Source organism: Saccopteryx bilineata, chromosome 2 (genome assembly GCF_036850765.1).
Source record: "Saccopteryx bilineata isolate mSacBil1 chromosome 2, mSacBil1_pri_phased_curated, whole genome shotgun sequence".
Taxonomy (NCBI): Eukaryota; Metazoa; Chordata; class Mammalia; order Chiroptera; family Emballonuridae; genus Saccopteryx; species Saccopteryx bilineata.
In genome coordinates, this window is record NC_089491.1 from 121,658,321 (window position 1) to 121,802,499 (window position 144,179).

The 144,179-nt window shown below is 38.4% G+C and overlaps 1 protein-coding gene and 1 long non-coding RNA gene across 2 annotated transcripts; one reads left to right on the forward strand and one right to left on the reverse strand.

The window, feature by feature from the left end:
- Positions 1-6,545: 6,545 nt before the first annotated feature.
- Positions 6,546-86,418, reverse strand: LOC136324625 (uncharacterized). The gene is made up of 3 exons (XR_010729121.1): positions 86,263-86,418; positions 65,016-65,171; positions 6,546-6,663 (listed from the first exon to the last, which is right to left on the reverse strand). It is a non-coding gene; the product is annotated as an uncharacterized lncRNA (long non-coding RNA).
- A 140-nt stretch (positions 86,419-86,558) lies between these two features.
- BTG1 (BTG anti-proliferation factor 1) lies at positions 86,559-89,254 on the forward strand. Its single transcript, XM_066257763.1, has 2 exons — positions 86,559-87,015; positions 87,942-89,254. Exons 1-2 carry the CDS (start codon positions 86,868-86,870, stop codon positions 88,307-88,309), a joined length of 516 nt encoding a protein of 171 aa, XP_066113860.1. The 5' UTR covers positions 86,559-86,867; the 3' UTR covers positions 88,310-89,254.
- Positions 89,255-144,179: the final 54,925 nt, after the last annotated feature.

Genomic DNA, 144,179 nt, shown 5'->3' on the forward strand with positions numbered 1-144,179 from the left:
TTGCAGAAGAAAAATGTCTTTAATCTCAAAGGCAACATTAAAAATAGGGAAGAAGAAAACAAATCAATAAAGGCAAAGGTCACCAAAACAGATGATTCTAACATATAGCAGTGTTCTTGAGCATTGGGGTTATATACACATGTTTAAAAAGAAATGCACAAATAAACGAGACATCTGGAAGAAGAATTGCATGATTTAGATTCCAATATTCAAACAATTTCACATGTCAAAGTTTTCAAAGATACTATGTAACTGAAAAACCTTGAAGTAAAAAACTGTGTCCAACAAAATATTCCATTTTCTAGCAATGTGTTTTCCTCTCCATAGGAGCCAGGCTAAATCCTCCCATGCACACACACAAACACATGCACACACATGCACGGATATGCATGCACCATGCCCCAAATCAGTTTTGCCATGAGAATTTAAAGTTCTTTTAAGAAGAAATAATGAGACAGAAAAACTGATTTAAGGTGAGCATCAGCCTTTATAAAATACTTGTTATATTTGTCTTCAAGATTTTTAAATGCTTGTTTTAGATGCAGGAGGAACTTACAGAAATTTATCACTTAGCTCAGGAGCTATGAAATATATATTTTTTCCCATGATCCTCAATTAGGAATGCATTTTATTACAACCCAGGTGTTCTTTTTTATTTCATTTTTTAAAGATCTTAGTTGTGAGTCACTAAATTTACTTTCACAATCCACCAGTGGGTCATGACCCACTGTTTGGAAAACTCTGTCTTAGGATGTTCTGTTTAAACTTTCCCACTGAAGCGCCCGGAGCAGCGGCAGAGAGGGAAAGTTTTTGGAAGGTTGAAGAAGAAAGTTGAGAGAAGGAATAGGAAGGCCTTGCCCAATGGCAACATTTCTTTGAAGTTTCTTTTCTTTTTTCACCTTTATGATTTATCCCACTTTGGCATTAGACATCATACAAACTCATTTGTTTTTTATAAAAGGTTTTAAATCTCCCAGTATAATAAAACAGATGCTCTAGGGACTCATGCTGTGTTATTCCAGCTACCTCTCCTGCTAACAATATGCATGTTGCGGTCTACAAAGCAGGCTGTCTTGGATGATAAATTTACCTTGAGATAGTGCATGAATTTGCCATGGGCTCAGGGCCTTTGGTTTGTCTGACAATCATTCAGCACAAGCCACGTGTATGATCTCACTGAGAAGATGAGGACATTCCCTTTAGTCAGTGGATGCCCATCTGAGTGTGGTCCCTTTGCCTTTCCTCAGTCCTTTTGGCACTAATGGCTGGAAAGGTGAGAGTCTAACATGACTCAGATCCTCATTAGCCCACAGCACACACAGACAGCTTCTAGGCAGCTGCTGTGGCAGGAAGGGCACAGGCAGTGCTAACGAGGTCACCCTGCAGTGGGCTAAGAAGGGTTGATCATGATGAACCAGATGATGAATGTGGAACCACGGAATTAATCATTTTGAAGGGGGAACATGTTAATTCTTCTATTTCCATGCAGTTGGCTTGACAACAGCTTGACATCATCCTTCCTCTGCATCAGCCATCACCAAGGTCACAGTGGGCCAGTAGGAAAATGAAAAAAAAAGAAGTAAATAAACCAAAGAAAGGGAGAACCTTTGCCATTTTCAAGCATTTCTTTTTCTTGTTTGGTATCAAAGAATCCCAGTAGCTGTTTGGGATCCAAAGATTAAATAAACTTGTGTTTGTAGAGCGTATTCTCAAAGAGAAACTCTAAAAACTCATACTGTTCCTTTGTGAAATGACACTCAGATTTGGTTTTAGGTATGTGCATGTTAAAGAAAAAAATACCCACTTCACTAGAAACCCAAGAAAAATCTCCTTGATTAAACTAGAGCTACAGATAATTACAGATATAGAGGCATGGAGAGTTAGACATAAGAATAAGGCTTAAGTAAAAAGCTTTGTTTCATAAACCCAAAGTGGAAGATTGCTGCAATAAACCATTTAAATGTGAATATAAACTTTATCACTTTTTTTTTTCCTACTAGGCTGGCTATTATTCCCAACCATAAACCAGGTCCTGTAACCAAGGTAGATTTCAAGCAAATGCCTTAATGCGTGTAATAAAAAAGACCCTGCAATTTGAAAAGCCAAGCTCCTTCTGTTTAGAAGTACAAAGGGTTTTATTTCTTTCATCATTAAAAGAATAAAGTACACGTGTGGAAATGTGGACTTTCAGGAACTTGAACACTGTGTTTCCCTAGCTGAGGACATAGTAATGAATTCCAAGTTAAAATTATTTCAGGGAGAAGTAGCCATTCTAATAATATTTAATTACCCTCAAGAAAAAAATACTTAGGTTGGCTGCAGAATTTAAATATGCAGTTCTAAAATAAGAGGACATGAATCTTGTTGCCTCTGCAACAATTCTTTCTGTCGACCTGTTAAAATCTTGAATTAAAAAAATGTATAATCAAAATGTTTCATCAGAGAATGTTTTTTAAAAAGTTATGTAATATTTGAAATCAGATAACAAAACTATCTGGTTAAGAGATTTAAAAAAATTATTGGATGACCTATAAGTATGCAATTGGATGATTTATAAAATATAGTTAAATGACTTAAAAATACTGAAGCTTATGAAATGTTAGTTGTGTTTTTTTTCAGGCAACATACATACAGGTATGAAGAGGGAAAAACTATCATTTTTACTTTTTCATCCCAACTCACTTCCTAGAAAAAGCCACTCCTCTGACCAGGAAGCCTGACAGCCATTCTTAGCCGCCTACTAAGATTTTTAATATCTAGAAAGTAACTAAACTTCTATATATTACTGCTGTGTTGTACAATCAGATTCAAAGCAATTATCAGGGACATTAGCAGATTATAGAAACCACCATGCTAATTTTTTAAATGTATGTATTTCTTATTTTTATATAACATTTTCTGATATATTTGCCCATTTTATTCCCACAACAATTATATGAGGCAAGAAATATTGTTCTCATGTTTTTTGTTTTGTTTTGTTTTATTTTGTTCTCATGTTTTAAATGAAGAAATTGAGATACAGATTTGGCTATAGAGAGATCCAAGATGGCAGCAGACTAGGTGGAGGTTACACTCACCTCCTCCCAGAACCCAACTGGAATTACAACTCAATTATAGAAGAATCATCCCAAATAACCAACTGTAGACTAGCTAAATAGAAGTCTTATAACCAAGTATTTGCAGAAGAAGCCACATTGAGATTGGTAGGAAGGTTGGGATGTGAAAAGGGCTGGCCCTGCTCCCACAGGCAGTGGCTGACATTAGGGAGGGATAGCTCAGCTGCAAAAGTTTTCCCTTGAGGACTGTGGGGTCTAAACCTCACACTTAGCTCCCAAGGGCAGAGCACCAGACCTGAGAACAGGTGTCCACATAGCATCTGGTTGGAGAAAATCAGCAAAGATTCTGCTGTGAGGGAGAAACAGGAGTCTTCTAGAGATAAAGGTGCCCCCTTTAAGGACCAACCCTGGACCCTGGCACAGGGAAGGCAGAGTGGACTGGAGTCAAGGAGAAGAGACTTAGATTTCTGGCTCTCATCAGGGAGCTATGGGAATAGCTGCCAGGACCCCTGTGTTGAGTCACTCTCCCACACCATGATGCCATCTTTCTTGGGTAGAGTACTGCCTTCCATGTGGTATCAGCTTTGGAAGGAAACAATAGCTCTACACTCTGGACCCCCTGACCCCCACCACCCTATGGAGTTCATGCACAGCTGAGCAGTCAGCTTCCTGAGTCCAGTAGTAAAGTCTGGGCAGACTCGGAGGGTGTCAACGACGTGAGTGGTTTGGTTTGGGAAGGAGAATACTTCACCTACTTTCCCATGAATCTGACTGGTACCTTCCCTTCATGGAAGATCCTCTAGCACCATGCTCTCAAGTCCTGGTGGGTTAGCCCTGCTAAGGTCTGGACAGAATCTGGTACAGACTGAGTTATATGGCTCTGGGTGGGGAGTACTCCTTCTACCTTTCACCAAACTTGGTCAGCAACCTCCTTCATGATAGAGACATTAGCCTCATACTCCTAACTCCTGGAAGTCACACCCTACTGAGACCAGGCTTTTAACAAAATCTGGACAGTTTGAGTTTTATGGCTCTAGGTCAAGGGAAATTGTTGTGTTTTTTTGCATCCCTAACTGATGGATATCCCTCACTTTATGTGACCAAATCTTGGTCTGTTTGGGCCAGATAAATTCTGTTGACCTCACCCTGATGACTCTCAGAGACCCTACACCACCACAAAGGTCTGCGGGAACCCAGAGGTGGCAGCTAGACTTGGTACACTCTGAGACATTTGTTGAATGGCCTCAGACTCAGCACTGGCAATGAATTTGAACATGTATCAATCTTGTGAACAACACTTACCCCTACCTGGTGACTCACTAAGAACCTACCTCATGCAACTCAAGTACCACCACAGGCTTTTTCAGTGACTGAGCCTATTAGGCAACTGTCAAACAGAGAAAGGGGAAGGCAGAACTTGAGGTACCCCGAGACTTTTGCTCACCTGCCCTTGGGCTTGGTGCTGATAAAAGCCAGCCTAGGTGCACAGCACTGTCCTTCCTGTGCACACGCAGACCTAGCAGAGTCAGCCACCAACTATGGATCACTTTGTAGCTACAAACAGATTTCCCAGGGCCAGTCACAAACAACATTTGACATTAGTCTGTACCAGAATCCTTCCCAAGAGGTTCCAGAATGAACACACCCAGGGGCCAGATTCAGACAACATTAGAGCAGAATTCAATTAGATTTACAAGCAGCATATTGAAAATGAGATCTTGTCAGATGCCTGACCCTGCTGAGGTAAATTCTGCTTCGTACAGTCAGCACATGCCCAGCAGCTTGTACACTATGTTCAGGATTAATCCTCACAGTTAGCCAGCCTGAGGGTTGACCCTACACATGAATAGGCCAAGATCAATTAAGACTCATTTAAAACAGGAGAATCGGCCCTGGCCGGTTGGCTCAGTGGTAGAGCGTCGGCCTGGCGTACAGAAGTCCCGGGTTTGATTCCCGGCCAGGGCACACAGGAGAAGCGCCCATCTGCTTCTCCGCCCCTCCCCCTCTCCTTCCTCTCTGTCACACTCTTCCCCTCCCACAGCGGAGGCTCCATTGGAGCAAAGATGGCCCAGGCGCTGGGGATGGCTCCTTGGCCTCTACCCCAGGTGCTAGAGTGGCTCTGGTCGTGACAGAGTGACGCCCCGGATGGGCAGAGCATCGCCCCCTGGTGGGCAGAGCGACGCCCCTGGTGGGCGAGCCGGGTGGATCCCAGTCGGGCGCATGAGGGAGTTTGTCTGACTGTCTCTCCCCGTTTCTAGCTTCAGAAAAATACAAAAAAAAAAAAAAAGATAGTGAGTATAAAAAAAGGACCAAGAAACCATAAAAAAATAAAAATAAAAACCAACCCCACAGTCAGAAATAAAGAATATTTAAAATGAAGAATACACCAGAATGGCTAAACAGTAGGTTGGACAAAACCAAGTCTCAAATCAGGAATTTGGAAGACAAGATAGAAGAAAACACCCAATCAGAGCAGCAAAATGAAAACAATTTTTAAAAATCGAGGAAAGTCTAAGAGATCTCTGGGACAATGTAAGGTATAACAATATCCATGTCACAGGGTGCCAGAGGAGTAAAAGGAGAGAAAGGCATCTAGAACCTATTTGAAGAAATGACTGAAAAGTGCCTTATCATGATAAAACACACAAGTTCAGAAAGCTCAGAGAGTCCCTAACAGGATGAATCCAAAAAGGCCCATACAAAGACACATCATAATTAAAGTGGCAAAGGTTAAAAACGAAGAGAAAAATATCTTAAAAATATTCAATAGTATGAGGAAGGCAGTTTCCTACAAGGGAGGTACCATAAACCATCAGCTGGTTTCTCATCAGAAACATTTTAGGTCAGAAGGAATTGGCATAAAATAGTCAATGTAATGAAAAGCAAGGACATACAACTAAGATTACTTTATCCAATAAGGCAGTAATTCAAAATTGAAGAAAAAATAAAGAGCCTTGACAAAAATAAATTAATTAATTAAACTAAAGAAGTTTGTTACCACCAAACCAGTATTACAAGAAATATTAAAAGATCTTCTTGGAGAAATAGAAGAAGAGGAGGAAAAGGAGGAGGAGGAGGAGGAGAAAGAGAAGAAGAAAGAGGAGAAGGAAAAAAGAGAGAAAGAAGAAGAAGAAGAGAAAAGAAGAACATAATTATAAAGTATAAAATAGCAATAAATATGTACCTATCAATAATTATCTTAAATGAAAATGTTTAAATACTCCTATCAAAATATATAAGGTTGCAGAATGGATAAGAAAATATGACCGATATATATGTTGTTTATAAAAGACCCACCCAGAATAAAAAATACAAAGATTCTAAAATTAAAAAGAAGAAAAAGATATTTTATACAAATATTAAGGATAAAAAGCTGGCATTGCAATTCTTAAATCAGACAATATAGAATTCAAAACATAGTCCATAACAAGAGACAAAGAAGATTACATAATGTTAAAAGGGTCAAGTCAGCCTGACCTGTGGTGGCGCAGTGGATAAAGCGTCGACCTGGAAATACTGAGGTCACCGGTTCGAAACCCTGGGCTTGCCTGGTCAAGGCACATATGGGAGTTGATGCTTCCAGCTCCTCCCTCTGTCTCTCTCCTCTCTAAAAATGAATAAATAAATAAATAAATAAATAAAAGGGTCAATTCAACCAGAGAATGTAAGTGCTGTAAACATTTATGTACCAAACATAGAAACACCTAAATATATAAAGAAAATCCTTATGGATAGTCATAATAGGGGATTTTAACACCTCATTGATATTAATGGATAAATCTTCCAGATAGAAAATCATCAAGGAAACATAACCTTAGATGACACACTAGAATAGATTAATTTAATTGATATCTTCAGAGCATTTCATCCCAAAGCAGCAGAATATATATATTTTTCAAGTTCGTGTAGAACATTTTTTTAAGACAGAACCCATGTTAGAACACAAAACAAGTCTTGATAATTTAAGATAATTGAAATCATATTAAGCATCTTCTTTAACCATAGTGGTATGAAATTAGAAATTAATCACAAGGAAAAAAATCATAAAAACACACTTAGATAAGGAAGCTAAATAACATGTTACTAAACAATGAATGGGTTAACACTGAGATCATGGAAGAAATAAAAAAATAACTTGAAAGAAATGAAAATGAGAACAAAATAACCCAAAATTTGTGGGACACAACAAATGCAGTCCTAAGAGGAATATTTATAGCAATACAGGCCTACCTCAAGAAACAAGAACAATCTCTAATAAACAATCTAACTTTACACTTAAAGGAACCTGAAAAAGAATTACAAAGCCAAAAGTTAGTAGATGTAAGGAAATAGTAAAAATCAGAGCAGAAGTAAACAAAAGAATCTAAAGAAACATTACAAAAGATCAATGAAAACAAGAACTGTTTTTTTGAAAAGATAAATAAGAGTGACAAATCTTTAACCAGACTCATCAAGGAAAACAGAGAGAACCCAAATAAATAAAACCAGAAATGAAAGAAGAGAAGTAACAGCTGATTCCACAGAAATACAAGAAATCATAAGAAAATATTATGAACAATTATATGCCAACAAATTGGACAATCTAGATGAAATGAATAAACTTCTAGAAACATAGAATCTTTCAAAACTAAATAAGAAAGAATGAGAAAATCTGAATAGACCAATGATAAATAATGAAACTGAAACAGTAGTTAAAAAACTCTCAGCAAACGAAAGTCTTCAACCAGATGACTTCACAGGTGAATTTTACCAAACATTCAAAGAACAACTAATACTTATTTATTTTTCCAAAAGTATTCCAAAAAATTCAAGAGGCAAGAAAACTCCCAAGCTCATTTATGAGGCCAGTATTATCTTTTTTCAAAAAATTAAAAATAGATCTGCCTTATCATTCAGTGACTCCACTTCTTGGAATATATCCAAAGAAACCCAAAACACTGATAGGAAAGAACATATGCATTCCTCTGATCATTGTAGCATTATTTACAACAGCCAAGATTTGGAAGTCCCCATCAGTTGATGAGTGGATAAAAAGCTGTGGTGCATTTACACAATGGAATACTTAATCCCTTTATCATTTTCCTCAGCCCCCCCCCAAACCTTTCCTATCAACTTTCAATCTGTTTTCTGTATCTATGTCTGTTTCTATTTTGTTTATTTTGTTCATTAGATTCCACATATGAGTTAAATCATATCATACTTGTCTTTCTCTGTTTGACTTATTTCACTTAACATAATACCTTCTTAGGTTCATCCATGCTGTTGCCAATAATAAGATTTTACTTTTTTTTATGGTTAAGTAATATTCCATTGTGTATATGTACCACCATTTTTTTTATTTACTTGTCTATTGATGGACATTTGGGCTACTTCTAAATCTTAGCTATTATAAATAAGGCTGTAATAAACATAGGGGTGCATTTGTGCATTTTGAATTTGTGTTTTGAGTTTCTTTGAATAGAAACCCAGAAGGGAAATCACTGAGTCAAAAGCAGTTTCATTTTTAATTTTTTGAGGAACTTTCTCATTGCTTTCCACAGTGGCTGCACCAATCTGCATTCCCAAGGGTGCACAAAGGTTTGCTTTCTCCTATGTCCCTGCCAGCACGTATTGTTCATTGATTTATTGATGAGAGTTATTCTGACAGGTGTGAGGTAATATCTAATTGTGGTTTTAATTTGCATTTTTCTGATGATTAGTGACATTGTGCACCTTTTCACATGTCTATTGGCCATCTGTATGTCCTCTTTGGAGAAGCGTCTTGAATATTTACTTTCTCAACTCAAATGCCACAGGCTACATTCAGAACTACATCTGTGCTGCTCCCTAAATTCCAAGACAGGAGCAGAGCCAACAAGTATATTTGTATGAACCTGTAAACTGAACCTTCTCTGTATTCTAACTCATCTGTGAAGCCACCTGAGTGGGTCCAATTTGGCCTTCTTGGCTCTAACTTGTTTCCTGAAACTTGGCAAACAAAGAGCTGTCCTTGCCAGTCACCCTGACCACGTGCATTTCAGAGCCTCTGTCTTCACTGAATCACAGGACAGGAATGAAACGGGAGAGGCAGCACCTTCAGAGGAAAGACACGAGAGGCGCCCATCTGACCCAGGAGAGTGTCCTGGGTTGGAATCCAGACTACTCTAATTACTATCTCTTTAATCTTAGGTGAGTACCTTAACCTTTCTAAGGCTCAGTTTTTTTTAATTTAGAAAACCATTTAATTTAATATGTATTTTATGGGATTATTGCAAAAATTTGACTAGTTCCTTAAGCTATTTGAAAGCTCATTGCAAGATGTCTGGCCCTCGACAAACATAGCTGACTTTGAATTTAATCTAAATCCTTTGCTGGCCAGCCTCGAGTACACTCCTTATTAGACCTCTGGCAGCACCTCTAAAAGAGGAACATTGTATGCTGCCCGCAAACACACCCACAGCTGCCAGGGTGGATTTGGATATGTATTTGCATTTTCATCCTGTTTAATCCCTTCTCCAAAAAGACCTACCAATTCCACACTCCTCCTCCTCCTCCTCCTCCTCCTCCTCCTCCTCCTCCTCCTCCTCCTCCTCCTCCTCCTCTACCTACCTCCTTTATTCTAAATTTACAGTTTATTCTAGCCCAGCTGTGCACATCTGTATGATTAGCCAAGATCTCTACCCTTTCTTATTCTGCCCCACCCCTCATGGCCCAATCTAATTGTTCTTTTCTTACTTTTCCCCTGTAGCATAACTCAATTCAATTGTAAACAAACTCCATTATCTGTGGGAAATGTTGGAGTAAAACACACAGCTGTTGCCTTACTGCATTGTCTGTGTCTTCTTTATTCCCTTCAATCCCTGCTCTCAAAATTCCCAGTCCTGGCACAAAACTGTATCTCTTAGTCTGCTGTATGATGTATGATTAAGTCTGTATAATTTTCCACAAACACTTTTTAGTTGCTCCAATGGTAAAATATATTTTTTTCTCTTACCCATAAAATTGTAAGTTGAAATTATTATACAATGCTTCTAATTATATATTTTTTCTGTTAAAAAAGCTGGTGGTAAAATATAGCTGAAAGTTTATAGTTAAACCTGTGAAAACTTAGTGTGCATATGAAAGATGAAAACGATGAAATGGCAGCCTCTGCACATTATTCATGGGAATTCTTGGCTAGGATTTAGAATAAAATTGCACTTTTCCTCAGATGAAAACTATAGAAATAGGGAGCTTTCTTTAGTCAGGTAAATAACTATAGAGAGAAATTAAAAGGGATGTTTCATAGTGTAAAGCCAGTAGCCACGACTACCATTACAGCCACCTGGCCCATGCAGGTTCGCATTTGATTTGGACAGACAGTAATGAAACAATGGAGCCAAGAACTGGTGGGCCAATAGCTTTAATCTTAGCTTGCACCCAGCAGGCAAGAAAGACATACAGTGCGAAAACACTTCCCTTTCCATTCAGGGCTCCCAAAGCCACTGATTTATACGAGTTTCTCAGAATCAAAGGTTTCTATCTCACCAGCCTTATTCACCTCTGTTTCCCATCTCCTTCTCTCTGCACAAACTGGCTTCTCCTTCAGCACTTGCCATCTTGGCTGCTTCTCCTCTCCTCCACATGGCTTTTCTCTGCTCTCCTCTCTAATGCTAATCTCAGGAACCAAGAGAGAGCAAGCTCCCGGTCTGCCCCTTTTATAGTGTAGAAATGCAAACCTTTAAGCCAAAATACAAATAAGGAAGTCTCTAATACAAAGTCACTTTTCTGAGGCATAAATGGGATTCCTCATAAGAGTGCACCACCCCACATCATGCAACAGTCAAGGGTGTGGGGAAAAGCTTAGTTTTGAAAAGATCTTAGTATTAAAAGGATGGGAAAGGCTTAGTCTTAACACTAAGGCTTAGGCTATAAGGACCCTGCCTGCTTACAGCCTGTTCCCCACACCAATGCAAACTATAAGCGAGCAAACATATACATAACATTTACAAACTTATTTGACCAGCACATAGTATATAGTTTAACCCTTCAGATAGCATGTGAGTGTCATCATTTAAGACAAAATTAAATGATAAATAATGTTGACCCTGGCCAGTTAGCTGAGCGGTAGAGCGTTGGCCCGGTGTGTGGAAGTCCCAAGTTCGATTCCCAGCCACACAGGAGAGGCGCCCATCTGGTTCTCCACCTGTCCCTTTCACCTTTCTTTCTGTCTCTCTCTTCCCTTCCCACAGCCAGGGCTCCATTGGAGCAAAGTTGGCCCTGGGCACTGAGGATGGCTCCATGGCATCTGCCTAAGGCACTGGAATGGCTCTGGTTACAGTGGATTAATGCCACAGATAGGCTGAGCATTGCCCCTGGTGGGCATGCCGGGTGGATCCCCGTTGGGAGCATGTGGGAGTCTGTCTGTCTGCCCACTTCTCACTTCAGAAAGATACAGAAAGGAGAAAAAATGAATAATACACTAACCCACCTCTTGAAAACTGTTATATGACTTTGATGTTCCACAAAATGGAAATTATAATCTCTGATGGCCCGAGATACTGCCTTCTTGGAGTTACTAACAATAAAGTTTTATTTGGTATAAAGCTCCTCATGAATCTCTTATTCTTTTATTTCAAGCTTTTTCATGAAGAAACCTGCCTAATTCTTCTCTTTTATATGTGAAGAAATCTGTATTGTTACCTAATATATACTGAAAGTGTGTGATGTTTTGGGTCCTGACCACACAACTATAATTCATGACCTTCCCTACACGTAAATGCTGAAAATTATGTCAAGCTTAGACTTGGCATCTGACGTAAACTTCAGGATCACTGCTGATACCACTGCCAAAGCTGTCTTTTAAAATCAAAGATCATTGTTACTGTGTCACTTAAAATCATTTATTAGCACCAAGTATGTATATCACATATCCACCAGCATGCCACCCACAATCCTTCCTAAGTAGCTGCTGACCTATCTTTACCTTTCCAGTTTCCTCACCTACTATCCCCCTGATTTGAATGTGATGCCCTAGCCCAGTCAAACTATTTATGACCCCCTGAACACCCTAAGTCCTATGATTTCCATGACTTTCCATCATGGTTCGGGAATGATCCCACCACCATCTACTTCCTTTGTTCAGTACTCGACTGTCCTTCAATTAAAAAACAACTTCTAAATTTAAAAGAAAGCACCTCTTCTTGGAATCCTTCTTTTCATTCTCCAATCTTTGAGTAGATGATGTCCTTCCCTTCACTCTCTCCTTCAGGCTACCTAGTGCTTTGGAGCTTCATATGTACCTCTATTATAGCACTTTTCACATTATACTTTAATTCCTAGTCAGCCCCACTCCTAGACTTGTCTTATAAATTTGAATAAAAGGCTGTGCCTATTCACCATTGTCTTCCCAGTGAGAGACCAACCAGTACTGAGTAGTCACTCAAAAACTATTTGATGAATTAATAGTCTTTATTTTTACCATCGAGGCTAAGAAATTAGGAGCATTTTTACAAAACTGGAGAGATATAAAACTGGATACACAGAGCAACCAGACATATAAAACATCAAATGAACAAAAATGAATGTGCCAAAGACAACCAACTTCTTCAGCTACTGAAGAAAAGCTGTCAATTATTATTTGTTTTCACTAAATATTAGAGTCAATCTTTATGAATGTTTAAAAAACAATAAGAGCTTTTTCCAGATTCAAATTAATTTTATATTAGTAAGACATCAAGAACACTATATACCAAATATATCTCAATAAAGTTGTTTAAAAATAAAGACTTCAAGAACAAAAACATAATTCATGAGAAGCCTATCAGTATATCCTGTACTATATGTGAATGTGCTAGAAACTTTAACAAGAGGAACTAATGTGTTCTATTTGTGAAAACTTAGCATTGACCTTCAACAAAAATTTTTTTTAAGTTAGAAACAAAATTATTTAAAGGTAGGTAGACAGGTTGTTTTTTAATTATTATTAACTAAAAATTAATGGTAAGTGTGGATCCATGTGCTTTCATGTATAGGAGACACTATGATATTAAGGCTACGAACTTAGCTGTGGAGTCAGCCTTCCTGGGTTCAAAATGCAGCTCTATCACTTTCTGTAGTTTTAAAGTCTTGAATGAAGTTATCAGTCATCCATATTTCAACTTCTTCATCAGTAAAATGGAGCTAAAAATTATATCTATCATGGGATTAATATGAGAATTAAATTGAAAAGCCCACCTAAAAAACTTATCAAGCTGTCAACTTCCAATGAACATCAGCTGTTATTATAATTTACCTAGTTTAAAAACAACAGTGACAAGAAAGATGATGAATTTACTTAAAAGAAGATGTAGAGTGGCTAAATACCTTAAAATAAATTACAATGCAATAGAACCAGCACATATAAATCATGGGTTCTCAGAACCTGATTAATATTTTAGTCTTTAGTCCTGGCCAGTTGGTTCCATGGTAGATCATCTCCCTGGCGTGTAGAAGTCCCAGGTTTGATTCCCAGTCAGGGCACACAGGAAAAGGGACCATCTGCTTCTCGATCCTTGCCCTTCTCCCTTCTCTCTCCCTCTCTCCCTCTCTCTCTCTCTCTCTCTCTCTCTCTCTTTCTCTCTCTCTCTCTCTCTCTCTCTCTCTCTCTCTCTCTCTCTCTCTCTCTCTCTTCGTTTCCTTCAGCTATGGCTCCCTTGGAGCAAGTTGGCCCTGGGCACTGAGGATGGCTCCATGGCCTCACCTAAGGTGCTAAACAACTTGGTTGCCAAGGAACAGAGCAATGTCCCAGGTGGATTCCCATCTGGCACATGCGGAGTCTGTCTCTGCCTCTCTGCTTCTCACTTAAAAAAAAAAAAAAAAAAAAAGCATCTTTAAAGGAGGAAGAGGATTTTTCTAGAATTCCAGAATGATCTAGCTAATTGCCCCACACAGTAAAGGAGGGACCACAGTGATCAGCTGTACAGTAAACACAAGACCGCAGCCCAACCCTGCACTATCACCAGGGTTAGTTGCTCCTACTTGAGTGCTTTCCTTTGCTATACAGAAAAAGGGGGAAAGGGCAGAGTTATAGGTTGGGCATAAATGGGTAAAAGTGGTAAAAATGTACAAACTTTCAGTTATACAATAAATAAATTCTGAGAATGTAATATATAGTACAGTGATTATATCAATAGTTAATATTATGGCATTATATATTTGAAAGTTGCTAAGAGAGTGAATCTTAAAAATTCTCATCACAAAATATAATTAGTAACTGAGTGGTGACAGAACATTAACTAGACTTATCATGGTGATTATTTCACAATACATACAAAAATCAAATCATTGTATCATATGTTTAAACTTAATATAATGTTATAGTTGATTATATTTCAATAAAAAATTTGGAAGGTAAGAACTAAGAAGTTATTTATTTATTTATTTATTTATTTATTTATTTTTTACAGAGACAGAGGGATAGATAGGGACAGACAGGAACGGAGAGAGATGAGAAGCATCAATCATCAGTTTTTCATTGCCACACCTTAGTTGTTCATTGATTGCTTTCTCATATGTGCCTTGACCGTGGGCCTTCAGAAGACCGAGTAACTCCTTGCTTGAGCCAGTGACCTTGGGTCTAAGCTGGTGAGCTTTGCTCAAACCAGATGAGCCCACACTCAAGCTGGCAACCTTGGGGTTTCAAACCTGGGTCCTCTGCATCCCAGTCCGACGCTCTATCCATTGCACCACCGCCTGGTCAGGCAGAAGTTATATTTTTAACAACATTAACAGTAACAACCACAAAACATTTTTTTCTTGCAGGTATCATATAAGTGGAATTGTTCCCAAATATTAGAAAATTCAGGAGTCTTAGGTTTTATTTCCTCTTCCAAAGTAGAAGATTTTTTTTTCTAAAATAACAGGTATTTGAAGATTTATCATGCTTTTCTTTCTACTTTTGCATGTTTTCATAGTTTTTATATTTTCAAGTCATTGTCAGATGTAAATAGTACCACAAACAATTTTTTTTATTACAAAAATTGTTTCCACTTCTGCCATTTGAAGTCAGACAAAATAGCTGGAATTTTTCATTTTTTTATGTAAAATCTACTTTTCTGTTTTTCTGCTTAGATGAAAGATTTTTTTTCATTTTTATTTTCTCTTGAAAGCTAATTCTTGCATTTAGCTCAGTTTTCATTTATATACTTGTTGCTTGTCTCTCTTGCCAGTGTTATCATGGTTGATGCTGCTAAATGGCCTCCCCCGGGTTTAACCACCACGAAGTTCTGGAAACGCCTGCCCGTTGCAGCAGACAGGTTCTAGGGGTTCTAAGGCTGGCAGTGTAGGACCGTGGAAGGGAGCGTGTTCACTCCCTTCTTCCAGAGAACGGAAAAGACAATCCGAAAGCGCTCTCTTCCTTAAAAACAGAAGATGATGAAAGCTGAAACCGTACCAAATGGTGATGGCAGATCAAAAAAAAAAAAAAAAAAATCAGGCCCAGTAGCAATCAGAAAATTGAGAGTCCCTGGCAGGGCTCCAGGAGCAAAAACCAGAAATTCCTGAAAGAGAAGAGTAAGCCCAGCTATAATTACAGAGGAGCAAGTGGAAAGCGGCAGGAGCAGCAAACGCACAATGATTGATGGTCTTTCCCTTCTACATCTTCTTTATGAAAGTGTTCCAATTTCTTGATTTCAGTAGCTTGCTGCTATGGTTAGCCGAAATCCTCTCTGAAGTTCACTCCAGAGTTCCCTAATTCCGTGACACTTCAAGTTGACATAAAACAAAATAACAAATTCCAAAAAACCCAGGCAAAAAATCATATCAAATTTCCTCAGACAATGGGCAAGAGCAGAAAATTATCTGTATTTGCACACTTGTCTTTATAGACAGAAGAAAAAGTACCATTTAAATAAACTCAACAGTGGAATGGGCCATAAATTTCCCATGCATAGAGAATTAACTGAGCAAATAAATAAATAAGTCTGCTTTCCTAGAACTGCTCAAATCTTCCTCTTGAACCTTAATCCCACTGGAAGATGAGATGTCAGATTTTAAATGTACCAAATAATAGTTGTCCCGATATGTTTCCATTCAAATAATCTCTTTTGAATTACTCATTATATTGCAAAAAAGTTCTCATTCTTTCAGATTTTCCTTTCCTTCTGCTTGCTCATTCTCCAGATGTTATCTATGTATGGGACAGTGACAGTTTGCTTTGATAGATTTTCGGAGGGAACCTTCAATTTGCAGATTATCGGAAAGGCTTTACTGGTTCCTGCCATTAGCAGCTGCTAATCTGATCTATTGTAGTTTCTGGACTATTATCAGCTGAGATATGCCTTGCTCCTTCTGGTTTACAGTTTAAAACACATATCTGCCTGACCCGTGGTGGTGCAGTGGATAAAGTGTCGACCTGGAAATGCTGAGGTCGCCGGTTCGAAACCCTGGGTTTGCCTGGTCAAGGCACATATGGAAGTTGATGCTTCCTGCTCCTCCCCTGTCTCTCTCTCTCTCTCTCTCTCTCTCTCTCTCTCTCCCTCCTCCCTCTCTCTCTCCTCTCTAATAAATAAATAAATAAATAAATAAATAAATAAATAAATAAAAGATGAGCATCTTAAAAAAAAACACCACATATCTAAGTTCTGGATTTGCAGTATCCAGAAGCAAAGTCCCTGCATTCTGCAGCTTTTTGTCCCAACCGCAGGACTCAGTGGAGCCACCAGGCCTTTAGAACCTCATATCACTTGATCAGGATAATAGGAACATTTCAAGTCCCTGCACAATTTAGGCTACCAGTAAGCAGGGTAACTTTTTCAGACTCACCTATTGAGTTGCTTCCTTCTCTCACTATGTGACATTATTGCTCCCACATTATGATGGACACAGCTTCATGCCACAAGCTGGACTCCCTCTAAAAAAAACTACAACCAACCTTCCTCAAGTTAGTCCACAAATATAGATAATTTAAAGAAAACCTTACATATCAAAATGAATTTGCCATGTTCTTCCTGGTCAAGATTCTAGCCCAAAAGGAGGAAATTGATATTAGAACTTAGATATAGCTACTAGATTTCTTTTCCTTTTTTTTTTAAGTCAGAGGAGGAGAGATAGGACAAACTTCCACATGCGCCCCAAATAGGATTCACCCAGCAACCCTCATCTGAGGTTGATGCTTGAATCAACGGAACTATCCTCAGTGCCTGAGGTTGATATTCAGACCAATCAAGCCACTGGCTGTGAGAAGAGAAGAGAAAGAGAAGGGGGAGAGGGAGGAAAAGAGAAGCAGATGGTAGCTTCTCATGTGTGGTCTGACCAGGGATCAAACCCAGGATGTCTGCAGGTTGGGCCGACACTCTGTCTGCTGAGATAACTGGCCAGAGCCTCATATTCCTGTATTTTCTATTTGTCACCCTTCTTCCATATACCATTGGGATAGAATGGTATTTCTCCTCATTCAAATCTTTGGCACTAACTTCCCCTAAGTAGGGGATCCTTTCCCTAAGGGAGCTAAGCCTCACAGTCTGTAGAAGAGGCATCCTCACTATGCTGTAGAAGAAACCCCAGGATCTAGGCTTGCCTTTTAATATTAATGGTAGCTAAGAGAGTTTAGAAATAAATCCTTTGCTCATTTGCTTCTTTTAAAGTCCCGCTTTCAAAACGGTCTTGCCAAGGGTGCTAAAATACTCTACTCTGTATGTTAAGGACAGAATACTTACTCTGACTTGTGCTTTGCATTACCAGGGACACAATCCTAATTCTTCTCAAGGCAAATAGATGCCACTAGCAAAATAAGAAAGATATTTCATAGCAGATAAGGCAGAAGAAAAAATGCACATCCATTCTTCTTTCCTAAAATAGTAAATTTTTTGTCACTTTACTTTTCTCCTTCTCTTTCTTTTCTCTTTCTTTTTTCTTCTTTACATTAGCTAAGTCAGAGAGTATCACCACATTGTAATTTTTTAAAATTTACTAAGTGTATTTAAAATTTGTATTTAAAGAATTTAAGGCAAGAACATTTGATTTCCTGGTATATTCTAGAAAAAAGAGAGTTTCCAGACTGGTTGAGAGCTCCCTTCAAGTGCTGAGTCACAGAGAACTGGATTCAAAGTCCTGTCCTAACACATCCCCTTGAGCAAGTCATTGCTTCACCCAGCCTCTACTTTCTCATCCCAAAAATAAAGAAAACAATATTTATGTGATAAGATAGTTATGAAGATACATCAGGCAATTCTATCTGAACATGTCTGAAAGAATACTCTTAATTTTTTGCCCTCCGGAACTATTCCTCCTCCAGTCTTTCCATCTCGATGCACGGCAATTCCTTCCTTCAGTGTTTTTACATCCAAATCCGCCTTGGCTCCACTCTTCCTTTCATACCACATCCAAGCCCTCAGGAAACCCGCTTGCTCTGCTAAACATGTAGAATCTGACCATTTTCTGTCATCTTCACCTCTAGCACCTTGGTTCAAGGAAAAACGACCCACAACTTCTTAATTTTTAGGTAATAGTAGACTCTGCATCAGAATATTTCAGTATTTTACACCAAAGAAATTTGTTTTGCGCTTTTTTTTACTTTTTTTTGTGACAGAGATAGAAAGAGAGACAGAGAGAGAGAGGGACGGATAGAGACAGACGGACAGGAAGGGAAAGAGATGAGAAGCATCAATTCTTCGTTGGGGCACCTTAGTTGTTCACTGATTGCTTTCTCATATGTGCCTTGACCAGGGGGCTACAGCAGACCAAGTGGCCCCTTGCTCAAGCCTGTGACCTTGGGCTCAAGCCAGTGATCTTGGGCTTCAAGCCAGCAACTTTTGGGCTAAAGCCAGCGACCATGGGGTCATGTCTATGAGCCCATGCTCAAGCCAGTGACCCCGTGCTCAAGCTGGTGAGCTCGTGCTTAAGCCAGCAACCTTGGGGTTTCAAACTTGGGTCCTCCGCATCCCAATTCATTGCTCTATCCTGGTCAGGCTGTTTTGCACTCTTGACCAACAGGCAGCTATTATCTAAGTAGTGATCTGGGATCTAACTTCTTTCATCCTTGTCATCTAAGCAGTGGTTCTGGGATCTAAATTCTTTCATCCTGTGGCTCTGCACCTTCCGCATTGGCATCAAAGCTGAGGAAAAGAAATAGCATGGACGGTGGCACCTGGGAGGTTTGGTGTGCTAGGCCTCGAAGTGGCATACATCACTTTTACTCACATAACATTAGTGAGAAATCAGATAAATAATCATACATAACCACAAAGGGGCTGGGAAATACAATTCAGCTGTGTGCGTAGGAGGAAGAGATGGGTATGGTAACTAGCTAGGCTATATCCATCTCCCACATCCTAGATGCTAATTGCCAACATTTTCTAACTGGTTTTCTCATTTTCACCTGTGTGCTCTCAACATAGCAACCCTATGATTCTTTTAAAACTTAATTCAGATCATGTTCCTCCTTTGCTCAAAGCCTCCAACAGCTTTTCATTTGTCTTTATTCTCAAGTCCTTATCATGACTTTGAGGTTTTATATGATCTATCTCCCATCCACTTCCTCGATCCATTTCTTAGTATTCTCCCTGTTTGGTCACTCCACTACAGCCACACTGGCTACCAGACTTTTCATTGAATATCTACGTTTCCTTTACCTAGAATACCCTTTTTCTTAGATATTCTCAGGGTTTACTCTTGTACTGTCTTCAGATCCATGTTCGAAATCCAGTTTATTAAGCAGCTTTCATTGAAGAGCCCATCTAAGTTGACACTCTCACCCTCCTCTCTCCATTCCCTTTTGTATTGTACTTAACATATTATATGTTTGTTTTTATGCTTAGCATTTCTCTTCCATGATAGAATGTCTTCTCTCATGGGAGAAGAACTTTTGTATTATTCCTCGCGCCTTGGTAGTAAAATAAGACACGAGCTGAGGCTCAACAAACATTTTTAAAATTATTATTGAAAAAAAGTGAATGAATAAGCAAGCAAATGAATTGTTTAGCACATGGCCTGGCAAAAAGTAATGAATAAGTATTAGCATTGCTGTGAGACAAGCTTTTCTCTTAGATTTGAAAGAATACTAATTTTTTTTATTTTACTCATATTTGGGTTTTTGTGATTAAAAAAAAGAGATGTGCAAATACAAGAATAATTTCTTCCTCATGTTCTCCTCATCCTGAACATTACTCTCTCTATTCTTTCAACTTCTCATCTTTACATGTTTGCTTCAACACATAAATATGTCCCTTACCTATAGAATGAGGTGGGAGGGAGATAAGAGGGCAAAAATGAGAAGAATTTATAATTTAGCATGCCACTAAAAGTAAAAAAGAAAGTTAAAGGACTACATATCATGCTAAAGAGAAATAGTAAGATATAAAAATTAAAACCAAATGTAACCATTTCTGCTTGATTAAATAAGTTTCACTCAGTTTATATATACAGTGTGTCTGTAAAGTCATGGTGCACTTTTGACCGGTCACAGGAAAGCAACCAAAGATGATAGAAATGTGAAATCTGCACCAAATAAAAGGAAAACTCTCCTAGTTTCATACCTATTCAGTGCAGTTCGATGTGGGCTCACGCACAAATTTTTTAGGGTTCCTTAGGTAGCTATCCCGTAGCCTCTACAGACTCGTCACTGACTGATGGCCTACCAGAATGGGGTTTCTCCACCAAACTGCTGGTTTCCTTCAACTGCTTATCCCACTGAGTAATGTTATTCCTTATAAATGCGCCGATATTCACGTTGCACTTTGGTCACGGATTCGAACTTAGCGAGCCACAGAACACACTGAACTTTCCTCTGTACCGTCCACATCTCAACTGGCATGGGCGTGGGCTGGTCTGCTGTATACACGGTGTTACATCATCATCTGCACATGTGCACATGCTGCCACATCCTCCTACAGACACTGGGAGGGTTTTCCTTTTATTTGGTGCATATTTCACATTTCTATCATCTTTTGTTGCTTTCCTGTGACCGGTCAAAAGTGCACCATGACTTTACAGACACACTGTATAGCCAAAGCCTCAATTTCTGAAACTGAAGCAATGACAATATCTATGGCTGGAAATAAGATGAGCTAAATATGACTTATTTTTATTTTACATTATATAAAAAAAATTCAAAGCATTTGCCAAATAGTTCAAACTTTCATTAAGCACAGTGTTCCACCAGATACAGATTGTACAAGGGGGAAATATTAACATCCTGAGAACAGTCCAATCACGGGCAAGAGAGGTAGCTCCGGAGGAGAAATTCTGAACTGTGAAAAAGATAGTAAAACGTGACTTTTAATTAGCTCAGAAATGAGCTCTAACACTCTCTATGTCTTCAGAAATGACACTTTTTATCTTCCCAGTAATTGAGGTGTCAAAGGGTAATTTGAGGTGATTTCAGAAGATTCAGTGTCTGATTTTGTTAACTGCTAAATTAATTACTGGTATATAATAAAAAATTACTAGATACCACTGAATGCTTGACAGGTAAAAAAAAATTCTTAAGAAATTGTGACATTAAGACTTAATATTCACTTCTCAGCTTTCTTTCTTCAAAAATACCAAAATCTGTTCAAATAAGTGAGATTTTTTTCTTTGTATTTGAAGGTGTGTAGGTGGGGGTGAAGTGGCAGTTGAGAAACCTTTCACAAAGTCTGCTGTTATATTAGTGAATAGATATTGTAAGGCAAGATAGGAAAAACGTTGATTTTTCCAAACTCCTTTGAACCTGCTACTTCTAGAGAAGAGTATATTCAAAGAAAGAGGCCATATGTTGAGAAACCACAATAACCTTCTTAGATCACCTGTGGACCAGATATTCAGCTGCTCTATCAACTGTCTTCAGGCAATGGCAATAGGAATTTACTTACCTACACTCGCTGATTCTCTCCAGTTCCTCCAACAAAATACATGATGGTCAAGACCCACTTAAGAGGTTAGTCTGGTCACAGCGAGGAGGAAACTACAGAGCACCATCTGAAGATGGGGTCAAGGAAGGGCAATGACAGATGTGCCAAGGGGGTTGGGGAAATCACAATCACTCAAAAGGAATTCTGAGCATAAAGCGAGTTAAAGGTCCATTGCAGAGAGTTGTTGATAAGTTAGGAATAGATGCCTAAAGCTGAAGTCATGGGGACAAGTTGGAAAGCAAAACTGGGCATGGAGCATCTGGAGTCAGAGAGGAGGCAGGGCAGCAAGACAGAACTTCCCATGCCTGGGGATGATAAAGATAACGAGGAGATAAAGGCGGGGAAGGGGGGAAATGCGGGAAGTAGAATGAACATATGGTGAACACAAGAACTTGCTAAATGTTTGCCTCCAAATATGGCCTTATGGATTGCTTGTATCAGAATCCTCTGAGAAGCATGTTTTAAACAGATTCCCAGGCCCAACCCCAGACCTCCCAAATCAAATCTCTGGAAGTGGAACATAGGAATTTAAACTTTGAATCGTAGACAGGTAAATATTTGTCATTTAGACAGGTATCATAGACACACTCACATTTGTATGCTAATTTTTTTTACCTGTATTGTTTTACTTAAACTTCCAAAAGTTTTGTGAAATGTGTATTGTTATTATTCCCTCCCAGAAAAGGAAACTAATTCAGAGAAACTTACAGACCCACAGCAAAAGGTATATATAAATACATGGCAAAGCCAGAATGCAAACTCAGACATTCTGATTCCACAGTCTGTAATTTTGAATCACTGTATGATCCTTAAACTTTTTCCATAAAATGGCCAGATAATAATTATTTAAGGTGTTGCGAGCTATTTGGTCTCTGTTGCAACTACTCAACTCTGCTGTACAGGGGTCCTTGGGTTACGACAGTCGACATATGACATTTCTTTTACATACTGTTGTTCAGTTATCAAAATCAAAAAACAATATTAATATATTATTATTATTATTTAATCCACAGTATATATTCAAATGTTGCCACGTGTTCTATCTGGGGCCATTCACTGTATTTCATTGTCATGCCTCTTTAATTGCCTCTAATCGGGAAGAGTTCCTCAGTCTTTCTTTGTGTTGCTTATCCCTGATATTTTTGAAAAGTACATGCCAGTTATTTTCTAGAATGCCCTTAAACTTGAATTTGTCTTATGTTTTCTCATAATTAAATATAAATTATGTATTTTAGACAATAATATCACTAGGATAGCATTGTTTTCTTCTTGATGGATAGTATCAGAAGGTACAGAATGTCTCTTTGTCCCTATGTTGATAACACTTGCTTTGGTCACTTCATTAAAGAGGTGTCTGCTAGGCTTTTCTATTGTAGAGATACTGTTTTTCACCATGTAATAAGTAAGTAGTTCATGAGGAGACATTTTAAAAGCATATGCATATCCTGTTCTGCCTCAAATTTCCAACACTAGTTTTAGCGTGTATTGATAACTTTCTCGCTCTACTGTTTCTTCTGTAGGTACTAGTTGACATTCTACTGTAAAGAAGAGTTGTCCCTTCTTTCCCATTTATTTATTCATCTTTTAGCTTATATCATCTGGACTCATAGACTCTCTGAGATAGTATTTGTGTCAGTCAAGGTGATCTTAATGCACATTGAAGTTTGGGAACCACTATTTGAATAAAGAAAGTGATGTCCAAAGAGGTAATTTAGTAGAGAATTAAAACTCTGTCTCCAAATTAGTGGAGCAATAAAACCCTCTCTCCAAACCTAGTATTTTCTTCATATTAGTAAAAAGTACAGGAGGAGTCTCCCTTCAAGCCTTTAGAGAATGTGGCTTGGTCAATGACTTAATTTTGGAGAATGAACACCTACTGGATCACCTAAAGGTCAATCACCTGGGAAGTGTGTTAAAATGCTGCTTACTGATCTCATCTCCCAAGATTATGATTTATACATCTTGTATAAAGCTTGCAAGTTGTGCTGGAAAAAAAGAAATAAACTTAAAGAACACTTTCTACCTACTTATTTCAGTGCTTTCTAGAAGAAAAATATATATTATCATTTATGTCTTTGATTATAAGATAACATATTTTAAGGAATACAATCAATTTAAAAATAGTTTTAAAGCCAAAGAAAAAATATATAACAATGTCACATTGAATATACACAATAAATGTATATATTATGTGCATTTCAGAAAGATTAAAATATTTATCTCCATTTTAAACTTGTGGAAATAAGAATATGAGATCTTTGGGGACTATAAAACATCACATGTGTGAAATAATTAGATAACTATTCTGCTTCATATTGTTTATATTCATTGCAATTGGCTATTTATTAAGTTATGTAGTAATGGCTTCCTTCAGCGATAGAAAGCCAGTACTATGATGTCACTTTCAGTGTTTAGTTAGCACTTACATTAGTTGTCCATAGTCAGCATCAGCCAGATTGGTATATTACCACAATGGTCATATGTCTAAAGTAGAATTTCTCAAACGCTAGTGACATTAAGGGCCAGATAATTCTTTGTTGTAATGAATTGGGCTGGGTGTTTTAGGATGTTAAGCAGCATCTCTGGCCTCTTTCTCCTACATGTCAGTACCACTACCCACCCAATTAGTGATAATCAAAAATATTTCCCGACAGAATGACCTTGGATGGTAAAATCACCCTTGATTGAGAATCAATAGAGTTGGTTGAATAGTGACCCCTCAAAAGATTACTTCACCAGATCAGTACCTGAAAATGTGACTTTCTTTGGAAAAGGGATCTTTATAGATATAGTTAAGGATCTCAAGATGAGATAATCTTGGATTTCTGTAGACCCTAAATCCAATAACTGGTGTCCTTATAAAAGAGAGGCAGAGGAGATTTGGAAGATACAAAGACTCAGACAGATACTAAAGACAGGGGCAGAAATTGATATACATATGCTGCCAAAAGCCACCCTTCAGCCATCAGAAGCAGTAAAAAGTACAGGAGGAGTCTCCCTTCAAGCCTTTAGAGAATGTGGCTTGGTCAATGACTTAATTTTGAAATTCTGGCCTCCAGAACTGTTGGAGAATACACTTCTGGTTTTAAGACACCAACTTTGTGGTCATTTTTTGTTGCAGCTCTAAGAAACTCATATACCACTAGTCTAAGAGAAAGAAAGGCTTTTGTTCCTATTATGTGCATGCTTATTTAGTTGTAATTATTATTTAATTTACAGATGACAGAAATGCAATTTTCACTTGGCAACAGAGGGCATTCATGGGAGGAAATTGATATATTTGAAATGATCAAATAGGAACTGACTAGTCAAATTTTACAAAAGTTGAGGATTTATTTAAACTTTAGGAAAAAGTGGAAATTGGTCCACTCTCTCTCTTTCTTTCCCCATCCATTATTTTCTCTCTTCTTTGCTTCTCTCTTCATAATGGCATGCTGTACATCACAGGACCAAGGCCAACTGTAATTCTCAAGCTTTGCATCTGGGGTGGGGGGGTCACCCTGGCAATGAGTCTGACTTCTCTGCCCTCAATCCATTTTTTAAATTCTGTATTGGTCAGATGCTCACTCCTAGAACAATCAACTATGGTAGGGAAATGGCATAACTGTGTGAGAACTTGTATTCTTTAACACAACCATCTGAATGGGATTAGAAGGCCAATAGTTTCCAGGATAAAGAAAAAAATTGGGGCATCCAAAGCCACACATATTTACCATGATACATAAATTAACATTATTAGTTTAAAAGTACAATTTTCCCACCTATTCATTTTTTTAGAAAACATAATGCCAAACAATATTTTCTCCCACTCTGAACTTAGTAATTTGACTAGAAGTTTATATGGCATGAGGATAGCAATATCTATATATTGGAAAACATGAATAAAACTACCCAGTGACTTTTAAGTCTCATAGGAGCTCAATAAGTGAAAGTATAATGAAGTCTTCAACAAAGTCCTGAGTGTAGAAATCCCTCAAGAGTATGTTTACAGGTAAGTGCCATGGGTTGGGACCCAAACAAAGATTCATCTTAATGAATCATTAAGATGTCCTCAAAAGAGAACTATATCCAACTGATTTTAATAATACAGTATATTGTCACCCTATTTTGAATGAGGTTTAAATTAAGAAAACAAAGTTTTAAATCCTCCTATATTTAGTTCTCTACTTTATTAACCCATTACATCTAGTCCTTAACCCTTAAATAATATGAACGTTCATGTACGTCCTCATGCCTTCAGACCATCCAGAGTACAATCGTACAAAAATTTTTATTTTAAAAATGTGTAAGGCAACATTAAAAAAATGGCAAACGTATGTTCTTCTTGTTTCCATAAATTGGTTATCAAACAAGCATGATTTTAAGTTAATAAAACTGTAACTGAAACTAATTTCATTTTTTGAAAAAAAAAAACACAAAACTTCCAGGGATCAGTGAGCATGAAAAGAAACTCACTACTCAAAGGGTTAAAGGACCCCAATTTCATACCCCAACAGTTTTAGTGCCTTGAGTCCTTCCCTAATCTGTACTGACAATATAGGTCTTTTGTGTTGGTACCCTATTGGATTACAAGAGATTGCTGAATACAATTCCTAGGATCAGCCCATCTAGGGATTTAAAATGCACCTCCTAAAATGGAAGTGGGCTCAACACATGGAATTTAGCCCCTCCTTTAGACAGCAGAACTGAAACTATAATAGGTAAGATCTTACCATCACTTTCTGCCCTATGGAATATTTTTCTTGTGACTGAAGTATACTTATCTCAAATCATGAAAGTCAGTCAGCAGATACTTGGAGATTCAAGAAACAAAGAATGATGTTTTACATATATATTCTTAAGATGTTTTAACAATTGACTCCTGTATTATATAGAGCCCTTTGCTCAGCATTTAGTCATTACAACATGATTTGAAAGGCACACTACCAAATTGAAGTGGTCACTATGATGCGCCAACCAGTGGCTGTGAAGCACTGTCAGTACCTCCTTCAGGATCTAGGAACTCAGTTGTCGAGAGAGCTGGCTACTGACTGCTCACAACTGAGTGTCTCTTCAAGTCAGTCCTGTAAAGGGAACTACCTTGCCAGGCAGTGGCACAGTGGATAGACCAGCCTGAGACATTGAGGACCCAGGTGTTTTTTTTTTGTTTTTTTTTTTATAATTTTATTTTTTTAATGGGGCGACATCAATAAATCAGGTTACATATATTCAAAGATCAACAAGTCCAGGTTATCTTGTCTTTCAATTATGTTGCATACCCATCACCCAAAGTCAGATTGTCCTCTGTCACCTTCTATCTAGTTTTCTTTGTGCCCCTCCCCCTTTCCCTCTCCCTTTCCCCCCTCCCCCCGTAACCACCACACTCTTATCAATGTCTCTTAGTTTCACTTTTATGTCCCACCTACGTATGGAATAATGCAGTTCCTGGTTTTTTCTGATTTACTTATTTCACTTCGTATCATGTTATCAAGATCCCACCATTTTGCTGTAAATGATCTGATGTCATCATTTCTTATAGCTGAGTAGTATTCCATAGTGTATATGTGCCACATCTTCTTTATCCAGTCGTCTATTGAAGGGCTTTTTGGTTGTTTCCATGTCCTGGCCACTGTGAACAATGCTGCAATGAACATGGGGCTGCATGTGTCTTTATGGATCAATGTTTCTGAGTTTTTGGGGTATATACCCAGTAGAGAAATTGCTGGGTCATAAGGTAGTTCTATTTTCAGTTTTTTGAGGAACCACCATACTTTCTTCCATAATGGTTGTACTACTTTACATTCCCACCAACAGTGTATGAGGGTTCCTTTTTCTCCACAGCCTCTCCAACATTTGCTATTACCTGTATTGTTAATAATAGCTAATCTAACAGGTGTCAGGTGGTATCTCATTGCAGTTTTGATTTGCATTTCTCTAATAACTAAAGAAGATGAGCATCTTTTCATATATCTGTTGGCCATTTGTACTTCCTCCTGGGAGAAGTGTCTGTTCATGTCCTCTTCCCATTTTTTTATTGGATTGTTTGTTTGTTTGTTGTTGAGTTTTATGAGTTCTTTGTATATTTTGGATATTAGGCCCTTATCTGAGCTGTTGTTTGAAAATATCATTTCCCATTTAGTTGGCTTTCTGTTTATTTTGTTATCAGTTTCTCTTGCTGAGCAAAAACTTCTTAGTCTGATGTAGTCCCATTCATTAATTTTTGCCTTCACTTCTCTTGCCATTGGAGTCAAATTCATAAAATGCTCTTTAAAACCCAGGTCCATGAGTTTAGTACATATGTCTTCTTCTATGTACTTTATTGTTTCAGGTCTTATGTTTAGATCTTTGATCCATTTTGAGTTAATTTTAGTACAGGGGGACAAACTGTAGTCCAGTTTCATTCTTTTGCATGTGGCTTTCCAGTTTTTCCAGCACCATTTATTGAAGAGGCTTTCTTTTCTCCATTGTATGTTCTTGACCCCTTTATCAAAAATTATTTGACTATATATATGTGGTTTTATTTCTGGACTTTCTATTCTGTTCCATTGGTCTGAGTGTATATTTTTCTGCCAATACCATGCTGTTTTGATTGTCGTGGCCCTATAATAGAGTTTGAAGTCAGGTATTGTAATGCCCCCAGCTTCATTCTTTTTCTTTAGGATTGCTTTGGCTATTCGGGGTTTTTTATACTTCCATATAAATCTGATGATTTTTTGCTCTATTTCTTTAAAAAATGTCATTGGAATTTTGATGGGAATTGCATTAAATTTGTATATTGCTTTGGGTAATATAGCCATCTTGATTATATTTATTCTTCCTAACCAAGAACAAGGAATATTCTTCCATCTCATTATATCTTTCTCAATTTCTCTTAACAATGGTTTATAGTTTTCATTATATAAGTCCTTTACATTCTTTGTTATGTTTATTCCTAAGTATTTTATTTTTTTTTGTTGCAATTGTGAAGGGGATTATTCTTTTGAGTTCATTCTCAATTGTTTCATTGTTGGCATATAGAAAGTATTGACTTCTGTATGTTAATTTTGTATCCTGCGACCTTACTGTATTGGCTTATTGTTTATAGTAGTCTTTTTGTGGATTCTTTGGGGTTTTCGATGTATAGGATCATATCATCTGCAAAAAGTGATACCTTTACTTCTTCTTTTCCAATATGGATGCCTTTTATTTCTTTGTCTTGTCTGATTGCTCTGGCTAGAACCTCTAGTACCACATTAAATAAGAGTGGAGAGAGTGGACAACCCTGTCTTGTTCCTGATTTAAGGGGGAAAGCCTTCAGTTTAGTGCCATTTAATATGATGTTAGCTGATGTTTTATCATATATGGCCTTTATCATGTTGAGATATTTTCCTTCTATACCCATTTTGTTGAGAGTCTTAAACATAAAATTGTGTTGTATTTTATTGAAAGCCTTTTCTGCGTCTATTGATAAGATCATGTGGTTTTTGTTCTTTGTTTTGTTGATATGGTGTATTATGTTAACCGTTTTATGTATGTTGAACCATCCTTGAGATTCTGGGATGAATCCCACTTGATCGTGATGTATTATTTTTTTAATATGTTGTTGTATTCGATTTGCTAGTATTTTGTTTAGTATTTTAGCATCTGTATTCATTAGAGATATTGGTCTGTAGTTTTCTTTTTTTGTGCCATCTTTGCCTGGTTTTGGTATGAGGGTTATGTTGGCCTCATAAAATGTGTTTGGAAGTATTGCTTCTTCTTCAATTTTTTGGAAGACTTTCAGTAGAATAGGAACCAAGTCTTCTTTGAATGTTTGATAAAATTCGCTGGTATAGCTGTCAGGTCCTTGACTTTTATTTTTGGGGAGGTTTTTAATGGTTTTTTCTATTTCTTCTCTACTAATAGGTCTGTTTAGGCTTTCTGCTTCTTCTTGACTCAGTCTAGGAAGGTTGTATTGTTCTAGGAATTTATCCATTTCTTCTAGGTTGTTGAATTTAGTGGCATAAAGTTTTTCATAGTATTCTACAATAATTCTTTGTATATTTACAGTGTCCGTGGTGATTTTTCCTCTTTCATTTTGGATTTTGTTTATATGAATTCTTTCTCTTTTTTCCTTGGTAAGTCTTGCCAAGGGTTTGTCAATTTTATTGATCTTTTCAAAGAACCAGCTCTTTGTTCTATTAATTTTTTCTATAGTTTTACTGTTCTCTATTTCATTTATTTCTGCTCTGATTTTTATTATCTCCTTTCTTCGGCTGGTTTTGTGTTGTTTTTGTTCTTCTTTTTCTAGTTCCTTAAGGTGTGAAGTTAAGTGGTTCACTTGGGCTGTCTCTTGTTTGTTCATATATGAAGTGATATGAACTTCCCTCTTATCACTGCTTTTGCTGCATCCCATAGATTCTGATATGTCGTATTGTCATTTTCATTAGTCTGTATATATCTTTTGATCTCTGCACTTATTTCTTCTTTGACCCATTCATTTTTTAAAAGTATGTTGTTTAGTTTCCACATTTTTGTGGGATTTTTTTCCTCCTTTTTGCAGTTGAATTCTAGTTTCAAGGCTTTATGATCAGAAAATATGCTTGGTACAACTTCGATTTTTCTGAATTTGCTGATGTTGTTTTTGTGGCCCAACATATGGTCAATTCTTGAGAATGATCCATGTACACTGGAGAAAAATGTATACTCAGTCACTTTGGGATGAAATGTCCTGTAGATGTCTATCATATCCAGGTGCTCTAGTGTTTTGTTTAAGGCCACTATGTCTTTGTTGATTCTCTGTTTGGATGACCGATCTAGAGCCGTCAGCGGTGTATTGAGGTCTCCAAGTATGATTGTATTTTTATCAGTTTTTGTTTTAAGGTCAATAAGTAGCTGTCTTATATATTTTGGTGCTCCTTGGTTTGGTGCATATATATTAAGAATTGTTATGTCTTCTTGATTCAGTGTCCCCTTAGCCATTATGAAATGGCCATTTTTGTCTCTGAGTACTTTTGTTATCTTGTAGTCAGCATTATCAGATATGAGTATTGCTACGCCTGCTTTTTTTTGGATGTTATTTTCTTGGAGTATTGTTTTCCAGCCTTTCACTTTGAATTTGTTTTTATCCTTGTTACTTAGATGAGTTTCCTGTAGGCAGCATACAGTAGGATTTTCTTTTTTAATCCATTCTGCTACTCTGTGTCTTTTTATTGGTGAGTTTAATCCGTTTACATTTAGTGTAATTATTGACACTTGTGAGTTCCCTATTGCCATTTTATAGATTGCTTCCTGTTAGTTTTGTGTCTTGTTTGATCCTTCTCTTTCATTTTTTTATCTTTTGTTTTTATTTGGTTGTATTCCATACATCTTTCCACTGTTGCTATCTTTTTTATCTCATGTGCTTCTGTGGTGGTTTTTTCAATGGTGGTTACCTTTAGGTAATGAAAAGGGTTCCTACCCTGTTCATTGTAGCACACTATTTTGTGAGTACTTTTGCACTCCATCGTCCTTTGCTACTATTAATCTCCATCCTCTCCCCCCTTTCTTTTTGTTGTTGTCACAGTTTAAATTTGGTTTTATTCTGTTCTTCTTGGAGCTTTCACTTGTGGCTTTATTTTTTTTTTGTTCTTTGTATCTGATTGGAGAACTCCCTTTAGTAATTCCTGGAGTGGGAGTTTTCTGATGATAAATTCCCTCATCTTTTCTGTATCTGTGAATGTTTTTATTTCTCCTTCATATTTGAAGGATAACTTTGATGGGTATAGTATTCATGGCTGAAAGTTCCTATCTTTCAGAACTTTAAATATTGGGGTCCACTCTCTTCTAGCTTGTAGAATTTCTGCTGAGAAATCTGATGATGATTTAATGGGCCTTCCTTTATATGTTGTATTCTTCTTTTCCCTGGCTGCCTTGAGAATTTTTTCTTTGCCATTGGTTTGTGCCAATTTCATTATGATGTGCCTTGGAGTAGGTTTGTTGGGGTTAAGAAAACTCGGAGTTTTGTTTGCTTCATGAATTTGAGGCCTTAGTTCTTTCCACAGGCTTGGGAAGTTCTCATCTATTATTTGTTTGAGTATGTTCTCCATTCCATTTTCTCTCTCTTCTCCCTCTGATATACCTATTATTCTTATGTTATTCTTTCTGATGGAGTCAGATAATTCTTGTAGGGCTATCTCATTCTTTTGAATTTTTGAGTCTCTTTCTTCCTCTCTCTGTTGTGCCTCAAGTTGCTTGTCTTCTATTTCACTAATCCTCTCTTCTATCTGGCCTGTTCTATTAGCCAAGCTTGTTACCTCATTTTTCAGCTCGTGAATTGAGTTTTTCATCTCTGTTTGATTTGTTTTTATAGTTTCAATTTCCTTGGACATATATTCTTTGTGTTCATTGAGTTGTTTTCTGAGCTCCCTAAATTGCCTTTCTGTGTTTTCTTGTATATCTCTGAGTATTTTTAGGATTTCTATCTTGAATTCTCTGTCATTTAACTCCAATATATTAAATTTTTTCTCCATAGATTTTTCCTCTTCTATTTGTGTTACCTCTCTTTCTTTTGTATCCATGATATTCAATTTTCTCTTCCTTAATGGCATCTGAGGGTGGTTTTGTTGATAGTATTAATGAGATTTAATAAAAAATAAAAAGTTAAAAAAATAAAAAATTGAAAAGTTGTTTTTTTTAAAAAAAAATTAATAATGAAATAAAGAAAAATAAAATAAAATAAAAATTTAAAAAAGACCCAGGTTTTAAAACCCAACCAAGGTCACCAGCTTGAGCGTAAGATCATAGATATAACCCCAAGATCACTGGCTTGAGCAAGGGGTCACTGGCTTGGCTGGAGCCCCCCGGTCAAGGCACAAATGAGAAAGCAATCAATGAACAACTAAGGTGCTGAAACTATAAGTTGATGCTTCTCTTTTTTTTGTTTGTTTTTTTGTTTTGTTTTATTTTTATTTTTTTTAATTATAATTTTATTTTTTTAATGGGGCGACATCAATAAATCAGGTTACATATATTCAAAGATCAACAAGTCTAGGTTATCTTGTCTTTCAATTATGTTGCATACCCATCACCCAAAGTCAGATTGTCCTCTGTCACCTTCTATCTAGTCTGTCGCCCTTCCTGTTTGTCCCTATCTGTCTGTTTCTCTTGTGTGAATTTAAAAACTAAATAAAATAAAATGAAATAAACTAAAATAAAGGGAATGGCTTTATCCCAGGTCACACCCTCTCCAGGGAGTAGCCTACACCTGGAGATCATCCTGGATGCAGGGCACACAGGCCTACCCAGCCACCTTGCCTCTATTTGGAATAACTCTGAGTAACTCTGAAAGGCCACCTCAGCTCTAGAGCTGTGTAAGTTGATGAACTGGGACCCCAGGAGCACCGGCATCACAATGCAGCCTCTCCCTACACCCTGCATTGTTGCTCACCCACCCACACAGCTGTTTGTTCCCACTGCACTCCCCAGTTTACCACCAAAATGTCCATCTCTACCTGTGAATCCTGGAGGTTCCCAACCCAAGACAGATGGTCATATTGGAAACATTGATCCATAAAGCAGTGGATCTGAGGCAGTTGAGGAAATTATTCTGGCAGAAGTGCGTTCACAAGGAATACCACACTAACCCTCCAGCTTCTTCCTAGCAATACAATCAGTGAATATTTGAGTTCCTATTGGTTTCTCTAAAAGAGAAGTAAACTGAAAGGAAGGAAGAAAGGAAGAGGGGGAGGAAAGGAGGAAAGAGTAAGGGCAACAAAGAAGAAAAAAGTGAGCTGAATCAACTCTGAGTCTGCTTGGCCTTTTTACACTATGAGGGAGTTCTTTCTAAGTGATTACAATAGTTATTTTTAAAGTACAGTTACCATTCTTTGGATACCTAGCATACTCTTGCTACTTTGCATATGCTATTTCTAAACTTAAAAACCGTACTGCAAGGAAGATAATATTATCCAACAGTGACTTACCCAAGGGTACAGAGTTAGTAAAAGACAAAACAGGAATTTAAAATGATCTTTGCTTCTAAATTCTGTTGTCCTTTTTCAAAGTAAGGTGCCGCCTCTTTTCACAGTAAGGGACACAGACTCACACCAGGAGCTGAGCTTGACTTTCTTTTGAAAGACAGCTGCTGTGTTACTTGGCACTCTTTCCCCAGTAAGGGACAGAGACTCAATTCAAACTAACTTAAACAGAGAAGATACTTTATTATGAATGAGGGTACTGAGATGTTTCATGGAACCTAAAAAAAGTATATTACTTGATCTCAGAAAAAAAAAAAGAAAGAAAGAAAGAATAAAACTGCAACCAAGAACAACAAAACTGTTAGGATCCACTTTCTCTTTGCCACATGTGGAAAACCTTACAGCCAACATCTCTGGAACTTTACAGCTTTGTATAGAAAGATTGGTCTATTTTCTTTGTCCCAAGGGAAAAAAATATCCCACTTCATTAGCCAGATCTGAACCAGTCACCCCTGACCTGGGATCAGAGTTACAGTGTAATATATGTTTACCTTTTCTATACCCTGTGGGTAGAAGCAGAAGGAGAGGCTGACATTCCAGAAAGAGGAAGAAGGGGCAGGGATGTTAACAAAAATCACCATATACTCTCATCACATGTACTCATAACTTATGAACTAGATAAATTTTGGCATTAAGCAGTTTTTTTTTTTTACTTTCTTTAGATGTCTCTGAAATATATCAGCATAAAATTTAGCAATTCAGTGAAAGATAGCAGGCAGGTTTTGCTTGGAAGCAGCTCAAAAATTGGACTCTTATCATGAAAGGCTTTTTTTTTTCTTTTGGTAAGGTCCAAAATAAAAAGGGTTAAAAAGATAGAGCAGGAAGTCTGGTCCATCTTGGAAGTTAAATATTTCCTTACCGAAGCAGGATCATAATGTCTCAGTAAGATTGAATAAAAGGAGTAGGAGATAAAAAAGCTTAAGATATATTTTTCGGATGGCATTGTGTGTAAAACCCTTAGAGAAATTAATCAGAGAATTTGTGCTTCCCGTGGAAAAGAGTTGATAATCGGATATATACTTTATTAACTTAAGCTTCAAAATGTTTCCCCTCCAGACTGGTCAAAGAGGGGCTGCCCAATGGAGCCAGCATTTCTCGTTAGGCCTTACTTGCAGACCTAGTTGCAGACCCACCTTTAGAATACACAAAAATACAAAAGAGCCTTTCATTCTACCCTTCCTAGAAGGATGTGAGGTTGAAAATGGCTATTTGTTCCCTCTGAGACATATATGTCAGATAATATGCATGGGCATGCATAATTGACTACCTGCATTATGTATGAGTTAGACTCCACTCCTGTCCAGCAACAGCTGGAGGGATTTTCTTCCTCCAGATGCCCGGCTGCAGCACAGCCCCTCCCCCCACACACGCTTCTACCACACACACACACCTCACACATGGGCACTGGAGACAATCGCCCTAATTTTCCAGAACCTAAGGACCACTATAGGCAGTGCAATGTGTTTTTGTTTGAGTTGCTTTTCTTTTATTTAAATTTGTGCTTCTTCCATATTTCACTGCTGCCATTTTACTAATGGAACAAAAAGACTCTGGACAAACAAGCATCCTAGTAATCACCTCAATTCATTCTCACAACCAAAAGCTTCTAAAAGCCTGGGGTTTTTTTTCTCTTCAAGCTGTTGATTGGATGATCTCCCCAGGGAAATGCCTGCCCCTTTAAAAGATGTTTTGAGCCAAGAGAAACTAGGATAAAGGCACTATTGGGTAGTTTTTCTGTTTGTTTCATGATCCATTATCACCAAGTTCCTGATCTCTTTTACTGAAAACAAGGCGCTGTGGCAAAAATGGAAAGAAAGAAAAGAAAGTTATAAATATAATACAACTTAATGCAGGCTTAAGTTGAAGCACCATCTAAATAGCATTGCTTTTATGATAAAAGCTACAAAACTTAGATAGTTATCTGGCCATTTGCAAACTATTTTATTAAAATAAATATTAAAACATGTGGGGATTCAAGGATCTCAGTAATTGCCTGAATTTTGTAATTCCTTTTGGCTGCTTGCCATCCTACAAAATAGCTTGTATGTCAAAGAAAGAAACATTATATGTTAAAAAATGTTATGGGGAGTGATGTAAGTTTGTTGCACTCTCTTTAACAGAAAGGAATGTGTTTGTGCACCCATAAACAACCTCATCTATGGGCTAAAAATACCTTGCCAAAAATGACCCCTGGCTACCTTGGCTCCCCCAGAAAAGCCTCCTAAAATAAGCTCCTCTTGAAATGTTCCCCAAAGAGAGGCACCTTTATAGCGTCTTCCTGAAGATTCAGAGGAGAACATAATCATCCTTGATAAACTCGGCTGCCTAGTTGAGAAAGCTATATGAAGAGTTTAATGACTGTTTTCTTGCTGAAACGTCCTCTCTAGTGAAGGTCAGTCATCCATCCACACTCTCCACCAGACAGCTCAAAGGGATAAGGACAGGCAGGTAATCTTTCTTGTATATCTTACCAAATTTCTAAGGTCAAAGCATTCATGCAGCGAGGTCTTTCAGTGCCATTAACCGTGAAAATATCCAATATCAAAATAATTTTGAATTTCAAAACCAATTTGAGGTTTAATCTGAGTAGACAGGGTATTCACCCTTGATATTGATGCATCCAACCATCGCTTTGCCTTAAATTGGTCAAATTGATGAGGTCGGTGACATTAAAGAAAGGACTGCAATGTACAGTCACCATTGTTTGTTATGACTGCTTTTTGCTTTTCTCTTTATTCTCTCACTGCAGAACTTTGAGACAGTGGAAAATAGGAACCTTCTGGCTCTGACTCCTCTACTTTCAAAAGGCGTGTGGGGGTGGGCAAGAGGGTGAGGATGCTGAAGAGGGAACTGGAAAAAGAGGGGTGTCTAGCATAAGGTGGAGCATGAAATAGCTCTCTTCAATGTGGTGCTGATTTAAATGTGTGTATGTGTGTGTGTGTGCACGCGCACACACTTTACTTTCTAGCTTCACTAACTCTCAACAGTTTTCTCTGAGCCTGGATCCTACAACAGAGGTAATACTATCTTTATTTCTGAATATTAAATAGGATGTTGAAAAATGGACAGTGGATAAAGCATTGAGCTAGAACGCTAAGGTCGCCAGTTCAAAACCCTGGGCTTGCCTGGTCAAGGCACATATGAGAGTTAATGTTTTCTGCTCCTCCCTTCTCTCTCTCTCTCTCTCTCTCTCTCTCTCTCTTTCCCTCTCTCCCTCTCTCCCAGTCTTTCCTCTCTAAAATGAATAGTTTTAAATATATATGTAAAATGAAACGGAGTGCCAGTTTCATTTTACAGGGTCAGGAGCTCCTGGTCGCAGCATCCAGTGGAGAAGGTGCTAGAGTAGTGGTCACCGCAGCATGTGTGATGCTCAGGGACACCGCCCTGGTGACTTGCGCCAGGGCCAGGACAGAGACTGCAGCCTGGGGCCCTCTCCTGACCTGTGCTCCCGCACAGTCGGGGCGCGGGCGGAGGCCGGCTGGGGCAGCTGGCTGAGGTTGGCGTTACCTATGAGGACGTGGCTGGTGTACTTCTCCCTGGAGGGACGGTCCCTCCTTGATGAGCTTCAGAGATGCCTGCACCAGGATGTGCTGCTGGAGAGCTCCACCCTTTTCTCTTCACTGGTTTTGTAATAGAGTGAAGTCGGGAAGTGTGATGGCTCCAGCTTTGTTCTTCCTGTTGTGTCTGCAGGAGGTCTTTTGAGGTTGCATACATTTCAGAATTCTTTTTTTTTTTATTTCTGTGTAAAATACCATTGGAATTCTGATCATGGGGTGGCACTGAATGAGCATATTGCTTGGGGTAGTAAAGACATTTTAGTAATATTAAATATTGGAATTTAAGAACATAGATGTCATTTCATTTGTCTGTGTTTCCTCCCATCTCTCTCTCTCTCTCTCTTTGATTTTTTTATTAAATTTATTGGGGTGACATTGGTTAATAAAATTATATATATAGGTTTTGCCTGGCTGGTGGTAGCACAATGGATAGAGTGTTGACCTGGGACGCTGAGGATCTAAGTTCAAAACCCCAAGGTTGCTTTCATGAGTGCAATCTGGGCAGCTTGAATGCAAGGCCACCAGCTTGAGTGTGGGATCATCAACATGATCCTGGGGTCACTGGCTCGAGCCCAAGGTCACTGGCTTGAGCAAGGAAGGGGTCACTGGCTCAGCTGAAGCACCACCCCACCCCCATCGAAGCACATATGAGAAGCAATCAATGAGCAACTACAGAGACTCAACTACAAATTGATGCTTCTCATCTCTTCCTTCTTGTCTCTCTCTCTCTCACACACACACACATAATAACAAAAAAATATATAGGCTTCAAGTGTACAATTTTATAACACATCATTTGTACACTGTATTGTGTGTTTGCCACCCCAAGTCAAGTCTCTTTCCATCACCACTTATCCCCACTGTACTCTCTTCTACCTTCCTTCTCACCCACTTTTTCCTCGGTGCTCACCCACTTTTTCCTCGGTGCTCGCCATACTGTTGTCTATGTCTTCCATCTCTTTCCTCACTGTCTTATAATGTTCAATGTATAGATCTCTCACCTTTTTGGGTGAATTTATTCCTGGGCATTTTATAGTTTGTCATGCTAATGTAATAGTGATTGTTTTCTTAATTTCTCTGCCAGATCTTATTGTTGTGTTTTTGTAGGAAACATAATGGAACTGATATTTGCATGTTGATTCTGTATCATGTAAGCTTACTGAATTCATTTATTAATTTTTAGAAAAAAATGGGGTGCCTTGCTTGGTACTTGGCACATAGTAAGTGCTTAATAAATCTAAGTTACTCTTTGCTACTATTCAATTCTCTGCTAACATTGTCCTGAACCCTAGCCTATTTGTTTAGGGCCCTACACCGAGCTCTTTGGACTGCACCATGTTCTTGCACTTTTAGCTCCTGATGAGGTATTACTTTAGATGGATCAAAGTAATTTTTTTTTTTAGAAAACCATGATGCCATTTTAAGAATCGACCTGGCACTTACTATCCGTTTCCTCCCAAAAGCCACATCCTCCTTTCTTTCCAGTAAAACTTCAGTTTTATTCAGATATCAAATAATGCCATGTTCAAGAGAAACAATCTTCCCCAGAGTTCCAGAGAATTGGCTCAAATGGACTATGGTTATTTATTCTCTTTTGTTGGTGAATGGTTGAAGGATACTCGTGGAACCCACTCCTGATCAATGGGATGTAAAGAGTAATCTGGTAAGTAGTTTTTGGAAAATATTTTCTTTAACAAAAAGAGAGAGAGGAGGGAAACAGGGCCACCACACTTCTCACTTACCTGATCTTCTGCTCTGCCCTTAGACTTTGCCGTATGAAGATTTGGTGTTTGGATTTGGGAAACACAGTATATTGTTACCAGTGTGAGGGTAATACCCAGAGAAAAAACAAAGAGGCAGACTCACAACATTTGACATGACTGAGCTATTAAACTAAGCAGCCCTGAAGCCACTAAACTCAAAAATTCTAATTTTGTAAGTTAATAAATCTCATTTAGTTAGATTTTCCATTTTTAAAATATGGAATTAGCATCACTGACACACTGTGCATTTTCTGTGATGTTTACTGATCAAAAGGGCCTCTCTAGATTTGATGGTGGTTTAACACCTCCAGCTTTATTTAACCTAGCTATATTTCCTTTACTATATCAAGATACCTGTGAGGACATACGGATGGCCAATGCATATATGAAAAAGATGCTCAATATCATAAATCATCAGAGAAATACAAATTAAAACCACAATGAGATATCACCTCATACCTGTCAGAATGACAATCATCAATAAATCAATAAACAAGTGCTGGTGAGGGTGTGGAGAAAGGAGAACTCTCATGCACTGCTGGTGGGAATGCAGATTGGTGCAGCTACTGTGAAAAGCAGTATGGATTTAACTCAAAACATTAAAAATGGAACTTTCTTATGACATAGCAATTTCACTTTGGGGAATATACTTGAAGGAATTGAAAACACTAATTTGGAAGAACATATGCACCCCTGTGTTTACTACAACATTATTTACAATAGTCAAGGTATGAAGCAACCAAATGTCCATCAGTAGATGAGTGGATAAAAAAGCTGTGGTACATTTATACAATAGAATACTATTCAGCTATAAAAAAGAAGAAAATCTTACACTTTGCAACAGCATGGATGGACCAGGAGACTATTAAGTGAAATAAGCCAGTCAGAGAAAAGCAAGTACCGTATGATTTCACTTATATGCAGAAACTAATGAACAAACTAAACTAATAAAATAGAAACAGACTCATAGATACAGAGAACAGACTGACAGCTATCAGAGGGGAGGGGGACTGAAGCTGGGTAAAAAATGGTGAAAAGAGTAAGTAAAAAAGTCAAAATAAAAACTAGCAAACACTCCTGGCCTCTTAGCTCAGCAGTAGAGCCTCAGCCTGGCTTGTGAAAATCCCAGGTTTGATTTCTGGTCAGGACACACAGTAGAAGTGACCATCTGTTTCTCCACCCCTACCCTTTCTCTCTCTCTTCTCTTCCCACAGCCATGGCTTGAATGGTTCTAGCAAGTTGGCCCCGGGCACTAAGGATGGCTCCATGGCCTCACCTCAAGGCACTGAAATAGCTCCATTGCCAAGCAACTAAACAGCGGCTCCAGGTGGGCAGAGCATAGCCCTATAGGAGGCTTGCTGGGTGGATCCTGGTCATGGTGCATGCGGGAGTCTATCTCTCTGCATTCTTGCCTCCCTGCCTCTTACTTAATAAAAACACATACACAAAAAAACCCCTAACTGCTCCTATAAATAGCCCAGGTGAGCTTCTAGTCAATAGTCATTGTTAACTCTGAGAATAAGCTATCTTGGATATTCTTGTTCAGTTAAGCCTCTGGATAACTGAAGCCCTAACTGACACCACAATGGATCATAAAAAAATTTAGCCAAAGCCAATCACTTCACAGAATATAATAAATGGTAGCTGTTGAGACATAATAAATGTTAGCTATTATATTAAACTGCTAAATATCATAGTGGTTTTATCACATATCAATAGATTGCTGAAACTATATCTTTGTTTACAGAATGAGTTTCCCATGGTGTACTAGTAAACAAGGTCTCTAGAGAGAGAGTGAGGAGGAAGGGGAAAAAGCCTGATTACAGTACCTGCTCATTTCCATGGTGTAAATACCTGCACTATGGCTAACTTCAAACTACCAACACCATGTCAACTGGCTCACATAATTGCTGAAAATTTTAATAATCAGCTCTCATGAGCCAGTGTAAATCAGCACAGGCAAGTTCTGGCCCAGTCATTGAAATAATCCTTACATAAATAGTACTTACTTTACCAGATATATTGATACCCCAGACCTTTCCTGTCATGTAATTCAAATAATGTGATATATCCCATTTATGTTATGCTTTGTTTTATAAATCACGTTTTCCACATAACATCTATTTTAATTCTCACAGCAACTAAGAGAAATAGTTATTATATTACTATATTAGAAAAGGATATGAAAACTTACTGATTTACTAAACTTGAACCCAGATCTTTTCTCTCCAGAGTCAGGATTCTTTTGGTACTGCATGAATTTAACATGGTAGATTCTTCCAGTTTTACTCACCATTAAGATCATTTCACTCCACATTTTCTAATATCGAGTGATAATGCCCTTGAATACAAAGGAGTAAAAGGCTACAATTGATTGCATATATTGTATAAGAGTTTTTCTGTATAATCATCCAAGAGATCATTTAAATTCATTTACTAGTCTGCTTGAGGTCAGCTTCTTATCCATTCTCAAGCTCAAAACACATTGTACTCTGAGCCTATGCTTTGAAGAACTCTTGTAATTAAGAGAGTTGTCCCTGGGAGGTTTGTTCCTTGTTGTTTCCAAATAATTGTTAAGTGGACATATGGTGAATTGAATTCTTACCAACATTTGTGAGCCTATTCAATTCATTTTTAAAGTGAACTAAAGGGTAACATCAATTTGTAGGCATTTTCAGAACTCATCCATTGAAGTTATATTTTAATTATCCCAATGCTCATCACATAAATTAAGAATTGAGTATAAACAAAACTAGATCTTTGCAAAAATAAAGTCAACTCAAATATGCTAGGTAAAGATGTGTTGCACCAGAATTAAATGTTCTCAATGGTGATCTATCATTAAAAATGACAGTTTAGCAATGCTTTTTGAGCATTTCTTTGCAAATCACAAACGTAACTTATGGGAAACAATTTACTTCAGTGGCTGTGCTCCCCAGCAGACTGTTATCTGACTATAAATTTAGAATATACTTTGTGGGCAAAGGGTATGTGCTGAGAAAGAAGGACTAGTAAGAAATCAGGCAAGGCCTGTAGGTCATCTTTCTTGAGTAACTGAGTAACAAAGGTAAGCCTGACCTATCTACAGTTACTTCTGCAGCATCTCAAAGCCAATGTATATATAGATCAAGGGTGAATTTTCACCATATTGATAACCTTAGTCTCAGTTAATACTATTCCCAGTGTGCCCTGAGGAAAAAATCAAATTACCACTGCAAACTTAGTTGAGAGATTTTAGTAATTTTTTCATTCTCTCTCTCTCTCTCTAATAGACAGTATAAGACAGCATGAATTGTTCCTAATAAAAGTTATAATGTGGTGAAATTAAGTTATTCATTAATATAAATATTCATAGCTTTTAGAGACATATTCTAGTGTACATAATAGTAGATTCTTCTTTTTTTTTTAAGAAAAGCAAATGGTTTCCAGCCTTTAATGAGCTCTGAAAAATACCAGACTTGAGGGTAGTAAGTTGACGTCATTAGACAAACACAATAATATTCTTATTTTCCTGTTATCACAGAAGAATCTGCTGCTTAGAGAAAAATAATGAGATGAACTTTTTTTTTTTTTCCCTACACATCAGCGCCTTTCTGAGATCTCTTGGAAAACTGTTTCTGCAGCAAAAAACAAGTGTACTGCTTCGGGTCGAGGACAGATCGTGTCCTGTGTAAGCAGACATACTGACTCCTGCCTGACTGATCTTTAAGTGGAAAGTTGATGATTTGCTTTCTGACACAAGTTCTGACCTGAAAAAGAATATAATCTTCTCCAATAAGGAAACAATGGCTAGAAAAATCTCAGCGATTTACCATGAAGCTGATCGTCTGAGTCAAAGGGCCTGTTTATAACAGCACATTTCCTCAATCTTTCCTTATAATGGAAAGTAAAAAAAAAAATTATTGTGTCTGAAACTTTTCCAAATTATGCACATTTTTCTGATTTTGTTTTTCAACATGTAGGGCACAATATAAATTATTATAGAAATGCATATCTTTAAAAAATATCATCTCAACCTCACCAGAATTAAATGTTTTCCATTACGACTTTTAATGCATCTCTTTTCTGGGGAGCAGGCTTTAGAAAACAGGATAAATTAATGGCAAACACCAGTCAAAACCCAGCGATCCTTCAGAATCCCAATTTCCATAAACTCTTCTTGGTAAAAGAATTAAACATATAGTCACAACACTAAGGTGAAGGGGAACTACCAGCAAAAATCCTTGCTAGGGGCATTTCTTTAATATGTTTGGAGTTGTAAGAAGGAGAGGATTTTCTCTTCAAGCTCCGGCCTCGCATATATACCTTGGAGCTGCTGCATTCTGCACATCCCTGGGATTTGCAGGAGGTTACAGAACAAGATTGCGCACCCTGATGATATATATATTTACTGTAAGGACAACCCAGATACAGCCGCAGCTTAAAACCAGAAATGTGTGCAAAGAGTCTAACCATAAAATGCTTAAGGCTATTACTTCAACAAACACCCTTGTGTACCTGGGAAATGAAGCTAATCAATTTTCCTTTCATTTTCATTGTTGGTGGTTTCATATAATTTTGTCCAAGAAAGTGAAAACTGACTTTATTATTTACTCATGTATAATCAAGGTCCAGAAAAAAAAAATAGGTCATGTGAAGGGATTATATATATATATAGCTAACTGACATGCAAAGAAGTATAAGAAGGAAACCTCTCAGTTGGTACAAAAAAAGAAAAAGAAAGAAGAAGAGGAAAAAAATGAAAAAGTAGGGGGTTTCTCTCCTTTTAGAATTAAACTGAAAAAATTGAATGGTTTTAGAAATAATTCTCAAGTGGCTTCCCCAGAACTTTCATCTCCTATTTCCTAAATAATTATGCTAAGGGCACCATGGACAGAGTCCTCGTGGATTCCATAACCTTGTAAGGAAAAGAGACATTAAAAGACAAGGTAGAAGTACATAGATAATAACAGAGTGACAAGCCTTGACAAAGCTGGGACAGAGTACTGTAGGAGAGAACATTGCATGCCTCACTCACATTTATGTCTTGTTTTCTCTATCAGTCTATGAGATTCTTGACCGTAGCAATGTGTTATTTAAAATAATACTTTTAAACTTCTATTTTTCAATCATTCTTTTCCCAGAGGCCTGCACAGTGTGTGGCACATCGTAGACAATGATCTTTGGGAGTTATGTTTGCTGAGTAAAATTGCAGTTGCCAGAATTACTCATGTAATCCTCACAAAATCACGTGGGCTAAAGTTGGCAGGTATTAATGTTCTCATTTTACTGATAGGAAAACAGGGAAAATTAAATGGTTTGCTCAAACTCTCTCAGCTAATAAGACAGCCTGAAACAGGTCTTTGAACTCTGAAACCAGTGTTTTTTCACCAAACAACGCAGCCTCCAGAGCAAAATAGATAATGTAAAGGAAAGAAATAGTACTAATGGATATAACAAACAAAATGTGCTTTTTATGCCTGTCAGTGAAAGGAAAAAATACATGGAAACTTCAGACTTGTGCATAAATTTAAGTAAATCCAATTCACCCTTGAATGAAAATGCTATGAGATAAAAGCCAAAAACTTTTTTTTTTAAAGATTTTTGGCTCTCCAGCAACCTATATTTAAGCCAATGTAATTCTTTTTAAAGCACTTTCTATTCAAACTTGAAAGCGAAGATTTGCCTTTTAATGGGAAATCTTCATTTTATTCTAGAAATAAAATACAACTCACAAGTTTGGTTTTTTATTCTAAATTTTTGCCGACTTTTCCCCAAAACTACTATATTTAGCAGATATATGCAAACTTAGACAGATATATATCTGTCTAAGCACAAAAAAAACAGACTCTAAGAGGTGTTTTAATCAGCTTAGGCTTGCCATGACAAAGCACCATAGTCTAGGAGGTTTAAACCTCAGAAATTTATTTCTCACAGTTCTGGGGTCAGGGAAGTCCAATGTAAAAGTGCAGCTGATGAGACTTCTTTTCCTGGTTTGAAACAGCTGCCTTCTTGCTGTGTCCATATGTGGCAGAAAGTAAGCTCTCTCTCTCCTTTCTTTCTTCCTCTTCTTATAAGATCACTAATCCTATCATAGGGGTTTTACCTTCATGACCTACGCTAACCCCAATTACTTCCCAAAGGCTATCAACATATGGATTTGGGGATCACATTCAGTTCATATCAAGAGTTATAACTAAAAGAAATAAAACTGATTCATGAGATAACACACACACACACAATTTTAAGTTACCCTTTGAACCTTTAACAAGAAGATTACAATCTGAGCCACAAAAAATCAAAATAATTTTAATTAGAATAACATTTTGCAACAGAGGAGCAAACAAATAAAACTTAAACAGAAATGGTTCATGCATTTGACATTATTGGTCAAGAAATCAGAGATATTCATATTTTAATAGTCAACGGGAGAGTCAAACACTGATAACCAGGCCAGAAAAGACTTGAATTTAACTTGCACACCTTAGAACTGTAAGAGCTGAAACACCCTAGTTTTAAAAGGGTACAAAGTTCATTAAATCCACTTATTTGAAATTTAAAATTATCCAATCAAAAATGGCTTCAAATTTTAGTACCAAAGTAGAAAAAAATGAGCACATTTTAAATTTTGCCATGTTCTACCCAATTAGCAAAATAGAAAAAAAAAAAAGAAAAAATATATTGTAATGTTATCATTCAGTCTCTGAAAGGAGCGTTGATAAGTAAAATACCACCAGATAATCAAAAACTTTTAATTGTGCAATTAAGGATAAAAACCTGTACATGATATGTATTTATTTTGACCTGTGTCTGTCTACTTTCAAACAGTATTTATGGTGGTAAATATAATCATTATTTGTCAACCTGCATTGAATTGCAAAGTCCAGGAAACCCCAACTACAATGGTTTAAGCAGAAAAGGGATTTTAAACCCATTTAGTTGAAGTCCTGAGGTGGAACCCATATCTCACACAACTAGATCCAAGGATTCAGAGGTCAATAGGCCACGATCTCCTTATCTTCAAACCTCACATCTGGTTTCTTTGGGTTGCCTCCTCCAATCTCTGGCTGTAAGATGGCAGCCAGGCTGGAGTTTTTCATCCTATCTTCTGGGCCAGTCTCGTGAATGACTGACAAGAGTTTCACAATCGTGCTGATAAAAGCATTTAAACATGCTTTTATAGGGCTGACTTGTAGCATGTCATGGGCTCACTCTTGATCCAATGACTGTGGCCAGGATAACAGAGCACACTGATTGGTCTGGCCTGGATGGATCATCCTTGGTTCTGAAAGACTGAAATTAATCCACTCTAAATCGTATGAACTTAGAACGGAAAAAAGTAACCAAGAAGTATTGAGGTTCTATTATGACGAAAGGGGGAAATATCCCTCAGCTAGTTGAACACTACAGATGTCTACCAGAATCACAGTACAATAAAATTGAATCACTGAAAAATATTGAAAAGCAAAATTTATGTATAAAGATAGTGGTATTGAAAAGCTGGGGAGGTGGGACGTATGTCATAGAAACCTGGTCTGAGAAAAGCAAGAATGATCAAGTATAAAGCTGTGCTCTGAGTTTCCTAGAAGCCAAGGCAAGGAGGACACTCAATGGATCACATAAGTCTCCTAATCTAAGGAAAGGAAAGTCTCATCTTGTAAGGTGATAGAGATACATTCTTGGCTCTGAATTCTGAGAATAATTTATCTCCAAAGCCTTTAAATAAGAAATACTGCCTGACCTGTGGTGGCGCAGTGGATAAAGCGTCGACCTGGAAATGCTGAGGTCGCCGGTTCGAAACCCTGGGCTTGCCTGGCCAAGGCACATATGGGAGTTGATGCTTCCAGCTCCTCCCCACCTTCTCTCTATGTCTCTCTCTCCTCTCTCTCTCTCTCTCTCCCTTTCTCTCTCCTCTCTAAAATGAATTAAAAAAAAAAAAAAGAAATACTGAGCAGCATAATCATGCACTGTATTTTTAAAAACAAAATTTCAAAGCCAAGTGTTTAAAATTTTGCTCAGTAAAAGCCAAGGCCATAACATTACACTGCAGCTCTGTGACGTCAAGTATTCAAAAGGTTATAGTGACACAGTCCAAGTATGTAACCAATGAAGTACTAAAGGTAGAAAATCTATAATAAAATACTAACCCTGCCATTTATAACTGAGCCAGCTTACCTAGGTCTCTCTTATTTTTTAAGCTTGAGTTTTTTTAACTATAAAGAAAGGGTAATAATATCTATATTTTCTATCTGAATTAAATTAAGTAATATACAAAATTAATTTTATTTTTTTTTATTTTTTGCGAAAGAGACAGAGAGGGACAGATAGAATCAGACAGACAGGAAGGAAGAGAGATGAGAAGCATCAATTCTTTGTTGGAGCACGATTGCTTTCTCATACGTGCCTTGATGGGGGGGGCACCAGCTGAGCCAATGACCCCTTGCTCAAGCCCACAACCTTGGGCTCAAGCCAGCAACCTCTGGGTTCAAGCCAATGACCATGGGATCATGTCTATGATCTCATGCTCCAGTTGATGACCTCGCGCTCAAGCTGGTGAGCTCAAGGTTTTGAACCTGGGTCTTCTGCATCCCAGGCTGATGCTCTATCCACTGTGCCACCACCTGGTCAGGCCGAAAGTACTTTTAACTCTTTAACTTATGTTAGATATATAAAGAATTTTCATCAAATAATTAGAATTTTCTAGATAAAGGAAAAATCAAATCAAATTATATATGTAATTCATTTCATATATAAATATAATTAATTACCTAAAATGTTCAACTATGTATTAAATAGTGAAAGATATTCTAAGTTTTCTTTGCAGCTCTAATAAAAGGCTTTTTACTCCTCTTTTTTTATTATTTTGCCCTGAAATTTCCCAGATTTCAAAAAGAGAGGTATCATAATCAACAACAACAACAAAAAAAGCAGCTGTTTTTATTTGTGAGGTATTTTAAGACGGTGGAAACACTGAATAAAGCTTTGTGGACATTATTAATATGAATACAACCCTTACTACCACCAGACTTCTAACAATTACTACAATTTAGTGAGCATTTACTATCAGCCAGACACAAAATGAAACACTTTTGCATAGGTTAAAAACACAATGCCTGAACTAGAAGTGAGGAGAAGAATGGTTTTTATAATGCCCCTCAAAAACAATATAACATTAGACTGATCACTTATCTCTGATTCTGAGTTTCTCCTGACATAGAATTCTATGACTGCATGTCTTAGAGAGTTCCTTCCAGACTTCAATATTCCATTACTACTTTGTCGGGGTCAAATGGTGAAAAAGTGGCCACATTTGCAGTATAGTACATGCATTTTTAATCTGGTTATAAGATGCATTTCCTATAATATTACTTTTGGTAGTTTACCAAGAACAGCACCATTTTTTCCACCCAATGAACCTGATGGGACATTCTTCCATAAGAGAGAAGAGCATGTCTTCTATAATTTGTGGAATTTTGTGGTACTGTATATGCTTCCTTAAGCAGAATAATAAGGACCGAATATATTTGTGTTACTGCCTTGTATTAGTGGGTCATCACTGATTCCAAGGGAAAATTCATTTCTTTTTCTTTTAACTTTCTATTTATTTTTTTTACTTTAAAATTTTTATTGAGGTATCATTGACATACATTATTTCTTAATCAAATTCCCCAGCAGTTCAACACTAAGATCATAGTTAATACACCAAAATGGCAGCTAGTAATCGTTTTCAGCTTTGACTACACATTGTAGTCACTCGTGAACCTTAAAAATCAATCTCTGAATCTCCCCGCTAGAGATTCTGATGCAATTGGTCCAGAAGCAGCCTGGAAATGAGGTTTGCTTTTTGTTCCCCACCCCCACCCCCTAATGCTTCCCCAGATGATTCTAATGTATAGTCAAGTATGAGATTTACTGGCCCATCTGGTGTTATCAGTGAGTCAGGGCATCACATACTTGAAAGATGAGAGGTGCCAATCAGGATCAGGTAGCAGATGCGTTGTTGGGAAAAATCAGCAGGGTTAGACAGTTGGGCCCCAACCATACTTTACAACACAATGTAGAAAACAGCTAGTGGTAAGGATTTTTTATTCATGTATGTTTTTCTGGGGATTTGTCAACTGAAAAAAAAAAGAAAGAAAAGAAATCTATGTCATATTCAATGGAGAAAAAAAAACCTGTATGAATCTCCACCCCCCCTGGTTTTTAATGGTCAAACTCCAAAGGAGACACCTGAAAAAGGTGATGCACATTTATCATATTCTCCTTTACTTCCCATCCCCTTTTGGGTGGCACCGGATTTCCTTTTCTAAGGTGGAGGTCCTCTGGACATGATTGCTAACACCATTGTATCCTGCAGGGCCTACTTCAATTGACAGAACCTATCAACACATGAAATTTTTACCAAAATGAGAAACCACTGTGAGGTAATCCTTCGGGGATTTCCTTGTTTTTAAAAAGTAAAATCCAACACACGGTTCTGTCCTGACACATTTGAGAAATTAATGCACATTATGTCCTTTTGTTTGCTTTTTAAACCCACTTTTTTTTTTTTTTTGCAAAAATTTCTATCCAAAGCTAAACTGATCTTGCACAGCAAAGATAAACTGCAATCCAGAAACTAAAAAGAAAATGTTTATGCGGTTGAGGTGCATATTTATAGATTGGGCAGTGAGGCCCAGAGCAGTGCAGTCCAGCCTCTGGTGTGTACAATGGCCCTTTCTTAGTTTTATAAAATGAGACGTTTTCATCTCCACCATGAAGCCTGTCAGGTCTGGTCCACAGATGGCTGACATTTGTGCTCTCTCCTATATCTGCTTGTTACTTCTTAGACAAAATTTTGAGGTTAAATGTGTAAATAATATGGGAGGAAGTAAATACTTGAGGTTAATGTTTGCAGGAAAAACCAAGGAGGGGAATTTCTGCTAAACGTTTTTTCTGAAGAGCTACCCCACTTCCTACAGAATGATATAGTAACTCAAGATAAGTTTTCGCTATTCTACTTTTTAATTTGTATAATGACTACAAAAGGGTATCTCATAATCTGAAGCAGAGAGAAATTTTCAAATCAGATAAGAGTTTCATACGGTGTTTTTTTTTTGTTTGCTTCTTTGCATTTCCACTTTACAATACAGTACAAGAAAACTCAGATGTTTGAAAAACAAACAGCATAGAAAACTAAATTTCTTTCACGATAGCATTTAGGAGTTAAAAAAAGAGAAGAATAACAAAGGCCGCTAATCATCATATGTTTACTGACTATTAAAGATTTTAGAAGATTTTATTTTCTTGTGCGGTTTTTTCTATTGGTAAGGGTTCATTCATATGACTCACTACCATGTTTTTCAGATCTCACCCTTTATCACTATCAAATAATCTGTGAGGGGTGTATGTGAAGAAAATTTAGATATGTATTGATAAATTTCCTCATAATAAAATTATCTCTTGATTATGAATGTGTATCTTATTAAACTATAGAATAATGTAAAAAGTTTGGGGTGTAAATAATAAAAAACAATTTTGGCTAGTTTAAACAAAAATTAAGATTTATTGTGGAGATATTAAGGTTATTTCTCAGTACCTAAGGGCTTAGATATGCCAGTGTGTTAGGCTGCTTTTAAAATGGCTCTTAGTAATACTGGATTCTTGGTATTTATATAGTGTATAATCCCCTCCCCATGAGTGTGAACTGGATCTAGTGACTTCTAACAAATTGAATATAGCAAATATGGTGGAATGGCACTTCCAAGATTAAGTTATAAAAAACTGTGGCTTCCACCTTGTTCTTTCTCTTTCCACTCTGATGAAGGTAAATGCCACATAGAAGCTGTTACATGAAGAAGCTTATAGGGCAAGGAATAATTGGAATTCCTCTGCCAACAGCTCAAAAGGAATTGAGATTATTAATGAAACAGTCCGCAAAGACCTGAATCCTGCCAACAATCATGTGAGAACTCAGAAGAAGATCCTTCTTATCCTTCTCTAGCCAAGATTTCAGATGAAACCACAGCCTTAGTCAGCACCTTGACTGTATGTAGTCTTGTGAGAGACCCTGAGATCGCAGATCTATCCAGTTCAGACATTTCTAGATTTCTGACCCACCGAAATTGTGGGACAGTAAATCCTGTTGTTTTAAGTCATTTAGTCTTGAGTTAACTTATTACACAACAATCAATACAGTTGTCCCTCGCTATATCGCAGTTCACTTTTCATAGTCTCACTGTATCTCGGATTTTTAAATTGTATATATCTAATTTTGTATCACAGATTTTTCGCTATATTGTGAGATTTTGCAGTATATAGGTATTTTTATATATTTATTATTTTAATTATTTTTGCGGCAAAAAAAGTGTGGGCAAGTTAAAAGCAGTGTGGGAAAGGTTTATAAGAGTGGGGGGAGGGCTTATAAAGCCTTAAAATACATATATATAAATAATAAAATAAATATAAGATCATGACTTTGGTTTTCACCTATCATTGGGGGTTCTGGAACCTAACTCCCATTATAGACGAGGGACCACTATAACTAATATAATCAGCAATAGACTATAAGAGCACTGGGGAATGTATAATACATTTTTTTTCTACTCCTTGAATCTCTTTTTCTCTGAGAGTCTGCCACATTTATCGCTATCATGACCAAGCCACTCTGCCTGCTCCTTAGCAGCAAGTACACCAATAGCTCTCATATTTACCCACTTTTGATTTTTGTCATCAAAGAGAAATTAATGTCTTTGTAGGTACATTTCCAAAACAACAGCAGGAATAAGATTGGCTGACCTTGGATCAGAGGTCCACCTCTGAACCAATCTTCTACACCCAGGAAGAAAACATGCAAGGAAAAGCCTGTGATTGACCCAACTTGGATCAGTGGGCTAACATAGCAGAATTGGTAGTAATTATGAAAACTGAAGAAGGTAGTTAGACTTGCAATTTGTTTCAATTAATTTGTTCACTTTGGCTTATCATTGATGTAATTTGAATTACCAATATATATTAGTAGCATATATGAATTACTAAACTAATATATACCATCACTCTAAAAAGTAAATATAGAAAAATTTAAGGTCTCTAAAGAATCCTCCCACCTAGAAAACCCATCAGATGAAACTTGAGATTTGTGCAAGATATATGCCAAAAGTAGAAAGTAAGTAAGGACTGACATTTTTTATTATTCAGGAAGAAAATGGTTTGACATTTGAGGCTAACTGAAGCTTCTCACCCCTAGGATATCACAAGCTCCTTTGGGCCTCCACTCCAGGCTTATCATCCTACGGGTGTGGACAAACTGATACAATTCCAGCCAAGGGGAAAACAACAACAAAAAGCTAAGATCAGCTGTACCAAGATGGCAAGCATTTATCATGCTATAATATTTATCAACTACAGTTACATAATTGTGACAAATGAAAGGTCCCTTCAGAACTGCCTATATGTATAAAAGCAGAACACTGTAACCAAAGTAGACAAAATAGAGTGGCTTTGCTGCTGCCTTACTCGAATCCAAACAAAACAAATGGTAGAAAACGAGGTTATACTTTGACCATCAGACTCGCCTTGTATATCAAAAGCATTTTGTAAAAATTAGCTCTGAAACTACAGTAAATGAGCATACTTTGCTGCTGTTTCAGTGTGCTAGGAGTATTAATGAAAAGTTAAAGAAAACATCCAGCTGGAAATGGTCAAGGTAATATAATCATATGTTCAGAGGATAATGCGCGGTGAGTAGGTACATGAGTTGCCTTGGGGATCAGAGGCAGGCATGGTGGGGATGATGAAGACACCATATGCACACAGCATAGCAAATTTCTTAGGCGTTTAGGCTTTAGAATCACACTACTTGGTTTCAAATCCTGCTTCTGCCAGGTGCTAGAGACTGTGGGCACCTAATTTATACTCTGTGCCTCAGTTTCTTTAGTTATGAAATGGAAATCTTTGAGTGCCTACCTGTATAGTCTTGTTGTAAGGATGAGATAAGATAATTTATATAAAAGTCTTGCATGGGGCCTAAAACATAATAAGCATTTGGCCTGACCTGTGGTGGCGCAGTGGATGGAGCATCGACCTGGAAATGCTGAGGTCGCTGGTTCAGGGCTCTGGGGCTTGCCTGGTCAAGGCACATGTGGGAGTTGATGCTTCCAGCTCCTCCCCACTTCTCTCTTTCTCTCTCTCTCTCTCTCTCTCTCTCTCTCTCTCTCTCTGTCTCTCCCTCTCCTCTCTAAAAATGAATAAATAAATAAATAAATAAAAACCATAATAAGCATTCAAGTGTCAGCTATAATTATTACATGCATTTTGACACCAGTTTGCTAAACTCTCTCAACTTAATTGTTCTCATTTGTCAAATAAGGAAATGGTTTTAGCCATGACACACATAAAGTCAGGCATATGACCCAACATATGACAGTACACACTCACTCAACTGAATATGTTTCTTCTTATCTCTTTGAAAATAAGGGGAAATGAGTGGGCAGTCCTTACAATCATTTAGGATCAAACTTCAGTCAAAATGGTGGTGTATAAGTTTCCAAGGGTTACCATAACAATGTGCCATAAATTTGATGGCTTAAAACTACCAATGTTTATTTTTTCTTAGTTTTGGGGGTGAAAAGCAAGGTGTCAGCAGGGTCATGTTTCCTCTGAAGGCCCTAGGGAAGCAGCATTTCTTGACTCTTCCAGCTTCTGGTGGTTCCTGGTATTCCTTACTCTATGGCAGCATAACTCCAATCTCTGTTTCTGTGTTTCCATGGCTATCTTCTCTATATTGGTCTATCTCTTGTCTCCTTCCTTTCTCTTATAAAGACACCAGTCATTGGATTCAGGGTTCATCCTAAATCCAGAGTGATATCATCTGGTGATCCTCAACTAATAACATCTGTAAAGACCCTATTTTCAAATGAAGCCAAATTCTGAGGTTTTGGGTGGGCATGAACTTTGGAGGGACACTAGTCAACCCGCTCAAATGGTGGTGTTTTCAAATGCTTCCAACTTCTTACGTTTACCTTACATTTACTTCAGGCCATATTTTGGGAGTACCTACTGTATGTCAGATCCTGGGACACAAAGGTGGTTTCTCTGAAGAGTTCACAATATTTTGAAGAAGATATACACTAAACAGGGTCTCTGGAACTATAGTCACAGAATGAGAAAAATGGTTTTTTATCCCCAGATGGTTGGAGAGTGCTCCCACAGGAAAGTAAAACTTGCAGCTGTCACAGTTCTTCATTTATCTATTCAAAGCACATTTGCCAAATAAAGGTACACAGGGAGAAAGAAGCAACCAGCCAGATAGACCCTGCCCTCTGAATTAAACAGAAGTAGGCAACTTCCTTGGGTATCCAACCACCTTGCTTCCAATAGGATTGCATCCAGTAATATTCCAGGCAAATAAACATGAATATATAACACATTAAAAACCTGGAATGCAACATTTAATTTAAAATAGAGCATTTATCTTGAGTCTCTTGTCATGAGAAAAATGTTTATTTAGAAATGGAAAAAAGTATAGTAAAAATGTATATATTTCTGATTATTAATTCACTGAGACAAAATGTCATTGATTTCTAAATAATTTGCTTAACTGAGTACAGATTAATTACCATGACACAAGTTGATATTTGGTCTCTCTTTATGGGTATGATTCTTTAAAGGAAATTTTAAAAAGCAAATCTAATTTCATAAATATAATGGTTTAATATACTCCCCTGAAGCTAAGTGGTAACTGAAAGCTAGATGTTAACTTGTCATAGCACCTCGTTTTGTGAGAATAACTTCCGAGGTGCAAGAACACTTATTTCCAGCACTTGGGATGTCACAAATGTGTTATCTCTACACTTAGTGAAATCCGCCTCCATCTCCCCCATCCCACCTAGATTTTTGGTGAGTGTAGGTGTTATATTTTCTATCATAGAGGCTTTGTCCTCAGATAGAAAATCACATGTACAAAGTGTGTCACAAGGCTTTTATTATATTTCTACAACTACTTCTGCTGGAAGGTGCTGGCTTAAGCCACATCAACCTAGAATCAGGCTCAGAAGTGATATTCCTGTGCTTTTGGAAAGTCCTGGTATCTACTAGGGAATAATTATTAATCTGAGGTTGTTAAAAAGAAGGAACTGACCTTGTGAAATTGTGAAATAGGTAAACTTTCATGATCTTCCTACTTACCTTCCTACTTATCTTCTTCATATACTCTGAATAGGCAATTAGAACACAAAGATTTTCAGTGGTTTAATGAGCATTGATATATTTAAAATCTAGTGTTGTATTGTTTTTAAAAATTAGAAAACAGTAAAGAATCAATATGACTGCCATAAAAAAATGCAACAATGACATCTTATTTTTTCCAAGAGTAAGCAGAATTATTTACAACTGTTTTTTGTTTTAGTGAAGTGAAAGAAAGAGAAAGAGAGAGGGAGAGAAGGAGGGGGAAGAACAGGAAGTATCAACTCCCATATGTGCCTTGACCAAGGAAACCCCACATTTCAAATCTGCAACCTCAGCATTCCAGGTTGACACTTTATCCACTGCACCACCACAGGTCAGGCTTACAACTCTTTTTCAAAGCCCACTTATATCTATCCAACCTTCAGTCATAGTCATCTCTAAGATCTCTTTAAAATATGACAAAAGATATGGACCTTCTCATTTAAAAATACATAAATGCAATTTATAAGTATTTTCAGTAGATGTTTAGATTCTTAGCTCCTTTCCAAGGGACCAAGCCCATTCTTATACCATCTTTAGACTCATTCTCTCTTACATCGAAATGGGGTAGGGGCTGGGATGGCAGTTATTCTTTCTTCTTCCAAGCCAGACTAGCTTCTGAATGTCTTCTTCTATGCTATCACTCTACACACAGACCCAGTCATCCTTCTGATGTTAGGAGTTTGTCTGTCAATCACTATGGGGAAATAATAGGAGGATTTCAAAAATAACAACAGGGCAGTTACAAAGCTTAAAAGGCCCTCACTTCCTTGCCCATAGGGTTATAAGAAAGTTGGTTGGCCATCACTGACTGCTCTCTAGATTTTTTTCTTTCAAGGTGGACCTCTTCTGATTCAATTGTTAATTGAACTCTTCTTCCTATCTAGGAATACCTCAGAGTGTTCCTTGTTCCTCAGAGTAACCTTGTCTCAAATAGAGTAGCCCAGTTTCAAGTAGGTAATTTGCATCCCTGAGCTCCTGTGGATTGAGTGACTACAATTTAATGACTCTGGTCACACCCAAACTTGGCTGTACTCTCTCTACACAGATTCTCTGACCTTTTCCCAAAGAAATAGATAAATGTCATGAATTTCTTACAAAAGAAAGCCAGTTTTTTTCAAGAATGTCATAAGCACACTGGAAAGGGGATTATAACTGAGAATACAAAATACTTTAGAAAGAAAACTACCCCGCAGGAACTTACAACCATTTCTCATTGTTCTCCTAGCTTTCCCAGTTTATATTCTTCTCTCACCCAACTTCATTATGCTACAGTCTGAGTATTTCCTTAGCTTCATGGATTATTTTGAATTCGAAAAAAAAGATGCCACCACTCTGAATTATATACTCTGGGTCAAATAAGTTTGCAAATATGATGTATATGTTTGCTCACTTATCATTTGCATTGGGTGTGGGAGACAGGCTATAAGCAGGCAGGGTCCTTATAGCCTAAGGCTTAGTTTTAAGACTAAGATCTTTTCAAAACTAAGCTCTTCCCCACACCCTTAACTGTTGCATGATGTGAGGTGATGCACTCTCATGATGAATCCCATGTATGCCTCAGATAAGTGACTTTGTATCAGAGACTTCCTTATTTGTATATTGGCTTAAAGGTTTGGATTTCTACACTATAAAATGGAGCAAACCCGGAGCTTGCTCTCTCTCAGTTCCTGAGATTAGCATTAGAGAGGAGAGCAGAGAAAGGTCACGTGGAGGAGAGGAGAAGCATCCAAGATAGCGAACTGCTGAAGAAGAAGCCAGTTTGTGCAGAGAGAAGGAGATGGGGAACAGAGGTGAATAAGGTTGATGAGGTACAAACCTTTGATTCTAGAAAAACTCAGATAAGTCAGTGGCTTTGGGAGCCCTGAATGGAAAGGGAAGTGTTTTTCCACTGTGTGCTTTCTTGCCTGCTGGGTGCAAGCTAGGATTAAAGCTAATGGCCCACTAGTTCTTGGCTTTGTTGTTTCATTACCGTCTATCCAAATCAAATGCGAACCTGCATTGGCCAGGCGGCTGTGATGGTGGCCGTGGCTAGTGGCCTTACATATACCTTTGTTTTTTATTTCATCACAGTTTAGGCTTGTAAAATCAGTATCCACAGCCACCATCACAGCAGCCTGGCCCATGCAGGTTTGCATTGGATTCAGATAGTCAGTAAAGAAACAATGGAGCCAAAAGCTGATGGGCCATCATCTTTAATCCTAGCTTGCACCCGGCAGGCAAGTAAAAACGCACACTGGGCTCCAAAACCCACTCATTCAGTGCTCACAAAGCTACTGACTTATCCGAGTTTCCGAGAATCAAAGGTTTCTAGCTCACCAGACTTATTCACCTCTGTTCCCCATCTCCTTCCTTCTCCCTGCACAAACTCTGCACAAACTGGCCTCTCACTCAACACTCTGCCATCTTGGCTGCTTCTCCTGGCCTCCTCCACGTGGCCTCTCTCTGCTCTTCTCTCTAATGCTAATCTCAGAAACCTAGAGAGCAAGCTCCGGGTCTGCCCCACTTCACAGTGTAGAAATCCAGATCTTTAATCCAATATACAAAATAGGGAAGTCTCTAATACAAAGTCACTTATCTGAGGCATGATGGGATTGCACCACCCCACATCCAAAAGGGTGAGAAAGGCTTAGTCCTAAAACCAAGCCCCAGGCTACAAGGATCCTGCCTGCCCACAGCCCCCCCTCAACACACATTAATATCACCTGGGCAACGGGCTTCCATGTGGGCAGCACTATCTTTAACAAAGTGAGCATAATATATTTTATCTGCCCAACAAGGCTCTTTTTTTTTTTTTTACATTGACTCCCCTACCTAGGGTTAATGATTTAGCAACAACAAAAAGAAGATACCTAGTTAAGTTTTCATTTCAGATAACCAAAAGATAATTTCAGTATGAGCATATCCCAAACATTTTGTGAGATATATACTAAAAATATTGTTGTTGTTTATCTGATTCTAACTGAACTGGGTATTCTGTATTTTATCTGGCAACCTTATATCCTATCCTAACCCATTTCCATAAAATAGGTTAGCCTTCAAGTTCAGTAACCTCTACAGATTTAAAGAACATCTTTGTTATTCTATAACAACAGAAGGAAATGTTAAAGGTTCAAGAAACCACTCCTGGCCTTGCAGCACTTCCCTGAATCCTCTGACATTGATGCTTTTGGCTGAGTGGGACAGGCCAGTTGATGCCAGACCTATATAATACTTGTGTGTCTGGAGAATGTTTGTTTTCTTCCCTTTTTCTCACTGATTTGAATTTTTGATTTTGTCTTTCACTAAAATAAGTGCCATGGGTCTAGTTTGTCTATCACCTGCCCTGGGTCTAGATTTGTCTTCTATTCTGCCATAGAATTACTAAATGAGGATTATGTTGCTAATGACCCAGCAGAGATTCTCTGGTATCTGTGGCAACAGTGCAAGGAGGACTAAAGTCTACAAATAATTTACACCTGAATTTTAATCTTCTCCTCAATAAAAGCAGAGAAACCCAAAGGCAGAAAAGCTGATTTGAATGTCATTGCCATTATTCCACTGGTTTACAATCTGGGAAGATTTAGAATGTGTCAGGGATAGCCTGGAGAATGGATTTCAGATTAGCTCTTCTTTCATGGTTGGCAGTTGTGAGCACCTCAGAAACCATGGTTGTCATGGGAAGAGGTACACACCAAGTGTGTAACTAATTTAATGCAACACTTTTATAGTTATACTATCATGCCAACTGATACCGTTTTTTAATCTAAACATAACTGTAATTAAAATGTTATCACTACTGTATGAAACCAATAATTTCTAAGTTGTTTTATATGACAGCTGCTTTAAACTTGCGGATGAGCAAAATGTCAAAACCTACTTTCAAAGAAAGCTGTCTTCTGGGACAGCATTTATAGTTGCTTGGTAGTAAACTGGCTTTCTACCACTTCTAAAGGGAAGCTGTCCACAGAAAAAGCTGTCATGTTTGTGGTCAGGATGGTCACCTCTAAGATAGGTAATGGAGACTGAAAATTCCAGGACACCTGCCTTCTGTGTCCATTGCTAAATTCATTAAACAAAGTGACCATGATTAAGGTGGTTCTAACAACTAGGCAGTCTACTGAGCACATCAAAACCTAAGCCAATAAATACCTCAAGGCTAAAAAGTTAAAATGTTAGGGCAACCAATCACAAACAGCCAACCAGCCTTTTTCAAACAATGCTTAAGCTGTAGACAATCAGTAAATTTTTTTTTGCTTCATTTCCTCCATTTCTCTATTAAGTCTCTCTTCTAGCCCCTTAGTGAAGTACTTTGAACCATTCTGTTTGTTGCTGCCCAATTCAAATCAATTTTTGCTCAAATAAAACAAAATTTTTCATATACCACAGTTTTATCTTTTTACACCATAAAGAAATCATTTATAGACGTGGCATTTGGAAGCACAGAGAAATGGAGTAGAGCAGATGATTAGAGCAGATGACTATTTCCCAAGAGCAGAATCTATAACAGGAAGGCTGTTTGTACCATTGGTATGTAAACCCACTTCTTAGGGGAGCACACAAGGGCTCCATAGTTCTAAAATTTGCATGTGACTTCTTAGGGGTCAAGGGAGAGTTCAGAGAACTTGAAAACAGCTTAGGAGCTTGATCAGGCCAAAGACTAAAAATAAGCCTTTAGGGTAGGTAGACACAGAGAGAGTTCTCAGGCCTGAGACTCAAGGTCTTAAGGACCTTGCCATGTAACCTGGTGAAGCAATGAGCCTGCCTGCATGTTCTAGCTGCTAATGGAGACAAGTCATCCTGCCTTTAGTTGTTTTTTTTGTGTTGTTGTTTTTTTTGACGCAGACCTGAATCTGCACTGTTTTTATTCTATCTGCCGGTTCTGATAATCTCATTACTTTGTTAATTAAATTTTTAGCTTATTTTAATCTCCCTTTAATAGTTCACTTTTAACAGCGAGGAAGAGGAAGTTGCACCTCAGGGAATAGTGTTGGCCTCAAAGGTAGCTCAGCAGTCTTCCTCCCTGTGCTTCAAATTATATCCTCTTTCCTGTCCTGACAGAGTGCTCCAAAGACACAGGTCAAAAATATTCTTCCAGGTAATTTAAGAAGACCATAAGCTAAATTACTCTTCAGGGGAAAAGTGCAAATAGTCTGAAAGGCTCCGGAAATTGCAAAAAAAAAAAAAAAAAAAGACACCCAGAGGCTGTTCATAGACCGAAGGCCAGGTCTCTATCCAGAGCCATCGCTTCTACTCCTCTTCCCTTCCTGCCTCTCCCTCCTTCCCTTATAATGTAATTTTATTTAGGAATTACCTCTTCATATTCTTTGGTCATTTTTCTATTTGGCTGTACATGAATGTGCATGTGTGTTGTGTATATGTTAAATTATATTTTCCATGTTGCTTATCGTGTTAGGATATGACACTTGTTCCCTATTTGCTCTCTTCAGGCAGAGACCAGATGCTGACAAGAACCTTTTTAGGTGTGATTATGTACTTAGCCACCTATTCTTAGTACTTTGTCTGTCTATGTAATGTCGATAGAAGATATATGTTCCCCTGCCCACTGGCTCTTTTAGTGAGTGGGAAATTCAAAAGATGCCAGCTTTTTGTTCATTCTGTCTAGGCCAACCCATAAAGAATATCAACTCTGTTAAACTTGAAAAAAATATGTTTGTCTACTTATTATTTATCTTTTCATTTTGTTCATTGTGGTTTATGGTGACCAGAGTTTAAGTCAGGGGTCCCCAAACTTTTTATACAGGGGGCCAGTTCACTGTCCCTCAGACTGTTGGAGGGCTGGACTATAAAAAACTATGGAAGGGCCCTGGCCGGTTGGCTCAGTGGTAGAGCATCAGCCTGGCTTGCAGGAGTTCCGGGTTTGATTCCCAGCCAGGGCACACAGGAGAAGTGCCCATCTGCTTCTCCAGCCCTCCCTCTCTCCTTCCTCTCTGTCTCTCTCTTCCCCTCCCGCAGCCAAGGCTCTATTGGAGCAAAGTTTGCCCGGGTGCTGAGGATGGCTCTGTGGCCTCTGCCTCAGGTGCCAGAATGGCTCTGATTGCAGCAGAGCGACGCCCCAAGATGGGCAGAGCATCGCCTCCCCCCCCCCCCCCACCGTGGGCATGCCGGTGGATCCCGGTTGGGCGCATGCGGGAGTCTGTCTGACTGCCTCCCCCTTTCTAGCTTCGGAAAAAAATACAAAAAACAAAAACAAAACTATGGAGAAATCCCTATGCACACTGCACATATCTTATTTTAAAGTAAAAAAACAAAACGGGAACAGATACAATATTTAAAATAAAGAACAAGTAAATTTAAATCAACAAACTGACCAGTATTTCAATGAGAACTATGCTCCTCTCACTGACCACCAATGAAAGAGGTGCCCCTTCCGGAAGTGCGGGGGGGGGGGCAGATAAATGGCCTCAGGGGGCCGCATGTGGCCTGCAGGCCGTAGTTTGGGGACCCCTGGTTTAAGTTTTCATGCAGTTATGACTCTGTATTTCCCATAAGAATTTCATGTACTTTCTGCCTTAAAAAATATTCATTATGAAAAAAATCCATTATGAATGTAAATTTAAAAATATATAACTAAGAATAAAAACAGTTTAAATAGCTATAACAGCCAAATTAGTACAGTGTTTTGTGGTATTTACCAGTATGAAAATGAAGTAACAGAATCAGGAACATGCTTTTCTGATCTCTACCATATGCCAGCCATGTGCACTCGATGCTTTAAGAGCAAGAAACTCTAAGAATGTTCTTTTTCCTCTTTCCCTTCATTTCCCAACAGTCAGTCTTAAAGCTGTTAAGTAGAGTTGAGAAAAACAGGCATGTGCTAAGGGCAAGGCTGTGGAGGATGGGAGTGCTGGACTACTCCAGAGGACATGTCACAGCCTGAATGGTGTGAGGAGAACACATATATCTACTTTCAGTTAATACTTGCAGTTGTTAGCTCAAGGTCCATAGGTGAGAAGTATTTCATTTTCATATGAAGAAGTTAATTATTTAATAAAAAGTCTTTATTGTTTAGGATCTTATTGGTTGCAAGGGATAGTAAGTAAAACTAGGTTACACAAAAAGAAGAAGGAGGAGATGGAGGAGGAGGAACTTAGAAAGCCTTTGGGTATCCCACCGAATCTACTGAATAACCAAGTCACAAGAAGAACCAGAATGCAGCAGAGCCCTCTGGACCACTCAGATAAGGAGTTTAAATGTCATCACCAGGATGTTCTCCATGCTTTTCATCTCTGTTTCTCTTTGTGTTCTCTCTCTCTCTAAAATGGTTTTCCTTATACAATAAGGAAGAAAATGGCTGCCCAGTTTATGATTTTACTTGCAACAAACACATACATACACAAACACATACGTACAATAAGTACAATACATACAGGAAAGAGACCACCTTGATTTTCAGTGTTTTCAGGTCCAAAAATTCCAGTGAATGGATTCACTGGCCAAGCTTAGGCAGCCTATGTAGATCTTTCTACTCATCACCATCTCTTAGGGGGATAGGTGATCAGTTCTACTTTAAACTTATTCTGACTTAACACTGTTCTCTGCAAATGATTCTATACTAACTCTGATGCTGAACTCAGGAAAAGGTAAACATTTATATAAGAAATGAGAATTTCAAAGTTAATATGTTGCCTTCTGTGTTACATGAAGTCTATAAGAGGTTGTCAGAAGTTGGATGTCAAAGTGTAAGGTTATTTTTTATGAATCCTACCAGTTACTATCCAAAAAGAATGTAGTTAATTATAGTACCATAAACAAAGTATGAGCATTGTCATTTCCCTATAACAACATGAACACTGAACATGATTAATCTTTTTTTTTTTTGTATTTTTCTGAAGCTAGAAACGGGGAGAGACAGTCAGACAGACTCCCGCATGCGCCCGACCGGGATCCACCCGGCACACCCACCAGGGGGCGACGCTCTGCCCACCAGGGGGCGATGCTCTGCCCCTCCAGGGTGTCACTCTGTTATGACCAGAGCCACTCTAGCACCTGGGGTAGAGGCCAAGGAGCCATCCCCAGCGCCCAGGCCATCTTTGCTCCAATGGAGCCTCCGCTGCGGTAGGGGAAGAGAGAGACAGAGAGGAAGGAGAGGGGGAGGGGTGGAGAAGCAGATGGGCGTTTCTTCTGTGTGCCCTGGCCGGGAATCGAACCCGGGACTTCTGCACGCCAGGCCGACGCTCTACCACTGAGCCAACTGGCCAGGGCTGATTAATCTTTTTAATATCCATCCATCTGAGAAGTGAAGAATAGCATATTGTTTTACATTTTCTTACTAGTAAATTGCATATCTTCTACTTTATTATCCACTTCTTTTGTTCTCTAATAAATTGCCTATTCCTATATTTTGCTTATTTTTCTTTTTCATTTTTCAACTTTTAGTTCTTTGTGTGAAATATTAATTTTAATTTATTACATTTTAATTTTTATTTACTATATATTTAACAGTAACCTCTTCTTTTACATGCCCCACTGTTTTTTGCTTGTTTTTAAAGCATCAGAGTGAGAGAAACAGAAACTGGAACACGGATCTGCTCCTGTATGTGCCCTAACTGGGGATGGAACTGGCAACCTCAGCGCTTCAGGATGATACTCCATTATCATTTTTTTACCTGTCATTTGTTATCAGCTTTTTCTGTGATGCTTCTTGTACAGAAATATTTTTGGGGGGTCATATGTATGAATTGTTTCTTTTCTTTTCTTTCCTTTTTGTATTTTTCCGAAGTAAAAAGCGGGGGGGGGGGCAGCAGACAGATGGACTCCCGCATGTGCCTGACCGAGATCCACCCAGCAAGCCCACCAGGAAGTGATGCCTGGCCCATCTGGGGCGTTGCTCTGTTGCAACCAGAGCCATTCTAGCACCTGTGACAGAGGCCATAAAGCTATCCTCAGTGCCCAGGCCAACCTTGTCCCCATGGAGCCCTAGCTGCAGGAGGGGAAGAGAGAGACAGAGAGGAAGGAGAGGGGAAAGAATGGAAAAGCAGATGGGCACCTCTCCTGTGTGCCCTGGCCGGGAACCAAACCCGGCACTTCTACACACTGGGCCAACGCTCTACCACTGAGCTAACCAGCCAGGGCCTTGAAGCTTTTGTATCCATCTCTACTTGTATGGATATATGAACGACCTAACTTTTTTTCTATTGGATTTATTTAGCAATATAATTTAAGTAAATTTTATTTTGTTTATGATGTAGTAGTCTAACTTCGTTACAGCTAGAATACCAGTGGTCAGAATTATGTGAAATAAATCAATCCTCATCTCTCCAAACATATTCCTCAAAAGAGTACACATTTGATGTTAGCCTTCGACTTTTCTCTATGCATATAAATGCATTGATATTTGTGTGTGTATGTGTGTTTATATACACATACACATATATACATGTACAAATAAACATTACATAAAAGCATAATCTGTTTTTATTCTATTCTTCTTTAATTTGCTTTCTTTGCTTAAAATGTGGGGAAGGAATCCCAAACCAGTGGTATATGGCTGTACCTCATTCTTTAAAAAGGTATAATAGTATGCTTTATTAAGAAGCGACAAACCTGTCTCATAAGGCACAACCAATTAACGTCCCAGCTGAAGACGTTCCCAGGGTAAACTGTTCAGTTGTCCCAACTCTCCAAGTTCTCCTCTGAATGGTGAGCCCAAATCTCTACCAAGTTCCTTACTCACCTCCCCTAGGAGAGTGTCACAGTACCTATCTGCTTCAGTCTTCAAAAAGGGCAACCTTCTGTTGTGTGGCCATCAATTACTCAGTTCCAGCATCTCGGTACGCTCAGCCAGCTTCCTTCTTAATGACTTGCAGGTCTGGCTGCTCCATTTAATATTCTGTATGAAAAGAAAAGAAGCATTTAAAGTATCACTATTCTACTGCTGACCTTTTAGTATTTTTAAATCTATTGGTGGGTTTGAGGATGGATATAGTTAAAAATAACTGAAGACTTTTGCAATATTTATGGATCTCTCATTAATCTTTGATTCCATAGACAAGTAACACATAGTGAAGTCATGTGATTCTGATATTGATTCAAGGTTTCAGAGCTTTCACTGCCACAGAATCTCAATCAGGGTTCATTTATTCCTGAAATATATAGTTATCACTATTTACCAAGCACTGTGTTAAGTGCTGTGGATATACTAGTGAGCACTGTAGTCACAATCTCAGGAAGTTATAAATTTTTTTAAACAAAATTTAATCCTAGAGGTAATTGAAAGCATTCTTTGTCCTCAGTTCTCCTTTGAAGCATTTATTCAAACATTTGATGCAGATTATCCTTCCTTATGTCCTCCTTCCATAAGAAATAAGCTCAGCATTTTTCCTGTCTAGAAGAGAATGTATTTTCTATCTAGACAGAAATAGCTATCTCTACCTGGAATATCTAGAAATATCCTCTCTATTTAGAAGAGACGGTATCATATAACCATAGGTACCACTATAACATTTTCAAACAAGTTTTGTCTGTTTAACAATATTTATTTACCTCCTACTATATATTGAACACACTGATCTAAGATCTAAACCCAGAAGTTATTTTTTTGTGTCATGGGCCTTGTTAGTAGTCTAAAGTCTATAAGTTTCTTCTCAGAACAATATTTGTATAAATTAATAAATTACCATACATTGGATTACAAGGAAAAGAAATTATCATATACTTTGGTTAACAATGTTAATTCATTTCTACAAGCCCTGCTGTTAAGTGAAGTCTTTAATTTAAAAAAAAAAAGCTGTATTAATTTTAATAGGAAAATTTATTATGTCTTAACCTAAGACATCCAAACAATTTTTTAAGATTTAAATAAATAATTGTGTGTGTGTGTTGCAAACCAAAATTAATTCTAAACTATCATCAACAATAAGAAGCATTCACTTGAGCAAACAGAACCACAGCCAGGAGACAGAGATTTAGGCAGCAACTTGAATTCTGTGCCATTGAGACAAAAAGGGAGGACGCTTTCTACAGTAAAAATTCCTGCTCAAGTTCTAAATTAGGTCCCTTTTGTGTAAATATGATACCAAAATTGTGAAGTACCGATAGGTCGACATAGATGTAAACAAGGATACAATTTGTGTAATTCTGAATTGACGAGACAGGTCTCAGTGTGTTGTTAGAAAGACGAAATCAGGGTTTTCCTGCGGTGGTTGACTCAGACAGCATAAACAAGTGGGGCACAATGTGGAAGCTGAGAGCTCAGTCTGAATTTCTTCCCAGTGTACAAAATACTGAGGAGACCCTCTCAGAGGATTCTTATTTTAAAAATCTGTGCCCTCGTTGACCATGGGGAATCCATCTCAGCAGATAAATTCCTTTTCAGGCTCCATAGCTACATATATTAGAATATTAGTCTATATAACTATTTATATAGTTATATATTTATACACATATGTAATAAAAGTGAGTTTGTATAAGTAATAATAAAGAATTTGAACATAAACAGACATAGTAATCCAATGAATGTTTACTGTACCTACCAAAGAAGGAAAAGATGACTTGATAATGAGTGATAAATGTACACAGAAGGATTAGGGCATTGGAAAGCTCATTATTTTTTCTGCATTATTTTCTTCACAGGTATTTCACTCTTTTGGAGGAGTTCACTATTACTGAGGTCAAACTGTACTTAAACAAGATTCAGAAATGATCTTTAGAGCAAAAATGAAAGTGAAACACTAGTTATTCAATCTACATAGAGATAGCATATGCGCACAACAGACCCAAGGATTGTAAGAAATGAAAATGCGATGTCTTCATCTCTTTCTTTGTTTCCACAAGCAAAGCAAGCATATTTGGGTTCATTTTTACAGGCTTTTAGATTGAATTTTGTTCCTCATGATACTTTGACTACAAAACACCATTGAGTACATTGGTGAGTGTGTCTTTGCCTGAAATCATAACCTTGATACAATTTCTCATGGCATCTTTACATAGTGTGTTTGGGTGAAATTTTTCTTTAGACTGGGAATAAAAGGAAATTTTCCCATGAGTGATATGACTTTTTTAAAAATATATTGTTGAAAAGTGATTAACTGAACATTCATTTTGTGAAGTACATCTGTTGTTAGCTTATTAATATATACACAAAATCTGAGAATCCATAAATTCAGTTGGGGGTAAGAACAAACAAAATCAAACATAAAATTTCTCCTTTAAAAAACTTAAAATTTCATCTGACTTGTGCTGGCTCAGTGGATAGAGCGACTACTTGGAATTCTGAGGTTGGTGATTCAAAACCCCAGGCTTGCCTGGTCAAGGCACATGTGAGAGACAGCTATTACAAGTCTAGGCCCCCTGCTCCCCCACCATCCCTTTTCTCTCTCTTTCTTTCTTCTCTCTAAAATTCAATAGATAACATCTTTAAAATTTTTTCAAAACTGTGTAGAGATGCATCTAGGTTAGATTTTTACAGCTCCTGCGTGGAGCTTTTTCTTTCACATGGTTTCTAGATTGGCATATACGTACTTACTTATGCTATTTATTTCCTTTCAGTCCTGCTACCAGATTCCTTAAGGTGTGTGACAGGCATACTGTGTTTATGGATGCATCTCCAATCATTAGCCAGTACCTTACTAGTCAATCAACTCTATGGAATAAATTTATGAACACTACAGAACACCTACACATCAGGCATTTCACAGTGAACTTGTTCTTGATTCTCATAGGGAGAAACAAAAGAAGACTTCATTATCTAGAGCAGTGGTAGTCAACCTGGTCCCTACCGCCCACTAGTGGGCATTCCAGCTTTCATGGTGGGTGGTAGTGGAGCAACCAAAGTATAAATAAAAAGATAGATTTAACTATTGTAAGTTGTTTTATAAAGATTTATTCTGCCAAACTTAGCAAAAATCTGACATAAAGTACTTGGTAAGTAATTATTATTATATGCTTTAACTTGCTGTAACTCTGCTTTATAAATTTTATAAAGTAAAGTTACTTCCCTACTTTATAAATCACCATTACTGTGGAACTGGTGGGCAGTTAGAAAATTTTACTACCAACAGAGATACAAAAGTGGGTGGTAGGTATAAAAAGGTTGACTACCCCAATCTAGAGCATGTGCCCTGAAAAGTTTCATAAAACTATGTAAAATTGTTCTATATTATAAACTGATAGAATTATCAGTTTAATGCCAATAAATATTTTTTCTTTTAATAGTGTTCTTTCTGTTGCTCTTCTTGTTAGCAAAAGCAATATACCTTGTTGTATTTCTTTTCTTTTTTTTCTGAATGTCAAGAAGCTCAAAAGCACATTTATTACCTAATTACAGTGATGTTCTCCAAACCTAGATTTCTGGTAAAAAATTTTCTCTTTCTTTATACGGCTTATTAGGCTTTTTTTTTTAAATTTATTTATAAATCTGTTAAATATTTGCTTCATGTCAATTTGCCTTGATTTTGTATAATTAAACCTCCATCCTGTTTAAGAGTCATAACTTTTCTCATTGAATTCAGTCCAGAAAAGTAGATAAACGGCACCTCTTGAGATATATCCGAAAGCTTGGTAGAACTAGCAGCTACAACCAGACCCAGGAGGTTCTAATTGTCTTGACTGAAATTATGTGATTGTCTTGAGCCGAGGGAAGAAGAATTGGAGAGGAGCAGTGGCTTTTTCCAAAGGCAGCAAAATAAACTGGAGTAGGTTATCCACTGCTCATGAAATTTAAACAGTGTAATACACTGAGGTTGCAATTAAGCAAAATCTGGCTTCCTGTGCTATAAACGTAGGGCACAGCCCTACATGCGCATACCCAGTTTGAAAACTAAGACCTCCTAGGTCACTTCTTGCTTCTCTGATAGGTTGGTTTTCAAGATACTTCCACATCTCTAAGTATAGCCATTGGGGCAGAAGAGGTCTTAAAGAGCTCCTCTATTTAGGAGGTGAGGGACTTAATTATTAGTTTGGACTTTCTTTAGATGATTAAAGAATGAATGTTTATAAAATTTTTTAAAAAATGGTTTTCCTCCCAGAGTTTTCTTTTCAAAGACTCCTCTGTGCACTCTGGCTCATTTAAAAAGACCCCATAGGGTGCTCATTTTTTCCACACATATATTGCTAAAGTAGTTCCTGTTTTGGATCAAATGTGCTTGTTTTTTTAATCAAATGAAGGAGAATTTTTTTAAGTTCATTTATTCATAGAAATAAATTTATTTAATTTGAAGAACTGTCTTGTTTCTGAATTGTGATTTGATTTTTTTAAATTTATTTTAATGGGGTGACATTGATAAATCAGGGTACATATGTTCAGAGAAAACAGCTCTAGGTTATTTTGCCATTTGCTTATGTTGCATTCCCATAACCCAAGTCCAATTGTCTTTCGTCACCTTCTAACTGGTTTTCTTTGTGCCCCTCCCTCCCCCATCCCCCTCCCTCTCCTCCCCCCACCCCGTAACCCCCACACTCTTGTCTATGTCTCTGAGTCTCATTTTTTATGTCCCAACTATGTATGGAACCATATAGTTCTTAGTTTTTTCTGATTTACTTATTTCACTCAGTATAATGTTATCAAGGTTCATCAATATTGTTGTAAATGATTCGATGTCATCATTTCTTATGGCTGAGTAGTATTCCATAGTATATATGTCCCAAAGCTTTTTAATCCACTCGTCCTCTGACGGACACTTGGGCTGTTTACAGATCTTCGCTATTGTGAACAATGCTGCCATAAACATGGGGATGCATTTCTTCTTTTCATACAGTGCTATGGTGTTCTTGGGGTATATTCCTAACAGTGGTATAGCTGGGTCAAAAGGCAGTTCAATTTTTAATTTTTTGAGGAATCTCCATACTGTTTTTCACAGTGGCTGCACCAGTCTGCATTCCCACCAGCAGTGCAGGAGGGTTCCCTTTTCTCCACATCCTCGCCAGCACTTATTCTGTGTTGTTTTATTGATGAGCGCCATTCTGACTGGTGTGAGGTGATATCTTATTGTGGTTTTAATTTGCTAATCATTTCTCTAATGATTAGTGATGTTGAGCATTTTTTCTTATGCCTATTGGCCATCTGTATGTCCTCTTTGGAAAAGTGTCTATTCATTTCTTTTGCCCATTTTTTGATTGGATTGTTTGTCTTCCTGTTATTAAGTTTTACAAGTTCTTTATAAATTTTTGTTATTAACCCCTTATCAGATGCATTGTCAAATATATGCTCCCATTGTGTAGTTTGTCTTTTTATTCTGTTCTTATTGTCTTTAGCTGTGCAGAAGCTTTTTAGCTTGATATAGTCCCATTTGTTTATCCTGTCTTTTATTTCAGTTGCCTGTGGAGACAAATCAGCAAATATATTGCTGCGAGAAATGTCAAAGAGCTTGCTGCCTATGTTTTCTTCTAAGATGCTTATGGTTTCACAGCTTACATTTAAGTCTTTTATCCATTTTGAGTTGATTTCTGTGAATGGTGTAAGTTGGTGGTCTAGTTTCATTGGTAGCTGTCCAATTTTCCCAACACCATTTGTTGAAGAGGCTGTCATTACTCTATTGTATGCTCTTACCTCCTTTGTCAAATATCAGTTGCCCATAAAGGTGTGGCTTTATTTCTGGGTTCTTTGTTCTGTTCCATGGATCTATATGCCTGTTCTTATGCCAGTACCAAGCTGTTTTGAGTACAATGGTCTTGTAGTATAACTTGATATCCAGAAGTGTGATACCACCCACTTTATTCTTCCTTTTCAAGATTGCTGAGGCTATTTGTGTTTTCTTTTGGTTCCATATAAATTTTTGGAATATGTGTTCTATATCTTTGAAGTATGTCATTAGTATTTTAATTGGTATTGCATTGAATTTATAAATTGCTTTGGGTAATATAGACATTTTAATGATGTTTATTCTTCCTAACCATGAGCACGGAATATGCTTCCACTTGTTTGTATCTTCCTTGATTTCTTTTATCAATGTTTTTATAATTTTCTGAGTATGAGTCTTTAGTCTCCTTGGTTAAATTTACTCCTAGGTACTTTATATTTTTGGTTACAATAGTAAAGGGGATTGTTTCCTTAATTTTTCTTTCTGAGTTTATTGTTTGTGTATAAAAATGCTTTTTGAGTATTAATTTTATATCCTGCCACCTTGCTGAATTTATTTATCAGGTCTAGTAGTTTTTTGACTGAGACCTTAGGGTTTTCTATATACAATATCATATCATCTGCGAATAATGATAGTTTTACTTCTTTTTTTCCAATTTGGATGTCTTTTATTTCTTCTTCTTGTCTGAATGCTGTGGCTAGGACTTCCAGAACTATGTTGAATAAGATTGGTAAAAGGTGGCACCCGTGTCTTGTTCCTGATCTTAAGGGGATTGCTTTTAATTTTTGCCCATTGAGTATGATGTTGGCTGTGGGTTTCTCATGGCCTTTATCATGTTGAGGTATGTTCCCTGTATTCTCACTTTGCTGAGAGTTTTGATCATGAATGGGTGCTGAATTTTATCAAATGCCTTTTCTGCATCTATTGAAATTATCATGTGGTTTTTCTCCTTCCTTTTGTTTATGTGATGAATCACATTGATTGATTTGCAAATACTATTCCAGCCTTGCCTCCCCAGAATAAATCCCACTTGATCATGGTGTATAATTTTTTTCATGTATTGCTGGATCTAGTTTGCTAATATTTTGTTGAGGATTTTAGTATCAAATTCATCAGGGATACTGGCCTATAATTTTCTTTCTTTGTGTTGTCTTTGCCTGGTTTTAGAATCAGAATTATGCTTGCCTCATAAAAGGAGCTTGGAAGTCTTCCTTCCTTTTGAATTTTTTGAAATATAGTAGTTTGAGAAGGATAGGTGTTAGTTCTTCTTTGAATATTGGTAGAATTCACTTGTGAAGCCATGTGGCTCAGGGCTATTGTTTGTTGGGAGTTTTTTGATAACTGTTTCGATCTCATTTGTTGTAATTGTTCTGTTTAGGTTTTCTGATTCTTCCACATTGATTTTTAAAAGATAATATATTCCAAGGAATTTGTCCATTTCATCTAGGTTGTCTAACTTTTTGGCATACAGTTCTTTATAGTATTTTCTTACAACCCTTTATATTTCTGTTGTGACAGTTGTTATTTCTCCACTCTCATTTCTAATTTTATTTATTTGAGTCCTCTCTCTTTTTTTTCTTGGTGAGTTTGGTTAAAGGTTTATCAATCTTGTTTACCTTTTCAAAGAACCAGCTCCTGGTCTTATTGATCCTCTGTATTGTTTCTTTAGCCTCTATATCATTTATTTCCACTCTGATCTTTATTATTTCCTTCCCTCTACTACTCTGGGCTTTACTTGCTGTTCTTTTTCTAGTTCTTTTAGATGCAGGGTTAAGTTGTTTATATGAGCTTTTTCTAGCTTCTTAAGGTATGCCTGCAATGCTATGAACTTCCCTCTCAGTACTGCTTTTGCTGTGTCCCATAAATTTTGAGATATTTTATGCTCATTATCATTTGTTTCTAGGAATTTTTAAATTTCTTCTTTGATCTCATTGTTAACCCATTCATTATTTAATAACATGCTATTTAGTTTCCAAGTGCTTGAGTATTTTTCAGTTTTTCTTTTGTGGTTGATTTCTAGTTTCTTGCCATTGTGACCAGAGAAAATGCTTGATATGATTTCAATCTTCTTAAATTTGTTGAGACCGCTTTTGTGCCCTAACATGTGTTCTATCCTAAAGAATGTACCATGAGCACTTGAAAAGAATGTATATTCTTGGCCCTGGTCGGTTGGCTCAGCGGTAGAGCATCGGCTTGGTGTGCGGGGGACCCGGGTTCGATTCCCGGCCAGGGCACATAGGAGAAGCGCCCATTTGCTTCTCCACCCCCCCCTCCTTCCTCTCTGTCTCTCTCTTTTCCTCCCGCAGCCAAGGCTCCATTGGAGCAAAGATGGCCCGGGCACTGGGGATGGCTCCTTGGCCTCTGCCCCAGGCGCTAGAGTGGCTCTGGTCGCGGCAAAGCGACGCCCCGGAGGGGTAGAGCATCGCCCCCTGGTGGGCAGAGCATCGTGCCAGGTGGATCCCGATCGGGCGCATGCGGGAGTCTGTCGGACTGTCTCTCCCCGTTTCCAGCTTCAGAAAGATAAAAAAAAATAAAAAAAAAGTATATTCTGCTGCCTTAGGGTGAAAGGTTCTGAAGATATCTATTATATCCAGTTGATCTAGTGTTTCCTTTAAGTCTGCTGTTTCTTTGTTAATTTTCTTCCTTGAGGATCTATCTCATGATGTTAGTGGGGTATTGAAATCCCCTACTATTATAGTATTGCTATTGATCTTGCCCTTTATATCTATCAAAGTCTGCTTTATATATTTAGGTGCTCCTATATTAGGTGAGTAGATATTTATAATGGTTATATCTTCCTGTTGGATTGCTCTGTTTATCATTATGTAGTGACCTTCTTTATCTCTTACTATAGCCTTTGTTTTAAAGTACATTTTTTCTGATATAAGAATTGCTATCCTACCTTTGTTTTCATTTCCATTTGCATGAAATATTTTTTTCCTTCCTTTTAACCTTCAGTCTATGTGCATCTTTTGTTTTGAGGTGTGTCTCTTGTAGACAGCATATGTACAGGTCCTGTGTCTTATCCAAGCAGCTACCCTATGTCTTTTGATTGGATCATTTAATCCTTTTACATTTAAGGTTATTATTAATATGTAGTTGTTTATTGCCATTTTATTCTTTAAAGCTGTATTTTTCTTTTGCTATATCTTTTCCCCCTTTGATCTGTTTACAATAGGCCCTTAACATTTCTTGCAGCATTGGTTTGGTTGTAATAAATTCCTTGAGGTTTTTTTTTTTGTCTGGAGAACTTTTTATTTCTTCTTCAATTTTATTTTATTTTATTTTTTCTCTTCTTCAATTTTAAATGATAGCCTTGCTGGATAAAGTAGTCCTGGTTGTAGGCTGTTGTTCTGCATTAATTTGAATATTTCTTGCCATTCCCCCTGGCCTCAAGTGTTTCTGTTGAGAAGTCTTATGTCATCCTTAAGGGGGCTCTTTTGTAGATGATAGCCTTTCTTTCTTTAGCAGCTTTAAATGTTTTCTCTTTATCTCTTAGCTTTGGTATTCTAATTATGATGTGTCTTGGTGTAGATTTCTTTAGGTTTCTCTTTAATGAAATTCTCTGTGCTTCTTGAAGATGTGTGAGTTTTTCTTGCATCAATTTAAGGAAGTTTTCAGCTATGACATGATTGAACAAGGTCTCTATCCCTTGTTCTTTTTTTTCTTCTTCAGGAACCCCTATGATGCGAATGTTATTTCTGTTCATGTTATCACAGATCTCTCTTAGAGTTTCCTCAGACTTTTTGAGTCTCTTTTCTTTTTGCTGCTCTGCTTCTGTGCCTTTATCTTGTCCTCTAACTCACTGATTCGATCCTCAGCTTCATCCATCCTGTTTTTAATTCCTTCCATTGTGGTCTTCATTTCTGAAATTGTTTTATTTGTCATTTCTGAGTGATTCTTTTTTATTATTTCAATGTCCTTTTTTATACTTATTATCTCTTTATTTAGGTGTTCATTATGACCATCTATTGTTGTTCTAAGGTCTTTGAGCATCCTAACAATCATTATTTTAAACTCTGAATCTGGTAATTTGGTTATATCTAACTCATTCAAGTTCTTTTCTGGGGATTTCTCTTGATTCATTTGGATTGCATTTCTCTGCCTTCCCATTTTGTCTGTGAATAAGAAGGGTGTGGCCACTAGAGTCCAATGGTTGTGGCCTCTGTGTTCCTTGGGTATGGGCGTTGCTGCCACTGTCACTGCTGTTTCCATCTCTCCTCCACAGGAGGGGCTATGTTCACGTGCCTGGGTCTACAAGCCTTGGCCAGCCTCAGCCTTCACCCTGCCTTAGCTGGTGGGGCTGCGAGCTGTGCTGGGGCCACAAGCCTTGGCTGGGTTGAGCAACTATGCTCAGTTGCGGGTCTCTGCCTGTTCCTGGTTTTTGCCCCGCCCCCACCTGCAGTGCTGCACTCATGCGCCGGGTGCAGGCCAGGCGTGGCTGCGTGCCCACGCTCAGCGAAGGGTCTCTGCAGTTCCCAGGCTTTTGCTTTTCCTGTGGGTGGGATTGCAGGCAGGACCAGTCTTGTTCATCTGGCCCACAGCCAGTTTGGACCGTTTTGTGTATCCCTCTGCCCCTGCCAGGCGAGACTGAGCTTATGCCTGGCCTTGGTCATAGCCAGCTCAGCTTCCGCCCCTGCCAATGGGACAGTGTTTCTGCGTCCCACCTCTGCCTGCCCTCCAGTGAGCCCTCAGCAGTGTTGGTGGGGACACTGCAGTAGACCTTAACACTCAATACTGTATTTCTGATGGCTCCCTCCTTCTAAGCGACTCTGCTCTGAGTGCCATGGGAAAGCTTGTTTGGCTGGTGTCCTTCTTCCCTTTGCTGGTATTGCTGGTTCCAGGACAAATATTCACTTTAGATTTGGGGGGTGACTCAGCCCTGGGGTTAGGGTTGCTGTCCCTCAAAATGTTTCTCCCTGTGCCTCCTAGATTACACTCTCTTCCCACTGATTCAGTCCTCTCCTCTCTCCCAGTCTCCCAGAGTCACAGGTGAGTGGTTGTGAAAGAGGTTTTCTGTGTGGTCCCTTTAAGAAGAATCCTGGGTCTGAGAAATCTGTCTCTTTCTCACAAACAGTATCCTGACTTGTTTCCCAGCTAAATACTGTCCATACGCTTCTTCTAGGCTCTGGGACTGCAGGCTGGGTCTTTGTTCCTGGGGCCCAGTTCCCTCCCCTCTTTGCTAAACTCTCTTCCCACCACGCAAGTCCCTCCAGGCTACCGTTTGCTCCCAGAAGCTGGGCAGTCCTCTCTGCGTCTCTGCTTTTCCTACCAGTTTCAGTGTGGCTTCTTCAGTGTTCCTTGGTTAAAGAGTCCTCTTAGTTTAGTCCAAAGTTGGTTTTTCCACATGATGGTTTCTAAAATTAAGTTTTAATCCACTTTGGTTCTGGGAGCTGGAAGTTGGGACGCCTGCCTACTCCAGCTCCATCTTGCCACCCCTCCAGCGCCATTTTTTGGGGTTTTTTTTTTTTTTTTTTTTGTATTTTTATGAAGTTGGAAACGGGGAGGCAGTCAGACAGACTCCCTCATGCGCCCAACTGGGATCCATCCGGCATGCCCACCAGGGGGCGATGCTCTGCTCATCTGGGGCATCGCTCTGTTGCGACCAGAGCCATTCTAGCACCTGAGGCAGAGGCCACAGAGCCATCCCCAGCACCCAGGCCATCTTTGCTCCAATGGAGCCTTGGCTGCGGGAGGGGAAGAGAGAGACAGAGAGAAAGGAGAGGGGAAGGGGTGGAGAAGCATATGGGTGCTTCTCCTGTGTGCCCTGGCCTGGAATCAAACCCGGGACTCCTGCACGCCAGGCCGATGCTCTACCACTGAGCCAACCGGCCAGGGCGTCCAGTACCATTTTTAACAATAAAAGTGAGCAAACTCAAATAACACAAATTTTACCAACTTATTTGCACAACAGTCTTATGTTTTGCTCAATGAAAAGATTTTAAAAAGAGGCTTCTAAAAAGCATTTAAATACGGAATATTTTCAACACATGCATTAATGCTATAAAGGATTCTGAAGATTGCTTCTGCTTCATTAAGGGAAAACAAGTTTCATAAACAAATGAATAAGAATACAAGGTAATGGAAAGCCATTTATTAATACCCTTCAGAAAGTATATGCTATTTGACATACCATTCTTTTTTATTTTAGAGGACTTCTCCTCCATGGCTAGAATAAGTCTAACCAAGAATTTGAATTACTCTAACTTGCTATACTACATAAATGAATACATCCTATATTACATTTTACAATGGGGTTTTAACCTTTGGTTTTCTGCTGAAGTACATCCAAGTGCATAATAGTTTTCACATCACTGTGGGCGTCTTGTATATGTGGGAGCTCTATATTAATTTATTGCACTTACTTTTGCAACTTAATGCTCCTTTTAAGGTGACATATTTAATGCATGTAAATGTTAATCTACTTTGAGACATTAAATTCAAGTTCCTTAAAAAAGGCAAATTGCTGCTTTTCTTAGAAGTGAAAATTAAAGCATGGACTGTGCCAACATTTAATTTGATGATTATTTTACCAAGCTTCCCGAGTTTTCTTCTCTCTTGAGTGTAACATGTAGCTATCATTTGATACATAAGACCTAGCTTGCTCAATGTCTCCAGAGTTGGGAAGCATGCATTTCACCCAGACTGTAGAACTTCAGGGAAGAAGTAACTACTCACTTAAAACCTAGTTGACACTTAAAGGCAGCTTTTACATATTAAATCAATATGCTAATTTTTTCTTTTAGGGGACAAGATTTCTAGTTGAGATAGTATATGTCTGGATAAAAAGTTTGTTGGTTGGTTTTATATTATAGATTTTTGCCATTACTTAAAAAAAAAGTTACTCTGAAACACTAGTGCCTAGGCACCTGGGTCCCAAACCTAGAGTTTTAGTTTAGTAGGTGTACAGACAAAAGTTTGCATTTCTCTGAATATGCTGGGGTAATGCCGTGGCTGCCGGTCTGGGGACACACTTTAAAAACTGAGAAGTTTTTATCCCACCCGCCCCCGTTAGTTTGAAGGGAAGGGGAGGTCCATGCGCTCCAGATTCAAAAAGTTATAAATAATAGAGGCCAGGATCATAACTTGTAAGAACTGTATGTAATTCCTTAAAGTTCACAGTTTGCTAAAGTTCATCATCTGCCTCTTTCCCCTACTGTTAAACCTTAAAACTGAAATAGGTTTTTAGCAGCTGGGTAGATGCAGAGAATCATGCCATAAGTCTGAACGCTAGGGCGTTGCCCCAGGAGCCAGGGTAAATGGTGGCACTTTAAAAAGGTAAAAGTAAATGGAATCATAGGGTTCTGCTAAAAAGAAGGAAAGAAGGTCTTGGAAGGAGGCCTGGCTTTGGGAAATGGCCTTGAAGCTCAACAACAGAAAGGTCAGTGAGGATACCTGGAGGGCAAGCTGTCAGGTTCAGCGGAGCCCTGCTGAGATAAGACAGAAAGCAGCCCTTCTTGCTCTCCTGCAGTCTTCTCCACAAGAACTGTCAGAAGTTCCTGGGGTCCCTGCAGGCCCTGGGAAGGGGGGACGGTGGGGCTGACCGCTGCCTGGTTCCTGCTGCCAGTTGAGGTCAAAGGAGAAGTGAGATGCTTAAATAATCTAAAATAGAAGGCATTTTGGTTGCTTTCTCTTTTCTGCCCCTAGGGATAATTTTCATCTCAGACATTATTTTATTTGGTAGATTAATGTTTTAATATGTTCTTTGATTCATTTCTCAGTGAGCTTTTGAATTTTTCCGGGTATACCAGCCACAAGAAGTCTCTTCGGCTGCCTTGAGTTTTGGTTTTTATTTTCTTTACTGTGTCTACTTGTCTCCAAACGGTTTTCTGACTTTATAAGGTTTTATTTCTCACAGTACCTTGCTGCCCATGACTTGAGAGTTCAAATCTGGTTGTCAAGACCTTGGGTATAAATTACTTATTTTCTTTAGGATTGAACCCTTACATGTTCAATGCTGTCAGTTATACTTAGCTGGTGATATTTCTTGGAGAATTAAATGGGAATGTCTCTAAAATACATAGCACAGTTTCTGAGGCAATGTCAGTAGTGTTCATCTATGTGATCATTGTTGTTGCTGTTAGATAACTCTTTAATCCTTTTTGTTCCCTTTCACTCCAAACAATTTGAATTCCTTTAAAACAGGGGTTGGGAACCTTTTTGGCTGGGAGAGCTATGAATGCCACATATTTTAAAATGTAATTCCGTGAGAACCATACAACAACCCATGTACCTTACGCATTATCCAATACAAAATAGTGTTGCCCAGAGGACAGCTGTGATTGGCTCCAGCCACCCGCAACCATGAACATGAGTGGTAGGAAATGAATGGATTGTAATACATGAGAATGTTTTATATTTTTAACGTTATTATTTTTTTTATTAAAGATTTGTCTGCGAGCCTGATGCAGCCATCAAAAGAGCCACATCTGGCTCACGAGCCCTGCTTTAAAAGGAGAAACATTTTAGCCCCAAATTGGTGTCACCTTCTGATTTCTAGTTCTCCTGTTTTTCCTAAAGCCCAGTGAATGTAATCCTAGTACAGTTGCCTTAGTTTGTGCCCTTGAATTCCTACCTAAGCAAAGCCAGGCGGGTGCCAGATGCGGAGGCTGCTAAAGGTGGTCTTCCTGTGGGTAACATAGAAAAGAATAAATAAATGGCTTAGGTCCCTAGTTGAAGAGATTAGTCCACATGAAAAGCTAAATTATTTAAAGATGCAAATAAGCATGAAATTGAAATACAGAAGTCACTTCAACATTACCCCTCTTCAATCCATCATCCTCAGGGTTTTTTGAAGGTTAAATTTGATTATATCAGTTCCTTGCTAGAAACACCCCTCTGCACTCTATGACTCCCTCCACCCAGCATTTTTTTCCCAACACTATTTATCTTCCTTATATTGGTTTAAGCCTTTAAGATATTCCAAGGTCAGTTCTTCCTTTTCTTCCTTCCAAAGTGATTTCATTGACAGCTCACTTCATTGCTTTAACAGAGAGCCTTCACTTTGAGGACTTCCTATCTCCTTCTGCCCCCAAATACACACAAAAATAAATGCCTTTTCTCTATTGTTATTAACACAATACAAATAACTCTTGTGCTCATCTTTGTACTTGTTGGTTAAGCTGTGAGTTTTCTAAAGCAAGTACAACAAATACTTAAGACTCTATTTGTAAGTATGTTCATGATAAATATAGCTTTAGTGCATGCAGCTAGCTGAGGCAACCAAAAGTCCATGGGCCTAAATGTGCCTTCAGTGGAGGAGAAGGTCCAACAGGGAGCAACACCTTTGCTAGGTGGGATCATATAAGAAGATTAGGGAGGACTTCCAGAGAAATCTTTGAACTGTAATACAGCCACTTAAAAAATTATGAAACTCTTCTAGCAATAATCCAAATAATCCAGGAATCCTGGATCACATGGATGTAGTGAGATACTGGAGCTCAGAAAGGTGACTTTGTGCCAGACCAGGAGGTGGCATAGTGGATAGAGCATCAGACTGGGATGCAGAGGACCTAGGTTTTAAACTCCAAGGTTGCTGGCTTGAGTGCAGGCTCATCTGACTTGAGCATGGGGTTACTGGCTTGCGTGTGGGATCAGAGACATGACCCCATGGTCGCTGGCTTGAGCCTAAAGGTCACTGGCTTGAAGCCCAGGTTGCTGGCTTGAACTAAGGTCATTGGCTTGAGCAAGGGGTCACTTACTCTTCTGTAGCCCCCGACCCTGTCAAGGCATATTTGAGAAAGCAATTAATAAAAAACTAAGGATCCACAATTGGTGCCTTTCATTTCTCTCCTCTTCTGTCTGTCCCTATCTGTCCCTCTCTCTGTCTCTGTCACAAAGTAATAATAAGATGACCTTGTGAGCAACTTCAGGATAAAATGACAATATGAGAGAGCAGCAAACAATGGGCACCCATAGGGAACCTGAGGTAAAAATACTAAACCATGTCTAAATAGCATAAGGAAAAACAGCAAAAAACTTTAAATGGGGGTGTAAGGCCAATAGCCATGGCCACCATCACAGCTGCCTGGCCAGTACAGGTTCACATTTGATTCGGACAGACGGTAATAAAACAACAGAGCCAAGAACTGGTGGACCATTAGCTTTAATCCTAACTTGCACATGGCAGGCAAGAAATACACACAATGGGAAAACACTTTCCTTTCCATTCAGGGCTCCTGAAGCCACTGACTTATCCGAATTTCCTAGAATCAAAGGTTTCTACCTCACCAGCCTTATTCACCTCTGTTCCCCATCTCCTTCTCTCTGCACAAACTCTGCACAAACTGGCTTCTCCGTCAGCACTCTTCCATCTTGACTACTTTTCCTCTTCTCCACGTGGCCTTTCTCTGCTCTCCTCCAGCACCAGCTTCTTTGCCCCATTTTATAGTGTAGAAATCAAAACTTTTAATCCAATATACAAACAAGTAAGTCTCTGATACAAAGTCACTTATCTGAGGCATAATGGGATTCCTCATAAGAGTGGACCACCTCACATCATGCAACAGTCAAGGGTGTGGGCAAAAGCTTAGTTTTGAAAAGATCTTAGTATTAAAAGAGTAGGAAAGGCTTAGTCTTAAAACTAAGCCTTAGGCTATAATGACCCTGCCTGCTTACAGGCTCTCCCCCACACCCAGTGCAAACTATAAGCAAGCAAACATATCATATTTACAAACTTATTTGACCAACAGGGGGAAATGTGGATGTCACCATGATATTCCCGAGCAACACATCTAAGTCACCTTAGTATCTATTTCATTTGCTGTGGAAATGCAGTCCAGCGTAAAACAATGATAATCTAAAAGCGATTGATGCAGGCATTTAACACTTCTGGCAGCCAGGAAAAAAGTGCCATAAAGTTAACTTATTTTTCTCCCCCTAAATATTGACTGTTTGATTTTAAACAGCAAAAAACTCTATGTAATTTTCCAGCTGACAAATTGCAAGGACATGGTAGTTTTATTTTGAAATTTGTATTTAGATATGTCTATATAACATCATTATATTTATACAACTTTCACTACAGGTTGGGCTATTGGTTAGGTTTTGAGAGTATAGTGAATGACATGAGATGCCTGCCCTCAGGGAACTTATAGACTAGAAAGAAAGAGAGACTAGTAAGAATGTTAATTCTATTATGTCTGATAAGTACCAGAGCCAGGGCAAGGGCGAATAAAATACTGTAGAAACTTAATAATTTAAAGGGGAAAGGACCAAGTATTTTGGACAGTGGAATAGCATATAAAATGAATGGCATGCTACCTTAATTTAATGCTATCATATTTAAAGATTAATAATTTAAGTAAGTTCCCAAATGTAGGGTCATGATGAAATACAGAAAGTGGTACTTAGTGACTTTAATTTAAGAAATGATGGAATATTGCCACTTATGACGACATGGATGGACCTTGAGAATGTTATACTGAGTGAAATAAGTAAAGAAAAAGCTAAGAACTATATGTGTTCACACATAGATGAGATATAAAACTGAGACTCATAGACATAGGTAAAAGTAAACTGGTTACAGGGGAGGGGTATAAGGAAGGGGGTGGGGAGAGGGGAGTAAAGAGGGACAAATATATATTGATGGAAAATGATTTGCCTTTGGGTGATGGGTATTCAACATAATCAACAATTCAAATACTATAGAAACGTTTACCTGAAACCTATGTATATATCATACTTTGATCAATCAATGTCACCTTGTTAACTTTTCTAAATACAAAAAAAAAAGAATACCATGCTTTATTCTGATATGGATAACTTTCCTACTTTGGGGATATTAAAATGTCATCTTTTCCCCATCTGATAGCAGATAGTAATGTAGGGTTTGTTTTGGAAATAAAAACATCTTTGACAAAGTAAAAGATTATTTTTTTCAACCTTATGTTGATCCCTAAATTTTACTAGTTTATGCAGCAAAGGAAGAAGTTCATTTCCTGACCCTATATAAATGTTTGTTTTTCTCTTTTTCTTTTTGGTAAAAATATAATACTTAGAAGATCTACATGGACTCTGATTTGTCAGTCCGAAGCAGCCTGTTCCAGTAACACTGGAGCTGAGGGATGGATATAAATCCTCTGCCCTTTGAAATTCTAGTTAGCTGTCCAACCGTTAACTTCTATAGAAGTACTCTCTGAACTCTTCAGCATTGTTTCCAAAGACTTTACATTTGCCCTTTTACTTGCAAACTTATTTTGAAACACAAGTTCATTTCCTGGATATCTTTTGACAGAATTTCTAAGATTTACTTTTAGTACTTTGATTGAAAACTTTCTAGGTTTTAGACATTTATTTAATAATATTATTAAATTGCCTGATGATAATATAAGCTACTTATATGTATGTATTTGAATGCTAGAAACAGTGCTAAATAGTTTCTGTAATTATTACATTTAGTGCTTATATTAACCTTTATATTTCTTAGGAGATTACTATGCAGAGAGGTTATTTAACTTGCCTCAGGGCACCAAACCAAAAATTGAGTGTATAAATAGTTGGGATTACCCTGTAATTTAGCATAACAACATGAAAAAGTGTCTTTGTAATCCAAAAGCTGTCTAGATATATCAGCTTGTTTCTTGGAAGAGCCTGACTAAACTTCTGGATAAATATTACTAAACATATGTATGTCCAGAATTGAAAATTATTAGCAATTAACATTATGCACTATCTAAAGCAGGGGTCCCCAAACTACGGCCTGCAGGCCGCATGCGGCCCCCTGAGGCCATTTATGTAGCCCCCGCCACACTTCCAGAAGGGGCACCTCTTTCATTGGTGGTCAGTGAGAGGAGCATAGTTCCCATTGAAATACTGGTCAGTTGGTTGATTTAAATTTACTTGTTCTTTATTTTAAATATTGTATTTGTTCCCGTTTTGTTTTTTTACTTTAAAATAAGATATGTGCAGTGTGCACAGGGATTTGTTCATAGTTTTTTTTTTATAGTCCGGCCCTCCAATGGTCTGAGGGACAGTGAACTGGCCCCCTGTGTAAAAAGTTTGGGGACCCCTGATCTAAAGCTTGAACCCTGGCTAGGTATTTCAGTAGGTTAGAGTATCATCCCAATGTGACAAGGGTTCAATCCCTGGTCAGGGCACATACAACAAACAATCAATAGAGGCAGAGATAAGTGGAACAACAAAGCAAAGTTTCTGCCCCCACGCTCTTTTTTCTCTCTAAAATCAATCAATAGAAAATTAAAAAAAAAAAAAAAAAAGCTTGCATTTATATATTTTTTCTGAGCGCTCTCTAGATTCCCCAGATAAAAGAGTAATTTCTTAAATCCTTTTGTCTCTTGAAACAATGAATTAAGGTGGGAAACACACATATATATTAAAAAACAGTCTGTGTGTGTGTAGGGGGACCCTTCAGGAATATGTGAGTTAATCTTTCTGTTATCCCTACTCAACCGATTTTAAAAAGCTTTAAAGAAGGGGTCCAGCTCCTGCCTAGGAAGGTGGTTACGTTGTAGACTCCTGGCCAGGCAGCTCTGTTGGTTAGAGCTTCGCCCTATATGCCAAGATTGCAAGTTTGATCCCTGCCAGGTCAGGGCACATATAAGAATCAACCAATGAATGCATAATGAAGTGGAACAACAAATTGATGTTTCTATCTCTCTCTCCCTTCCTCTTTCTCTCTAGATCGATTAAAAAAAAGTAGTGGAGAGAACATGGGCTTGGAAGATAAGAGTGAGTTTGAGTTCAAATCCTATCCATTTTGTTGGATTCATTATTCTCTATTGTATAGATGAGTCTATTTAAACTCAGAATTATTGGGAGTCCAAGTTAGAGACCAGGCTCAGAGGAGAAAAACTTTCACCTGATTTCTAATCTAATACTCAAAAGACTGATAATGTAAGGAAGAGGAACAGAGCATATGACTACGGGTGGGTGGTGTTAAGGGAGAGATCAGAAGATTTTGTTGTAAGCTTTGGTAATTTTAAGAATTTACTTCTGTTTCCTCATCTCTTTTTGAGTAGTAAAAGAGGTTTCCAGGCCCCAGTAATGACCATGATGCTTATTTTTAAAGTACAGTTCTATCTAAAAAGTCCTTGAAGGGAACAAATGTGCCTTAGTTACCATTATTTTTGATGAATTTGCCCCCCCAAAACTAAAACTTTCACAAGTCAGTGAGTTTAACAATAGTATTTTGAAGCATTATTTCACATGTAACTACCTAAATACTGCATATGGATTAAAAACATAACCTAGAAGTTATTCTTTCAAACCCAGTTTTACACATTGCATGTAAACAATAAAACTTTTTCTCCTTCCCCTTTATATTAAGTCCCACTTTTGCTTTATTTCTATGCCCTTTGGCTCAGTATTAAGAGAGAAAAAAACTCAAAGTGGTGTGTTTTGCAATATTGATGACCAACTAAGCTCAGGATATTTATTTCCATCTGGTTGAGTTCAACTTCTGCCTCTTGTTTGCTTTCTCCATCTGCCTGCCTCACCATCTTTTTTTTTTTTTTTTCCTTCTTAATGGAGTTTGGATTAACCCTTTTCTAGGCCTAATTGTTTTAGCAGGCTCACGCCTTTGTGCCAATCTTTCTTTTTTTCTTCCACTAGTTTAGCAAGTAGGGTTTCTAGTAAACTTAATATGCATGCCTAATACTTTCACAAGTTTGAAATTTTATCTTTGTCTTTTAAGCTTCAGATTTAATCTTCATTCTCTTCGGTTTTCATAAAGAGCAGAACTAAATTTCAGTTAATTGGACTAGAAAACAGCAATCTTTGGTTTTGTGTATAAGCGGTGTAAAATATATATATTATAGTTCTCCTCTCCCCAAAAACATACCAAAATTTACAGAATCCACGTTACTCTACCTCTACTAACTGGCTTTCACATCAGCCTTAAGTTGGAGTCAGGAAGGTGTCCACTCTTCTCTCCCTAGTGTCCTGAAGTTACAGAAACAAGAACCACAAAAAGCTAGCTAACCCCTTTTACTTATTTATTTCGCAATTAAACTTTTACAAAGTCATCCTTACACTCCTCCCCAGGGCGGAGCATGAACGGCTCCGTGGTGTTGGCTTCACCTCTGCGAGAAGACCTGGGCTCCCATAGACTGCAGAATGCCCTGCGAGAGCCCACACCCTCCACGTTTCTTTGCACCCCGCTGCGCGCCCCCGGCATTTTCAGCAGGGGCACCCGGACCCGCTGTTCGCCCGCCCCTCCTGCTAGGGGAGCCAGGCAGGTACACCCAGAGCAGGGACGGATGTAAACACCGAGTACGCAAGGGGTCTGGCGCTACGGCTGTGCAGCTCCAACCGAGCAGCCGGCGCGCATACAGTCAGCCTGAGCAAAGCGGCGGTTAACAGCACAGCACCGCGCTCCGAGTAAGACAGCGGGAACAGTGTACTCTCACACGGGTTGCACTGGCACGGGGACCCGAGAAGCCAAACCTGGGAGGAGGAGCCAGAGCTGGGGGCGGGGCTTTCACACGCGCACCCTCTGTTTCTTTGGTTCACCGCCACAGCTCGCGGGTCTCCGGCCGCCACTCCGAGTTTATTTGTTTACAAGCGGATTACGTCAGCTCCTCCCTCTCTTCCTTGTCTGCGGACCGCCCCCTGGCCCTTCTCCCGCCCCCTCCGGCTCCGAATTTGCTTGCGTCACAATGGTGCGATCTCTGGATTGGCTGGAGTCAGTCGTCACGCTCCAGCTACGCACTTCCTTTCTGTGGTGCTATAAGAAGTGCCGCACGGTGCCCGCTTCTCTTCGCCCCCTGGAGCTGGAAATGCAACTGTTGGGAGCTTCGGAAGCAGCTTAGCTGGAGGCGGAGGCGGCTGGGGAGGTCCGAGCGATGTGACCAGGCCGCCCATCGCTCGTTTCTTCCTCTCTCCTGCCGCCTCCTGTCTCCAAAATAACTTTTTTACTATAAAGAAAAGAGAAAAAGAAAGTAGCCGTCCGCCCCTCACGCCCTCTGTTTCTCTCAGCCCTCTGACCTGCGAGGGAGCCCGGGGTGGCCGCTCCGCCGTCGGGGCCGCGCCGCCGAGCCCCGGCCGCCCCCATGCATCCCTTCTACACCCGGGCCGCCACCATGATAGGTGAGATCGCTGCCGCCGTGTCCTTCATCTCCAAGTTCCTCCGCACCAAGGGGCTCACGAGCGAGCGACAGCTGCAAACCTTCAGCCAGAGCCTGCAGGAACTGCTGGCAGGTGAGCGGGCCACGGTGGGAGGACAAGGGGTGCCAGGGGGGTGCGAGCCCCTCACTCCCGGGCCGAGCCGTCGGGGCCTCGGGAGCCCGGCCGTGCCTCGGATCCCGCCGCGGGATCGGGACTGGCGCCCAGGGGACCGCTATCGGCGGGTCCCGGCGAGGGCTTGGGGGCTGGGCCAAGGGCGCCCCCTCCCTCCCCCCGTGACTGGCAAACGGAGGGGAGAGGAAAACACGCACAACAAAGAAACTAAAGCCCCCCCCGACGCGGGAGCTGCGGTCCTCGGACTTGTCCGCGTATCTGGGGACAAAGGAGCGACAGGGCTGGGGTTGGTTCCGTGCCCCATCCCCCTCCAACCCCTTCCAACAGTTGCGTGTTCGGCGACCGGCCCCTGGGTGGGAAACCGCGCCGCTGTCCCGGAGCCAGCCCGGGACGGACGTGCAGTCTCCCCAGGCCTCCTGTTCCTGTCCATTAATCATCGGATTTGTCACCAGTACAATTAGAGCTCTGCCCAGAGCATGGTTTAGGGTTGCTTGTTTTTCTTCTCTTCGGGTTAGCAGTCCGGTTGCGCTCCTCTCCTCCAAAGCCATAAAGCCCATTGTGTGGGGGTGGGGTGGAGAAAGTATACAGATTCCCGCTTGGCCGCCGGAGCTCTCCGGCTGGCCGACGCTGAGCGCGGATTCCTGTTTTTGGCGGCTCAACTGGTTGGTTCCTGGAAATTGTTTTGTCCCGTACTGCTGTATTGTTTCTGAAATCCTGCCCGCTCATCTCCCATCCCCGCACACGCACAGCAGCGAATGCAATGCTGGGCATCTAAAAAAGTTGATAGTTTTCCATTTCCACCCCTGAAGGAACTAGCGGAAAAGGGAAAGTACAGCGGTAGTTAACCGTAACCATCTAAGCATTGTTTCTCTGTTTTTCTTCTATAGAACATTATAAACATCACTGGTTCCCAGAAAAGCCGTGCAAGGGATCAGGTTACCGTTGTATTCGCATCAACCATAAAATGGATCCTCTGATTGGACAGGCAGCACAGCGGATTGGACTGAGCAGTCAGGAGCTGTTCAGGCTTCTCCCAAGTGAACTCACGCTCTGGGTTGATCCCTACGAAGTGTCCTACAGAATTGGAGAGGATGGCTCCATCTGTGTGTTGTATGAAGCCTCGCCAGCAGGAGGTAGCACTCAAAGCAGCACCAGCGTGCAAATGGTAGACAGCAGAATCAGCTGTAAGGAGGAACTTCTCTTGGGCAGAACAAGCCCTTCCAAAAACTACAATATGATGACTGTATCAGGTTAAGATATAGTCTATGGATGGATCATCTTATAATGGATGGATAAATTTGATTTTTGCTTTGGGTGGGCTCCTCTTGGGGATGGATGGATTATGGAATTTAAATCATGTCTCAGCTGTGAAGATCTGGCACAGGATAGGGTGGTAAAAAATTTTTTAAGTGACAGTGCCATAGTTTGGACAGTACCTTTCAATAATTTAATAGCCTGTGAGTCCAAGTAAATGATTATTTGCTAGAGAGTGAAATCCTGGGGTGGTTTCAGTTTCTCCCAGATGTTATACCTAAATTTTTACATCAATCCTTTTAATGCAAATCTGTATTTCAAAGAACTGTTCTCTGCAGTAGATCTTGCAGAGAAAATTTGCACTATTACACTTGAAAATTGTTAACTTTTTGACAGCTGAATAGGAAAGCTCAACATTTTAAACATGATAGTACTGGAAATTTTATGACAAGACTTTTACCTAGCACTTAAATATGTATAAATGTACATAAGACAAACCTAGTAGGCATGACCTGGGAAAATGGTCAGACCTTGTATTGTGTTTTTGGCCTTGAAAGTAGCAAGTGACCAGATTCTGCCTTGGTAACAGGCTTTAAATTTTAAGATCCTTAAAAAGACACTGTCTCAACTGTGGTGTTAGCACCAGCCAGCTCTCTGTACATATGCTAGCTTGTAGTTTTCTAAGACTGAGTAAACTTCTTATTTTTAGAAAGTGGAGGTTTGGTTTGTAACTTTCCTTGTACTTAATTGGGTAAAAGTCTTTTCCACAAACCACCATCTATTTTGTGAACTTTGTTAGTCATCTTTTATTTGGTAAATTATGAACTGGTGTAAATTTGTACAGTTCATGTATATTGATTGTGGCAAAGTTGTACAGATTTCTATATTTTGGATGAGAAATTTTTCTTCTCTCTATAATAAATTGTTTCTTATCTTGGCATTTTAATCAATCTCTTGTCATGATTATAGAGGTTCAGCTAAAGAAATCTATTTCTCAGAAGACTTAGGTTCTATAAGCTATGTGAATGTTAGCTGCACACTGGTCATGCTGAAGAACATTTATTTGATAAGGAGTGAAGATCTGTATATATTTAAATTCAGGAAACACAGGGTTTAAAGTCAAAACATGGACATATTCCCAGGCCAAATGCTTAAAATGAGGATAAGAGACGAAAGGTAACATCTACCAAAAATGATACTCAAAGGATTTACATTTCCTTGCTTCCCAATTGAAGTGAAGATGTAAATGTTCCATTCTGACCCACCTTTAAAAAACAATTACTTTGTCCCCATGGATTCCTTGTTCAATTAAAATTCCTGGGGCAGATGACCCATAGTCTTAAAGAACAGGCTTACTACCACAGAGAGATTGGTTGCTTTTTGCTTTTCATCAGCTGCAAGATTTATATAAAAAATTCACTTAAGCTGGAATTCAACTAAAGGTATGTTCATAAATTTTTATTCTCTAAAGTTATGCTGAGTTTTTGATTTCTCGTTTTCCTAAACGTAAATGAAACATGAACGTTACTGGAGTGTAGATTACTGCCCAGTCCATATGATAGAGACTTGGTAATTCTTTGGTTGTATAGGATAACCTGGTTTTTCTTTAAATAGTTAAGTAACTTGCCATATAGTGGCTTTAAAAAAAATTGTTTTGGTATAAAATGTGAACATGTTCACGCTGGAAATACACAATCTAGTTTACTTGAAATTAGAAATCCAAATAAATATGGGAATTTATTTTTAAGATTAAATTTTTATTTTGTAGACTATGCAGGAATACACAGCTAAACCTGTACGTATTTAGAATACAGATGATGTCTGTGTACTTTATTGGAAGGCCGTCTCAGGAATGTGAAATAGAACCACACAGATGGACTGCCCTTGCCAGTGACAATATTTTATTTTTCAGTCCATTTCTTGAAAAGCCCCCCCACCCCCCATTTTTCAACTTTAATTTAGAATAAAACAGTTGGTTACTGCAGTCTCTCACCAGTTCTGGCTACTATTATATCCCAACTCCATTTCATGTGGTAACTTCTTTGAAACTAAGTAACATAAAGCTTGACACAATCTGAAACCTAAGGCAAGGCTAGGGTAACTTCCAGACAGTTTAGGACTTCAGTCATAAAACCTTTTCTCAAATGGAGCATTGTTTTGAAGATTTTCACATAAGACCGTTTAGTCCTTTGAAAGAAATTTGGTGGGAAGAGAGAAATTAATAAAAATATTTTATTTTAGAATTCAGGTGATGTCTGGTGTGTAAGGAGCTGTTAAGTTCCTCTTTAAAAGGCAAGCATCAGTGAGACCTGGCATCCAGCTGTTTCCTGTGACTTTAACCATAAGTTCCCCAGACAATTGTCCATAGGACAGTAGCTGTTTGGTATTTGTTGTTCATTGCTTCTGGGGAATGCTTTGCCTAGCTATTTTGATGAAAGCATTTGAGTGTCTGGTGTGCACATGCAGGTGTGTGTGTCAGGCCTGTACATGCAGTCATATGAATCACTGGTGGTACTTTTAGTTTAATAGTGATAGAATTTAAAAAGCTTTTACACTGCCTGAGTTAAAAGATAGTTTCTTAGAAATCATTTTAAAAAAAGATGTCTGCTTTCAAAACTGTTAGTTGCCACTGACGCCAGGAATTCAGTTATTGGCAATAAGTTTAGGAATGTTCCTTACTGAGTTTTAACAGGTAGTTGTAAAATTATTTCCTCCATATGTAAGTATTGTCCTGCTCTAATGCTGAAGCAAGGCTTACAGTGGATTGTATGGCAAGTATTAGGATAATGTGGATGTTTTCCTGGCAATCTGGAATGGGAATCACATGTCCTTACCCTTAATTTGCAATATTTCTGTAATAATAGACTGGAAAAGCTACCAGAAAACTGCTTTCTTGGTACTGTTGCACAAATGATTTCCTTAAGTCACTTTAACTCAGAAATTGTAAGTAATTTTATTACAGATCATGGAATTGGCCTTTGAGTTGAAAGGAAAGCAGTATTCCTGACTATTCTAGGGCTTAAATAAGGTTTTCAGACTTTCTCCAATCTTAGGAACAAATACATCTGCTCTTAGACTTTTCCCTCGATGATTTTTTAACATTTCTGATACTCCCCTTTGTCTTTGCAGAAGAGAAATAGTATTTTGTTTATTGAAGTTTAAAGAGAATTTTCCTCCCCTTTGAAGTGATAAGATGCTATTGATAAGCTGTAAGGAGAGAATTTGTCGATAGTTATATCTATACACAAGAGAATTCAAAAAGTGTATTTTGGATTGTTTGAAACAATAGGTTTCTTATTAATCCGAAGGTATATAGATTACTGATAAATGCCATCTCCCAGTCTTGACAGCTGAACTTTTTGTGTATGGCTGCTTAAATCATAGCTGGTTTATTTTTCGCGTTTGGAACGTAACATTATGAAAAAATCTTTTGTTGTTTGTACTAACTAAGCAAACTGAGCTGCTTAACTGAGTGCTTCAGTCATTTAGTGCAAATAGGCCAGAGAAATTTATGCGAGTTTATGCAAGTTATAATTTCTGATTATTTCTTTTCTTTATATCTTCTTCTGATGATAGCGTAAAGTTAAGCAAGATAAATTTTGTATTTTTGATGCAGCGAAGCAAGCCTTAGGTTGATTGTAGTAATAGTGAAAATTGACACCATTTTCCTCAACAATATGTGGAGGATAATCAACACCAGTTTGTTTGTTTTTTTACTGCAGTTTTAATTGAGTTTACCAATTTCTTTTGGCATTCAATGTGTCAGTCAAGAATAGAAAAAGTCATAGAATTCTCAAATTTTTTTTTAATGTTTTTTTGTCATCTCATAGTTGAATAATCTTCCAAGGAATATTTTGAACTTCAATTTCTGACTTTTAAACAAGCCTTTTCTTAGTGTTTTCCATTGTAGTGTTGAAGATGCAGATCTTTTTGGGAATTTTGTACAAGTACAGAGTAATGAATGATGCTGAAAGATGAAATGACTTGAGTCTAGAGTTAGATCAGAAGGGAAAGGATGGCGGAAATGCAAGTGGGAAATGGCAGAGATGGAGGAATTTAAAGGTTTGGTGTTAAAATGCATTTGCTGTGGTCATAGATGCTTATCAAGAGAGGTTTGTGCAGCATACTCTTTTGGCAGCAAGTTTGGGTAATGCGAATGTACGGATGATGTAAGGCATGAATCTGGGACATGCAGGGGCAAGTACCTTAAGATTGATGGCCCATACTAAGTGGGAAATGGGCTGTGGGAGGGGCGAATGGAAACGAGTAAAAAGGACACCTATTCTTGAAGATACTCAAATATAGTGCTATGACTTTGTGTCAGGACTTTATAAAGGGAAAATATATATATATATATATATTTTTGCATTTTTCTGAAGCTGGAAACAGGGAGAGACAGTCAGACAGACTCCCGCATGCGCCCGACCGGGATCCACCGGGCACGCCCACCATGGGGCGGTGCTCTGCCCACCAGGGGGCGATGCTCTGCCCATCCTGGGTGTGTCGCCATGTTGCGACCAGAGCCACTCCAGCGCCTGGGGCAGAGGCCACAGAGCCATCCCCAGCGCCCGGGCCATCTTCGCTCCAATGGAGCCCTGGCTGTGGGAGGGGAAGAGAGAGACAGAGAGGAAGGCGCGGCGGAGGGGTGGAGAAGCAAATGGGCGCTTCTCCTATGTGCCCTGGCCGGGAATCGAACCCGGGTCCTCCGCACGCTAGGCCAACGCTCTACTGCTGAGCCACCCGGCCAGGGCAGGAAAATATTTTTTAAGCTATCTGTTATAAGCCACTTGATTATCAAGTGGCTTTTTCTTTGTACCTTTTAAGTTGTGAAGGCCATTAGTGACCCCATTTCTAATGCTAGAAGGATGATTAAGGATAGGCCAGACACCTAGCATCACAGGAGGGACCGCAGGAAAACAACAGTCGAGTTAACTACATTCCTGTATTTAGAGAATATTATATCAAACACTAATTATTATTTCAAATTGTGACATTGATGGAAGACATATTCACCTGTTGGGTGTATTTTATTTTAATAATTCTCTAGATAGGCCATCTCTGAAATTATTTAATGTCATTTAAAAAATATATTTTCACCTGCGTTTTCATGTGTGTATGTAAAAGCACATGGTACTTTTCATAAACAAATATATGTGTATTGGGAATATGCTAAAAATCTTTTTGTAGGGGTGCATGATCAAAAATGGTTAGAAACTATTTCTCTTAGATTAGCACTAAAGAATATGAGCGTGTGCTCTCCAACGAATAACTTGTGATTGTTATATTCTTTAAGTGATAAATCTTAAAATGAGAAGCTGTTGTAGCAATCCAAAGAGTTGTGCTTTCTAATTTTAGCTTATCTGCTTAAGTCCTTATTTGTAAAATGAAGACATCTTTTATAGCCAACAGATTCCCAAAATATTAAGTGTTATACCAATTTGAGGTCCACATGCTCCTATATTAAACTATGTATTGCTATGTGTTGAAATTCACATTTTATGTTTTTAGAAATTTTCTTTTTAAATGTTATGGCTTTTGTAACATTTCCTTTCATGGTTGCAAAAGAACTGAGTGAATGTAGTTTTATATCAGTGATTAAATTTGATTTAGCAATTCTGGTTCAACTGGAAGTCCCCTGTATCTTTTTCCTCTTGTACAGAACAATCCTGATATTTTAGGAAGGAAGAATCACTAACATATTAAACTTTATTTGAGAAGATTCTATTAATGGATAGTAACCTAAAATGATAAGATTCAAAAGTTTCCACTATAAACAGGCTTGAATGCATTTTCCAGCCTTGATTTATGGCAGTTATGTCTCCTCCAGTCAATAGACTAAATGGAGTTGTATTTCCTATAAATTGCACTTGTGAGCTGTCAAGTTACCAATATATATTCTTATTTGACCTCCCATCAACGGGGTGAGGTTGGCAAGTAAGTCAGTATATCTTCATTTTCATTTTATGGATAGAAAGCTGAGACTTAAGGAGTTAAATTTGCTCCAAAGCTAACCAGCTAGTAGATAACTAATTCATAACTTGAACTCAGACTTTTCTAGCCCCAGAATCCAAGCTCTTAACTACTGGCACATTGTGGTGTTTGTTTTATTTATCTTGTTTCCCATTGTTGGAACATGCATATTTTAACTCCTCATTGCTAGCTGGCCATCTGTGGTCACTTTATCCTTGAAACCCTTTCACCATTTATTGCCACTAACCTTACAACTGTCTTAAAACTAGGCTTTATTTAGGAGGCAATTGTTGGTATGTAGTATGAAGAATACTAGTCTTGGATTCAGAATAATGAGGCCTGTACCAGGTTCTGCTTGTGACTTAGGACAAGTTGCTTAGCTCTTCTGAGCCTATCATTTTTGATGTAAAACTGGGGATAAAAATAAGTCTGTTGTCAAGGTCAAACATATGAAAACATCCAGTGATGAATGGTTGGATTCATGGAAGTTTGCAAAGCCTGTATGATGGAGGCAAATGATGGTAGCAGATCGTTTTCTTGGTTTCTTGAAAATTTCATGTTCCTGTGATTGTCTTTCTAGAGTTTTTTTGAAAGTCTGCTTTAGCCAGCAGCTGTACGAAATGTACTTGTGTTTTTGAAATAATATAGGAAGGAAAAAGAACTCCCTCCTGCTATCTTTTCAAAGGGAGAAATATAACCCCGGACTGGAATATTTATTTTACAGACTTTCCTGAACTTCATCCTTAATATTGTGATTTTCAGAACTATTTTTCAGTAAAGTTAAAAAAAGAAAAAAAAGGAATCTGTCAGTTCTTTTGTCTGTATTGAAGACCACTTGGGAGCTGCAGTGACACTACCAAATGCGTAGTGCATTGCACGTCTGCATTCATTATCTTGTTTAATCCTTACAACAACTCTTGGCTATATAAAGTAAGTTGACTTTTCCCAGGGTTTGCAACCCTTCAAGCTATTTGTTATTTGGCCATGCTTTTGCAAGAGAATTTCAAACTGGTTTTCAAACAACTCAGTGGTTCTCAATCTCTTAATCTAGAGTGGTGTGAGTACTTCCTTTACGGCAAAGAAAAGCAGCCTTTTTATAAGTTATCAGTTTGGGTTTGAGTTTCTTCTTGTGCTGTAACCTGATGCAACCTTTGCTTGAATCACTAATAACGTAATTGATTTCTTCTAGTCAGTCATAAATGAATCATTGACCATGAGTTCTTTTTAGTTTAAACTCAATTCCCTTCTTCTGTGTGACGATATCTTCGTTGAATAGTTTGCTTCTGGGTTGTATAGCATTACTGCATACTTCAATGAAGTAGGTACTTAGCCAGCAAAGCTTCTTGCTAATTTATTTTGCAATAGTGTAAGAAACAAAGGGCCCCATTCTTAAAAGTACCTCAAGAGACTTACAGGCAAGATTCTTTTGACCCTTCCAGAAGTCTTACATCTTAAAGCCCTTGTGTGGTTCAGGCCCTGCTTGGAGTTGGGTATAGCCTTATAAATTAGTGAATGTGTTCCTATAATGCTTAAAATTATGAGGGAAGAATAAGAGTTTGAAACTGATTTACACCAAAGGCTTAGGTGGCCAGTTTTGTCATAACAGTTCCTTGAGACAGGACTTGTGGTTAGAATTAGAGAGATGGAGTGCTTATGTAATAATAATGAACCATTAGAGATCAGCTATCCCTCTAACTCCCAGATTCTTGCTTTTTCCACATTACCCTGCCTTTTAGAAGCCTTCTGGAATCCTTTCTAATGGTTAAAATGATTAGTGTTTTTGTCCTGTTTCTGTCACATTCGTTTAACAAATGCTGAGTTCCTCTGTGTGCCCAATTCTTTGCTAAGCATTGAGGTTACCAAAATGGACACTTGCTGTGCCCTAAAGCAGTGGTCCCCAACTCTCAGGCCGCGGACCGGTACTGGTCCGTGGGCCATTTGGTACCGGTCCACAGAGAACGAATAAATAACTTACATTATTTCCGTTTTATTTATATTTAAGTCTGAGTGATGTTTTATTTTTTAAAAATGACCAGATTCCCTCTGTTACATCCGTCTAAGACTCACTCTTGATGCTTGTCTCGAAAGTTCGACAATTATATTTAAAAATACCACAGTTTTTACGCCGGTCGCATAATTTTATTTTGTGCATTTATCCGTCCCACCCTAAAGGCTGGTCCGTGAAAATATTTTCTGACATTAAACCGGTTCATGGCCCAAAAAAAGTTGAGGACCACTGCCCTAAAGGAACTGAGAGCCTAGTGGAAGGGAGAATTACCAACAAATGTAAAAATTGGACCTGTGCCATACTAAGGAAGGGAAGGTGATAAAGTTGTGTCCTGAGAGCTACAATAGATGTGCCTAACATAGGCTTCCCAGAGGAAGGGCCGCTTGAGCTGAGATCTGAAGGATGAATAGGCGTTTAAGTGGTGAAGGCAGGGCAGAGGGGGCATTGCTTGAATCTGGCTAGAGAGTATGCAGTGAATGGGAGAGACTGAAGGAAGATCCGTGACAGCAGTGAAGAGGAGTTAGGGAAGTGAGGGCCAATGATGTGGGGTTTCACAGGTAGAGTGACTATATAATATGCTCGATAGATTTATCAACCAAACTGTAACTTTAATAGTAAAACAGGGCGCTATTAATAATGAAACCCAGACTGGAACGATCAGCCAGAACAGATAGTAACGTGACTTTCATCTGAGTAAGGGCTGAGCAACCAGCACTGTGCCTACTTCCCAGTAACCGTGCCAGGGAGTTAGAATGCCTTATCTAGTCCAAAAGGAACCCAAGTAGAGCTCGGAGTGTTTTTTGAAATAGCTGGGTTATTATGATTTGTTTCAGTACAGACATTAATTACTTTCTTTTTAAAGGTTTAGTATGGAAAGTTGGGTTTTAGTGTGAGCGGCTAGAATAGAGGCACTTTAATCGTGTGCAGAACAGCGTAATTCAACCATATCTGGAGTATTTTCCACATTCTTTTGATATATCACTTGTCATTTTTGCAATGACTGTTTATTTAAATAAAACTTTAAAAAATGGTTTCATTCTAGTTTTACATTTTGAGTGTAAGTTCCACCAGGACATAGTACTTTCAAGGTGTGAATCACTGATATTTTCTTTACATTGATGTGAAAATTGTATACAATTAAATGCATAGAGTTCAGTGAAATTTGCACACACATGTCATCCACACCCTGATCAAGAGGTAGAACATTTCTACCTCCCCAGAAATCTCTTTTGAGGCAATTGAATTTGAATAAGTAATATGGTTGTGGAGTCCGGCCCCAAAATTAAAAATGAGTTGTTTTCCTACTCCTTTTTCTAACTTTAGTTTTGATTCTTAACCATGTGGTAATGGTTCCTTTAAAGATGAAGCAAATTGTCACCAGAAAATACCGTTGCCTCTCAACTAGTCATGATTTAATGGTTACCAATATAGTACATCCCTATGCAATTTAGTAGGGCTTTTTAGTCTTTTAAAGTGAGTAGTAAAATTTGAGTCATATCCCTATCACTGACTCATAAGCTTACTAAGGATTGCCTGGTGTTTATTATTAGGCCGAAACTTTTGCATCATGATCAGTTGAAAAAGACTGTGATCATGCCAAATTTACATAATGCCCCTCCCCCCACCCCCACTCCCCGCTTACTTTTAATCTGATTATGTCACTCTGTAGTAAATTTTACATATGAGAAAAGGAGACTAGTGTTCACACACACACACACACACACACACTTCTCTCTGTCCTAGCCTTGAGTACTTACTTCTATCTCAAAATTCTCAATTCCAGTTGCCAAATAGCAGACAGAATATTGACCTGAGTTACAGCACAATTAGTTGTGAAATTGATTGAACTCAAGAGCTGTGTGTCACTGTCTTAGAGATTCTTGAGTGCAGAGATGGGAAGGCTTGTCCTAAAGAGACCTAATGAGTTTGGGATTTACTGAGGGATAGGGAAAGGAGATAATTCACCACTGATTGAAAAGGGGATTAAGTCCTCGTTTTTCCCCTGTAGATTTAGTGTTCTGATTAGGAACATAAACTGGAACCAGATCTTGAATTAACTATTTTTTCCTGAGAAAGACAATGTGTTCTGTCTCTGCTGCCAAAACAAGGGTGGGTTGTGATGGTGATGGTGCTCAGTTACTTAGACATGTCTTTCTCGGGGCAGTAATACCTAATATTTCCGTACCGGTTGGGCCCCCCCCCCCACACACACACACCACTACATTCCATTTTAGAAAGAATAGCAACTCAGTGAAGGTGTACGGAAGATTATAGCCAGATTTGGTTAGTAGAGAGACTTGTCAATAACCCATTTTCAACTAAAAAAACTGCTACTCTGATTACATATTCATATGGTTTGTTTTTATTTTATAATTGAATTTACTGGGGTGACATTGGTTCACAAAACCATACAGATTTCAGGTGTACAACTCAATATAATAACATCATCTGCACACTGCATCACGCGCCCTTTGCCCCAAGCAGTCTCTTTCTGTCCCTATTCCCCCTTTACCCACCTCCACCTAGCCCGCCACTCGTATTATTACTTGTTTTTAAAAAAGAAGTTTCATGCATTAAGTAGAGGAAAATGTAATATGGGGTTTCATTGTATGCTGAGGACAATTTTTTCTTCATTTCTACCTGTCTTCTTACTGACAAGCCTTCCCAGGAATACCCAACCGCTCTAGACTTTTTTTTTTCTTATTTTTCCAAAGTTAGAAGTGGGGAAGCAGTCAGACAGACTCCTGCATGGGCCCCACTGGGATCCACCTGGCATGCCCACCAGGGGGCAATGCTCTGCCCACCTGGGGCCATTGCTCCGTTGTAGTCGGAGCCATTTTAGCACCTGAGCCAGAGGCCATGGAGTCATCCTCAGCGCCCAGGCCAAATTTGCTCTAATGGAGCCTTGGCTGTGGGAGGGGAAGAGTGAGACAAGAGAGGAAGGAGAGAGGGAAGTGTTGAGAAACAGACAGTGTTTCTCCTGTGTGCCCTGACTGGGAATCAAACCCAGGACTTCCACATACTGGGCCAACACTCTACAGCTGACCAAGGCCTGTAGACTTTTTTTTTATTTTATCCTCTTGACCTCTGTAAAAATAGATGTCACTGGCACCTTGCGTAGACTTTCTGAGTGCCAGCATTGAGCTAAGCACCTTTGTGGACCCCTTCAGTGACTCCTTGTCACAAGCCAGTAGGATTAGATATTTGTTCTCATAGTCATCTCTGATTTGGAAAGATCATGATACAAAGATGTTATATTATGACTTGCCCATGGTCAGAGAGTTATGGGATAATTTGATGCTAGAATCCAGATTTGTCCGAGCTCAAGCCCCAGCTCCTAACCAATATCACATTCTGGTACACTGCTTTCTGATCCCATTGTATTGTAGTTATTTGCATCCATGTCTGACTTTCCCATTAGACAGGAAGACCTTGGAGTCAGGGACTCACACCAGAGCTTTAGAAGATGCTAAAATTAGCTAATCTATTAATTCATAAATATAGTTGATCTGTAACTATGTGCCCAGCATTGTTTTAGGCCAGCAATTTTCAACCAGTGTGCTGCTAGAATTTTAAAAACCCTATTTAGTTAGGGGCACTGACCTCTTGTTCCTTATTGTCAAATAAAAATAATAATAACAGCCAGCGTTAACAGTTGCTGTTTGATGTGAATGAATGAACATTGTACTTGTTCTTTTTCGTTTGTTTGTTTTTGCCAGACTGACAAAGATGATGTTTTTTTAGTGTGCCACAGAATTTTGGTAATTAGTTTATATTTGACATGAGATGCAAAAGGTTGAAAATCACTCTTGTAGGCATTTGGAAATATAGCAGTGAACCAAACAAAACTCCCTCTTGGAGAGGGAAGTAAACAAGTAAGTGAAATGTATGATATGTCAGATGGTGATAGTGCTAAGGGACAGAGCTGCTGTGTTGGCGATGTGAATATCATAGGAGACGTGGGTGCTCTTGTGAGGGCCCAGCAGAAAAGGGCTGTTGGGGGTTGGGTGGGGAGGCAGACTGCTATTTTAAGTTAAATAGGGAGGTGATATTTGAGCAGAAACTTGAAGGAGACCAGAGAAATGGCCTAGGAGATAATCTGGGAAAAGAACATTCCATTCAAATAAATTGAATGAATTCCCAAATTCTGACAGGCTTATTTCTCCCCAAACGCACAATTGTAATTTGGCACTCTCGGACACCATTATAATGTCAAGTAACCTGGTTTATAGCAGCTGTTTCCTGACCACTTTTTACTCACTTTTTGGATTATTTTATGCCATAGGAATCAGTACAGCTTTGATTACTGGAATACCCAGTTGGATTTCTATTTTATTTTATCCTCTTCATTTTAGAGGGAATTACAGATCATAATAAACAGGCTGATAAGACCTCAATTTTTTACAAAAAATTAAGTCTGGTTTCTTTAAATGCGATATCTACAGTACACAATACATATGAAATGAGAATTCATGTTCAATATAATTTTACAGGCTCAGCAAGATGTTCAGTATTTTGTTAGGACGTATAGCTAGGCAAGCTAACGACAAGCATTGAAAACATAAAGGGTTTTCTTGCTAACATTTAGATAACTGGAAAGTTCAGTTATCCAGAATGGCTGTTCCTACGGAATCTGAGATTATAGAGACTTACTATCATTGAGAGCCCCTGCCCTTCATGTCTGAGGCGAGATAACAGCAAAGGTATAATAATACCTTTGTCATGCAGTCAAGCATCATGGAACACTTAACTCTTTTTAAAGTGTTGGGAGGTATCTGGCCTATTCTTAAGTTGCAGAAAGTCCCTAATATTAGGATATAAAAATGGATGTTTCCCTGGTTTCATTTGCTTTGTCAAAGATGAACAAAAACATATTTTCTCAAATATATTTTCCATGAATTCTACCCTAGCCATGCTACCAGCCCAAGAAATAATATCTCCTTCCAAATCATTTGAAACTTGCTGTAACCATCCAGTCTAGGTTGTCTTTAATTGTATAAAAATTGGATGAGTACTTTTAGTGTTTCAAGGTTGAGTCCAAATCAGATATGATTCTCCCTCATCTGAAAGTCCAAGCAAGGCTAAAAAGGAAACAGAAATCTAGGTTTTGGGGTTTAAGAAAGGATCCCTTTAAAAGTTCCCAAACATGAACCAGATAATTCTGGCCATTTGACTAATCTTGATGGGGTGGGATGATGGTAATATGGGAAAAGAATGAATGAAAAAAGGGGAAGCCAAATTTTGAAAAGCAGTAGTGATATTATGTAGGATTTTATGCAGAACTAAAAAATCGTATCCAAAGCAAACATTTGCCAAAGGTGCCGTGGGACCTTTTTTGGTCTTGTCATTTAAGTAGATTCTTAAAACCCCAAAATTGTTCTTGCAAATGCTGACCGGTCTGCACTGTCAGGTTACCTCAGAATTATATATATTTTTTTTGCCTAATGCTAATTTCACAACCAAATTTCTCTAATGTTAAATTTGGGAACACAAGTAAAATAAACATGTTAATCTGAAACCGGGTATCATGGATACAGATAGTGATTACGGCCTTGTGACTCTGCTAATATTTATTGCGATAATCTATGGCGCCTCTCCCAGAAGATTTCTCAGCTTCATCTGTGCAGATTAAAGTTCATTTTGTGTATCAAAATGCTGGCAACAATTCTCTGGCTCTGAAGGCTATGCTTTTGCACTTCTGTTTTCATGAGAAAAGTCCTACCTTCATTTCTTAATGAATGTCCCTTTGTTTTTCTTACTTCCACCTACTTATGCTGAGCTTGTCAATTTAGATAGGGGAACACTCTACTGTGTAGAATAAAACAAAAACATCCAAATGTGTGGTTGGACAAACCTAGTTTTAATCTGTCATATGGTATAATACTTTGTGTTAGGCAATAATTAAAGTTCTGATAAAGCTAACCGGAATGGAGTTATTTAGTTGACTACTTAAAAGTTAAAATGTTTAGGGTGTTATTAGAATGTAAATATATATATTTCAGTATCTTGGGTCCAACGTTCTGGCCTAATAGAGTATAGAGAATATCTGTGTGTGTGTGTGTGTGTGTGTGTGTGTGTGTGTGTGAAAACTTTCACTAGAGATTTATTTCAGGGGAAGAAACACAGATGCATGCGTATGTGTGCCCGCTGGGGACCAGGAGAGTAGAAGCTAAGCATTGAAAAGAGGGGAGTAAAATTTCAGAAATGGTGCAAAGGAAAGTCTCTGCATACATTTGAGTGTCACGTGTATGCCTGTGTATTTCCTTCTTAAATTGGGGAAATAAATGTGCTGATTAGCTTTAAAAACAAACAGACAAAAAATATTATATATGGTTTATTCTAGTGTCTGGGCACTGGTTTTGGTAAAAGGAAGTTTACAGAGAAAGAAAGAAAAAATATTTCCTTTACATTGTCTACTATCACCCCCTCCCCCCCAAAAAAGCCCCTGTGTACGTAACGTTTAAAATCATATTCATTTTTAGTTTAGAGTAAAGCACCTGACAAAGACAGTTTGTGAGCCAGGAGGCTCTATTTTTCATAAGCTTTCAAATCAACATTTAGGGAATGCTGACTGTGCAGGGACGCTCTTGCATTGGAATTGATTTTTCTCTTCACGTCAGAAATGGCAGCATACAGATTGGCACATCGACAAGGCCCTAGCCACACGTTGGTGGTACAGTACCAAAAGCTACAACAGTAAAAAAGGATGAAGCAAATTGAGCCTCACATTATGCTTGGACCTCAGTTAAATGCCCATCTATGAATTGAGCACCCAAGCTAGAGACACAGAAGCACTGATTAGAGGGTGTGACTGCCCTGATTTGAAAGACGGAAAAGAGATATTGCAAGTGCTGTGCCCGGGCAAGACTCTGACTTGTCAGGGCTTGATTTTTTCTTTTTCTTTTTTTTTTTTTGGCACTAGTTTGGCCACTGAACCCAGGTTTAGCCGTTAGGATTTCAAATCGAAAACACAAACAATGGGTATCAACCCTTTTCCTGCTTTGATAGTCATGGCAGAAAAACATTCCCAAATCACATGTTCCTTGTGGTATTTCAGAGTGCGTGTAATTTTAGGTACACTCCTTCCTCTCTCTGGGGAAAGCACATTAGAATGTAGGAGTATGAGCTCCTGCTGAGATACTATGTCTGCATGCAGAAAGTAAACCAGCCACGAACTCTGGTATCGAATGCAACCCGATTTTTGCCAGGGTCACCCTGTACCTCCAGAGCTAGATTGATTTAAACAGCATTCTTCTGCCCTGGCTGGATAGCTGAGTTGGCTAGAGCATTGTCCCGAGGCTCAGAGGTTGCCGGTTTGATCCCTCCCTGGTCATGGCACATCCAGGAACAGATTGACATTCCTTGTCCCTCTCTCTCTCCCCCTTCCTCTCTCACTAAAATCAAATAAAAATTTTAAAAAAGAGAATCTTTAAAAAAAACAACACACCATTCTTCTGACCTGATGAAGTTCCCTCACATTTCTGGGTAGCCCCTTCTCTCTGAGCTCTGTCCTAGAATGGCTGCCTCTGCTGGATCACGTCAGTTTGGTGACCATTTTGCCAGCCTGTGTGGGCTGTCCCTTCTCTGCATGCTAGCCAGATGTGATGCTTGGCAGCATCCTCGTTTGGGCAAATGTTCACTCCTAGAAAGCCGACTTTACCAAAGGTAAACAGACAGACACAGCGGCAGCATAGACATCTTGAAATAGCAGGATTTAAGAAATGTTTTGTTCGAATCTGGATCCCAGGATCCAGGTCCTTTCTCCTTTCTCATTTTCCCTTCTTGCCCCTCTCCGTCCCCTCTTCTCTTCCCCTCCCTCCTTTCCGCTCCTCTCCTCTCCTCTCCTATCCTCTCCTCTCCTCCACTCCCCCTCCCTTCCCTTCTCAGCTTTGTCTCACCACAGGAAACTCAAAGTCCCCAGGTAATTGAGTCAGGCTGATGCTTTCTCGTCCTGCTATCACTGAAGGAAGAGTTTGCTTTCCTTTTTTCTTTTTAGAATAATTTTCTAGGTGAGGTTGCAAAGATAGACAAGTAATGAGGAACAGAAAAGACAGTTTAAGTCTTCAGGATTGGCAGAAAGACTTCAGACACATCTGCATTTACTTAGACACCCAAAAAAAGCCTGAGGGGCAGGATAGTGGGGTTTTAGGCGCAGGCTCTAGAATCTGAGATTTCCTGGTTGAATCCAGACCTAACTGCTGCCAGCGCCAAGAGGCAAGGCAGTTGATCCTCTTTGAGTCCCCGTTACTTTGCCTGTAAAATGGAGTTCAAAATATATCCAATCTTCAACCCTGAAATTCACTCTTTGAAAACAGGTGTTGTTTGTTTGTTTTCAAACATAGGTTTGGTAAAAACTTTGGGCAATAAAACCTGACCTGACCTAAAGAGAAGCTGTTGTTTTTCTACTTCTACATCCGCCTACACATTTTACTCTTAGGAATCTTGGAAAGGAATCAGTCAAACTATATGGCACATGTTCTCTATTGACTTTCTAAAATCTGAAAAATGTTGAATTGCAGAAGTACAAGTAGCCCTGTGTGTTTGGGATAAGGTTTTTCACTTCAGAGGGCATTTGGGATCCTAAGTGGGATAACTGAGGGGGTTAATAGGACCTGGTTCAAGAAGAACCACTTAGTAGGTGTTGGCTGCTTTTACATCTTACTGTGCTTTATTTTTATTTGTGTGTGTGTGTGACAGAAACAGAGAGAGAGTTAGAGAGAGGGACAGATAGGAACAGACAGGAAGGGAGAGGGATGAGAAGCATCAGTTCTTCGTTGCAGCACCATAGTTGTTCAGTGATTGATTTCTCATATGTGCCTTGACCAGAGGGCTACAGCAGACCGAGTGACCCCTTGCTCAAACCAGCGACCTTGGGCTCAAGCTGGTGAGCCTTGCTCAAACCAGATGAGGCTTTATTATTTATTTTTAAATTGAGTTTTAGAGAATGGAAGGAAAAGAGAGAGAGAAACACCTATTTGTTCCACTTATTAATGCATTCATTGATTGATTCTTGTATGTACCCTAACCAGGGATCAAACATGCACTCTTAGCTTATCAAGATGATGATTTATCCAGCTGAGCTACTCAGCAGGGCCCGTATTACGCTCTTAAATGAGCACATACTTGTACCATAGTAGTCCCCTATCATAATCCCCAGTTTTGTTTTCTGTGGTTTCAGTTACCCGTAGTCAATGGGGATCTGAAAATATTAAGTGGAAAAGTACAGAAATAAACAATTCATAAGTTTTCAATTATTTGCCATTCTCAGGAGTGATGAAATCTTGGGCCTCCTGCTCTGTCCCACTGGGGATGTGAATCATCCCTTGGTCAGGTGTCTCCATGTTGTGTAAATCCCACCCTTAGTCACTTCCAGTGGTCAGGTAGACTATGGCCACTACACAGTGCTGAGTTCAAGTAACCTTTATTTTACTTACTAGTGGCCTCAAAGTGCAAGAGTAGTGGTGATTCGAATAAGCACCAGAGATGCCATAAAGTGCTGCTATTCAGTGAAAAGATGAGTACAATACAATAAGATATGTTGAGAAAGACCACATTTACATGAACTTTTACTACAGTATATTGTTATGATTGTTCTATTTTATTATTAGTTATTGTTGTTAATCTCTTGCTGTGCCAAATTTGTAAACTTTATCATAGGTATGAACGGGTAGGAGACCATATAGTGTATACAGGGTTCAATCCTAACAGTGGTTTCAGGTTTCCACTAGGGGTAAGTAAAGGGGGATTACTGTATGTCTACCCCAGGCATAGCTACAAAACTTGATGTTAGGAAGTACATACATAAGACCATGAAGTTTGCAATCAGCTTATTTTTTATTTGTTGTTTACATCTAACTTGAGTGTTGACTTGCTTCCGAGTTTCTTCAGATGCCATCTAGATGCCCTCTCACTTCATTATTTATTTATTTATTTTTCTTCTTTTTCCAAGTGAGAGGAGGAGGGATAGAGAGACAGGCTCCTGCATGCACCCCAACAGAGATCCACTAGCAAACCTCATCTGGGGCTGATGACCTTCCCATCGAGGGCCATTGCTCACAACTGAGCTATTTTTAGCACCTGAGATGGAGGCTTCATGGAGCCATCCTCAGCACCCGGGGCCATTGAGCTCCTACCAATTAAGCCATGGCTGCAGGAGAGGAAGAGAGAGAGAGAGAGAGAAGGGAGAGGGTAGAAGTGGAGATGGAGATGGTCACTTTTTTGTGCCCTGACTGGGAATCGAACCAGGGGCATCCACATGCCAGGCTGATGCTCTACCACTGAGCCAACTGGCCCCAGGGTTTAACTTTGTTTTTTATCTGAGGAAGAAAAGCATTTTCTGTTTTTTTTCCCTCTTGCCACCTTCCTCCCTCTTTTCTTCTTTCAGCCCCCAAGTACTTCAGTATCTTTTTTACCTGATCACAGGGTACCAGAGAGCTGATATCTGGCCAAGCTGTGGCGTCTTTTTTTGAGAGTGAGTGGTGATGAGTGGCCAAAGGACACTCAGTGTGAAACAGTAATTTCATGAAGCTCTCAGGACCTTTTCTCAAGGGCCTGGTGCTGAGGATGTCTTCATGGTGAGAACTTAGTGGGGAAAATGGAAAATAAACACACACAACGCAAGGCTTAAGCTATAAATACAAGGTGATTTGGAGGGAGAGTGGGTTTATGCTTGGTGTTTTCTCCATGATAGGCCTTTTTACCTGAGCTAAGTAAAATTCTCTCTCCTGCACATAAACTCAGGAGGTTGAGCATGAGAAAGAGTAGACTGCATGGGTCTCGGCTGGAAGAACTTGATTGATTAAATGAAGTTAAAAGCCTCTGTCCCTTGGTAATAAGATAATCAAAAAATTTTTCTGTTGTGAGAAATCTTGATGTTTAGTAAAAAACAGAAGCCCAAAAGCCGAAACAACTGGCAGCAAGCTGTGGGTTCGTTTTGCCTGCCTGTGCCGTTTCCCACACTGGTTGAGTGGAGACTGTTTTCAGAGTGTGTACTCCTTGAAACATGTTGAGTTGTTAGAAGTACTTTTTGTTCTGATTTTTGTTGTGTTTTGTTTTGCTGTTAAGATTTTGGATTCTCAGAACCTAGTCTGAAAGTAGAATATTTGTGGTGTTGTCCTAATTAAAAACAAACAAACAAAAAAAGCACATGACAATAAACTAAAATCATTCTAAGTGAACAAGAGATGCAAACAGAACACTGAGAACTGCAAGGTTTAATAACATTTTATGTTTACTTTGTAAACTCAGCTAAAATTCATTTCTTGCTGACAATTATTTTAGAGGTCAAAGAAATGAATTTGTCTTAAGCACAACTGCTATAAATTTTTTACAGAATCCACATTTTTCCTCTTTGATTGTCATGGTTTTGACTTTTTGGGTTCTGTATAAGTACAACTTTCCCCCACCTCCAGTCATACTATCTCAAGACAGAAATAGAGAATTTGAATATTCTAACACAATTGGTGTTAGGTGAAAAGAATGAAGTCACAGAAACTCTCTCCCTATCCTGCGATGGAAGAGTGCAAGTAACCACATTCTTGTTGGCCTTCTCTAAGGGCGCTCAGGGCCCATGGGCTCCACGAGAAGAAATCGGGAATCCCTGTCACAAGCTTTGCATTTATTCAGTTGCCAGATATGGTACCCTAGCAGACCACATCTGATTTTCCCCTCACACAAAATGAAATTTCTTCTGTTTTTGTTTCTTAGTTCTCTTTCTGCATTTCTGAATCCTTTGTTTCTTAAAAATTTTTTTCATTAAATGTTTTTATTTTGATCTCAGTTCACAGGTAAACCTAGCTCCTGGTCTCCTCCCTCTTCTGTACTAAAAACACGTGTATGATAACTTTGCAAAGAACAAGAAAAAACGGCTCATTCTTGAGTGACATATTCAGCAGAAAATAAAGTTAGGGTCTGGAAGGTCTCTTGGGTTGTTTAAACTTTGTTTTAAGCTGTTGTTGAGTCCATTTTAGCTAGTCCAAGTTACATTTTGTCTAAATCTCTTTTCCCTTTTTTTCTTTTAAATATGCATTCAGAGCTGATTTTTTTTTTTTTTTTTTTTTTTTTTTTTGAGCATCAACTGATATGCAGGATCCTGCTCAGTTCTAATGAGAATTCAAAGGTCATGAAGACAGAGTCATAGCCATCGGGAGTCTATAATTTAATGCAGAAAAGAACTTTGCAAAATGTACCAATGAGACAGAATATTTGGTGTCATGATAAAGGTGTGCCGATTGAAATGCTTAATTTAGGGAAGGCTGCATAAGAGCAGTGGCATTTAAATGAACTGTGTTGGGTTGAGGGATGCCACTAGCGAAAAGGGAATGATGTTAAGACTGTAAAGCTGAACTTCAGCTCTAGCGTATCCCAGTGTACCTAGATCTCAAGCTGTGTCTATAAGCCAAGACCTTGACTGAAAGAAAGAAAAAAAAAAGTCTCAGTCTAGCAAGGGAGAAATATAAATAAAAGAGAGAGTGAGAGTATGTTTTGTATTCTGAGTTATGCACAAAGGTCTTTGGAACAGAAAAGAAGAACCCTTAACTGGTGGTGGATGGGCTTTGGTTATAATGCTTCCCTGGGGTCTGACTCTTGAAGTAGGACTTTGCCCAGAGACATATGAGTTCCCCTTATCCTTTTGACTTGTCACACACACACAACTTTTCTGGGACTTTCTAAGGAAATTTTATTTCACGATTCTTTGTTCTCTAAATTTAAGCATGAGGATTCCAAGTTCTCCTTTTCTTTCTTCACCAATTTCACTTAGTTTTTCCTCTTGTGCGTACCAGTATTTCTCACGTTCCTTTCCCCAGAAGAGCTACATTCACTTCTCTCTCTGCTTGGACCTTGTAGGAAGCCCCGGCACTGTTTCACATTTCAGAGGAGACTCCCAGGCTGTCTTCCCCAGCATCCCACCAGTTTCATTAAACAAAATTTTACTCATTATAAAAGCATGGCCCGCCCTTGCTTTCTATGGTGCAGCAGCCAGCAGCTGGCCCTAAGTCTGCACCAGGAGACAGTGTTTCAGTTGAGGCTCTGAAGTAGATTGCTCAATTCTGACCTTCTCTAGATGATTAATCTCAAATTACTCATCCCCTCTTGTGCCCCAATTTCTTCTTCTGTAATATGGAAATAATTTAGTACCTACCTCACAGGGTCATTGTGGCAATTTAATGAGATAATTCATGTAGAGTATTTAGTGCTGTAGTTAGCATGTAGTCACATTTTAATAAATATTGGTTATTATTTTTAAATGTTCAGCCAGCCATTTAGTACTTTCTTGCTTTGTATGCCACATGTTTACAGCCTGTGATGGTTAATTTTATGTCAAGAATTAACCAATTTGACTGGACCACAGGATGCTCGGTTATGTGGTTGAAATTCATGTCTGGGTGTGACCAGGAGGGTGATTCTATTTTTATTTTTAATTTTTAATTTTTTTTTTTTACAGGGACAGAGAGTCAGATAGAGAGATAGATAGGGACAGACAGACAGGAACAGAGAGAGATGAGAAGCATCAATCATCAGTTTTTCATTGCGACACCGTAGTTGTTCATTGATTGCTTTCTCATATGTGCCATGACCACGGGCCTTCAGCAGACTGAGTAACCCCCCGCACGAGCCAGTGACCTTGGGTCCATGCTAGTGAGCTTTTTGCTCAAGCCAGATGAGCCCGCACTCAAGCTGGCAACCCCAGGGTCTCTAACCTGGGTCCTTCCGCATCCCAGTCCGATGCTCTATCCACTGCGCCACTGCCTGGTCAGGCAGGAGGGTGATTCTAGAAGAGATTAGCATTTGAATAGATGGACTGACTAAACAGATGGCTCTTGCCAACGTGGGTGGGCATCATCTAGTTCTAGTCCACTGAGGACCTGACATAGAACAAAAAGGCTGAAGAACGTTGATTCTTGTTCTGCTAAACTGTCTGAGCTGAAACATCAATGTTCCCCTGCTCTCGATGCTCTTGACTACCAGGCCTTCATGCTTGGACTGGAATCTGCACCAACTGCTCACTGGCTCTCAGGCCTTCCAACTACCCTACAGGCTTTCTTGGATCTCCAGGTGCATACGGCTGATCATGGGACTTCTCAGCCTCCATAACCGCATCAGCCAATCTTCATACTAAATCTGTTTGTGGGTATATATCCTATTGGTTCTGTTTTCCTGGAGAAACCTGACTTAAGGCACAATCTTTTTAATCAAAGTGTGGTTTGTAGCCAGCAGCATCGGCAGCATCTGGGAGCTTATTAGGAATACAAATACTCAGCCCCTTTTCTGCAATTTGAGCAAGATCTCTGAGTGATTCAAATACACATTTGAGCACACAGTGCCCATTCCTCATGAAAACTCCATGTTTATATCAATGTGCTGTCAACTAGGGAAAAGCCACCTCTTTTGTTCCACAGACTTTGAAGAAGATCAGCCAGTTAAACTACAACAATTTCAGCCAAGACACAGTTAACATAGATCTACCCCCATTTCAAATGGTGCAGTTATTAGGAAATAAATTCTATGGTTTTCAAGACCTATCTAGCAATTCTCAGGGTGATGAGGACAGGAGAGATGGATCCCTACTCTGAGTACACTTCCACACTGCAGAGAAACAGGGAAAATAGAGGGGAAGAGACACTCTAACCTGGGGCGGTATTCTTTACCCTGCTCTTTAAAATAAGGTCAAGAAAATCAGGGAAGTAGGGAGAGACAAGTACATGAGAATCAAACATCTACTGAGAAAAGTGAACTAAACAGATGTAAAAACTAATCACTAACAAATGACCTTTGAGCCAAGAGCTCTCCCACTGACTTGGTTTCTTACGGAGTTAACTTCACCTTGAAAGGGGAAATGATCAAAATTTAAGAGGCATTTTTGTTAATGGGATTGGCTGGGTTGAAGATCAAGACATGTTGGAAAAGTGCCTATAGACAACACCTTCAGCTGCTCATCACCTGTGTCTACCTTCTCTATGACTCTCCTTTCCTCAGTTTTCTGACTGAAAGCATATTACAGCCCCACAAAAGTCCAGATTTCCAGCCTGAGTTCTAAGCACCAATTCAAGGGACCAGGTAAACTTCAAAGGGACATGATGGTAATCCACCAATGCTATTGGGCAGATTATCAGGACCAGATAAAATTGTGCCCAATAAAAGTTAAATAAGAAGCAGATCATAAAAAAAAGAAAGAAATGTGACATGTGAAAGAAAGGTGGCACATAAAACACATTAGAATAGTAATTCCGGAAATAAAAACAATAGACTACATTTTCTCTCAAAGGAATTACCTTCATCGTGAATGAAAAGGAGAGCTGGGATGCTTAAGAAAGACATTAAAGGGGAAATAGGATCAGTTTTGAAATGAAAACTGCTTAAGAAGCTGAGAAGAGACAGAATCTATACTGAAAAAAAAAATCAGAGACATGAAGGGTAGGCATGAGAAGAAACCGCCCAGAAGGAAGTGGAAAAATACAAGGCAATGAAGGAAATTAACTAGGAGCTCATAGATTCAGAGACCCAACACAGGGATGAACTGTGTACTGAAAGATGAAAAAACTAGAATGAGCTGGAGCGAAATAATGCATCAACATCTTAATAAACATACTTCTCAAACAAAACAAAGCAATGGCAGAGGGATGCATGCAGATTCCTTTTATTTATCTAACTAAAGCTTAAAAACATATGAGTTGTAATGACAAAATATAAAGCAATGGATGAGAATGATAAACGCTTAATTCAAGACAGTGGCTACCTCAAGGGATTGGGGGATGGAATCTAAAATGTATACACAGTGAGCTTCAGTTGTGTTGGTTACATTTTGTTTTATTTTTATTTAGGTAACTTAGTGGGCTGGCTATTCATTGTATTATCATATTATTTACAGTTCTGTGTTTTGTGCTGGTCAGGATGTGAGAACAGGCCTTCTCATACCTCACAGATGGGAGTGTGAGTTCTGTTAAATTATTTATAGAACTTAGTAGGCATTTTTTTAAATTTTGTTTTTCAGTTAAAGTTGACACATACAATATTATATTAGTTTTAAGTGTACAACATAAAAATTAGATATTTTAGTGGGCATTTTTAAAATTCACATTCAGGAATTCCCTTATTCAGGAAGTATTTCTTTTATGTCTTAAATTTTTATAAACCTTTTAATTGTAGTTATTAAATTTCTTATTAATAAATAATAAAAAATTTCTTACTGGTATTACATTTAGGTTCTTATTTGGAAAGATTAACATTTTAATAATATTAAGATTTTCTATCTAAGAAAATATCTACATTCATTTATACCTTAATTTTTATAATTTTTTGCATGTTCTTGTTAAATATATTACTAGATAACTTATACTCTGTATATTACTGTGTGTAAAATAAATTATATATGTCCATTTCTAACTCCATAATATTAATATAAAAATAATTATTAGTTTGTCCATAGTATTCTTATGTTTTGATGCCTTGCCAAATTTTCTTATTAGTCTTAACTAATTGAGCCTAGGCTCATTCTAGTGGTTGGTCTTTCATGGTATTACAATTTATTCTTTGATGAAGAAGAAAGAAAGCGTATTAAATTGTTTTTACATGGTCTTTTTTGTATTATTTATGTGTTTTATATACCTATTTATTTGTATGTGCTTGATCCATCAAATTCTAATGCAAAATTCTTCACTATGACTTGTGATTTTTTTTCATAGTGGTATATCTGCCTTTGTCAGAGTTTTGCCTTATATGTCTTGCTGCTGCAGTTTCTGGTGTACAAGAATTCATTAATTATACTTGTAGATCTCATAATACGCTTCTTTTCTTTGCTTAATGGTCTTGATCGTGAATTCCTTTTATCTGATTTTGATTCTACCATTTCTGCTTTCTGTTTGCCCACATTTGCCTGGCGTAATTTTCCATATATCTGTATTTTCAACGCTTTTTCATTCTATTTTAGGTGTGTTTCTTGAATATAGCATTGAACTGGTATATCTATTAGATTAATTTGGGTTGCAAATAATGTGCACTGGTTTCAAAAAATTAAAGGGAATATATTTGCTCTTATAAAGTTGGAGGATAGGGTTAGTTTCCAGCATGGCTTGTTTCAGTGTTGCTGTTTGATTTCCCTCAGTTCTTTCAGTTCTGTGTTGGGTTGCTTCTCTCATGGGAGCAAAATGGCCATAGAAGTCCAAGGCCTTCCATGTGTTTATACTTTACAGGCCAGGAAAAGAAAGAGCGCCTTTTCTGAAAACCTTGAAAATTCTTTCATCATGTGCCAAACCGTAAAAGAAAACCCACCATGACTGAGTAGTGTGTCATGCCCCATTGGGTGGGAGCCTGTGCAACTCACCCTTGAACCAATCACCTTGGTGAAAATGGTATTATGATAAATGGTTAGTCTGAGTAAAGTAAGGCTCAGGCCTAAAACCAAAATTTGAGATTCATTCCCATTCAAGCTAATGAAGGCAACAGAATAAGGAGTGTAAAAATTTTAAAGAAGTTAATACAAGTCTCACTACTGGATTACAATAGAAAGCTTCATCTTCAAAAGCTAAGTGGATCAAATGATAAAACATACCAGAAATAATTAGAAATAATAAGAGGCCCTGACTGGTTGGCTCAGTGGTAGAGCACCAACCGGCATGTGATGCCTCAGGTTCAATTCCATGTCAGGGCACACAGGAGAAGTGCTCATTTGCTTCTACACCCCTCCCCCCTCTCACTTCTCACTCACTCTCTCCCCCTCCTGTAGTCATGGCTTGATTGAAGGGAGTTGGCCCTGGGTGCTGAGGATGGCTCCATGGCCTCCTCCTCAGGCAGTAAGAAATGCTTAGTTGCCAAGCGACAGAACAATGCCCCAGATGGGCAGAGCATTATCTCCTGGGCTTGCCAGGTGGATCCCGGTCCGGGTATATGTGGGAGTCTATCTCTGCTTCCCCTCCTATCATTGAATAAAAAGTAAATAATAAATAAATAAGGTTATTGTTACAATATTAATATTAATAATTGGAAAAAGCAATGGTTTTTCTATCACAAAGAATAACCAATTAGAAAATATAATTGAAGAAAATATTTTATTTATAAAAATTATAAAATATATTGAATAAGTTTATTAGGAAACATGCAGTATTTATATTAAAATATCTGTACTTTGAGAGATTTAAGATGTTTCTATATAGAGAAATTCAATAATATAAAGATGTTTGTTTACTTTTTAATACTTTCTACATTTTATGCAATTCTAATCAAACTCAGAATGAGATTTCTCTTGTGGCTATGTATTGGAGGAAGGCAGTTTTCCAGCTGAGACAAAATATTTTAAATATATCTAATAAAATTAATTATGCTAAACTATCCAGGAAACTTAAAAAAAAAGAACAACAGCAGCAAGAAACAAAAACAAACAAAAAAAGCAGGTATGATGGGCTTGTGTGAAAGAAAAAAACCTTTTCTTACCAGATGTAGAAACATAATATAAAGTTTCAGTAATTAAAAACAGTGAGGTACTGATGCAAAAATAAAGAGAAAAACAATAAAACAGAATAGGATATTCAGAGAAAGACCAAAATAATATAAATGTGACTTAGCACATTAATGGAATGTGTATATGTGTGCATGTGTAAAATCCAAGAGAGTATATAAATTATTCAATATATAGTTAAGCAACAATTAGTTATTTGGGGAAAATATAGAGCTAAATCCTTATCTCACACACAGCTCATACTAATATTAATGCCAGCTATGATGAAGTAGAATAGGCCGTTCAATGAATGATGAAAAAAAATCAAGAACTATAACTATAAATATTTTAAATTTATGTGTGTAAAAACAAGCATATTAGTAAACAATTCTTTTCTTTCTACTAAGAAAATTACAAAATCTGGATAGAATATCAAGGGGAAAGAACCACTGAAGTCACCAGAGAGACAACAAGTCAAAGAAAGAAGGAAACCTAGAGAACAGCTTTGCATCTGGGACTGCTAGAGGCATCTACCAGTCCTAAAGGTTAGGTGGGAGACTGAGAAGGGGAGCAGAGCTTTTGAAAAACTCTTGGGTCTAAGGGAAAGAAAGGAGTTCAGTGCTGCCAAGGAGAGAAGCATTAATAGGGTCACAAGTTCTAGGTTGGGATTTCAAACTGGAAGGTAACACTCCATGAATAAGAGTGATCCTGAAATAGATCTTCCCTCGAAGGGACTGAAACCTAGCTTCTAATCATATCATTTTGTCACTGAACTGGTATAATCCAGGATTGCTAATGTCCTTAGCCACCTGTCAGAAGCAAACGAAATCCTCTTTGAAGGAAGGTAGCATTCTAGTCTCAAATGATCCCCTACCGTTTTTCATATATAATATCTGACACTGAGTTAAAAATAACCCGACATAAAAGGAATCAAGACAGTGTAGTAGAAAGTCAAAAGAAGTATAAGAAACTCATCAGGAATCTTAAAAATGGAACTTTCATACATGGATTTTAAATTGTCTCGTGTAGCTGAGATAATAAAACATGAGACTGACAATTTTAACACATAACAGTATACAGTACTATAAAAAGATACAAAATGAACATTCTAGAACAAATAAATACATAACTGAAATCAAGAGCCCAGTGAACAGAATTAACTTGAGGCTAGACACATTGAAGAGAGAATTAGTGAACTAGAAGATAAATATGAAAAACATATATACAGAATGATGCAAAAAAGATAAAAAGATACACACAGAGGAAACAAGGTAAGAGACATAGAGAAACTAGTGAGAAGCTCTAAACTTGTATATTAACAGAGTCCCAAAAGAAGAAAAAGATAACTTAGTGAGAAACAAAATTTGAAGAGATAATATTTTCTTTAAGAAAATTTTGTGAACTCAAGCTGGATACATATATATATATATATATATATATATATATATATATATAATGCCAAGGCACAATGACAAAGCCTCATGTAGCCAGTTAGAAGAAAAAAAAAACCCAAAACAACTACCATCAAGGCAGCAACAATGAACCTTATAGCTGACCTCCCTACAGGAAAAAAAAAAAAAAAGAAAAAGGAAGCCTGAGGACAATGGAATGATATATTAAAAATGCTGGGAAAACATCTGCAAAAGTGTTTCTATTAGCTGAAAAAACATTTTTTCAAAAATGAGCATAAAATCAAGGTATTCTCCTGTAAACAGGAATTTTGCACCCGCAGACCCATGCAGAAGGAAATGCCTTCTAGCTATGTGACCATTAGAGAAGAACGTTTTGCTAAACAGAAATTCAGAGATACAGGACTGGTTTAAGAGCTTCAAATAGCATTATGTAATGTTGATGTGAAATGATAATATTATCTTGTAGGGCTGCATATATTACAAATAACGTGAGTTAAGAGGATAAAAGCAGTTACCATGCTCTAAGGGTTTTGCATTGTCTGAGAAGAGGTTGTTTGTCATATAATAAGTCATCTATGCATGTTGTGATCTCTGGGGTAACAAATAATAATAAGAGGCTGTTGTAGTGACCAAAGTAATAGCAGGAGGAAATGGAATTATTAAAAATAAGTGAACAAAAGAAAGAAAAATAAAACAGAACAGCAAGTACAGATAAAAAGCAAATAGCAAAATGTAGACCTAAACCCAATCATATCAATATTTACATTAAATATAAATAGACTAATATTACACTGAAAAAAACCCAATACTGTCAGAACAAATTTAAAAAAAAGAGCCATCTATATGCTATTTATAAGAGAAATACCTAAAATATACAGAAGAGAGTGAAAAGTAAAAAAGATGGAAAAGTTAAATAATGTAAAAACTAACAAAAAAAAGCCATCATCACTTATATATATATAAATATATTAAATAATAATATATCATTTTATATCATTAAAAGTGGGCTTATGAAAAGCAGAGAAGAAAAAGTTGTAAGGAGCAGGAGGACAGGGAGACCAAGCCAACGGTGTAAGCAATCTTGTCCCCTGAGGCAGTGGGCAAGGGGCAGGGCATGACTGGGCTGGTGAGTGTGCAGCACGGCAGAGTCGAGAAACTAGCAGGAGATAGTGGAGGTTTGGAAAAAAGGGGCCAGGTCTTGCAAAGCCTGAAAAGTATTTTTAGTGCATATTATGTCATAGATTTAGTCATGACTGTAAGCTATGAAAGTTGGTTTATTGATAGTTAATGATTATGAGGATCTGACAACCATTATGTCTAATGTTAATTCAGTCACACCAGATTTATTGATTTTAGTGAGAGAGAGGAGAAAGGAGGAAGGGGAACAGAGAAAAAGAGAGAGAGAGAGAAAAAAAAAACCAATGAGCTGTTCCTGTGTGTGCCCTGACCGAGGATCGAAGGTAGTTAATAATTATGAAAAATAAGAATTTAAAATTTAGCATGCTCAACCCCATTAACAGACTTTAGATTATTGGAATAAGTCTATTATCTACTATAAGTATTATTTCTTTTTTATTCTTTTTTGAATTTTCTTCATTTATTTATATATTTATTTTTGATTGGGGTAACATTTGTTCATAAAAATCATACTGGTTTCAAGTGTACAACTCAACAAAACATCATACTGTAAGTATTACATTTTCCTTAGCCAACCTTAAATAGATGGTTAGGAAATATGACACTGCAGAAATTGCCTGGGTTCGAACTCTGCTGTCACAGTCTGCATCCTGTTCTTCCTAAGCTGGGGTATGACTATGAGCAGAGACGCTTCGCCTCTCTGTAACTCTGTTTTGGGGAATAGTAGGAGACCACAGCTAGTAGGCTTGTTCTGAGAATTACATGACTTAGTAGTCATGAAACCTGAGAATAGAGGCATAGTAAGCGCTAGCAAATGGCTGTTCTTTTTATTGATAATTATGACTTTTACAGGGGGGATCGTTTTCTGAATTAAATGCTGGTTCAGCAAGTCTGTGGGCACCCAGAGAACAGCTTTTTTTCCTGGTCTTGCCCTGTCCTCAACTCTGAATCAGGAGCTTAGTAATAAATAGGTCATGGAGCTGGTCTTTCCTGTTTGAAATATATTTGTGGAAATCTGACCAACAATGCAGGGATCCTTCCTATGTATGGACCTCCTGCTTGGCACTGGGAATATTGTTCAGTAACATACAGGCTATAACCTTGAAGGAGTTCACAGGCCTACAAATTAAGAATTTCCATAAATAGAGGATTTCCATGCAGTGGAATGTGGCTAAAGGAGGAAGGATGCATCTCAGAAGTAGGATAAAGAATGTACTTTGCCAGCAGGGGGGAGGGGTACAGTAGCTCTGACCCCATATGCTCAGGGGATACATTCCCCCAGTGGATGCCTGAAATCAAGAATAGTACCAAACCCTATAGATACTGCGTTTTTCTTTTTTTCCTATACTTACCTTTTATTTAAAGGAAGCATTTTATGGCTTCTTTTTGGCATATCTGAATTGCCAGCATCACTATTATTGCACTTTGGAGACATTATTAAGTAAAATAAGGGTTTCTTGTATACAAGCATTAAAATACTTTAACAGTTTATCTGATAACCAAGATGGCTACTCAGTGACTAATGGGAGATGTGGGGGGGGGGGGGGGTGAGGGTGGAGAGTACTTACAGCACGGAGGAGGCTCCAGACAAAAGGATATCGTAATTCGCATCCCAGGTTGCAACTAGGGCAGGAAAAGATCTTTAGGAAATTATTATTCCTAAGAGATTACAGTTTGAATTTTATTTTTGATTTAGAAAAATAAAGACAGTTCTGTCAAATAAGACTATGGTTCTAAATCGGTTATCTTGCCTGGGTTGAGACTGGTATTTGCTACGTTAGAGATTCTAGCAGATATACTAGGTTTCAAGCAGGCTGAGACTTTGCCTTCTGTATCTGCCTATCAAACCAGGCTCAGAGTAAGCCCTATAACATTATCTCATATCTCTCCCCATTCACCACGTTTGCACAAGATCAGGTACCACCTCAAGATAGTCTCTAACTCTCTTCTTAGGAATATTTATTTACCTGTTTGTGGGGAAAACAGAATGAACGTTTGAGACTCTTAAAGTACTATCAGGAAAATGTCAATGCATATGCCCTCAAGTCTGGAATTAATTACACAGAGAAATTGTAATGGAATAGTCAATTTAGAATTTAAATCTTGGACTTAGATTCAGAATTTTTTTAAAAAAAGCAAAACCCCCCAAAAAACAAACAACAACAAAAAAAACCGCTCCAACCTCTTGCAGAAAGTAGGTATTTTCTTAAAGTTCTTTTTTAATCCCTAACAACTGTGGGTTGAAGATTTTTCACAAAATGAGAGGAAATAAATTATGTGTAATTTTCTCATCTGAACTAGTCTCCTTTTGTCCACTGCTTTCCAAATTTCAGCTACTTAGCATGTCGGCCAAATCCTGCAGTGAACGTCACTTTCTAACAATCTGAATGGGAAACCACAGAGCCCAGAGCTCTAAAATTATGCACAGACAAATCCAGAATAATCAGAGAAGGCACAAGACAGATTACGTTTTACCTAAAGTGGAATTTGAGACATGCCACAAGTAATTGATTCTCTTTCTAGGATAATTTAAGGACAAAGGCTTATTTGACTTTTTGAACACAAAAGCAGATCACTATTTTAATATCAGGATAAAGTCAGAATAGTGAAGACCTTTTCTGTTACACTGATCTATTTTTTCTTTTTGCCCCATTGTGCTGTCCCCTCTATTCTAGCATCTGTCACTCTATTACAATTCTTAGTTTATAGGCCTATCTGATGGTGGCATCAGATTATGAGAGTCTCCAGAGTAGGAATTTCTTCTTATTTACTCTTGTAAAAGGTATCTCAAGATTTGCCACAGTATCTGGTATATGGTAGGCAGTCAAGCAATGCTGTTGAATGTGTGAATGGATAAATGTATGCATGCTGTGGTGAAAGCAATAGTGAGAGGTCCTGAATTCTATTTAAACTCTGTCATTAACTAAGTTAGCCTGATCAGTTGATTTAATGTTTCTTCACCTACAAAAATCCTGAAAATTTCTTCCAATGAACCTTTATTTCTATAGCAAGTAATACACAGTTTTTTTACAAAATGTGAAGTATAAAGCATATATTTTGAATGAATAATTCCGATTTTCCTCTCTGACCACCATGTTTCAGGTACCTATCATGTACCCACTTTTCCCTTTACCTTGCCAAAGTTTTGATTTCTTTATTTTCTTGCTCATTGTGTTTCTTTCCCACTGATTCTTAGAGAAAGAAAAGAAATGGGGGGAAACAGTCATTGTATTGAGGATATTAAAAGTCAGAAAACTTTGTTCTTGTTTCCTTTTTTTGCTTGAATATTTTATGGAATTTATTAGGGTGACATGGGTTAATAAAATTATATAGATTTCAGGTGTACAATTCTGTAATCCATCATCTGTATATTGTGTTGTGTGTTCACTACCCCACTTACTTGGAGGGAACTTTGTCCTTTATTTTGCGTGTGAGAGGAGAAGAGATAAAAGGACAGACTCTCACATGTGCCCCAACCGGGATCCACCCAGCAACCCCCATCTGGGGCCGATGCTCGAATCAACTGAGCTACCCTCAGTGCCTGAGGCTGCCTCTTGGACCAATTGAGCACACAGGACTGATGCTTGAACCACTTGAGCCATTAGCTATGAGAGGGGAAGAGAGACAGAAGGGGAAAGGAAAGGGAAGAAAAGCACACACTTCTCATGTGTGCCCTGACCAAGGATTGAACCCAGGACGCCCTTATGCTGAGCTGATACTCTATCCCCTGAGCAACTGGCCACAGCCGGGAACTTTGTTCTTCATGCTGGCTGATAGGGGCTTCATTTCTATGAGCTTGGTTTCCATGCCAGCCTGAAATAATGATCTAGGTCCTTATGTGTGTTGTAAGTCTACTATAATTTATGACAGTGAAGAGAAAAATTGGGAGAGGAGAAATCAGGTGGGATTTTCAAACCACAGATTGGTTGTGAGGTAATATCTACTTGTTTTAAAAATCATCTGAATTCTTACAATTGTGTATAGGTAATAACGGCCCCAGAAATTTTCCATGCTTTAGAAATGTTTACATAATTGCTTACGTGGCAATTGCAAAATCATCCCTTGATGTGAACTTAACCCAAAGAAGGAAATTTCAACATTTGTCCTGAAAATTTTAGGCTTTTCATACTGCAGAGATGGAGGTGGGGAGAAGGGATGTTAGTGGAAGATAGGAAGGGGGCGGAGTTTGTGTAATGAGTGGAAAAATCATCAAAGAGTTTATAAACAGTTGCAGTGCATTGAGGCAACCACATTTGAAACTGTGTAAAAGAAATACATAAACCCGGTCATTTGACCTCCTTTCAGTGCGGGAGGAGATTGTCCATTTTATGTTTTGGTCTTCCTTGTTTCCAAGATTGATGTCAAAATAAAGATAATAAGATACTCTTGATATTTTCTTTCCTAATTTGCCAATTGAAAACCAGCTATCCAGAAAGTGGGATTTTGAGTGTACTGCCCATGAGTTTATTCAGAACCTTTCTCTTAGCTGCTGTTTCAGAAAAGTTGTTTTCTTCTTCATTGTACGGGAGCAATAAAAGGCTCAGTGAGAAATTTGTTACCAGAAATCAGTTTTAAAGTCTCTGATTTAGGGGAGGGTTGGTGGTCTATAATCAAAAATCTAAGACTGGAGAGATCTTTTTCAAAATTATCAAAAGCACATTGATACCGGAGAAGATAGTACGCTGATACAGGAGAGCCTCATTCAAGGATCTTAAAGGCAGCTACTTCATGTTTCTGCAGAAAATCTTGGCGCTTGAAAAGGAGAAGCCTTTAAATCCTTGTCTCTTCTCGCGCTCGCGCACCCGTGGTGTGGTGTTGTGTGGTGTGGTGTGGTGTGGTGTGTGTGTTTGCTAAGTAAATTTAAACAAACAAAAAGACAAATAAAGCACCCCTTTTCAGCACTGCTGAGTATGTTCCCCTCCGGCAATCTCTGTGCAATCTTCCCTTTTGCAGATTCAGGGCAGCTTGGCCTGTGTAAAACAATAGATATGCAAGATAACAACAGGGCAGTTGCTCTGAGGCCTTGGCCTTTATCAGGATTAACTGTTACACCAATAAGCAAAACAGGGCAGCAGGGTTTTTCCATCACTGGCCTTTGCTGTTCCTGGGTGCCAGATGGCATTTTATCCATGAAAAAAAAAATGCTGCAAGTTATAATGTTGACCAGGCGCTGTTACTTCCACTTGATCACACTGTTTGGGGCTCTCTTTGATGTACAAAACACTCCTCAGATAATGAAATGCGTTGGCAGCTGGCTAATGGCTGGGAAAGTGCAAACCCTGCACTGAACTCTCCACCAGACTATTCAATGGCAAGGTAACCTCAGGCCCACACTGGAGAGGGAGCAAAGAGGCTAGTTGCCAGGCAGGCCCGGGACTCCTGGGCAAGCGGCTGTGGAGGAGCTGGTATTTTTCTCTCTTCAATAGAAGTGGTCTGTGCCTGCAGCAAATGAGAAATAAATCCATCAAGGCCAAGCTCAGGCTTAGTTTTCACCAGCTGCTGGAATTTGCATAAGAGCCTGTGCACACAGGTAAACAAAGATGGTTTGCCCATACAGACCTAAAACTGTTAGTTTTTGATTGTGTACAAAGTAGGGCCTTGTCTTTATGCAAAAAAAAAAAAAAAAAAAGTCTTATGAATTAAATTTGACTTTGCTGTTGCTAATTTTTTCACTGGCCTGATTCGCTGGGAAAATAGAGCATGCATAATTGGATAGGGAGGCATTGTCTCACCCCTCTCTCCCTGGACGCTATAGGCCAGCTCTGGGGAGAGACCCCCTGGGTACCAGACGCTTTGGGAAGTCTTCCTGGGCTCCTGCACCTTCTGTCCCTGCAATCCTCCTCCAATTCCAGCTGAATGGATGGCCAGCAAAAATCCGCCTCCCTGCCCCCCCCCCCCCTGCCCCCGTGGACTTCCCCGACGCCACCTAAGCAGAAATCCTCTCCATTTACAATGCCTCCGGATTCTGCAGTGTGCTCTTATCAATGTGAGTGTAAACTTGAAGCAGGGGCTCCGCTTTCAGACCGAAGGTCAGGAACGACCTGCCTGGCGCAGCTCACGGACCACATCCAGGCTGGAACCGGCTCTTGTACCGCCAACAAAACTGTGAAGAGTTTTTATATTTTTAAAAGACTGAAAACACACCCAAAGGAGAATATTTTGTGACACGTGATCATTCTATGAAGTTCAAATATTGGTGTCCAAAAATAAAGTTTCATTGGTGACCTGCCACGACCATTCGTTTTATATTGTCTGCGGTGGTAGGGGAAAACTACAGCTGTGCATCTGGGTTGTTTCAGAGACTTTAGGAAGGCCAGCCAAGCCTAAAATATTCACTGTCTGGCTCTTGACAAAAATAGTTTGATCCCTGCCTTGAGCGTTTTGCAGAATCACAGAGTGGGGGCTTCATGTACTTTCTGACCATTTCTGAATTATGAGTGTTTAGTGGGGTGAAAAGTTCTCTGCAGTTCCAGAATTTCAGTCACCGTTACTGAAGAAGTTAGTGCTACCATTTGAGACACTTTCCTTCCTTTCTAGCTTCACGTGGAACCAGTTTTTAAAGTTCTTGCTAACACTTCCTTTCTGTATTGTGCCTCTCCAACAGTCAACTCTTGCACTGGCTTTTGAACAAATACTTCAGGTGGGAAATGTCCCACTGGTGTCCGTTCAGCTTGAGTGGAAACCTAAGGGGAAAAGTTGGGGTGGAAGGGATCTGATAATAAAGCTTTTTCCTGTGGCATTTTCACTTTCCAGACTCCGTCTGTCAGTCCACAGTGTTGTGCAGGTTTACAGCTCAAGGTTGTGCACTTATCTGAGCCAACAGAAATGGATCTGCCCATCCCACAACAGTTGTCTTGTGTTTCTGCTCAGAGTTCTGCCTTTGTTAATTGGAACAGTATGCTTTTTTTTTTTTTTTTTTTTTTCAAGAAAGCCACTGACCACGTTTTTGTTTCCTCCTCATCCTGTTTGTCAGGGGTACTGGGTGTGTGGTCTATAGCTTCCGACCTACTCCACTCCGTCTTATGGGGCTGGGACCTTGTTATTGAACTCTGGCTTTTGCAAGATTGTTGGCTACAGCTGTTCTTGGTCTGTTGAACATGGAACCCCTTTTTATCAGAAGTTTCAGTGGTTGGCGCAGTGTGGTAGATTACGGGTAACTGTTTCTCCTTTGTGCTTTCCTCTGTTTCCTAGAGGAACATGTAGTTCTTTTATATCCAAGAAAAAGCATTTTAAAAACAAAGATCTAAGAGTACCAGGATGGTAGTAATCTTTACTTACTAATAAGTGTCTCAATTCCTTCCTTCCCTCTCTTCTTAAAGGATGCCCAGATATGTACAGTTAATATTGAAATCCATAAAAACTAGATAGATCAACTCTGCATATTGTGATTTCATTTAAAAAAATTGTATGTATGAGAAAGAGAATATCTGAGGGTATATAGTATTTTCAATTAAAGAAAGAAAGAAAGAAAAACAAAACAACAACAACAACAAAAAAACCCTTGACATCTAGTTTCCAGTTCCAAAATCTGAGACTAATATGTAAAAAGGTGAACAAACTGAAAAGAAGACATAGAATGATATTCATCAAGTTACCAACAGTAGTTATCTCTGTACATAAATTTAGAGATAATGGGTACTTTTACTTTATCCTTAACTTATTGGATTATTTTAAATTTTTGATTGTGAAGATGTTATTACATTTCTAATGATAAAAATATTTGAACATAATTTTAAAGCCCCAGTCCCACATACATTTTCCACAGACCTTTGACTGCCTGTGGTCCCCACCTACACTGTTATTAATCAGCCCCTTATTCCCACCTCCTTGCATGGCAAAATTCCTTGACTCTCAGACCCCGAGATCATCCTCCACGTAACAGTTGAAAATGCTGGTGTATGGATCATCTGGGATGGGTAAAGGGAGCCAAACTGCCTTTATGGCTTTAGATTTTGGGATTAAACATAGAAAGGCTTTTTAAAAATTATTTTTAAGCAGTTTCTTAAAATTGTATTGATAACACCAGAGTAAACGGTTCTTCAGGCTAAATCAATGGAATTAAGGTGATTCTTCTTTATGGAAATCATACCTTATTTTTCTAAATAAGTTGCTTTTTATTCTGATGCCATTTATGTAGGCATTGGTAAATCTTTAAGGCTGGTTGGCAATGAACCTTTTGCATTTACTGAATTCACATACTTATGTCTGTATTCGGACTCTGGTTCATTTCATTTATCTGCTTGCCTAATCTGCATTGTTTTTAATTATTGTAGATTTAAAGTAGTGACTAGTTTAAAGTAGTGAATAGTTTGCCCCCTATTAGAATTATTTTTCAACATTGTCTCACATTTAGTCTTCCAAGTAATCTTAGCATCAGCTAGTTTAAATAAACTTGAGATTTAATAACTGGTTGACAAACTCTATGATATAGTCATTTAATTTTAATTTCCTGCTTAAATTTTTAAAAATATCTTGGCTTACTTTCATCTATCATATGTTATAACTATTTATCATCTAATCTTTATATAGCTATATATCTGTATAATGAGACATATACTATATATGTAGTTATATGCTTGGTGTTAGCTTTTAAATTAATCGCATTTATAGTGGTACCTTGACACACAACCACTTTAAATCATGAGCAATTTGAGAGACGAGCAGTCACTCACGGGATTTTTTGCTTTAAGTCATGAGCAGATATTTGAATCACGAGCTTCCGCCACCCTCCACTAGATTTAACACACTTGAGTTACGAGCTTGGCCATGAAACGAATTAAACTCGTGGGTCAAGGCACCATTGTATTTCATTTTGGGTTTTATAGTTGTTGTTGTTGTTGTTTTATTTTGAGCCCTTAGTGACTCTTTGTTGTTCATTTCTTTTGAATATAATTTTAGTTGGTATATTATGTTTTGTCCACAATTTATTTTCTACAATAATAAGGCCTGAGAGCTCTAGTACTCCTGCTGTTCCACTACAAGATAATTTTGGCACCTATTTGATAGTAAAAATGGCAAAGGTTTTTTTTTTCTTCTGAAATTCAATGTACACTCTAAGTGTTGCTGAAGGGCCAGGATGTTTAAGTGTCCTTGCTAGTCGGATTTCCCAATGTCTTCCTTTTTCTCTTTTTCAAAGAATAACAATCTGTTATTCATCCTGTCCTTTGCTGTGTCCTCTACATTCTTGGATGAAATTCACAAGGAGCTTTTAAAGTCTACCTCTTCTATGATGATAGTGGGTAACTTGAATTTGCATTCTAATGTCTCTCCTGAGAGGAGAGCCTCAACATTCATCATGCTATACTTTGCGAATTTGATGGTAGATAATGGACACTTCTTTGAACCATTATCTCATTTATATATCACTTGTTTATGGTTTATTTCAGGGTTAATCATATGACCTTTGTGTTCCTACGTTTTTGTTTGTTTTTGAAAACCACCCTTTATATACAAGTTATATTTCATGGAGATGGAAATTAAGTCTAATTTCTAATTCTATCTTCAGTGTATAAAATAATGACTGCTACATAGCAGGTACACAGTAAACATTGTTGATTGACTGACTTGTGTATCTTTACTTCCAAACACAACTTTTGAAGAATGCTAGGTTGTCTGCCCCAGATGTCATTGTAGCATGTCAGAAACAAACCTGACACCCCAGAACCTCTCACTCCCAAACTCTGATATTGGTGTCCTCCTCATGTGTTTAGACTCTATGCTTTTCAATCATTTTGAGCTTCTTCTCTTCCGTCTCTCTCCCATTCCCTTCACATCCACATGCAATGATCTGTCACATTTATTGATTCTACTTTACAGTGTTCCTACACCCACTCAGTTCTTTCAGCTCCACTGCCTTACTTTAAGATCTTGCTCCCTCTCACTTGGGTATTACAATTCCCTCCCTATTATTCCCCCTTCCTTTAGGGGCTCTCTCCACGCCATTGCTTCACCAAAACCCATGTTAATACTGTTTCTAGAACAATCATCCTTACACAGGTGCCCCATCACTCGGCGCCAGTAATGATTTCTTGTTGCCTATAGGTTTATAGTTTAAACCCTCTAACTTGCTTAACCTAGTCTTCTAAAACGCGAAGGGTCCCAAATATTATTTTTGTTTTCATCTGTAAGCTGCCATGCACGATTTTCTCTAGCCAGGGTGGCGTCCTGTCATTCCCTGGGCAACTCCAGAACCTTTGTCACTGATCTTTGTTCCATCTCTGTGCTCCAGCCACACAGGTTCTTTTCGGTTGACTGTCCTCTTCCACTACAGGCTTTGCTAGCAGTGCCCTCCTAGCTGGTTTGCCAGCTGCACTGTGTGGTATAACTGCCACTCATTCTCCGCATCTCACACCACAATCACTGCAGAAGGCCCTTTCCTGATCCCTTCCCAGGGAGCCTTCCCCGTTTCCCACTCTTACCAGTCAGATTAAACGCTATCATAGCTCCAGTACTAAATGGTGCACAGTTTATAATTATAGTGTTATAATTATAATAATATAATTACAAAATATGTAATTTAGAAATTTTTTATATATTTATATGTAATGTATAATATATACATAATATAATTTATCATATAATCATACAGATTCATGAGTTTATTTAATTATACTGTTTCCCCACTTTAAACTCTGTGAATGAAGAAATCTGGACCATTTTGTTCACCATTGTATCTGCTGTACCTAGTCCAGGAGCATATACTAAATACTTATTGAATGAATAAACCAATGTCTACAAAAGTCTTGGCCATGATTTTTCTCCCATCTCCCCTCAGAAATTGTCCAAGACTTCTCACGTTCAATTAATCTCTCTTTCCTCTAATCCCAACATTCTGACCTCTTCTCCCATTGGTGTTAGTTCCTAGAGGGTAGTTGTCTTGTCTTATCCACACCATAAGTATACCCTAAGAAGCCTGAGGTTGTCAGATTTGTGTTTGAGGATGAGCACTACTAACACAAGGCTTTGTTTATAAGAGTGAGCAATATGGGGGTCCAGAATGAGTCACCCCAAGGTGTGACTCTGTGATTGTTTTGAGTTAAAGGCAAAGTTAGCCATAAACTTAACAGAAGTTTCTGCCCCTCTGTTGACTACCTGGAAGAACTTGAATTAGGGGCCTTGCCCATAATGGGAGGTTATCAGAAACAACGTTTGACCTATCTATAAGCAAGACAAACTCTTATTTACTTAACATCTGCTCTTCTTATCACCCTGCAATAAAAGGACCTGTAGAAGCCCCCGAGGTGCATAATCTCATCCCTAGCTCAGGTCTTACGTACCTTGGGCCCCCTTTCTATCTCTGAACCTCTCCTGCCCATGAGGCCTCTGACACTCTCACATTTGCAGGGTTCCCATACATATGTATGTATTAATTTGGTTACTTTCTCTTGCTAATCTTTCTCATGCCTATTTGATCATTAGAGCAGCCAGAACAACCCTGAGGGCAGAAGAAAGTTTGTTCCTCCCCACAGCAATAAAGGTTTGCAAAATTGAAATATTGGTTAAATTTGAAATGTTCAGAGTATTATATCATGCTTCTAATGACACCAAAATTTGGCTCAGAAACCCATTTGAATCAGTGTCTTCTGATTATACCTTAATCTTATCCAATCAAGTCACAAATGTGTGAACATGTTAATTAGGGAGACTGGGCTAGAATATGTGATGAGTTCAGTGGGAATTCACAGCCACTGGTAGGAAGCCATGCCCAAGCGCTGGTGGGTAAACGATATCTTCTGACAGTTTTATTTGGTTTTCTTCTGCACACCTAACTTGATAATCTTGTTAATAAATTCTAGTGGATAACAATAATCAGAAAGTAATGATTAACTAGTCTGTGGTTCTCCTATCAACTGCACACCTTAGCTGAGGACATAAACACCCTCATGGAAAAATTTGGCCTTTGCCTATTTAAATCTCTCTCAAAGGCAAGGTAGTTTGAGTTTTTCTGAAGCTGCAGGTTTATTGCTCTTAATTCTGCTCACAACAGAATGAGTTGTTCTTCAGCCTGGTTTTGCCACATGTTTCATTTGGAGTAATAGATGCTATATTAAAAAAAAAAAACACCAAAACTGTTCAAAATGTGATATAATAAAATTAGCTTTGGACTCCCACAAAGGGTTTAGAGAATTTCCTGGAGCCTGAGTGCTAATTTGAAGTCACAGGAAAGAACATAGGAAGGGACAGGAAAAACTGTGGCTATAATTGGTCCTGGAGCTTTGGAGGAGGTAGATATTAATGGCATCTCACAGGGCTGCATTCTGGGTATTTTCTCAGTTATTAGAAAGGTGTGGGGGGTAGGGTATAGCTTTTCATAACAAAAATATAATCATTTATCATTTTTGCTCGTGGGGATAGTAAGAAAATTCCTAAAAGATATTCTTCTGAAAGTCAGAAAAGTATTATTCTGATCCCTGTGGGTGCTCAGAGATGCAAATTACTCAGTTCTGTTAACATTGCACCTAGTGTGTTCCTTGTTTTTGTTGTTGTTAAAGAGAAGACTTTCTTGATAGATAAAGGCTAGAAAAAGAAGTTAAGTTTCAGTGCTCTAGAAGAAAAAGCTGAGGTCTCTGGGATTTCAGGTAACCTGCTCAGTGGGGAGTCAGGATGTATAAATCAGAATGAAAAACAATAAGATTATTGTCAGGTTCTGAGACTTTTGTGACTTGCCCATGTTTGCCATTGTGGTCATTCTCTATCCACATCATGACTAACAGAAAAATGCTTAAAATAAAAATAATTTATGGACAATGTTTTAGATATGGTAAGTTAATTAGTTAACTAACTTACTAATTAAACCAATTTTTATTTAATGTTTACTCTATGCCTGGGGTTCCTCCAGAGCCTGGGAATATAGCAAAGATCTACGTCCTCACTGAGCTGACACTGTAGAGGAAAGACAGACAATGAAGAAAGTAAATAAAATCTATAAATTATTAGATGCAGATAAGTGCTACAGAGAGGAAACGCAAGGTAAAAAGGATAGAAAATTTGTTACAGAACAATTTGTCCACCCTGCACTGGCAGAGGCAGACACTAAACACCAAGAATTGCAGTGGAGAAAGATTGGCTATTTTATTATGAATAACACCACCTACAAGAATGGGAAACTAATGCTCAAAAGCCTGAACTCCTCAATCCAAGGTTCAGGGTAGGTTTTAAAGGGTGTAGGAGAAACAGGTAGGTGGAAATGCTGGCAGGGCAAGAATTGGAAAACCTTGGAGCTTGGCCATTTATGTTTAGTAGCATCAACACAAGATATTTCTGGACAATGGACACTTTGCTTTTGAAAGAGTCCTGGTGTTAAAGCCCCATTTTGTCCAAGTCCTTTGGTTCTGTGGGAGAGGGGTGACAGTTTGGTGCTGTTTGCAGCTGGAGATCAGAATTCTCTTTTTTGCCCTTGCTTTGGCTGGATGACTTGCTCTTTTGGCCTGTCGTCTCTGAAAAGCAACTCTGTATCTCATTAAAAAGTATGGGACCATTTTGAGCTGGTACTGTGGTTACAGATGCTAAAGGTGAAGGTTGCAATTTTAAATATGGCAGTCAAGAAATGTTTCACTGAGAAGGTTACTTTAAGTAAAGATTTGAAGGAAGGGATGGAGCTAACTATAGTTATCTGGAAGAAGGGTGTTCTGGGCAGAGGACTATGAAGTTCAATGGTGACTTCTGGAACTAAATTAGAAAAAGAACTTATTGGCTCAATGTATATGAAAACTGAAGGGCTCATGGTGACTTCAGCCATGGTTTGACAAAGAGATTAAGAAAACATATTTTCTTTTTTGTTTCACTTTAAGTGAAGGTTTCATTCTTACATAGATGGGCCTTTTGTGACTGTAGGATAGCTATAGTGTCTTTGATTCTTACATCTTTATACTTCAACTCTGGAAAGAATCAAGGACTTTCAGTAGTAATGGAAAAATTTCATTTTGTCTCTTTGGCTTTGATTACCTATTTCTGAACCAATTATTGTGATCAGAGCAAATGCTGTGTGCTGATTGTTTTATGCTTGTGTCACTTGCTCTACTGGAATGACACAGTCTGAGAAAGGTTGTATGTGCCTTCTTTGTGGGGGAGCAGCATTCTCTTAAGAAAAATTGGGGAACCAATAGAAGGGTTAACAGATAAGGATAGCAAAAGTAGTGAGTCTGTTATACCATTCTTTTAGCTTAAATAAGATCTTTGATGGAGCATTATCTATCACAAACTTGCTGGGGAAAGTCACTTTATTTCTGTTGAATCCAGTGAACAAGTTGAATCCATGAACTTTAAAGTCACATTTTAATTTATATTCTATGGCTAATTTATTCTTTGTTTTAAAGTCTTAAATTAAAAAAAAATAGGTTATGTTATGATATTATAAATGTAACCTATTAAAGGAAAGTAAAATAATATATTTAGTCTTCACTCTGGCTGTAGATATCTGGCCTAAGAGCCAGCACGAATTCTTGAATATTGGCTTAAAATGAAAGTTTCTTAAAAGTTGGTGTGATTAATCCCAGATGCCTTTGTACACTCATTTACTACTACTTCTACTTGATGAACGTTAGGAAGAAAAGGACAAAGAAAGTATATGTATCAGGATTTTTCAAGGGACTAATTTCCAGCCTGGAGTTGGGAGACTCACTTGAAAGGCCCGTTCAGGAAGCATATTTAACACAGCTCTCCATATTTGAGACTAAGAGTGGAGAGTCCATGCACCTTTTGTGCTGGCCTCTGTGACATTATGATGTGAGCATAGGCTCTGCTAAAGATAGAGGACCCTTGGCATTCATTTCCTGAATTTTCAGGATTGCACAGTCCTTTCTAATGGCTGAAGGAAATGGCCACTCTCTAATGAAGTACCTTGAGTCTTAGACTCTAACAAGGGACCTCTGTAAGTGTTTGCTTACATTTAATATCAGAATTCAGCATTTTACACTAAACTTTATGTTAAATTTGTGAATATGTGTGTCAGATACATGGCATTGCATAAGAAAGACAAGTATCTCCTTCAAGCTTTCTGCATGATTTGGGCAACACCTAAAATACCTTCATGTGCAATTTCCATGTGTCAAGTTTAATGCACTTAGGTAACCCAAGACTTGCCTCTGTGAATATTCCTCTCTTGGAAATTTCCATGTTCTTCAGTATAGTACAAAAAGACCACATCAGACCCAGAGTATCCTGTTTCTTCTGTGACAGATTCAGGGATTTATGCACACTTGGCTTCCTTAACCAAATCAAGATAAATCCTTATCCAGTCTCAGGAGGTCTTAGAGGCCCCGTGAAGACCATTTGCTTTTCTCCAGTCAGTCTTTGCTTCATGTTTTAAGGGGACTATCTCAGGAGGAGGTGGGGTCCCTGAGATGCCCTCCTCACCCACTCAAAATAGTCTCCTTATTGTGGTTGCTTCATCAGAATGATATTTGTCTCTGAAATATATTCCAAAAATAAAGTATGTGCTAATCTATTACAGTACACTGTGATCACATATTGTTCCCATACTCTGAATGTTATCATATGCTCTCACCAGTAAGAGCTGACTCAACAAACTATGCAATACATGTTTGATCAGTGACAACATTCTGTATTTCCTGAGTTGTGTTTGCAATGTGTGTTGTTTTTTTCTACTGCAGTTTCTTTGCAATTTTGTGTGTCCTTTTCATGGCCAACAACAACAACAAAAACAACAAAGCAATAACAATAGACTTTTTGCAAGAAATGGAAGGTATTTGCAATAGATATTAAAATGTAAGTTTTGTCAACAGAATGAGAAGACAAACAACAGAGTGGGATAAAACATTTGCAAATAGCATATCTTATAAAGAATTGTTTACAATATGCAAAGAACTCTTAAAACTCAACAGGAAGAAAATAACCTGATTAATAAATAGGCAAAAAGCCAAATAGACACTACATCAAAGGTGACCTACAGATGGTAAATAAGCATATGAAAGGATGCTCAATATCATCTGTCATTAAGGAATTATAAATCCAAACAGCAATGAGATATCGCTACATACCTATTATAACTGCCCAAATTTAGAACATCAAATGCTGATGAGAATATGGAGCAATAGGAACTCTCATTTATTGCCTGTGAGGATGCGAAGTGGTTCAGCCACTTTGGAACATAGTTTGACAGTTTCTTGCAAAACTAAACATACTCTTACTATGTGATACAGCAATTGCTCTCCTTGGTATTTACCTAAATGAGCTGAAGGCTTATGACCACATAAAAGCCTGCCCATGGATGTTAATGGAAGATTTATTTATAAATGCCAAAAATTGGAAAAAACCAAGATGTTCTTTGGTAAGTGAATGGATAAGTAAATTATAGTATCTAGACAATAAAATATTATTCAGCATGAAAAATAAATGAACTATTAAGCCATAAAAAGACATGGAGGAACCTTAAATGCATGTTACTGAGTGAAAGAAGCTACATTGCAAAGGCTGCACTCTCTATGGTTCCAACTGTAAGACATTCTGGAAAGGGGAAAAACATGAACACAAGTAAAAATATCAGGGGTTGGGGGGAGGGAGAGATGACTAGGCAGGGCACCGAAGATTTTAGGGGCACGGACACTATTCTGTAGGACAGAATGACCTTGATACATGTGTAATTCTACATTTGTTCAAACCCATAAAATGTACACCAGCAACAGTGAACCGTAAGGTAAACTATGTGCTTTGAATGACAATAAGGTATCAATATAGGTTCATGGATCGTACAAATATCCCAGTCTGGGGGGTAGATATCAACAGTAGAGGAGGCTATGCCTGTTTTTGTGGCGGCAGGGGGTATATGGGAAATCTCTATACTTTGTACCTCACTTTGTTGTGGCCCTAAAGTTGCTCTAAAAATAAAGTCTATTAAAAAATGCAAGTTATATGAATTTTTGAGGTGTCTTCATGTGGAGTTCTTTGATGTTATAAAGGGCATCGTCACCTCACCATGGGAAGACCAGCGTTTCTGTCCACAGGGGAGAGAGGAAACAAACCGTGGTGCCAGCGCCTCTCGATCAGGGCTGCGCATTATCCACCTGTTTAGAGCCATCAGCCAACAGGTAAGCTTTCTTGGGTCTATGCTGTACCTAGTTTGTTATTCCAGTAAGAATAAGCAAGGAAGATGGAGAGGGAAAGTCACTTTGAGTTTCCAGGAGGCCTTCAAAGGTGATCGTTCCCTCCCTTATCAGAGTCGGGCAGTGTGAAGGCCCGCCTTATCTGGGAGGACAGCTCCGTGGCAGCTGGATCCTTGTTTACCAGTGCAGCTGCCAGTAGCAGCTTGGGTCCACTCCCCTGCTGCTGCCATCATGGCCCATGCTGGCTGGACTAGGAGAAGGGTTCATTGAGTGACTTTAGTGAATAATTATGACAATGACCAACATATACTGCTCACAAAAATTAAGGAATATTTCAAAATGAATATGAAACAATTTTTAAAAAGCATTTTTTTATTAAGAACATCAGAAAAGCAAAAGACAAGTTAAAGAAAGTTGTTCCTTTTGCAGATGAGAATTAAACTCAATTATTGTGATTGAGTAGCAAGTGATATATTGGTGGGGGAACAGAAGCATGTCAAACTGGATGAGAGTGCCACACATTGACTGTTTAGTAGGGTGCATAGTCACCCAAGACTGCCCCAACACACTGACAGCAATGGGGCATGGACAGGATCAGACTGTCCAGCAGTTCTTGTGGGATCCTTTGCCATTCTTGCTACAGGGCAACTTCCAGCTCTAAAAGTGTGGGAGGCATGGGGCGGTTTGCCAGATGTCTTCCCAGTGCATCCCAAGCATGTTCAATGGGATTCAGGTCTGGAGAACGTGAAGGCCAGTCCATGCATTTAATTCCTGCCTCCTGAAGCATGCTGTTGACAAGATGTGCACGGTGGGGCCTTGCATTATTGTCCATGAAAAGAAAGTTGTTTCCAACTGCTCCAGCATAGGGTACCACTATAGGGTGCAGGACCTCATCTCGATATCTGACAGCAGTCAGCGATTTGTTTCTGATGATGTGGAGGTCAGTATGACCACCAATGCTGATGCCAGTCAGCCCACACCATGATTCCATCACCACCAAAGTAGGTCCTTTCTCACATGAAACATGGATTCTCCCGTGTTCCTCGTTCACGCCAGTTCAGGACACGATGATTGTCAGGCTTCAGACTGAACCGTGACTCATCAAAGAAGAGGACAGTTGACCACTCATCATGGATCCAATGAGGATGCTCATCAGCCCACCTTCTATGGGTTCTATGGTATTCAGCAGGTAACAGAATGCATACCATTGGTCGCTGGGCATGCAGTCCAACACGATGGAGCTGATTCCATATAGTCTGGGTACATATCCATTGTCTGGTAGCAGCAAGAAACTGTCCCTGCAGCTCTGTTGTATTGCTGTGCCTGTTCCTTCTTGCCAGTAAGGTCAAGTAGCGGTCATCTCTTGCTATTGTGGCAGATGGGTGACCCTGCCCTCATCATCTTGGTATTATGCCAGTCTCTTGAAAGCAATTCCATAGTCTGCTAATCTTGCTTTGGGATGTTCCAAGTGCTGTTGCTACTTGTCAGCTGTGTTTGACCAGCTTCAAGACATCCTATGGCCCTCCAGGCTTCGCATTCAGGCAAATTATGTTGCAGGGGGATTGCAAGGACTGGGAAATTGCAGGATGTGCATTTCCAAGATCAGGGAATGTGCAATACTCCATCCAGTACTTCCAGCCTTTTGTATAGTACATTTTCACTAATGAAATAAAAGTTGGTTTTGCATCTCATTTGCACAATTGGACAACTTTCTTTGACTTGTTTGCTTTTCTGATGTTCTTGTTTAATAAAAAAAATCAAATGCTTCTTTTTCTATCGCTTCATATTTATTTTGAAATATCCCCTAATTTTTGTGAGTAGTGTTGATTTTGACAAGCAGAACACTAAATATTTTAAGTGGATCATCTCACTCCTCAAAAGAATGACAGCTAGTAACACTTGGCACGTACCAGATATTATTCTCAGAGTTATACATATACATAATACTAATTTAATTCTGACAAGAACCTAATGAGATGGTAGCATTATCTTTCCTGTTTCACTGATGAGGAACCTAAGGCTTAGAGAAACTGGGTCACTTGGCCAGTGTCACACAGCTGCTCAGTGATATAGTCAGAGATCAAACTCAATGATAGGATGACTCCAGAATTGTGTTTTATAGTTGTGCAGGGTTGAGTCATTATCATTTTATCCCAATTATTTTCTAAAAAATAAAATGTATATAAATATCTATTACAGGACAATGTGAATACATGTTTTTTCCCCATGTTCTTAGTGTGCTCTGTTTTTCACTAATGAGAGCTAGCATAACAGACTGTACCACACACTCTTAATCAGTTTAGGTGATTGTATCCTGCTATGATTGCAGTTGTTAACATTTAGAGAAGGCAGCGTGAGACAAGTTTGGAGAAGTAGCAGGATAGGTGGGGTAACTATCCAAAGACACTTTATAGGTTTCCATCACCTTGACAAGCTTACTTGATCTAGGAGCTAGCCTACATATCTGCAGAAACCTGATTTGGTCAGTCCAATGGGAGGCTTAGCCCAATCTGGGATGGGGTCCTAGAGACTATAGTAAAAACCAGAACACAAATTTAACAAATATACAATGAGAATTATAACCGTCAGGGATACCAAGGTTTCTCCTTTTTGGGTCAGCACATGTTCTCCTTATAGACATGCTCAACAGAAAGTCAAATTATAATTACGTTGTTAGATGAGTATGAGATCAAAGTTAGGGAATTTTTTCTATGATGCAACTATCTCAAGGTTATGAGAGCTGGATACATTGAACTTTTTTTTTTTTTTAATAAATTTTTATTAATGGTAATGGGATGACATTAATAAATCAGGATACATATATTCAAAGAAAACATGTCTAGGTTATTTTGTCATCAAATTATGTTGCAAACCCCTTGCCCAAAGTCAGATTGTCCTCCGCCACCCTCTATCTAGTTCTCTGTGCCCCTCCCCCTCCCCCTAACTCTCTCCCTCCCTCCCTCCCATGTCCTCCCTCCCCCCCCACCCTTGGTAACCACCACACTCTTGTCCATGTCTCTTAGTCTCATTTTTATGTTCCACCAATGTATGGAATCATGTAGTTCTTGTTTTTTTCTGATTTACTTATTTCACTCCTTATAATGTTATCAAGATCCCACCATTTTGCTGTAAATGATCTATGTCATCATTTCTTATGGCTGAGTAGTATTCCATAGTGTATATGTGCCACATCTTCTTTATCCAGTCTTCTATTGAAGGGCTTTTTGGTTGTTTCCATGTCTTGGCCACTGTGAACAGTGCTGCAATGAACATGGGGCTACATGTGTCTTCACGTATCAATGTTTCTGAGGTTTTGGGGTATATACCCAGTAGAGGGATTGCTGGGTCATAAGGTAGTTCTATTTGCAGTTTTTTGAGGAACCACCATAATTTCCTCCATAATGGTTGTACTACTTTACAGTCCCACCAACAGTGAATGAGGGTTCCTTTTTCTCCACAGCCTCTCCAACATTTGCTATTACCTGTCTTGTTGATAATAGCTAATCTAACAGGAGTGAGGTGGTATCTCATTGTAGTTTTGATTTGCATTTCTCTAATAACTAATGAAGCTGAGCATCTATTCATATATCTGTTGGCCATTTGTATCTCTTCCTGGGAGAAGTGTCTGTTCATGTCCTCTTCCCATTTTTTTATTGGATTGTTTGTTTGTTTGTTGTTGAGTTTTATGAGTTCTTTGTAAATTTTGGATATTAGGCCCTTATCTGAGCTGTCGTTTGAAAATATCAGTTCCCATATAGTTGGCTGTCTGTTTATTTTGATATCAGTTTCTCTTGCTGAGCAAAAACTTTTAATTCTGATGTAGTCCCATTCATTTATCTTTGCCTTCACTTCTCTTGCCATTGGAGTCAAGTTCATAAAATGTTCTTTAAAACCCAGGTCCATGATTTTAGTACCTATGTCTTCTTCTATGTACTTTATTGTTTCAGGTCTTATATTTAGGTCTTTGATCCATTTTGAATTAGTTTTAGTACACGGGGACAGGCTGTAGTCGAGTTTCATTCTTTTGCATGTGGCTTTCCAGTTTTCCCAACACCATTTGTTGAAGAGGCTTTCTTTTCTCCATTGTGTGTTGTTGGCCCCTTTATCAAAGATTATTTGACCATATATATGTGGTTTTATTTCTGGGCTTTCTATTCTGTTCCATTGGTCTGAGTGTCTATTTTTCTGCCAATACCATGCTGTTTTAATTATCGTGGCCCTATAATATAGTTTAAAGTCAGGTATTGTAATGCCCCCAGCTTCATTCTTTTTCCTTAGGATTGTTTTGGCTATTCGGGGTTTTTTATAGTTCCATATAAATCTGATGATTTTTTGTTCCATTTCTTTAAAAAATCTCATAGGGATTTTGATGGGAATTGCATTAAATTTGTATATTGCTTTGGGTAATATGGCCATTTTGATTATATTTATTCTTCCTATCCAAGAACAAGGAATATTTTTCCATCTCATTGTATCTTTTTCGATTTCCCTTAACAATGCTTTGTAATTTTCATTATATAGGTCCTTTACGTTCTTTGTTATGTTTATTCCTAGGTATTTTATTTTTTTTGTTGCAATCGTGAAGGGGATTATTTTTTTGAGTTCGTTTTCTAATATTTCATTGTTGGCATATAGAAAGGCTATGGACTTTTGTATGTTAATTTTGTATCCTGCGACCTTACTGTATTGGTTTATTGTTTCTAATAATCTTTTTGTGGAGTCCTTCGGGTTTTCGATGTATAGGATCATATCATCAGCAAAAAGTGATAGCTTTACTTCTTCTTTTCCGATATGGATGCCTTTTATTTCTTTGTCTTGTCTGATTGCTCTGGCCAGAACTTCTAGCACCACGTTGAATAAGAGTGGAGAGAGTGGACAACCCTGTCTTGTTCCTGATTTAAGGTAGAAAGTCCTCAGTTTTATGCCGTTTAATAGGATGTTGGCTGATGGTTTATCATATATGGCCTTTATCATGTTGAGATATTTTCCTTCTATACCCATTTTGTTGAGAGTCTTAAACATAAAATTGTGTTGTATTTTATCAAAAGCCTTTTCTGCATCTATTGATAAGATCATGTGGTTTTTGTTCTTTGTTTTGTTGATATGGTGTATTACGTTAACCGTTTTGCGTATGTTGAACCATCCTTGAGATTCTGGGATGAATCCCACTTGATCATGATGTATTATTTTTTTAATATGTTGTTGTATTCGGTTTGCCAGTATTTTGTTTAGTATTTTAGCATCTGTATTCATTAGAGATATTGGTCTGTAGTTTTCTTTCTTTGTGCCATCCTTGCCTGGTTTTGGTATGAGGGTTATGTTGGCCTCATAAAATGTGTTTGGAAGTATTGCTTCTTCTTCAATTTTTTGGAAGACTTTGAGTAGAATAGGAACCAAGTCTTTGAATGTTTGATAGAATTCACTAGTATAACCGTCTGGGCCTGGATTTTTATTTTTGGGGAGATTTTTAATAGTTTTTTCTATTTCCTCCCTGCTGATTGGTCTGTTTAGGCTTTCTGCTTTTTCATGACTCAGTCTAGGAAGGTTGTATTGTTCTAGGAATTTATCCATTTCTTCTAGATTGTTGTATTTGGTGGCATATAATTTTTCATAGTATTCTACAATAATTCTTTGTATTTCTATGATGTCTGTGGTGATCTCTCCTCTTTCATTTTGGATTTTATTTATTTGAGTCCTGTGTCTTTTTTCCTTGGTGAGTCTTGCCAAGGGTTTGTCAATTTTGTTGATCTTTTCAATGAACCAGCTCCTTGTTTTATTGATTTTTTCTATAGTTTTTCTGTTCTCTATTTCATTTATTTCTGCTCTGATTTTTATTATCTCCTTTCTTCGGCTGGTTTTGGGTTGTCTTTGTTCTTCTTTTTCTAGTTCCTTAAGGTGTGAAGTTAAGTGGTTTACTTCGGCTCTCTCTTGTTTGTTCATATAGGGCTGAAGTGATATGACCTTTCCTCTTATTACTGCTTTTGCTGCATCCCAGAGATTCTGATATGTCGTATTTTCATTTTCATTTGTCTGTATATATCTTTTGATCTCTGCGCTTATTTCTTCTTTGACCCATTCATTTTTTAGAAGTATGTTGTTTAGTTTCCACATTTTTGTGGGTTTTTCCCCCTCTTTTTTGCAGTTGAATTCTAGTTTCAAGGCTTTATGATCAGAAAATATGCTTGGTACAATTTCAATTTTTCTAAATTTGCTGATATTGTCTTTGTGGCCCAACATATGGTCAATTCTTGAGAATGTTCCATGTACACTAGAGAAAAATGTATACTCTGTCGCTTTGGGATGAAGTGTCCTGTAGATGTCTATCATATCCAGGTGTTCTAGTATTTCGTTTAAGGCCACTATATCTTTATTGATTCTCTGTTTGGATGACCGATCTAGAGCCGTCAGTGGTGTATTGAGGTCTCCAAGTATGATTGTATTTTTGTTAGTTTTTGTTTTAAGGTCAATAAGTAGCTATCTTATATATTTTGGTGCTCCTTGGTTTGGTGCATATATATTAAGGATTGTTATGTCTTCTTGATTCAACTTCCCCTTAATCATTATGAAATGACCATTTTTGTCTCTGAGTACTTTTTTTGTCTTATAGTCAGCATTATTAGATATGAGTATTGCTACGCCTGCTTTTTTTTGGGTGTTGTTTGCTTGGAGTATTGTTTTCCAGCCTTTCACTTTGAATTTGTTTTTATCCTTGTTGCTTAGATGTGTTTCTTGTAGGCAGCATATAGTTGGATTTTCTTTTTTAATCCATTCTGCTACTCTGTGTCTTTTTATTGGTAAGTTTAATCCATTTACATTTAGTGTAATTATTGACACTTGTGGGTTCCCTACTGCCATTTTATAAATTGCTTTCTGTTAGTTTTGTATCTAGTTTGATTCTTCTCTTTTGTTTTTCTATCATTTGTTTTTGTTTGTTTGTGTTCCATACTTCTTTCCTCTGTTGCTACCTTTTTTAAGTCAAGTGTTTTTGTGGTGGTTTTTTTAAGGGTGGTTACCATTAAGTAATGAAAAGGGTACCTACCATATTCATTGTAGTACCCTATCTTATAAGTATTTCTGCACTTCATCATCCTTTGCTACTGTTAATCTCCATCCTCTCCCCCCTTTTTTTCCTTTGTTGTCACAGTTTAAGTTTGGTTTTATTGTGTTCTTGGTGGAGCTGTTACTTGTGGTGTTGTTTTCTTTTGTTCTTTGAATCTGGTTGGAAAACCCCCTTTAGTATTTCCTGGAGTGGGGGCTTTCTGTTGATAAATTCTCTCATCTTTTCTGTATTTGTGAATGTTTTTATATCTCCTTCATACTTGAAGAATAGCTTTGATGGGTATAGTATTCTTGGCTGAAAGTTCCTCTCTTTCAGGGCTTTAAATATTGGGGTCCACTCTCTTCTAGCTTGTAGAGTTTCTGCTGAGAAATCTGATGATAATCTAATAGGCCTTCCTTTATATGTTGTACTCTTCTTTTCCCTGGCTGCCTTGAGAATTTTTTCTTTGTCATTGGTTTGTGTCATCTTTATTATGATGTGCCTTGGAGTGGGTTTGTTGGGGTTAAGAAAACTTGGTGTTCTGTTTGCTTCTTGAATTTGAGGCTTTAGTTCCTTCCACAGGCTTGGGAAGTTCTCATCTATTATTTGAGTATATTCTCCATTCCATTTTCTTTCTCTTCTCCCTCTGATATACCTATTATTCTTATGTTATTCTTTCTGATAGAGTCAGACAATTCCTGTAGGGCTTTCTCATTTTTTATTATTTTTGAGTCTCTTTCTTCTTCTCTCTGTTGTGCCTCAAGTTGTTTGTCTTCTATTTCACTAATCCTATCTTCAATCTGGGCTGTTCTGTTAGCTAAGCTTGTTACCTCGTTTTTCAGCTCGTGAATTGAGTTTTTCATTTCTGTTTGATTTGTTTTTATTGTTTCAATTTCCTTGGTAATATATTCTTTGTGTTCATTGAGTTGTTTTCTGATCTCCCTATTTTGCCTTTCTGTGTTTTCTTGTATATCTCTGAGTATTTTTAAGATTTCTATTTTAAATTCTCTGTCATTTAGCTCCAAGGCTTCCAATATGTTAAGTCTTTTCTCCATAGATTTTTCCACATCTATTTGTGTTACCTCTCTTTCTTTTGTATCCATAATATTCGATTTCCTCTTTCTTATCGGCATCTGAGGGTGGTCTTATTGATAGGACTAATTAGAATTAATAAAGAGTAAAAAGAAAAAAAAAGAAAAAAAAGGGTAAAACACCCCACAAAAAAAAACAGTAATAATTTATTATTTCCCCCTTTTTTTTCTCTCTTCTCTTTCCCTCCTCTACCCTCCTCAGGGAAATATCGTGCCTATAATGGAGGGCCTGATTTGGGGTGAAGAGTTCAAGGGGCAAAAAAAAGGGAGTAGGGACCTACTAAATGCAAAAAAAAAAAAAAAAGGAAGAAAATCTTAGACAAGCATAAGATGATTTGCTTGTAAGTGATGGTCAACTAAGAGATATAATGAGAGGGATAAGAGGGAATCAGAAAAAAGGACCAAAAAAGAATAATAAAGAAGAAAAAATAAAAATAATAAGTAAAAATCTGTTGTATTAAGTGGAGCGAAGACTAAATACAATGGAGACCTTGGGTTGGGAGGACCCAAAATGCCACAAAAATAAACAAACAAGAGAAAAAAAAACAAAAACAAAAGCAAAAAAGAAAAATAAAGCCAAAAAAAGCCTTGAGTCCCAAATTAACTAATTTGTTCGTGATTGAGGATTATATGGGAGGAATGTAAAATGAGAAAAGAAAAAACGAATAGAAAGGAAAAAATAAGAAAAAGAGAAAAACGAAGGAAGAAATAAAATAGGAGGAGAAAAAAACAAAATAAAGCAAGACAAAAAAAAACCCCCAAAAAAAACAAAAGAGGAGAGAGTGAGAGTTAAGTGTTTTGGAGTATAACCTTAAAGGAGGGTGAGGATGAAGAAGAAAAATAAAATGCAACACTCATGGGTAGTGTAGTTCAAGAAAGGGGAAGCATAAAATGGGCAGAGAATAGAAGGACCGAGGTGGAGGAAATAAAGGCAAAAAGATAGAAGAAACAAACAACAACAACAACAAAAAAAAATTAGTGGATCAAGTTGTAAAGTCTGTGGGTTTTTCTTGATTTTGAGAGGTTAACTTCTTCCTTTTTCTTTTCTCTCCCTCTTCCTGGTCGGTGACTCTGTACCCCAGGCTCTGCCCCTGTGTCACTCTTAGGTAGGGATTTGCAGTTGATGGGATTCTATGGCAATGTCATATAATTGGCTTTAGTCTTGCTGGAAGTAAAGGCTTGTTGGCGTTTGCAGGGTCCAACGATGAGAGAGTTTGCTTTCCTGGATTCTCTCTCCTAGTCCCCCCTTTCTGAATTAGCAGCCTGGTGATCCAGCTATAAGGCTGCAACTGCTTCTGCCTGGGGAGTAAGAGGCTCAAAGAGCTGGGAAATCCCCACTCTATCCCCACTCAGTGCAAGGCTTTGGGAAAGGCTCTGAGTGTCAGGGCCTCCAGTGTAATCAGGCAGGGGTGGGAGTCAATTGTTGTCAAGGTGACTGTTCAGCGCCTATCATTTAGTTGGACCTCTCAACCCAGGCTTTCCACACTTTGTAGCCTGTTTTTGCAGGGAAGAAGAGGCACTAGTCTCTGCTTACGACTAGTGTAGTATAGACCTTATTATCTGCCAAGTCCTTCTTGTTAGCGTTTATCCCTGAATATGGAGGCTCTATCAATCAGAAGTTGCCCCTGCCCCTTTAGCGAGAGGCACTAAAAAATATCAGGCCTCTTGTCTTGGATCGCTGAACTGAGAGAGATCTTATCAATTAGAACCGAGGGTGCGCAGAT

Excerpts from the sequence above, each read along its gene's own strand:
- BTG1 (XM_066257763.1), top strand. The coding sequence starts at position 86,868 with ATGCATCCCTTCTACACCCGGGCCGCCACCATGATAGGTGAGATCGCT. Across the intron at positions 87,016-87,941 it reads CCTGCAGGAACTGCTGGCAG|AACATTATAAACATCACTGG; the intron begins GTGAGCGGGCCA and ends TTTCTTCTATAG.